The sequence below is a fragment of the Pristiophorus japonicus genome, chromosome 27, assembly GCF_044704955.1.
Source record: "Pristiophorus japonicus isolate sPriJap1 chromosome 27, sPriJap1.hap1, whole genome shotgun sequence".
In the NCBI taxonomy this organism is placed as follows: Eukaryota; Metazoa; Chordata; class Chondrichthyes; family Pristiophoridae; genus Pristiophorus; species Pristiophorus japonicus.
The window spans coordinates 14,826,483-14,964,940 of record NC_092003.1 but is presented as its reverse complement, the minus strand read 5'-3'; the positions used below and the strand labels follow the sequence as shown (position 1 = coordinate 14,964,940).

Below are 138,458 nucleotides of genomic sequence, written 5' to 3'. Positions count from 1 at the left end.
TAGAGAGATAGTATTGGGGTGTGAGGGTGGGGGGAGGGGGGGGTGTGAGGGGTGGGGGGGGAGGGGGTGAGGGTGGGGGAGGGGGGGTGTGAGGGTGGGGGGAGGGGGGGTGTGAGGGTGGGGGGAGGGGGGTGTGAGGGTTGGGGGCGGGGGGTGGGAGGGTGGGGGGAGGGGGGTGTGAGGGGGGGTGGGGTGACGGGGGGGAGGGGATGTGAGAAGGGGAGGGAGGGTTTGAGGGGGGAGGGAGGGTTTGAGGGGGAGGGAGGGTGTGAGGGGAATGGTGTGAGGGTGGGGGGGGGAGGGGGGATGGGGGTGTGTGAGGGGAGATGAGGGAGTTGAGGGGGTGTGAGGGTGGGGGGGAGGGAGGGTGTGAGGGGGGGATGGGGTGACGGGGGGGATGTGAGGGGAGTGGTGTGAGGGGGGGAGGAGGGTGTGAGGGGAGGGTGGGGTGACGGGGGGGGGGGGGAGGGGAGATGAGGGAGTTGGGGGGAGGGGAGGGAGGGTGTGAGGGGGAGGAGGGTGTGAGGGGGGAGTAGAGGGGGAGGGTGTGAGGGTAGGGGGGGGATGGGGTGACGGGGGGGAGGGGATGTGAGGGAAGTGGTGTGAGGGTGGGGGGGGAGGGTGTGAGGGTGGGGGGGAGGGTGTGAGGGTGGGGGGGGAGGGTGTGAGGAGGAGGATGGAGGAGGAGGGTGTGAGGGGAGATGAGGGAGTTGGGGGGGTGAGGGGAGATGAGGGAGTTGAGGGGGTGTGAGGGTGGGGGTGTGAGGGTGGGGGTGTGAGGGTGGGGGTGTGAGGGTGGGGGTGTGAGGGTGGGGGTGTGAGGGTGGGGGAGGGGGGGGTGTGAGGGTGGGGGAGGGGGGGTGTGAGGGTGGGGGGAGGGGGGGTGTGAGGGTGGGGGGAGGGGGGGTGTGAGGGTGGGGGGAGGGGGGTGTGAGGGTGGGGGGAGGGGGGTGGGAGGGTGGGGGGGTGGGGGGTGGAGGGTGGGGGGCGGGGTGGGGGGTGTGAGGGGGGGTGGGGTGACGGGGGGAGGGGATGTGAGAAGGGGAGGGAGGGTTTGAGGGGGAGGGAGGGTTTGAGGGGGAGGGAGGGTGTGAGGGGAATGGTGTGAGGGTGGGGGGGGAGGGGGGATGGGGGTGTGTGAGGGGAGATGAGGGAGTTGAGGGGGTGTGAGGGTGGGGGGGAGGGAGGGTGTGAGGGGGGATGGGGTGACGGGGGGGGATGTGAGGGGAGTGGTGTGAGGGGGGGAGGAGGGTGTGAGGGAGGGTGGGGTGACGGGGGGGGGGGGGGAGGGGAGATGAGGGAGTTGGGGGGAGGGGAGATGAGGGAGTTGGGGGGGTGTGAGGGGAGGGAGGGTGTGAGGGAGGATGGGGTGACGGGGGGGGAGGGGATGTGAGGGGAGTGGCGTGAGGGGGGGGAGAGGGTCTGAGGGGAGGGTGGGGGGGATGGGGTGACTGGGGGGGAGGGGATGTGAGGGGAGTGGTGTGAGGGGGGGAGGGGATGTATGGGGGGTGTGAGGGGGGGATGGGGGGTGTGAGGGGGGAGGGAGGGAGGGAGGGAGGGGATGTGAGGGGGGGGGAGGAGGCTGTGAGGAGGGGGGTGTGAGGGTTGGGGGGAGGGAGGGTGTGAGGGGGGGATGGGGTGACGGGGGGGAGGGGATGTGAGGGGGGTGAGGGGTGTGAGGAGGGGGGGGTGACGGGGTTGAGGGGACCAGGGAGCGGGCACGAGGGTCAGCCCTTACCACCGCCGTCACGCGGTACTCGGTGAAGCCCTGCGGGTGTTGCCGGGGCTCGGTCACGCGGTACCGCCGTTCCTCCGCCCGGCCGCGGCCCGCCGCCATCGTGACGGCAACCGGCGCCAGTGCGCAGCCGCGGCGCTAGCCCCGCCCACCGGCGCCAGTGCGCAGCCGCGGCGCTAGCCCCGCCCACCGGCACCAGCGCCGCGCAGCCGCGGCGCCAGTCCCGCCCACAGTTGCTGTTGCAGCTCCACTCCATGTCCCCGCTCCTGATTGGTCAGCCTCCCCGTCACTCATTCCCCTCGCCAGTTACTGGCGCTCTCCGGGCTGGGTCTTCCCACACAGCGCCACCTGCAGCTCGCCGCCGGGACTGACCTTGCCTGTCAAGGTTGCATTTCCCTCTCCTTCCTCAGGCATTGTGAGAGCAGGGAAGCCCCGGACACCACTGGCCATCCGCGCAACTCATTCTCAAACTATACTGGTTGTAGGGCACCCTTTTCCAATCGATTATTAACCATCGACCCCCCCTCCCACACTGTCATGTATCTTACATTATTATATATAACTGTATCCTAACATGCTATACATGACTGTAATAAGATATGACCTGTAACCACCAGCATACCTTACCACCAGGGGTGCACGTGCAAGAGACAGGTATATAAGGACAGGTCTCAGGCAAGTGCAGCATTCCAGAGCTGTGAAATAAAGGTGCAGGTCCAGAGTGACCTTGACTTCGCTACATGCCTCGTGTGAATCTGTACTGAGGGGACAGGACTTTACAGTGGCGACGAGTTACGGGATTACAGAATCCACAGAATGGCGAACAACGGATCAGATGAAAAGTACAATGCAGGAGACAATTGGGAGGACTTTATAGAAAGGCTCCAGCAAAGCTTTGTAACCAAAGACTGGTTGGGCGACGATAAGGCAGACAAGAGAAGAGCCCATCTCTTGACCAGCTGTGGCTCGAAAACATTCGCTTTAATGAAGGCTCTGTTGGCACCCGAGAAACCAGCAAGCAGGTCGTTTGAAGAATTGAGCACACTGGTAAGAGACCACCTGACGCCAGCGAGCAGCCCACACATGGCCAGACACAGGTTCTACAACTACAGATACTGTGTGGGCCAGAGCATACCCGACTTCGTGGCGGAACTTCAGAGGTTGGCTAGTTTATGTGAGTTCTCCGATGAACTGAGGAGAGAAATGCTGAGAGACTTTTTCATTGAAGGAATAGGCCATGCAGGCATATTCCGAAAGCTCATAGAGACCAAGAACCTGATCTTAGAGGCAGCAGCACTGGTTGCACAGACATTCTTGGTAGGGGAAGAAGAAACGAGGTTGATTTACAATGCAGGTACGACAACTAACAAAATATCGGAACAAGAAGTTCACAACACTAAACAAGCTGCTACCCCCACACACAGACAAAACCGGGAGAACAGGCCCTCGACCAGCAGGCAGAAGCCATCAAGGGCCACAGGAACGGCCGTACACACCTCATCAATCCACAATGCGAGCAATCAACTACAAACTGAGAGAAGCTTAAGAGAGATCAGCCAGACGCAGCTCATTCTTTGCAAGTAGTCTGTGCTGGAGCTCTGGGGGTGGGCACTCGTCAAGGGGATGTCGATTTCAGGAGGCTGTTTGCAGAAATTGTGAATATACAGGGCATTTGGCCTGCATGTGCAAAAAAACGGCAGCTCGGCTGGTATACGAATCGGATGGGTCGGAAAGCGGACCAGAGGATGGTGGGAACAGTACCCGGGACACCGATGTACAGCGGGTCAACACGATCAATGGCCACTGCTCCTACAACAAGACGCCTCCTATAATGATGAGGGTCCTACTCAACGGGATATCTGTCAACATGGAGCTGGATACGGGAGCGAGTCAATCTCTCATGGGCGCTCAACAATTTGAACAACTGTGGCCTCATAAAAGAAGACAGACCAAAACTCACAAGGGTCGACACCACACTAAGGACCTATACCAAATAAATCGTACCAGTCCTCGGCAGCGCCATGCTCTCTGTCACACACAAAGGGACAGTGAACCGACTTCGCCTGTGGATTGTCCCCGGAGACCCCCCAGCACTGCTGGGGGGAAGCTGGCTGGCAAAACTAAACTGGAAATGGGATGATGTCCATGCCATGTCATTAGAGGAACAGACCTCCTGCTCAACAGTTATAAAGCGATTTGAACATCTCTTTCAGCCAGGTGTGGGCACTTTCAAAGGGGCCAAAGTCAAAATCTACATCACACAGGATGCTAGACCGGTCCATCACAAGGCCAGAGCTGTACCCTATGTGATGAGGGAAAAGATTGAACACGAACTAGACAGGCTTCTGCGGGAAGGCATTATCTCACCTGTGGAATTTAGCGACTGGGCAAGTCCCATCGTCCCAGTCATGAAGCCTGATGGATCCGTACGAATCTGTGGGGACTACAAATCTACCATAAACAGAGTCTCCCTACAGGACCAGTACCCGCTGCCCAGAGCGGAGGACTTATTTGCCACATTGGCTGGAGGTAAACGTTTCTCAAAATTAGACCTCACATCTGCATATATGACGCAAGAATTGACCGAGGAATCCAAGCTACTCATCACCATCAACACACATCGAAGACTTTTCATGTACAATCGATGCCCATTCGGCATCAGGTTGGCAGCTGCCATATCCCAGCGCAACATGGAGAGTCTGCTCAAGTCCATCCCGGGGATGGTTGTATTTCAAGACGACATACTTATCACGGGCAGGGACACCGACTCCCATCTCTGTAATTTGGAGGAAGTACTAAAGCGGTTGGATCGGGTAGGCCTACGAGCCAAGAAATCCAAGTGCCTGTTTTTCGCACCCGAGGTTGAATTTTTGGGCAGAAGGATTGCCGCTGATGGAATCCGCCCAACAGAGTCCAAAACAGAAGCAATTCGCCTGGCACCCAGGCCCCGGAATGTCTCAGAACTGCGCGCCTTTCTCGGGCCACTCAATTACTTTGGGAACTTTATGCAGAACTTAAGCAAACTGCTGGAGCCTCTCCATGTGCTACTCAGGAGGAGGTGCGATTGGTTTTAGGGGGATGCCCAGGAACGCGCCTTCAATAAGACACGCAACCTTCTGTGTTCCAACAGTGTTTTGACTTTCTTTGACCCAGGTAAAAAGCTAGTTCTCACATGCGATGTGTCAGTGTATGGGGTCGGGTGCGTTTTGCAACATGTCAATAGTGCGGGAAAATTACAACCCATAGCTTATGCCTCCAGGTCACTTAGGCGGGCGGAGCGCGGGTACGGAATGGTAGAGAAGGAGGCGCTCGCGTGCGTGTACGGTGTCAAAAAGGTGCACCAATACCTTTTCGGGGCCAAGTTTACGTTAGAAACTGACCACAAGCCCCTCACGTCCCTCCTATGCGAGAGCAAGGCAATAAACGCCAACGCCTCGGCGCGCATTCAACGGTGGGCACTCATGCTGGCGTCCTATGACTATACCATAAGGCACAGACCAGGCACAGACAACTGTGCCGACGTGCGCAGCAGGTTACCCCTGGCGACCACGGAAGGGTCTGACGAACAGGACTGTGAGATAGTCATGGCAATCAATGCCTTTGAGTCCACAGGTTCGCCCATGACGGCTCGCCAAATCAGAGCCTGGACGGCCAGTGACCCCACGTTATCCTTAGTAAAAAGATGTGTCCTAACCGGTGACTGGGCAGAGGCTCGCGATGCCTGCCCCGAGGAATTAAAATCCTTTCACAGGCGCATGCATGAGATATCACTACAAGCAGACTGCCTGATGTGGGGCAGCCGAGTAGTCATGTCTCTGCGAGGCAGAGAGGCATTTGTCTGGGAGCTCCATCGCGAGCACCGGGGATCGTTCTCATGAAGGCCATAGTCAGATCCCACGTCTGGTGGCCTGGTATTGATGCGGACTTGGAGCTCTGCGTCCGAAGGTGCACCATTTGTGCCCAACTCAGCAATGCCCCCAGGGAGGCTCCACTGAGCCCCTAGCCCTGGCCTACCAAACCGTGGTCGCGGGTGCACGTAGACTATGCGGGCCCATTCATGGGCAAAATGTTCCTCGTAGTTGTAGATGCATTTTCAAAGTGGATCGAATGCACCATTTTAAACTCGAGCACAACCTCCACCACTGTGGAGAGCCTCGCAACCATGTTTGCAACGCACGGAATCCCTGACATATTGGTCAGTGACAATGGTCCGTGCTTCACCAGCGCAGAATTCCAAGACTTTATAATTGACCACGGCATAAATCACGTCAAGACGGCACCGTTCAAGTCGGCCTCCAACGGCCAGGCGGAGAGAGCAGTGCAAATCATTAAACAAGGCATGCTTAAAATCCAAGGTCGCACGCTGCAGGGTCGCCTGTCGTGACTGCTGCTGGCATACAGATCTCGTCCGCACTCACTGACTGGGATCCCCCCGCGCAACTGTTGATGAAAAGGACTTTAAAAACAGGGCTCTCATTAATCCTCCCTGACATGCACAAAATCGTTGAGGCAAAGCGCCGTAAGCTGACTGAGTACCATGAAAGAAATTCGAGGGGGAGATGAAATGAGATAGGGGACAAAGTGTTTGTACTAAACTATGGCAGGGGTCCCAAATGGCTTGCAGGGACAGTAACGGGCAAGGAAGGAAACAGGCTACTGGTAATACGAATGGACAATGGCAAAACCTGCCGGAGGCATGTAGACCAAGTCAAAAGCAGATTTACCAACAACACTGCGGAACCAGAGGCAGACTACAATGTGGAACTCGCACCACACCTGGTGGACAGACAGAGGGAACAACCTGAGGAAAGGGCAATCCCAACAGACAGCCCAGGCGAGTCAACAACAATCACACCAATCGAAACAGACAGCTCAGGCGAGATACCAGCAACCACACCCAAAGAAAAACAGACACCAAGGCAAACAACTGAACCATAACTCAGACGCTCCACGCGAGAGCATAGACCACCTGAGAGACTGAACCTATAAAGTCAATAAGACCTTGGGGAGGGTGATGTCATGTATCTTACATTATTATATATAACTGTATCCTAACATGCTATACATGACTGTAATAAGATATGACCTGTAACCACCAGCATACCTTACCACCAGGGGTGCACGTGCAAGAGACAGGTATATAAGGACAGGTTTCAGGCAAGTGCAGCATTCCAGAGCTGTGAAATAAAGGTGCAGGTCCAGAGTGACCTTGACTTCACTCCATGCCTCGTGTGAATCTGTACTGAGGGGACAGGACTTTACACACACATCTAATTTTAATACCATATAAACAGAAAAACTTGCATTGACATAGAAAGACATGCATTGTCGGTACGTTTGATGTAGTGTATTTGGATTTTAGCAAGGCTTTTGATAAGGTCCCACATGGCAGACTGGTCACGAAAGTGAAGTAAAAGCTCATGGGATCCAAGGCAAAGTTGGATCCAAAATTGGCTCGGAGGCAGGAAGCAGAGGGTAATGGTCGATGGGTGTTTCTGTGCCCAGGAGGCTGTTTCCAGTGGGGTTCCGCAGGGCTCAGTGCTGGGTTCCTTGCTTTCTGTGGTATATATCAGTGATTTAGACTTGAATGTTGGGGTTATGATTATGAAGTGTTGCAAATGCTACAAAAATTTGCTGTGTGGTTGACAATGAAGAAGAAAGCTGCGGACTGCAGGAAGATGTCAATGAACTGGTCAGTTGGGCAGAGCAGTGGCAAATGGAATTTAATCCGGAGAAGTGTGAGGTAATACATTTGGGGAGGGCTATCAAGGCAAGGGAATACACATTAAATGGTAGGATACTGAGAAGTGTAGAGAAACAGAGAGACCTTGGAGTGCAGATCCACAGATACCTGAAGGTAGCAGTCCAGGTAGATAAGGTGGTTAGGAAGGCATACGGAATACTTGCCTTTATTAGCCGAGGCATAGAATACAAGAGCAGGGAGGTTATGCTTGAACTGTATAAAACACTGGTTAGGCCACAGCTGGAGTACTGCGTGCAGTTCTGGTCACCACATTACAGGAACGATGTGATTGCACTGGAGTGGGTACAGAGATTTATGAGGATGTTGCCGGGACTGGAGAATATTAGCCATGAGGAAAGATTGGATAGGCTGGGGTTGTTTTCTTTGGAACAGAGGAGGCTGAGGGGAGACCTGATTGAGTTGTATAAAATTATGAGGGGCCCAGATAGAGTGGATAGGAAGGACCTGTTTCCCTCGGCAGAGGGGTCAACAACCAAGGGGCATAGATCTAAAGTAATTGGGGGGAGGTTTAGAGGGGATTTGAGGGGAAATGTCTTCACCCAGAGGGTGGTGGGGGTCTGAGGTGGAACTCACTGCCTGAAAGGGTGGTAGAGGCAGAAACCCTCACCACATTTAAAAAGTACTTGGATGTGCACTTGTAACCTACAGGGCTGCGGACCGAGAGCGGGAAAGTGGGATTAGGCTGGGTAGCTCTTTGTCGGCCGACGTAGACACGATGGGCCGAAATGGCCTCCTTCCGTGCTGTAAATTTCTATGGTTCTATGATTTATATAGCGACTCTCTCCACCTCAGGACGCCCAAAGCACTTCACAGCCAATTAAGTAGTTTTTTTTGAAGTGTAGTTACTGTTGTAATGTACAAAAACGGGCAGCCAATTTGCGCACAGCAAGCTCCCACAAACAGCAACATGATAATGACTGGATCATCTGTTTTAGTCATATTGGTTGAGGGATAAATATTGGCCCAGGACTCCAGTGGATAACTCCCCATGCTCTTCTTCAAATAGTGCCATGGGATCTTTTACGTCCACCTGAATGAGCCTCAGTTTAACGTCTCATCCAAAAGACGGCCCCTCCAACAGTGCAGTGCTCCCTCAGTACTACACCTCCGACAGTGCAGCGCTCCCTCAGTACTGCCCCTCCGACAGCGTAGCGCTCCCCCAGTACTGCCCCTCCGACAGTGAGGTGCTCTCTCAATACTGCCCCTCCGACAGTGCGGCGCTCCCCCAGTACTTCCCCTCCTACACTACGACACTCCCTCAGTACTGCCCCTCCGACAGTGCGGCGCTCCCTCAGTACCGCCCCTCCGACAGTGTGGCGCTCCCTCAGTACTGCCCCTCCGACAGTGCCCCTCAGTACTGCCCCTCCGACAGTGCGGCGCTCCCTCAGTACTGCCCCTCCGACAATGCGGCGCTCCCTCAGTACTGCCCCTCCGACAGTGCGGCACTCCCTCAGTACTGCCCCTCCGATAGTGCGGCGCTCCCTCATTACTGCCCCTCCGACAGTGCGGCGCTCCCTCAGTACCGCCCCTCCGACAGTGAGGCGCTCCCTCAGTACTGCCCCTCCGACAGTGCAGCGCTCCCTCAGTACTGCCCCTCCGACAGTGCGGCGCTCCCTCAGAACCGCCCTTCCGACAGCGCGGCGCTCCCTCAGTACTGCCCCTCCAACAGTGAGGCGCTCTCTCAATACTGCCCCTCCGACAGTGCGGCGCTCCCTCAGTACTGCCCCTCCGACAGTGTGGCGCTCCCTCAGTGCTGCCCCTCCGACAGTGCGGCGCTCCCTCAGTACTGCCCCTCCGAGAGTACGGCGCTCCCTCAGTACCACTGCTCTGACAATCCAGTGCTGCCTCAGTGGGGACTTGAACCACGACCTTCTGACCCTGAGGTGAGTGCACTGCCCACTGAGCCACAGCTGACATTATGACTGTGATATCTTCTTTCCGACAGCACAAGCACACAAGATGGCTCCACAGGACCTTGTCCATGATCCTCTGATTAGATAGATCAGGAGTTGCACTACCACAGTGGTCCCCTAGGGGGAGCAGCAGGCCACTAGGTGGCACTCTATATTACACTGACCTCCTTCTGTGCTGCTGTGATTCAATAAAAACACTTTGGGACGTTTCCCTACGTTAAAGGCGCTATATAACTACAAGTTGTTGTTGTATAAAGCGCTCTGGGCCCAGTCCCTATGATAAAGGCACTATATAGATACAAGTTGTTGTTGTACAAAGCACTCTGGGCCGTCCCGGGGTGGGGCAGATGCAAAGCCCATCCAGTGTCTGACGCGCAGCACTAAAAGCCGCCGCCGCCCCGCGTGACCCGCCTACAACCGGCTCCCTGAGCCGCGCTCGCCCACTTGGCGGGAAAAAAAAGGCATCGCGCGGGATCTTTTTGGGGGGGGGGGAAAACGAGCCCCAGCCGAACTGCGCAGGCGTGGAACGTTCGGGAATTGGTTGAGGGGTTGTGACGTGTCGGCTCGCACACGCAGGCGGCGCAGCCCAGCCACACGCGTCCCGCCCCCTCCGCGCGCACGCGCAGCTGGGGGCTGGGGGCTCGCGCCGCGGCGGTTGGTCGGTTGGGGTTTTGTTTTTGGCGCCTTTTCCCCCCCCCCCCCCCCCCCCGAGGCTCCGCGCGCGCTGAGCCGCCCCCCCTCCCCTGCCCGGGGGATAGAAGGGAAAGGCGGCTGCTTGTTGTGACTGAAATGTTGAGGTGTGGGGGAGAGAGGGGAGGTTGTCCAGGTGGTCAGCGGTACGAGGGAAGGGACGGTCAGGTCCAGAGCCCACCGGCGAGGGGACGGAGGCGGCCAGCGCCGGTGAAACATAGAAACATAGAAAATAGGTGCAGGAGTAGGCCATTCGGCCCTTCGAGCCTGCACCGCCATTCAATGAGTTCATGGCTGAACATGCAACTTCAGTACCCCATTCCTGCTTTCTCACCATACCCCTTGATTCCCCTAGTAGTAAGGACTATGTCTAACTCCTTTTTGAATATATTTAGTGAATTGGCCTCAACTACTTTCTGTGGTAGAGAATTCCACAGGTTCACCACTCTCTGGGTGAAGAAGTTTCTCCTCATCTCGGTCCTAAATGGCTTACCCCTTATCCTTAGACTGTGACCCCTGGTTCTGGACTTCCCCAACATTGGGAACATTCTTCCTGCATCTAACCTGTCCAAACCCGTCAGAATTTTAAACGTTTCTATGAGATCCCTTCGCATTCTTCTGAACTCCAGTGAATACAAGCCCAGTTGATCCAGTCTTTCTTGATAGGTCAGTCCCGCCATCCCGGGAATCAGTCTGGTGAACCTTCGCTGCACTCCCTCAATAGCAATAATGTCCTTCCTCAGGTTAGGAGACCAAAACTGTACACAATACTCCAGGTGTGGCCTCACCAAGGCCCTGTACAACTGTAGCAATACCTCCCTGCCCCTGTACTCAAATCCCCTCGCTATGAAGGCCAACATGCCATTTGCTTTCTTAACCGCCTGCTGTACCTGCATGCCAACCTTCAATGACTGATGTATCATGACACCCAGGTCTCTTTGCACCTTCCCTTTTCCTAATCTGTCACCATTCAGACAATAGTCTGTCTCTCTGTTTTTACCACCAAAGTGGATAACCTCACATTTATCCACATTATACTTCATCTGCCATGCATTTGCCCACTCACCTAACCTATCCAAGTCACTCTGCAGCCTCATAGCATCCTCCTCACAGCTCACACTGTCACCCAACTTAGTGTCATCCGCAAATTTGGAGATACTACATTTAATCCCCTCGTCTAAATCATTAATCAGAAACTGTGAGTGGCCGTGCCGGTGTGACTGGTGGGTGGAGGGGTCCCAGTGGCCGTGTCTGGACCGTGTCCACCTCCAGCTCCGTTGTCACTTGACAGCTCGCCGTCTCTCGCCACTTTCTCCACATCGCCGCCTTTCTAATTTTCATTTGAACACTTGCCACCGCTGCCGTTGCCCTTCTGCCCTTCATGTTGTGCTCCCGGCTGGCTCGCCTCCTCATCCTGCGCACGCTTTCTGTTCCCCGCATCCTTCCTGTGTTGAAATGAAGACACCTCACACCGCTCCCACAGCTTCACCGTCCCCTATCTCAGTCATGCAGTACCATATCCCTCCTCAGTGCTCCCGTACACTGACTCAAACCTTCTGTACATCCTCTGCCTTCTCATCACTCCTCCACTTTAGCAGTCTGCAATTGCCTCCCCCGCTACTCTGTGGAATTGCCTCCCTGAATCCACCTTTAAAAACCTACTCCAGATACTTCCCTCCAAACCAAGCTTTGAGTCGATCCTCATAACCTCTGCCTTCTTGGTCCGCTGTCTGTCCAGTGAAGTGCCTTGCAATGTTTTCTACATTGGATCCGACATTAAACCATTCGCTTTTTCCCTTCGCGAACAGTTTAGACTTTTAAACCTCAATCTTGGCACCCCCTAACCATGGACACTTGATTTAGCTCATCTGCTCCCCATTACTGTTTCAGCCTTGTGGTGTCGGACACGGTGGGGTTTGGCCCTTCGCCGAGATGTCTCAGTTCCCACCCCCCCCCAAACAAGAAACAGATGAAGTACTGCTTTAGTAATAATGCTGAGAGTGTACCAGGGCTTGTGATAAAGGCAATCGAGTGTAATCGAATCTGGGAGTTGAACAAAATGGCCACGTTTCCATAGTGAGTCTTCACATGGAGCTGGCTGGGCCGCTGGGGAACTCCGAGTGTCTCAAACAGTTCAATGTTTAGCTTCCTTCTACGATTACTTATCAGTCTAACTCACTTGCCTTAAGTGAACTTTGCCAGCTTTCTGTCTCCTCTACAGTTCCTAACCCAAGCAGAAAATCTTCTCCATGTGAGCAGCGAGTGTTGTAAGGCTGATCAACCATGGAGGACATCACAACCGAGCCTGATCCTGTCCCCGTTTGATGACCACACACACACATGCTCTCTAGTGGAGATCACTAGATAGCATTCAGAAGTGGTAATGTTGCTTGTGTGACTTGTAAAGATGCAAATAGTATCAAATATTCTAAAGGTGAATCCATGTCTTTGTAAAACCCATGTTGATTCCTCAGAGTCTCTACTTTCATTTGTTAGACAGCACTGTCATTTTATTAGATAGTGCAGTCAGGATCTGAAATATTTCTGGTTCAATAAAAAGCCCCAAATAGTGGGAATGAGCACAGTAGACTGATCAGCATTTGAAATAGTAAAGTAGGTTGATGTTTGAATATCACCCATCATCAGAATTGGCCAGGCCAAGCTGGAGTGGCGGGCCCCTGAGAAGAGAAAAGCTTACAGCTCAGCAGTTCAAATTCAATAAATACTTTCACAGATAATGGGATATTATGGTCCATTAACACATCGTCAAATAATGGAAAGAGTTGTGATGAGTGCTGTATATTGTCTCTAGTTAAATTTCAACATTTCAATGTTTAAGAGGCGACGCCAGGAAGGCCAAGGAGGTACCTCGAAAATCATGGATGCGGACTTGTGCAAAGTATTAAGGAAGCAGGACTCAGTTGTATTGCTCATGCAGTTATCAGCAGATTCAAACCTCCCATGTTTCGGGGAACTGCAGTGATTTTGGTGATGGCAGCCTGTAGTGCAAAAAATGTCAACATGCATGACCTCATACTTTCCAACATTATACTTCATCTGACAAATCTTTATCTACTCTCTTAGCCTGTCTATGTCCTTTTGCAGATTTTTTTGTGTTCTCACACATTGCTTTTCCTCCCATCTTTGTATCGTCAGCAAACTTGGCTACGTTACACTCGGTCCCTTCTTCCAAGTTGTTAATGTAGATTGTAAATAGTTGGGGTCCCAGCACTGATCCCTGCGGCACCCCACTAGTTACTGATTGCCAGCCCGAGAATGAACCATTTATCCCGACTCTCTGTTTTCTGCCAGTTAGCCAATCCTCTATCCATGCTAATATATTACCCCCAACCCCGTGAACTTTTATCTTGTGCAGTGAACTTTTATCTTGTGAAGTAACCTTTTATGTGGCACCTTGTCAAATGCCTTCTGGAAATCCAAATACACCACATCCACTGGTTCCCCTTTATCCACCCTGTTTGTTACATCCTCAAAGAATTCCAGCAAATTTGTCAAAACATCACTGTGGACAACTGGGCTGCCAGCCCACACATTCTGACAATGAGCCAGCCTGTGGGAAAGACACTTGTATCTTAGTTTCAGGGTGCATTGTAATACTAATATTGAGGAGTTTCTCCCCCCCCCCCCCCCCACCCCCACAAACTAAAAGTCTGTTCCCGTGCTCCCTCCCAGGTTGTTATACTTTTGTTATCTATGTGACTGAGGGGTTGGTATTTGACAATATATTTGGTCAAATTGGTTAAGTCTAATAACTTACCCAAGATAAGGAAAACGCAGTGTGGATCCCTCCATGTACTAGATGCACCTCCAACAGCTTTGTATGAAGCCCAAATCAGTGTTCAATTCCACAACTGTGGCCTCATGTCTTGTTTAGATTCTTCATCATCATCATCATCTCTTTACTTAGTATTCAATGTCCCTATAAATATAACCCTGTATCTTTATTTGTTCTTTTATGTTTTTCCATTTGCGATCCTGCTTCGAAAGGTCTGAGACCCTGCATTTCCATTCTCGTGTTCCAGTGAGAATGTTACCATTTAGGATATATTTCCATTCTCCTTCCCCTTGTATTTACATTGAACTGTATTTGCTACATAACTACCCGCCCGTATCAACTTTCCTATATCCTTTTTCAGGTTTTCCTGCAGTTTACCATTCCCACAATTTTGTGTTGTCAGCAAACTTTGATACAATTACTTCTATGCCCATGTCCAGATCACTTATATACGTGGAGAAAAGAGATCGTCATTGCCCACCATTAGCTATATCTTGTTAATTTGAGAAACATTCATTTACAGAATTTTCTGCATTTTGTTCCTCAGGCATCCCTTTATGCCACCACTTTACCTTTAATATCATGGATCTGAATCTTCCCAACATGTGTGTCATTTTATCGAATTCTGTTTGAAAGTGGAACTGCACCGCCATTTGTCTATCTACAGACTCGAAGGGTCGAATGGCCTACTGCTCCTATTTTCTATGTAAATAGCACGTGGTATTGCTTGCTCCCTCTCGATAAATATGTTTTTGTTTTTTGAGGTATACATACATCATCATAGGCAGTCCCTCGGAATCGAGGAAGACTTGCTTCCACTCTTAGAATGAGTCCTGTTGTGGAGCATTTAAATATAACACTCGACACAAGTCTGTATATGGAGAAAAGAGTTGTATATTTTCACTCGATTGATCAAGGGAGAAACGGCTCGCTTCAGTTCCGCACTGGATACACCCTTGCCACTCTCACTGAACAATTGCGGGTGACTGTCTTTATACAGTCAATATACATACAAAATCATGAAGTTGCACGCGGAAGTTTTCCATTTGTTGTTTCCCTGATGCGTCACAAATTTTCGCCTACCTACTACGATTACATTGGTTAATACAATTATACTGACAGAAAATGTTGTTGCCTCCCCCTGTGCGCCCGTTATCTGATTAGTTACGTGCTGCCTCATTTTTTAGGTTCTTACAATTTGAGGCGGGTTTGTGTGTTTTTTGTAAAGTGTGTATTCTCATGATGAAACTCATGACCACGAGAAGGCAAGGGCAGCAGGCGCGTGGGAACACCATCACCATCATCTCCAAGTTCCCCTCCAAGTCACACACCATCCTGACTTGGAAGTATATTGCCGTACTTTCATCATTGCTGGGTCAAAATCCCCTGGAACCAGGAATTGGGATTCTACACAATGGGACTGAATGGGAAGGGTTTTGGTCCATTGGGATTATGTACAGTGGGAGTGAATGGGAAGGGGTTTGGTCCATTGGGATTGTGTACAATGGGAGTGAATGGGAAGGGGTTTAGTGTATTGGGATTGTGTACAATGGGAAGGGTGTGCAATTTACTCCCATTTTTTAAATCCCAGTGGTCTATAATTCTAGTTGACTTAGCATTTAATTTTTACCATCCAAAGTTGTGTTTGGGGAATGCCCTATGGGTAAACATTGGCTTTTATCTGATTGATTGGGGAGGATCTGATTTATTTGGGAAAGATCTGGTTGGTTGGGGAAGATCTGATTGGTTGGGGAATATCTGATTGGTTGGGGAGGATATGATTGGTTAGGGAGTATCTGATTGGTTGGTGAAGGGCACATGACACCATTAAACATCCTGAACATTTCCTTCAAATTTCAGTTCTTTGTAAAAAATCACTTGTTGATTGTGTGCGTGGTGCTAGAACGTGGATTTTTGGAAATGATTGTGGGTTAAATGAAGCTTATAATTGCCCGTGTTGTGTTTCTGCATCTATATGCCGTGCAGCAACTGAATTAAACCACAAAGATTGAAGTTATCACGCTGCCACATGTCCAAATGTGTTCTCCCAGTTAGTTTGACCTCTTTGTTCCATCTCGATTCAAGCCCAAGCAGCCTATAATACCTGTCCCTCCAGTTTGTTTGGCCAAGGTTCCCTCCTTTATCGGCCCTCTCTTCAGACTGTAAATATTCACCCGCTCTAATCCTTTCTCCCAAATGCAATGGAATGAGTGTGGTCCGGACACATTTCACGGTGAGAGGTGTAGGTACATTGTCCCTTGACCTGAACTGTCCTGCGAGACTTGAGGCCGGCCATGCAAGTTGCCTGAGGGCTGACTTCAGAGGTTTCCCTTTGCATAGTGTCCCCCGTGGCTCAGTCAGTCTCTCTCCTGTCTTGCCTCTGAGTCACAAGGTCCCAGAATTGTGTCCCAGAAAAAGGAATCATTCCCAGAGGGAATTCCCTCATTTGGGATGAGCACCTGTTTGCATTGCAACAGGGTTACATAGAATTACATACAAGTTACAGCACCAAAATGGCCATTTATGACCCAACTGGTCCATGCTTCACACGAGTCTCCTCCCATTCCTCTTCACTCTACCAGCATACCCTTCTATTCCTTTCTCCCTCATGTGTTTATCGAGCTTCCCCTTAAATGTATCTACGCTATTCACCTCAACCCCTCCCTGTGGTAACGAGTTCCACATTCTCACTACGGTTTGGGTCTCTTGTCCCGGTTGTTAAAATTAATCCACTCTGTATCACAGGGAGGGGGTTAATGACCACTCCCATGGGTGATCCGGTGTCTTGCTCTGTACCGCTGGTGGAGTAGGGATCCCAATTTCTGGTTTTTATTTCATTTCCCCATTTCTAAAACTTGCTAAGTCAATAGACAGGGTCAGTTGCCGATGGAGCTCCCTTAGATGGTGATCACAAAATACATCCAGTCACGTTGATGTTCATGTTGCTTTATTGTGCTATTGCTAAAGCTAAAAGCCATAACTGGTTGATACAGTTGAGATAAATTGGATAATAGCAATACAATGGAGCAATCCCTTCCCAATGAAAAACATTCCAATGGACCAATCCCTTCCCATTGGCCAGAATTCAAATGGACCAATCCCTTCCCATTGGCTAGAATTGCAATGGACCAAACCCTTCCTATTGGTCAGAATTCAAATGCAACAATTCTTTCCTATTGGCCAGAATTCCAATGGAACAATCCCTTCCTTTTGGCCAGAATTTCAATGGAGCAATCCCTTCCCAATGGAAAGTATTCCAGTGGGCCAATCATTTACTATTGGTCAGAATTCCAATGGACCAATCACTTCCCATTAGCCAGAATTCCAATGGACCAATCCCTTCTTAGTGGCCAGAATTCCAATGGAGCGACCCCTTCCCAATTGAAAGCATTCCAGTCGACCAATCCCTTTCCCATTTACCCCTGGAATCCCTGATTGAAATCTGGTGATCAGCAGTAATGGTTAACTCCCCGAGTCAAATTAGCTGTGTGTTACACCACAATTGTTGGTCAACATTTCTGGCTGTTCCTACTTGGATCGATGTGCTGATTGGATCAATCACTGGACTGCAGAACTTGTGACAAGTACATTAATTTGGCCTTTAGACAGAGGCTAATGGTGGTGTGACATCTCTCAATAAACTGACCAAGGAACAACATGGGAATGGAGCTGGGAAATGGTTTGGTGGGATCCGAAGCGTAGATGTCCCCTTCTGCACATGGGGGACTGCGTTAAGCTGCAAGCACAAATGTCGTCCTTCGGAATGGTAGGTGCGGTTGGATGGCCCGTGACAGCCTGCGTTCCACCGCATCGTTCCCAACTCTATCGTACCATAGCGGTGAGGGGAAACCTGTTTATCCCACACGCCTGTTCTCCTCGGTACATGCGGAAGTATCCCTGCCGAATAATAGAGGGTGGAAAAAATGATGCATGAATATACCTCCTTTCCACTCTACAGTGGGGTATCCCCGCTGAGAGTAGGACATTATATATTTCTATATAGAGAGAGTGAAGGCACTGCAATCTTACTCCCATTGGGCAGAATTCCAATGGCCCAATCCCTTCCCATTGGGCAGAATTCCAATGGCCCAATCCCTTCCCATTGGCAGAATTCCAATGGCCCAATCCCTTCCCATTGGGCAGAATTCCAATGGCCCAATCCCTTCTGGGACTAAAGGCAGACAAGTCCCCTGGACCTGATGGCTTACATCCTAGGGTCTTAAAAAAAAAGTGGTTGCAGAGAACATTGGTTGTAATCAACCAAAACTCCCTGGATTCTGGGACGGTCCCAGCAGATTGGAAAATCACAAATGCAACGCCTCTATTTAAAAAAGGAGGCAGACAAAAAACAGGAAACTGTAGACCAGTTAGCCGAACATCTGTGGTTGGGGGAAAATGCTGGAGTCCATTATTAAAGAAGCAGTAGCAGGACATTTGGAAAAGCAAAATTCGATCAAGCAGAGTCAGCATGGATTTATGAAAGGGAAATCATGTTTGACAAATTTGCTGGAGTTCTTTGAGGATGTAACGAGCAGGGTGGATAAAGTGGAACCAGTGGATGTGGTGTATTTGGATTTCCAGAAGGCATTCGATAAGGTGCCACATAAAATATTACTGCACAAGATAAAAGTTCACGGGGTTGAGAGTAATATATTAGCATGGATAGAGGATTGGCTAACTCACAGAAAATAGAGTCGGGATAAATGGGTCATTTTCCGATGGCAAACAGTAACTAGTGGGGTGCTGCAGGGATCAGTGCTGGGGCCTCAACTATTTACAATCTATATTAATGACTTGGATGAAGGGACCGAGTGTAATGTATCCAAGTTTGCTGATGATACAAAGATGGGTGGGAGAGCAAATTGTGAGGAGGACACAAAAAATCTGCAATGGGATATAGACAGGCTGAATGGGCAAAAATTTGGCAGATGGAGTATAATGTGGGAAAATGTGAGGTTATTCACTTTGTCAGAAAAAATAGAAAAGCAAATTATAATTTAAATGGAGAAAAATTGCAAAGTGCTGCAGTACAGCAGAACATGGGGGTACTTGTGTATGAAACACAAAAAGTTAGTATGCAGGTACAGCACATAATCAGGAAGGCAAATAGAATGTTGGCCCCAAGGGGGATGGAGTATAAAAGCAGAGAAGTTCTGCTAACTGTACAGAGTATTGGTGAGGCCACACCTGGAGTACTGCATACAGTTTTGGTCTCCATATTTAAGGAAGGATATACGTGCATTGGAGACAGTTCATAGAATGTTCACCAGGTTGATTCTGGAGATGAGGGGGTTGACTTATGAGGATAGGTTGAGTAGGTTGGGCCTATACACATTGGAGTTCAGAAGAATGAGAAGTGATCTTATCGAAACTTAAAAGATAATGAGGTGGCTCGACAAGGTGGATGCAGAGAGGATATTTCCACTCATAGGGGAAACTAAAACTAGGGGGCATAGTCTCAGAATAAGGGGTCACCCATTTAAAACGGAGATGAGGAGGAATTTCTTCTTTTAGAGGGTCATGAACCTGTGGAATTCTCTGCCCCAGAGAGCTGTGGAGGCTGGGTCATTGAATATATTTAAGGTGGAGATAGACAGATTTTTGAAGGATAAGGGAATAAAGGGTTATGGGGAGTGGGTGAGGAAGTGGAGCTAAATCCATGATCAGATCAGCCATGATCTTATTAAATGGCGGAGCAGGCTCAAGGGGCCGAATGGCCGACTCCTGTTTCTATTTCTTATGTTCTTCTCATTGGGCAGAATTCCAATGGACAAATCCCTTCCCATTGGGCAGAATTCCAATGGGCCAATTCCTTCCCATTGGGCAGAATTCCAATCCCTTCCCGTTGGGCAGAATTCCAATGGACCAATCCCTTCCCTGTACAACTGCTGCACGAAGCAGAGTCTTCCGAAGAGGCAGGAAATAAAACTGGAAGGAAGCAACCCATTTTAATCATCAAGCAGAGCGAATGGACCCGCTGAGAGCTTTGGCTCACAAGGGGCTGCTACAAGAAGACAGTCTGGGACCTAGCGAGTGGGCTCTGTATTGGGGAAGAGGTGATGGAAGGAGTTGGGAAAAACCCATTGGCTCTGAGTTCAGCTGGAATGCCCTTGGGGCTAACAGTGTTAAATTACAAGGATAAGTTGCATAGACTAGGCTTGTATTCCCTTGAGTTTAGAAGATTAAGGGGTAATCCTTTAAATTTTAAAGGGGGCGCAGGAACAGAGAGACCTGGGGGTGTATGTACACAAATCTTTGAAGGTGGCAGGACAACTTGAGAAGGCTGTTTAAAAAAAAGCTTTTGGGATCCTTGGCTTTATTAATAGAGGCACAGAGTACAAAAACAAGGAAGTTACGCTAAACCTTTATAAATCACTGGTTAGGCCCCAGCTGGAGTATTGTGTCCAATTCTGGGCACTGCACTTTAGGAAGGATGTCCAGGCCTTGGAGAGGGTGCAGAGGAGATTGACCAGAATGGTTCCAGGGATGAAGGACTTCAGTTATGTGGAGAAACTAGAGAAGCTGGGGTTGTTCTCCTCAGAGCAGATTTGATCGAGGTGTTTAAAATCATGAATGGCTTTAGTAACTAAAGAGAAACTATTTCCAGTGGCAGGATGGTCTGTAACCAGAGGACACAGAGTTAAAGTGATTGGCAAAAGAACCAGAGGTGAAATGAGAAAACATTTTTTTATACAGCGAGTTGTTGTGATCTGGAATGCACTGACTGAAAGGGGAGTGGAAGCAAATTCAATAGTAACATTCAAAATGGAATTGGATAAATACTTGAAGGGAAAAATCAATTTCTCTTGGGGAACAAGGGGGCAGAACCCTAAAATTAGAGCCAGGTCGTTCAGGGGTGATATCAGGAAGAACTTCTTCACACAAAGGGTGGTGGGAATCTGGAACTCTCTCCCCTAAAAAGCTGTCGAGTCTGGGAATTATCCTCTGAGAGAAGAAATTCCTCCTCAACTCCGTCTCAAATGGGCGACCCCTTATTCTGAAACTATGCCCCCTGGTTCTAGATTCCCCCATGAGGGGAAACATCCTCTCAGTATCTACCCTGTCAAGCCCCCTCAGAATCTTATGTTTCAATAAGATCACCTCTCATTAAGGATTCTGGAACCAAGGTGTGCAGATGGGACTTAGGTTACAGATCAGCCATGATCTCATTAAATTGCGGAATAGGCTCGAGGGGCTAAATGGCCTCCTCCAGTTCCTTTGCTACTATAGAAGCCATTTACCTTCTCTCCCCAACGTCGACCCCAGCTGTTCTTGATGATCCAGTATGGATTTCTTTTCTCTGTAGTAATGGAAGCACAGTGAGTGAACCAGACCTCATTCCTGTTAGCTAAAACATTTTTTTCATTAATTCACAGAATGTGGGTGTCGCTGGAAAGGCCAGCATTTATTGCCCATCCCTAAATGCCCTTGAGAAGGTGGTGAGCCGCCGCCTTGACTACAACTGAGTGGCTTTCAGGGGGCAATTAAGAGTTAACCACATTGCTGTGGGTCTGGAGTCACATATCGGCCAGACCAGGTAAGGACGCCAGATTTCCTTCTCTAAAGGACATTATTGAACCAGATGGGTTTTTACGACAATCCGGTAGTTACACAGTCGCCATTACTGATACTAGCTTTTTATTCTAGATTTATTTAATTGCATTTAAATTCCCCAGCTGCAGTGGTGGGATTTGAACTCGTCTCCAGATCATTAGTCTATGCCTCTGGATTACTAGTCCAGTAACATAACCACTATGCTGCTGTCAAGTACATGATACATGTCGAGCTGATGAAACAAATTTGCCTGAGCCCAATGTCACCCGCTGATGTTGTACCGAGGTCAACGTTTCATTCCTGAATGATGTTAACAAAGCAAGTTTAAAAAAAACCCAAATGGAATCGAGTGCAAAGGTCGTGCTGGGTTGTACTGAGGTCAGCGAACAGGCTCGGACTACTGTATTTCTCTTCTGTGCCTTCAGCTGCCTGGGCCCTAAGCTGTGGAATTCCCTCCCTAAACCTCTCCGCCTCTCTCTTGCCTCCTTCAAGACGCTCCTTAAAACCCACCTCTCTGACCAAGCTTTTGGTCACCTGTCCCTAATTTCTCCTTACATGGCTTGGTGTCATTGTTTTACTCACAATACTCCTGTGAAGCGCCGTGGGACGTTTCACTATGTTAAAGGCGCTATATAAATACAAGTTGTTGTTATTCTCTTCTGGCCACCACTCCGCAGGAGATGTCCTTTGGAGAAGGTGCGAGGGCCACACAAAGCTGGTCCAAAGTGAGGGGGCTGGAGCAATGGGGAAAGATTAGAGAAATGTACGCTCTGAATTTAAGATGAGGAAAGATAGGGATCCTCCTCTAGATATTTAACATATTAAATGAGAAAATAAAGGAAACTGAGAATATTACTTCAAAATTTGACCAGAAGATATCAATTTAAATTTGAACACTGGAAATTTAACACCAACTTGCATTTCTATAGCGCCTGTAAAATCATGTCCCACGGCGCTTCACAGAGCCACAAGGAGAAATTTGGATTTTATTTTTGCAAATTGGCTGCTGCGTTTCCTACATTGCAATGATGACTACACTTCGAAAACACATCATTGGCTGTAAAACGCTTTTGGGATATCCTGAGGTCGTGAAAGGCGCTATAGGAATGCAAGTTCTTTCTTTCTGAGGTCGGATGGAAGGTCTTTCCTATTGGTGGACCACCATCTCTGCACTCTGACCGTTGCCTTTTGCCAGGGAAGCATTGGGATTAACCTTCCTATACGGGGCAGATGGACTGTTACCGGGCACGGACAACAGCACACCAGTGGCTCATTGACTAGAGAGTAGGGCCAATGGTTCAGTGGGTATCACTCCCTCTCACCTCTTGAGTCAGAAGGTTGTGGGTTTGAGGCCCACTCCAGAGACCTGACCACAAAATCCAGGCTGACACTTCCAGTGCCAGTACTGAGGGAGCGCTACACTGTTGGAGGTGCCGTCTTTCAGATGAGACGTTAAACCCAGACCCTGTCTTCCCTCTCAGGTCGGCGTAAAAGATCCCATGGCCACTATTGGAAGAACAGTTCTCCCTGGTGTCCTGGGGAAATATTTATCCCTCAACCAACATCACTAAAAATCTGGTCATTATCTCATTGCTGTTTCTGGGGTCTTGCTGTGCGAATGTGCATAAACGTGAGCCTTCCTTTCTTTTCATTCAGTAGCAAGCAACATTGATGTTAGTCACTGCCTGACACGGGCCACGCTAAATCATTTACCTTGGTTGGCATCACCTTGCATTCTGGGTTAGGACCAGGGCTCCCTCACCCCTTCCTTCCCAACACAGTTCAACAACAAAGCAGAGTAGTGTGGAGAAGAGATGTCAAACACCAAATAACTAAACCCCAACAATGCAGCCCCAATGTCTGTTAAGTTAGGGGTGAATAGTGAGCAATGAAAACAGAAAATGCTGGAAACACTCAGCAGGGCAGGCAGCATCTGTGGAGAATCACAGAATGGTTACACCACAGAAGGAGACAATTTGGCCCATCGAGCCTGTGTGGCTCTCTGCAAGAGCACTTCAGCTAGTTCCACACCCTCGTCCTTTCCCTCATAGCCCTGCAGGTCTGCACTCCACCTCTGCCCTCTGACCTTTCCCCACAGGTACTCATCCAATTCCCTTTTGAAAGCCACGATTGAGTCGGCCTCCTCCACCACAAAGAGAAGTAGAGTTAACATTTCAGGTCGGTGACCTTTTGTTTGAAGTGGAAAAAGTTAGAGATGGAAGAGGTTTTAAGCAAGCGCAGGAGGAGGGAGGGGAGGAAAGAAGAAAAGGGGAGGATGGAAGGCAGGAGAGATTACATGACAAAAGGCATGATGGTGTGAGGCAAAAGGTGGGTGGTAATAGAACAACTAAAGTAACAAGAAATAGGAGGTATAAATGGCAATAGCAGAATCAACAACAACTGCTGTCCGGAAAAATGGGGGCAGCGGTTATGATCTGAAATTGCTGAACTCAATGTTGAGTCCGGAAGGCTGTGACCTGCCTCTTCGAAAGATGAGCTGCTGTTCTTCGAGCTTCATTGGAGCAGTATAGGAGGTCGAGGACAGAGAGATCAGAGTGGGAGTGGAGCAGAGAATTAAAGGTCATTGACCTGAAACGTTAACTCTGATTCTCTCTCCACAGACGCTGCCTGACTTGCTGAGTATTCTCAGCATTGTCTGTTTATTTTTCAGATTTCCAGCACCTGCAGTATTTTGCTATTGTGTTACTAGTCAGTACTTACCAACACCGTAGCCGACAATCAACGCCACATGATTCAACCTGCGACAAGAGCATGTAGCAGCATGAGGGCGAATTATGCCGTAATGGTATCCCTAAAGAAAACAAGGAGACAAATTAAATTAGCTTTTGTTGGGTTCACAGACGATATTGTCATACATCCTTTACCCTCATGTGGAAGTATGATAGGATATTGTCGTTTGTGCTTTACCTCTATTACAAGTTCGAGGACTAGAAGGTACCAAGACCTCTGGTTATAACATAAGAACATAGAATTAGGAGTAGGCCATTCGGCCCCTCGAGCCTGCTCCGCCATTCAATAAGCTGATTCAATGGCTGATCATCAACCTCAACTCTACTTTCCCGCCTGTTCTCCAAACCCCTTGATTCCAAAAATCTATCGATCTCAGCCTTGAATATACTCAATGACTCAGCATCAACAGCCCTCTGGGACAGAGAATTCCATAGAGTCACAACCCTCTAAGTGAAGAAATTCCTCTCCCTCTCGGTCTTAAATAGCCTACATCTTATCCTGAGATTGTGCCCCCTAGTTCTAGACACTCCAGACACAGGAAACAATCTCTCAGCATCTACTCTGTCAATCCCCTTCAGAATCTTGTATGTTTCAAGGAGATCACCTCTCATTCTTCAAAGCCCTGTCAAATTGTAGCAAGACTTCCATATTCTTATACTCCAACCCCCTTTCAATAAAGGCTCTTTATTTATCAAATCAGTGATAAAACACAACCCCTCACGCAGTGCCCATGGGATTGGTACCGCTAGTAACTCACATGCAGAGGACTCATCATCGCAAGTGTGTCGTCTTGGCTGCTTACACTATGTCACACGTCCTACCTACATCTGCTCAAATCCCCTTCAACACATCAGCGCAACGCCATCTGTTCCTTGCTGATTGTATTCATGAAGGAGAAACCGTGGATACCAGTTATGGCCTTCCCTTCCTATTTCCTTCCAGTACATCGTAGAAGCATTCAGCCCCTCGAGCCTGTTCTACCATTCAGTGCGATCATGGCTGATCTATGACCTACCTCCATCTGCCTGCCTTTGCCCCATATCCCTTAATACCTTTGGTTAACAGAACTCTATCAATCTCAGATTTAAAATTAACAATTGACCTAGCATCAATCACCATTTTCGGAAGAGAGTTCCAAACTTCTATTACCCTTCGCGTTTAGAAGTGTTTCCTAACTTCACTCCTGAAAGGCCTATGCCCCCTACTCCTAGACTCCCCAACCAGCAGCAATAGTTTCTCTCTATCTACCCAGTCAGTTCCCCTTAATATCTTGGACACTTCGATCACTAAAAGTTGCGACGTAGGTTCGCAAGGCCATAAAAAAAGCAAACCAAGCACGAAGGTTTATTTCTAGAGGGATAGAATTGAAAAGTAGGGGAGTTATGCTAAACCTGTATCGTACCTTGGTTAGACCACACTTTGAGCACTGCGTACAGTTCTGGTCGTCATATTATAAAAAAGATATAGAGGCACCGGAGAGGGTGCAGAGAAGATTTACAAGGATGATACCAGAAATACGAGGGTATACATAACAGGAAAGGATGAACAGGCTGGGTCTCTTTTTCTCTTGGAATAAAGAAGGCTGAGGGGTGACCTAATAGAGGTCTTTAAAATTATGAAAGGTTTTGATAGAATGTTTCCACTTATGGGGAAGAGCATAACTAGAGGCCATCAATTTAAGATAGTCACCAAGAAATCCAACAGGGATTTCAGAAGAAACTTCTTAACCCCTTAAATGCATCTACGGTATTTGCCTCAACCACTCCCTGTGTGCCGAGTTCCACATTCTCACCATCTCTGGGTAAAGAAGTTTCTCCTGAATTTCCCATTGTATTTATTAGTGACTATCTTATATTGATGGCCCCTAATTCTAGACTCCCCCATGTGTCATAGTGAGAGATTGAGGGAGGAACAATTAATCTGGTAGGGGGTGGGGGGAAGATGCCAACCTCTAGCAGTGGGTTCAATGCTGCCATTGCCGCAAGACTTTGCGGGCTAGAAATCTGTTGGCGTCACGACAAAAGGACACCTAAGCATCCAACATGGCGGGCAGGGCACGGGCGCACATTACGCAGCAGAATTGCACCACCCGCCATATTGATTCATAGAATTATAGAATGGTTACAGCACAGAAAGAGACAATTTGGTCCGTCGAGCCCGTGTAAGAGCACCTCAGCTAGTCCCACTCCCTCCCCGCCCTCTCCCCCTCGACCTGCAAATGTTCAGGTACTTATCCAATTCTCTTTTGAAAGCCGCGATTGAGTCTGCCTCCACCACCCTTTTAGACAATGCATTCCAGATCCTAACCACCTCTGTCTTGGTGAAGGCAAAAAAGAGGCGTCCAGGGTCCCTGCTTGAAACAGGCCTAAAGGCCTTTGTAAATGCAAATTGGGGGCGTGGGCGGGAGGGGTTCAGGACCATTATGCAAAATTTGGCTGACATCGAGATGATTGCGTTCAGTAAAGTGTGGCCTACATTCGGCCTAACGAGTAGGGCTTCCATCGGCCCCATCGCAGCGCCAACGATCACTGCATCCTGACCGATTTGCTCTCTCCCGATCGCTTCATCCCCGCTCCCGGTCAACTCCTCTCCCTTCCGATCGCTTCACCCCTCTCCTGGTCCCTCCCTCTGATTGTTTTCCCCAGCCGCTGATCAGTCCCACACCCCCCCTAATCCCTCACTCTCTCAACCTTCCCTCTCACCCCCTATCACTGACGCCACCCTCTCTCAGTCTTCCCATAACTTGCAATCACTCACCTCACCCCCCGGTATTCCCCACGCTCCCAATTGCTAATGTAATGTATGCATCTGTGAGTATGCTCACAGGTTTGTAGAGCTGTTGAGAATTCCTCATCGGCACCAAGCCCCAAAACCTCCCTCGGGAGCCGGCGCCTCACAACTTGAGCCGCCTCGGGGAAATCCCCTCCGTGCCTTTCAGTTCCGCGCAGAGGAGATTACTGCACGGGCTGCTCCTGCACACTCTCAACCTTGCCATCCTCGTCTGCCATCCGGACACGCCATGGCGCACCATCTTGCCGTCCGGAGGAGGCGGGGGTCCCCGATGAAGTGCACTCTACGCGGGAATCCTCCCACTATTTATTGGGGACTTGGCCTGGAGGGTGGTGCATGCAGCAGTCCCATGCAACAAATTTTTACGCTGGTTCGCGGGCTCCCAGGCCGCCTGCAATTTCTGCGGTCTGGAGGAGTCCGTATTCCATGTTTTTACCGAGTGTGCGAGGTTGCAGCCTCTATTCCACTATTTAAAGGGGCTGCTCCTGAAATTCTGGCTGCACTTCAGTCCCACACTCCTGATCTTTGGGCACCCTGTGCGGAGGGGAGCGGGTAGGTCCGAGGGCCTTCTCGTGGGACTGCTCCTGGGCACGGCCAAGGGGGCCATCAGCCAATCCAGGCAGCGGGCGGCCGAGGGGGTCATTCAGCCTGACTGCCTGCCTCTCTTCCGTGCGTACATCTGAACCAGGATGTCCCTGGAGATGGAGCATGCGGTGTCCACCGGTACGCTCGCGGCTTTCCGCGAGAGATGGGCGCCGGAGGGACTGGAGTGCATCATCACCCCCGGCAACCAAATTGTAATTTGACTTTATATGTTTTAAAGTTTAATTTGTTTTATTGCCGCTTCTAGTGTCCCTCGAAATCAGGGGGCACTTGTATAATTTGCCTCTCTGTGCCCTAAAAAAACCCACAAAAAAAACCCCCAAAATTAAAAAAAACAAAACAAGGGCATCTGAAAAGTGTTAGATGAAGTCCTTACTACTAGGGGGATCAAGAGGTATGGCGAGAAAGCAGGAATGGGGTACTGAAGTTGCATGTTCAGCCATGAACTCATTGAATGGCGTTGCAGGCTCGAAGGGCCGAATGGCCTACTCCTGCACCTATTTTCTATGTTTCTATGTTTCTATGTTTGGAGTGTTGCTCCCCTTTTAATGAGGGGGCAGTCAGATTAATTGTTTATTTATGTGCAACGAAAGAGTTGTAGAGCTGTTGAGAATTCCTCATCGGCAGCAAGCCCCGAAACCTCCCTCGGGAGCCGACGCCTCACAACTTGAGCCTCCTCCGGGGGAAATCCCCTCCGTGCCTTTCAGTTCTGCGCGGAGGGAGGGGTTTCCTGTACGGGCTGCTCCTGCACACTCTCCACCTTGCCATCCTCGTCTGCCGTCCGGACACGCCATGGCGCACCATCTTGCCGTCCGGAGGAGGCGGGGGTCCTCGATGGAGTGCACTCTACGCGGGAGTCCTCCCACTATTTATTGGGGACTTGGCCTGGAGGGTGGTGCACGGAGCAGTCCCGTGCAAGAAGTTTTTAAGCCGGTTCACGGGCTCCCAAACCGCCTGCAATTTCTGCGGTCTGGAAGAGTCCGTGTTCCATGTTTTTACGGAATGTGCGAGGTTGCAGCCCCTGTTTCATTATTTGAAAGGGCTGCTCCTCAAATTCTGGCTGCACTTCAGTCCCACACTCCTGATCCTTCGGCACGCTGTGCCTCCTCATAGGACTGTTCCTGCCAAGGGGGCCATCAGCCGGTCCAGGTAGCGGGCAGTTGAGGGGGTCGTTCAGCCCGACTGCCTGACTCTCTTCCGCGGTTACATCCGAGCCAGGGTGTCCTTAGAGATGGAGCACGCGGTGTCCCCCAGTATGGTGGGCACTGGAAGGACTGGAGTGCATCATCACCCCCGGCAACCAAATTTTAATTTGATTTTAATGTCTAAAGGTCAATTTGTTTAATTTGCCGGTTTTTAGTGACCCCCCTTTTAGCCGGGGGGCACTTGTATAATTTGTGTTTTCGTGCCCTCAAAAGAAACCCCCCAAAAAACAAGTATTTGGTGTGTGCCCCCCTTTAATCAGGGGGCACTTGATTAAAGTATTACGACAATACTTTAATATTGTAGAGCTGTTGAGTTATGAGTGGCTTAGCCAGTCACGTAATGTTCACAAGACTGAATAAAACCCCAGCCAGTTGGGTCCAGCTCATCCACGATGAGGTATGCAGTTGTGAGCCTGGTGGATGAACTGGTAATGTGTCGTGTGATTGTTAAACCTTTGCTAATAAACCAACTCATTGCTATGAATTCTTAAGCGAAGAACCCATGAAGCAAATACATTACAGCTAACCTCCCCCCTCTCAATCCTGGTCCCCCCCTCCACTCCTTTTCAATCACTTCTTGCCATCTCACAATCCCCTTTCTTCCCCCTGATAGCCTTGCCCCGCCATTTCACAGGACCTACCTGAGGTCTGCTGCGTGCGACACTGGCTTGAGATTGTCCGGCAAGCTGCCTAGGAGAATCCAGTGGGCGCCTGCAGTTGGCTGGCCTCAGGTTACTAAGGACCGAGGCCTACTTGTGAGGTCAAGCCTACCCAGTCAGGGATCGTCCCCAGCGCCCAAGCAGGCCGGAGCGAACCAGTTGCTCGGCCGGCCTGGCATTTAATGGCAGTGCGTCACTGGTGGAACCAGGGATTTTCATTCATCAACGCGGGATGGACAATAAATGAACAGAAACGCTTACTTTCAGGACACTTGCATTCATGGTGATGGTGATTGGGCCAACTTGAGACACCCATGCTTTCATTTCTGAAACAGAGAGGAAAAGAATACAAGATCATCAGTAAGAAGTGAGATGATGCCATTCAGCCCATCTGCCCCCCTTGGCCACCCCCATCCTATCAGTCAGGTCTCTTCTAAATCGAGTTTTCTTTTTACTCGCCTGCCCTCTCTGGTGGACGTAAAAGATCCCACGGCCACTATTGGGAGAAGAGCAGGGGGCGTTCTCCCCGGTGTCCTGGGCCAACATCACTAAAACAGATTATCTGGTCATTTAACACAGTGCTGTTTGTGGGAGCTTGCTGTGCGCAAATTGGCTGCCGTGCTTCCTACATTGCAATAGCGATTACACCAAAAATTATTTCATTTGCTGTGAAGCGTATTTGGGATGTGAGGTTGTGAAAGGTGCTGTAGAAATGCAATTTCTTTCCATCTTTTTTTCCTTCTTTCCTTTTTTCTTTCTTTCTATCTATTTTCAATCTGGGTTTCCCCTCACAGCTCCGAAGGCTGCGATCTGTTTGCAATTGGGGAGTTGTGACGTGACCTGTGACGGGATCGGTAACTTACCACATTCGTGTGGTCGGATGTTTCGATAGGTGCTAATCTTTGCAATGACCCTAGTACGTTGGAATTGGCAGCGTCGCTTTGCGGCGACGTAGCGGTAGGATCTTTGGCACATCATTCCTCCTGTTAATACAACAAACAGAGTTTGATTTAAGGGTAATTGGTCTTTGACTGAATGTCCTACATTTTGGTTCATGTTCAAATCCCTCCATGGCCTTGGCCCCTCCCTATCTCTGTTACCTCCTCCAGCCCCACAACCCTCCGAGATCTCTGCGCTCTTCCAATTCTGGCCTCTTGCACGTCCCCGATTTCCATCGCTCTACCAATGGTGGCCGTGCCTTCAGCTGCCTGGGCCCCAAACTCTGGAATTCCCTCCCTAAACCTCTCCGCCTCTCAAAGACGCTCCTTAAAACCTACCTTTTTCACCAGGTTTTTGGTCACCTGTGCTAATCTTTCATTATGTGGCTCAGTGTCAAATTTTGCTTGACCCCACGATCCCCCGCCCCACCCCTCAAGGATCTCCCTGCTGCACCCCCAGACCCAAGCCAGCCAGCCCCGATATCCCTTTGCTGATTACCTGTACCATCCAATTTAACGTGACCAACCCTTTCCTGGAGAAATCCCATATCCAGAACAGGCCAGGTCCCGAGGGTTCCGGCTAAGGGAGGTTCAACCTGTACAATCTTTTTTAATCTCTTGTCTGTTCCTGATTTGACTCTAATTCACCAGATTTCCTTCTCCATTGTTCCTCTGTTACTTTCTCAATCTTTAAGCCCTTAGCACCCAGTTACCGGGCCCCCCCAGGAACTAAAGGGAGGTGCAAAGCACGCAAATTTCTCCTCCTTATTTCAAGCTGCAAGGCAAGGACAAACATCTAACTGGCGGATCACACCGTGAGATGCCCCTCTCCAGAAAAATTAGTCCCAGGTCAAAACCTCTGCAGATAATAGGCACTGTCCGAGGGATTTCCTTACCTAATTTCTGAATGGCGTTGAAGGCATTGTAAGGGTAACCTCCACCACAGCCGTGGTCCCAGGTGTCGCAGTCGAGGAGCTCTACATGAGAGGTGAATAAATTGAAAAGATGTTCAGACTCCAAGCACGGTGAAGGGCCCTGAGTCAACTGGGCAACGGAATTCAAAAATGCTGCAAGAACGATGAGGACGAGTGCCCGTGGGTTCCCCCCGCCCCCGTTACCTTGCTCCGACAAAACTACCAACTTCTTATGGCGGATGTACCACATGGACTCGATGTTGGCGACAGCTCCAAAAGCCCAGCATGATCCACACTTTCTCTGGAGATGCACAAGAAGACGTTAGTCCTTTGGCTGCAAGGGGATTGGCTCTCCCATCCCTATCTCTGTGCCCCCTCCAGCCCTATTACCCGCCACGATCTCACCCCCTCCCTTGCTCTGTGACCCCCTCCAGCCCTACAACCCACCAAGATCTCGTCCATCCCTGTCTCTCTGAACGTATCCAGCCCTATTACCTGCCAAGATCTTGCCCCCTCCCTATCGCTGTGACCCCTCCAGCCCTGTGACCCACCAAAATCTTGCCCCCTCGCTATCTCTGTGACCCCCTCCAGCCCTATTACCTGCCATGATCTCACTCCCTCTCTTGCTCTGTGACCCCCTCCAGCCCTGTAACCTACCAAGTTCTCGACCATCCCAATCTCACTGAACGTATGCAGCCCTACAACCCAGCAAGATCTCGCCCATCACTATCTCTGTGACCCCCTCCAGCCCTATAACCTACCAAGATCTCACCCATCCTTATTTCACTGAACGTATCCAACCTAACAACCCACCAAGATCTTGCTGCTACCCCCCACTGCCACCCGCCCCCCCCATCGCTGTGACCCCAGGCTGCCTTACAACGCTCCAAGATTTTACCCTCCACTCCCTATTTCTGTGACCTCCTCCACACCTACAAACTCCCAAGATCTAGTCTCCCGCCCCATCCATGTGACTCCCTCCAGCCCTACAACCCTCTGAGATCTCTGCGCTACTCCAACTCTTGAACATCATTTTTTAATCACTCCACCATTGGTGGCCGTGCCTTCAGCCGCCTGGACCCTAAACTCTGGAATTTCCTCCCTAAACTTCTCCGCCTCTCCTTTAAGACGCTCCTTAAAACCTTCCTCTTTGACCAACCTTTTAGTCACCACACCTAATATCTCCTTATGTGGCTCAGCGGTGTTAGTGGATAAAAAATGAGCTTAGGCAGTATTAATCAGGGGCCCGAGAGGAGAAAGCAGCCCTTAATTCGACAGCAATTGTCAACAGAATTGTTCGTCTCACTTACAGTGATCACAGGACAACTGGTGTGAGATTTGGGACATTATAGTAGAGGCAGCCATCTGAGCCCACGTCTGTGTCTACCCTGGGAGTGTTTGATGGGACAGTGTAGAGGGAGCTTTACTCTGTATCTAACCCGTGCTGTACCTGCCCCAGGAGTGTTTGATGGGACAGTGTAGAGGGAGCTTTACTCTGTATCTAACCCGTGCTGTATCTGCCCTGGGAGTGTTTGATGGGACAGTGTAGAGGGAGCTTTACTCTGTATCTAACCCGTGCTGTACCTGCCCTGGGAGTGTTTGATGGGACAGTGTAGAGGGAGCTTTACTCTGTATCTAACCCGTGCTGGACCTGCCCCGGGAGTGTTTGATGGGACAGTGTAGAGGGAGCTTTACTCTGTATCTAACCCCGTGCTGTACCTGCCCTGGGAGTGTGTGATGGGGCAGTGTAGAGGGAGCTTTACTCTGTATCTAACTCCGTGCTGTACCTGCCCTGGGAGTGTGTGATGGGACAGTGTAGAGGGAGCTTTACTCTGTATCTAACCCTGTGCTGTACCTGCCCCAGGAGTGTTTGATGGGACAGTGTAGAGGGAGCTTTACTCTGTATCTAACTCCGTGCTGTACCTGCCCTGTGAGTGTTTGATGGGACAGTGTAGAGGGAGCTTTACTCTGTATCTAACCCCCTGTACCTGCCCTGGGAATGTTTGATGGGACAGTGTAGAGGGAGCTTTCTCTGTATCTAACTCCGTGCTGGACCTGCCCTGGGAGTGTTTGATGGGACAGTGTAGAGGGAGCTTTACTCTGTATCTAACCCCGTGCTGTACCTGCCCTGGGAGTGTGTGATGGGGCAGTGTAGAGGGAGCTTTACTCTGTATCTAACTCCGTGCTGTACCTGCCCTGGGAGTGTTTGATGGGACAGTGTAGAGGGAGCTTTACTCTGTATCTAACCCCGTGCTGTACCTGTCCTGGGAGTGTTTGATGGGACAGTGTAGAGGGAGCTTTCTCTGTATCTAACCCCGTGCTGTACCTGCCCTGGGAGTGTGTGATGGGACAGTGTAGAGGGAGCTTTACTCTGTATCTAACCCGTGCTGTACCTGCCCTGGGAGTGTGTGATGGGACAGTGTAGAGGGAGCTTTATTCTGTATCTAACCCGTGCTGTACCTGCCCTGGGAGTGTGTGATGGGACAGTGTAGAGGGAGCTTTCTCTGTATCTAACTCTGTGCTGTACCTGCCCTGGGAGTGTTTGATGGGACAGTGTAGAGGGAGCTTTACTCTGTATCTAACCCCCTGTACCTGCCCTGGGAGTGTTTGATGGGACAGTGTAGAGGGAGCTTTCTCTGTATGTAACCCCGTGCTGTACCTGCCCTGGGAGTGTTTGATGGGACAGTGTAGAGGGAGCTTTACTCTGTATCTAACCCGTGCTGTACCTGTCCTGGGAGTGTTTGATGGGACAGCGTAGAGTGAGCTTTCTCTGTATCTAACTCCGTGCTGTACCTGCCCTGGGAGTGGACAAATTCTCTTAACTACCCCATCTAATACTTCACCCTTGTGGGACTCCTCTCCCTGTTGGTATCTGGACCTACTCTAACACGAAGCAATATATTCAGTCTTTGAGTGTGAGTACCTGATTTTTAACTACAGTCACTGCTCCATGATGCCGCCAATCCCAACTAGACGGACACGACAAGTTTGTCAGCCGACCATCTTCTTCTGTCCAGTAAGCCTCCTTTGGCCAGACCGAGTTGTTACTCATTGCCGGGTTGAAGTAAAAACCATCAAATTCTTCATCTGAAACAAAAGCAAATTACAAAACGGTTCAACTAACGCAAGCGGTTTATTGTAAGAAGTGGAAGAAGGAGCAAGGCCCATAACTCTATGGTTGGAGAAAAACAAAACAGGGGTTTTGGGGGACTTCAGTTATGTGGGGTGACTGGAGACATTGGGATTGTTCTCCTTGGAGCAGAGAAGGTTAGGAGATTGACCAGAATGGTACCAGGGATGAGGAACTTCAGTTACGTGGAGAGTCTAGAGAAGCTGGGATTGCTCTCCTTAGAGCAGAGGAGATTTGATAGAAATGTTCAAAATCATGAAGGGTTTTGATTGAGTACATAAGGAGAAACTGTTTCCAGAGGGTACAGATTTAAGATAATTGGCAAAAGAACCAGAAGGGAGATGAGGAGCTTTTATTTTACGCAGCGAGTTGTTGTGATCTGGAACGCACTGCCTGAGGGCGGTGGGAGCAGATTCAATAGTAACTTTCAAACAGGGATAGGATAAATACTTGGAGAAGTTTCGTTTCGGGCTATGGGAAAGAGCAGTGGGGGGTTGGGGTGGAGGGAGGAGTGGGACTAATTGGACAGCTCTTTCAAAGAGCCGGTGAAGGCTGAATGGCCTCCGCCTGCACTTTGTGATTCAATGGTTGCCGAGCTTGGGTTTCTAACGCTTATTGTCGGAGGAAAGGAATACTGAGGATTTTCACAGGGTTGGAGAACAAGGAACTGGGTGTCAGCCAAGAAGAGATAGTGAGGATCAAGAGAGAAATGTTCAGAGGAACAATGACCATGGTGGTATTGACATCATAAAGAGAGAGAGAGAGAGAGAGGGGCAGAGGAGTGAGAGAGAGAGAGAGAGGGAAGACAGAGAGTGAAAGGGGGAAAGAGAAATACAGAATAAGACAGATGGCCGAGAAGGGGAGACAGATGGACAGAGAAAGAATCAAAGATCCAGAGAGAGAGAGAAATGGACAGAGATAAATAGATAAAATGAGAGAGAAAGGGAAAAAGAGACCATTAATGAGAGAGAGACTGAGTGAGGTACAGGGAGAGAAATACAGTGACAGAAATCTAGATGGGAAAGAGAAAGTGTGAAGGACACAGACAGAAAGTAACTGAGGGGGAGAGCGAGGGAGAGAGACAGAGATAGAGAAAGAGAGACACCAATAGATTTCCCAATGGGAACTCCCTGAACTGTCATTTTCTGAGGGAAAGGCTAGCAGACAGGTCAGGCTGCCCGAGAGGTGCTCCATGCCCTCTCCCGGGCACTTGCCGAGGGGGGGGCAATTATCACGCTTTGGGCTGGTGGAGACCCAGCTTCACAAAGGGAATCTGGACCAGTGAGACCCCAGATAGCGCACTACCATGTGCGAGCGCTCGGATGGTCCTTCCTGCTTGACCCGGCATCGAGTGAAAGTAGGCGGGCTCGGGAAACCGAGAGCCAGATCGGCCGCGCCCAATCGAGATGCCACCAACCGTTTCTGCTGGCCTTGGCACTGCTCCCTGGCAAAGGCCACGGGTAACTGTCCTTTCAGGGTCTGTGCAGAGGCAGATGCTGAGCTGTGCCATCTCCTGCAACTGTGGATCCCATGCAGCTTAGGGCTGGGGCCAGCTGCAACGACAGTAATGGCCGGTAGGGGGCGAAACACACCTGTAGTTTCTTGTTGCTAAGCCACAATTGACCTATGCATTTATATAGTGCCTTTAACGTATGTGGGAGTTTGCTGAGTTGGTTGCGGCGTTTCCCACATTACAACAGTGACAACACTCCAAAAGTACTTCATTGGCTTTAAAACACTTTGAGGCGTCTGGGGTTGTGAAAGGCGCTATTTAAATGTAAGTCTTTCTTTTTTCTTTCTTTCGTAAAATGTTGCACAGGAGCATTATCAGACAAAATTTGACGCTGAGCCACACAAGGAGATATTAGGACAGGTGACCGAACGCTCAGTCAAAGAGGTAGGTTTTAAGGAGCGTCTTAAAGGAGGAGAGAGAGGTGGAGAGATTTGGGGAAGGAATTCCAGAGCTTAGAGCCCAGGCAGCTGAAGGCATGGCCGCCAATGCTGGAGTGATTAAAATCGGGGATGCTAAAGAGGCCAGAATTGGAAGAGCGCAGATATCTTGGAGGGTTGTGGGGCTGGTGGAGGTTACAGAGATATAGGGAGGGGCAAGGCCATGGAGGGATTTGAACACAAGGGTAAGAATTTTAAAATCGAGGCGATGCCAGACCGGGAGCCAATGCATATCAGCGAGCACAGGGGGTGATGGGTGAGCGGGACTCGGTGCGAGTTCGAACACGGACAGCAGAGTTAAGCATGAGCTGATGCTTACGGAGAGTGGAAAGTGGTATACATCCTTGCGAGCTCCTCATGCCCACCTCTACTTCAGCAGGCATTTAACAGGGAACTGGAGAGCTCTGTCACTTGTCGACAGACTCATGCCTGCTCCTGACATACCTCCTCCCATCCCTTTCACCTGCTGCGTCTTCATGATGCTTACACTGGAGAATTGAGTGCTGTTAGCACTTGCCCTTTCAGGAAGGACTGGCACCTGCTCTTGATGGCTTAGAGCTAACTTACACGTACCCATAATTGGCCCTTTGCTGCTGTGGCTCTGGATAGCACTCTTGCCTCTGAGTCAGACGGTCATGGGTTCAAGTCCCACAACAGACACTCAATCCCGTAATCCAGGCCAACGCTCACACTGCATTACCGAGGGAGCGCCGCACTGTCGGAGGGGCAGTACTGAGGGAGAGCCGCACTGTCGGTGGGTGCTGTCCTTTGGATGAGACTCTAAACTGTATATAAAAGATCCCATGGCATTATTGGAAGAACAGCAGGGGAGTTCTCTCCGGTGTCCCAGCCCAATATTTATCCTTCAACCAACATCATTAAAAACAAATTTTCCGGTCTTTATCACACTGCTCTTTGTGGGAGCTTGCTGTCTGCAAATTGGTTTCCACGTTTCCTACATTACAGCAGTGACTACACTTCAAAAGGTACTTCATCAGCTGTAAAGCTTTGGGACTTCCTGAGGTGGGGAAAGTCGCTACATAAATGCAAGTCCTGAAATCGGATTTAAACCCATGTTTCCTGATTACTAGTCCAGTACCATAACCACAATGCTACTGTGCCCCGTGTGTTGCTTGACTTCATAGCTGTAGACCCCATTGCCATTTCAGGCTAGGTCAGGTCTCCCAACATAGATCAGTGCCCAGGCGTTGGCCTATCGTGGTCAGTACGGCTCACCATGCACATGGCACTGTCCCTTGCCCAGCATGGCACCGGGAGAGATCCCTCCAGTAAGTCCTGCCACTGAGCCCATTTTTGCCCTTACCTGACATGTCGCTAAATTCGTTCATTCCATACACGGCAGTCCCTCTGTCTTGTTCCTGCATCCTTTTGGCTTTCTCCATATTCTCCACGAAGATGTTGAACCGGCTCTCCTCTACAATCACATCAAGATCAAGAGAAAAAAGTGTTAGCGTGGGCGGCTGGGGTGGCCAAATTAACTTATCCATCGGTGAGAGTTTAAAACGGATCCAGTCATACACCGTTCCCTCAATTTCCATTTCCATCGGCCTCCCCAACAGTTGTTTCACCTTTTCTCCCAATGGCGTGAATAACGCCAGGGAACCTTTCCTTAGATTCTAGCGGCCCTCCAATACCTCATTCCCGCACTCTATCACGTGCGAGTCCTTGCAGTGAGGGTCAGCGGCCAATGTCAAGACGCATGAGCCAAGTGGTGGTCCCAGTGGACCGTTCAGACACATGCACTTCCCAGCAGGGGCAGGGAGTGGGAACACTGGGCGCTGGGAACAGGAATGGGAACCTTGGCAAAAGGGGATCAGGAGCATGAACACTGAGGTAGGGATCAGGAGTGGGGACACTGGGAGGTAGGGATCAGGAGTGGGAACACTGGGAGGTAGGGATCAAGAGTGGGGACACTGGGAAATAGGGATCAGGAGTGGGAACACTGGGAGGTAGGGATCAGGAGTGGGGACACTGGGAAATAGGGATCAGGAGTGGGAACACTGGGAGGTAGGGATCAGGAGTGGGGACACGGCGATAGGGATCAGAAGTGGGAACACTGGGAGATAGGGATCAAGAGTGGGGACATTGGGAGATAGGGATCAGAACTGTGGACACTGTGAGATAGGGATTAGGAGTGGGGATACTGGGCGATAGGGATCAGGAGTGAGAACACGGAGATAGGGATCAGGAGTGGGAACACTGGGAGATAGGGATCCAGAGTGGGAACACTGGGAGATAGGCATCCAGAGTGGGAACACTGAGAGATAGGGATCCAGAGTGGGAACACTGGGAGATGGAGATCAGGAGCGTGAACACTGGGAGATAGGGATCAGGTGTGGGAACACTGGGAGATAGGGATCGGGAGTGAGAACACTGGGAGATAGGGATCAGGAGTGGGAACACTGGGAGATGGAGATCAGGAGTGAGAACACTGGGAGATAGGGATCAGGAGCGTGAACACTGGGAGATAGGGATCAGGAGCGGGAACACTGGGAGATGGGGATCAGGAGGTGGAACACTGGGAGATAGGGATCAGGAGTGAGAACACTGGGCGATAGGGATCAGGAGTGAGAACACTGGAAGATGGGGATCAGGAGTGATAACACTGGGAGATAGAGATCAGAAGTGGAACATTGGGAAATAGGGATCAGGAGTGGGAACACTGGGAGATAGGGATCCAGAGTGGGAACACTGGGAGATAGGCATCCAGAGTGGGAACACTGAGAGATAGGGATCAGGAGTGGAATACTGGGAGATAGGGATCAGAAGTGGGAACACTGGGAGATAGGGATCAGGAGTGGGGACACTGGGAGATAGGGATCAGGAGTGGGAACACTGGGAGATGGAGATCAGGAGTGGGAACACTGGGAGATGGAGATCAGGAGTGGAATACTGGGAGATAGGGACCAGGAGTGGGAACACTGGGAGATAGGATCAGGAGGGGGAACACTGGGAGATAGGGATCCAGAGTGGGAACACTGGGAGATAGGGATCAGGAGTGGGAACACTGGGAGAAAGGATCAGGAGTGGGAACACTGGAAGCTGGGGATCAGGAGGGGGAACACTGGGAGATAGGAATCAGGAGTGGGAGCACTGGGAGATAGGAATCAGGAGTGGGAACACTGGGAGATAGGGATAATGAATGAGAACACTGGAAGATGGAGATCATGAGGGGAAACACTGGGAGATAGGAATCAGGAGTGGGAACACTGGGAGATAGGAATCAGGAGTGGGAACACTGGGAGATAGTGATCAGGAGCGGGAACACTGGGAGATAGGGATCCAGAGTGGCAACACTGGGAGATAGGGATCAGGAGTGGGAACACTGGGAGATAGGGATCAGGAGTGGGAATATTGGGAGATGGAGATCAGGAGTGGGAACACTGGGAGATAGGGATCAGGAGTGGGAATACTGGGAGATAGGGATCAGGAGTGGGAACACTGGGAGATAGGGATCAGGAGCGGGAACACTGGGAGATAGTGATCAGGAGTGGGAACGCTTGGTGCCGTTTAATTCCCGACCCCAAGCTCAATGATACCAGTGGCTATGCCGTCTCAGCCTGCCCACGGTGGGTTAATTCAGCACAGGTCAGGAGTCAAACTCGGGCCTTCCTGTCCGTGGGGGGATGACTGAATTGAGTAGGTGGGACTCTTACCTTCAAGGTCTTCATAGTTCTTGTTGTACATCGCTTTAAACTTCACAAATTGGGACCTCATCTGTTCCTGGGGGAATGAAAGAAGGAGCAATCAGTTCCCAGTCAGGGAATGGTGTCAGTCATGGCTCAATGGGTAGCACTCCTGCCTCTGGGTCAGAAGGTTGTGGGTTCAAGTGCCACTTTGGACACTTGAGCACATAATCCAGGCCGACACTCCCAGTGTCAAGCTGAGGGAGTGCTGCACTGTCGGAGGTGCCATCTTTCAGATGAAATGTTAAACCGAGGCCCCATCTGCCTTCCGGTGGGTGTAAAAGATCTCACAGCAACTTTGAAAGAAGAGCAGGGGAGTTCTTCCCGGTGTCCTGGGGCCAATATTTATCCCTCAAACAACATCACTGAAACAGATGATCTGGGTCATTATCACATCGCTGTTTTTGGGAGTTTCTGTGCGCAAATTGGCTGCTGCATTTCTTACATTAAGTGGTAGGACACTGAGAAGTGTAGCTTGATCCCTGAACAGATCCCTCACAGAACCCTGAAGGTAGCAGGCCAGGTAGATAAGGCAGTTAAGAAGGCATATGGAATACTTGTCTTTATTAGTCGAGGCATAGCATACAAGAGCAGGGAGCATATGCTTGAACTGTATAAAACATTAGTCAGGCCACAGCTAGAGTACTGCGTGCATTTCTGGTCACAATATTACAGGAAAGATGTGATTGCACTAGAGAGAGTACAGAGGAGATTTACGAGGATGGTGTCTGGAACTGGAGAATATTAGCTATGAGGAAAGATTGGATAGGCTGGGTTTGTTTTCTTTGGAACAGAGGAAGCTAAGGGGAGACCTGATTGAGGTGTATAAAATGATGAGTAGAGATGAGTAGTGAGGACTGATAAATGAAAGAGGAATGACTGGAATTGCTATTAGAATACAAGATTGACGAATTGTTGCAAAATACATGCATCAGCCACAGTGTAGGAAAGATTATCTAATTCAAATAGTATATTATTGTATGCTCCTGAACTGCCCCTTTAATGTGCTAGAAATAATATATTATCACCAGCACGTCGAAATGAATAAGACTTCTTTTATATAGAATAATACTGGAGCATTCTAGTAGGGGTTGGAGAGTGCAGAAGGAAATGGAGCAGTCTCGTCTGGAGTAGAGCATTTGGCGGAGAGTGGAGCAGTCTTTTATGGAGTGAATCAGTCCAGGGAGTAAGGCAGACTAGTGGGAAGTGCAACAGTCTAGTGGGCAGTAGAGCATGTAGGGGCGAGCGGAGCAGTCGAGTAGGGAGTGTAGCATGTACGAACATAAACAATGACAGACAGGAAAAGACCCTCTGGTCCATCTATCCTATCCTACACAATTGTGATACCTCCACTATACCCCAAAGCCATGGGTTGAGTAGTTGAAGGGCCAATAACAAGAGGTTCCAGATACAAGATTAAATGTAAGATATTTAGAACAGAGGGTAGGATAACTTCTTTACACAGAGCTGTGATGCTGTGTTAACCAAGGTTAGTGGTTGAGTCAGATACTATATCAACATTCCTGTACATTCCTGTCTGGCGTAAAAATAAAAAAGGGAAGGTGGCTCAACCGTGGCTATCAAGGGAAATCAGGGATAATATTAAAGCCAAGGAAGTGGCATACAAATTGGCCAGAAATAGCAGCGAACCCGGGGACTGGGAGAAATTTAGAACTCAGCAGAGGAGGACAAAGGGTTTGATTAGGGCAGGGAAAATGGAGTACGAGAAGAAGCTTGCAGGGAACATTAAGACGGATTGCAAAAGTTTCTATAGATATGTAAAGAGAAAAAGGTTAGTAAAGACAAACGTAGGTCCCCTGCAGTCAGAATCAGGGGAAGTCATAACGGGGAACAAAGAAATGGCGGACCAATTGAACAAGTACTTTGGTTCGGTATTCACTAAGGAGGACACAAACAACCTTCAGGATATAAAAGGGGTCAGAAGGTCTAGTAAGGAGGAGGAGCTGAGGGAAATCCTTATTAGTCGGGAAATTGTGTTGGGGAAATTGATGGGATTGAAGGCTGATAAATCCCCAGGGCCTGATGGACTGCATCCCAGAGTATTTAAGGAGGTGGCCTTGGAAATAGCGGATGCATTGACAGTCATTTTCCAACATTCCATTGACTCTGGATCAGTTCCTATCGAGTGGAGGGTAGCCAATGTAACTGCACTTTTTAAAAAAGGAGGGAGAGAGAGAACAGGGAATTATAGACCGGTCAGCCTGACATCGGTAGTGGGTAAAATGATGGAATCAATTATTAAGGATGTCATAGCAGTGCATTTGGAAAGAGGTGACATGATAGGTCCAAGTCAGCATGGATTTGTGAAAGGGAAATCATGCTTGACAAATCTTCTGGAATTTTTTGAGGATGCTTCCAGTAAAGTGGACAAGGGAGAACCAGTTGATGTGGTGTATTTGGACTTTCAGAAGGCTTTCGACAAGGTCCCACACAAGAGATTAATGTGCAAAGTTAAAGCACATGGGATTGGGGGTAGTGTGCTGACATGGATTGAGAACTGGTTGTCAGACAGGAAGCAAAGAGTAGGAGTAAATGGGGACTTTTCAGAATGGCAGGCAGTGACTAGTGGGGTACCGCAAGGTTCTGTGCTGGGGCCCCAGCTGTTTACACTGTACATTAATGATTTAGACGAGGGGATTAAATGTAGTATCTCCAAATTTGCGGATGACACTAAGTTGGGTGGCAGTGTGAGCTGCAAGGAGAATGCTATGAGGCTGCAGAGCGACTTGGATAGGTTAGGTGAGTGGGCAAATGCATGGCAGATGAAGTATAATGTGGATAAATGTGAGGTTATCCACTTTGGTGGTAAAAACAGAGAGACAGACTATTATCTGAATGGTGACAGATTAGGAAAAGGGGAGGTGCAACGAGACCTGGGTGTCATGGTACATCAGTCATTGAAGGTTGGCATGCAGGTACAGCAGGCGGTTAAGAAAGCAAATGGCATGTTGGCCTTCATAGCGAGGGGATTTGAGTACAGGGGCAGGGAGGTGTTGCTACAGTTGTACAGGGCCTTGGTGAGGCCACATCTGGAGTATTGTGTACAGTTTTGGTCTCCTAACCTGAGGAAGGACATTCTTGCTATTTAGGGAGTGCAGCGAAGGTTCACCAGACTGATTCCCGGGATGGCGGGACTGATATATCAAGAAAGACTGGATCAACTGGGCTTGTATTCACTGGAGTACAGAAGAATGAGAGGGGACCTCATAGAAACGTTTAAAATTCTGATGGGTTTAGACAGGTTAGATGCAGGAAGAATGTTCCCAATGTTGGGGAAGTCCAGAACCAGGGAACACAGTCTAAGGATAATTGGCAAGCCATTTAGGACCGAGATGAGGAGAAACTTCTTCACCTAGAGAGTGGTGAATCTGTGGAATTCTCTACCACAGAAAGTTGTTGAGGCCAATTCACTAAATATATTCAAAAAGGAGTTAGATGAAGTCCTTACTACTAGGGGGATCAAGGGGTATGGCGAGAAAGCAGGAATGGGGTACTGAAGTTGCATGTTCAGCCATGAACTCATTGAATGGCGGTGCAGGCTAGAAAGGCCGAATGGCCTACTCCTGCACCTATTTTCTATGTTTCTATGTTTCTATGAGTGGATAGGACGGACCTATTTCCCTTGGCAGAGGGGTCAACAACTAGGGGGCACAGATTTAAAGTAACTGAGGGGAGGTTTAGAGCGAATTTGAGGGGAAATGTTTTCAGAGGATGGTGTGGGTCTGGAACTCACTGCCTGAAAGGGTGGTAGAGGCAGAAACCCTCACCACATTTAAAAAGTACTTGGATGTGCACTCGAAGTGCCGTAACCTACAGGGCTACGGACCGACAACTGGAAAGAAGGATTAGGCTGGATAGCTCTTTGTCGTCGGCAAGGATACAATGGGCCGAAATGGCCTCCTTCCATGCTGTAAATTTCTATGATTCTAGCAAGCTCCCACAAACAGCAGTGTGGTAATGACCAGATGATGTGTTTTGGTGACATTGGTTGAGGGATAAATATTGTGGAGTGTCTACTGACACCACTGTGCCAGCCAATGGGAGGTGGGGCGGGACTTACAGCAGGACTCACAGCCAACAATATATTTTGCAGCAAACAGAGGCTAGTTAAACAAAGCCTCCAGGACCTGCAGCAAACAGAACTCATGATTGAAACTACAGCAAAGTCTCCCGATAAAAGCAGGCTAGGGCAGTGAATGGAGGATAGTTACAGAACACAAATTATGTGCGTAAAATCAATCCCAGTCCCTTACAACAGGTGTGATTGACGGGGGAATTACCCAATCATCTCCATGCTGGGAGGGCCTTGTGGTATCGCTGTATACAGTCTAAATACTGAGCCAGCTTAGCGGGGAGAACTTCCCTGCTGCTCTTCCAATAGCGGCCGTGGGATCTTTTACATCCGCCCGAGAGGCCAGACGGGGGCGACCAGATCAGGATTTATGGACCACCTTCTAGGCCGCACATCAGGCTGGCTTTCCTGATTTTGCGCACGGGTGTCAAACAGGCGTTAGGCCCCAAAATTGCATACGCAAAGGGACCTGAGGCCTGTTGCAGGCATGGGCCGATTCCTTGGCCTTTACCAATATGGCGGGCGGTGCACTTCCTGCTCGCAATGAGCGTGTGCTTCCCGCCCGCCATATTCGAGGCCGTTTAGTAGCGCCTGCTTTCACTGACATATAGGTGGTTTGAGTACTCACTCCGTCTTCATCCGCGCCTTCCAAGTAAGGTCCTTCGGTTATCACTCCGTCTTCATCCTCGTATTCCAAGTAAGGTCCTTCGGTTATAGCCTCTGACTGTAAGAGGCTGCAGGTGATGGTGAGGCAGACTATAGCGAGTCTGAACATGGTGTGAAGGGTCGGAGCTCGACTCACAGATCGTTCAAGAGAGAAACCTTTCCAGGAAACATGAAACAGAATATGTTTTAGTAACAAGTAAAGGGAGCCTCAGATCCAACAAACCTGCTCCTCTAATCAGATCACTTCCAGCTGCAGAATCTTCAGCCGTGGCTCAGTTGGTGTCTCTCCCTCACCTCTGGGTCTGAAGGTCATGGGTTCAAGTCCCACTCCAGAGACTTGTACACAAAATCCTAGGCTGACACTCCCAGTGCGGTATTGAGGGAGCGCTGCAGTGTTGGAGGGGCAGTACTGAGAGAGCGCCCCGCTGTCGGAGGGGCAGTACTGAGAGAGCGCCCCGCTGTCGGAGGGGCAGTACTGAGAGAGCGCCCCGCTGTCGGAGGGGCAGTACTGAGAGAGCGCCCCGCTGTCGGAGGGGCAGTACTGAGAGAGCGCCGCACTGTCTAAAGGGCAGCACTGAGAGAGCGCCCCGCTGTCTAAAGGGCAGCACTGAGGGATCGCTACGCTGTCGGAGGGGCAGTACTGAGAGAGCGCCCCGCTGTCTAAAGGGCAGCACTGAGAGAGCGCCCCGCTGTCTAAAGGGCAGTACTGAGAGAGCGCCCCGCTGTCTAAAGGGCAGTACTGAGAGAGCGCCCCGCTGTCGGAGGGGCAGTACTGAGAGAGCGCCCCGCTGTCGGAGGGGCAGTACTGAGAGAGCGCCCCGCTGTCTAAAGGGCAGCACTGAGAGAGCGCCCCGCTGTCTAAAGGGCAGCACTGAGGGATCGCTACGCTGTCGGAGGGGCAGTACTGAGAGAGCGCCCCGCTGTCGGAGGGGCAGTACTGAGAGAGCGCCCCGCTGTCGGAGGGGCAGTACTGAGAGAGCGCCCCGCTGTCTAAAGGGCAGCACTGAGGGATCGCTACGCTGTCGGAGGGGCAGTACTGAGGGAGCGCTGTACTGTCGGAGGGGCAGTACTGAGAGAGCGCTGCGCTGTTGGAGGGGCAGTACTGAGGGAGCGCCGCACTGTTGGAGGGGCAGTACTGAGGGAGCGCCACACTGTCGGAGGGGCAGTACTGAGGGAGCGCTGTACTGTTGGAGGGGCAGTACTGAGGGAGCGCTGCGCTGTTGGAGGGGCAGTACTGAGGGAGAGCCGCACTGTCGGAGGGGCAGTACTGAGGGAGTGCCGTACTGTCGGAGGGGCAGTACTGAGGGAGCGCCGCGCTGTTGGAGGGGCAGTACTGAGGGAGCGCTGCGCTGTCGGAGGGGCAGTACTGAGGGAGCGCTGTACTGTCGGAGGGGCAGTACTGAGTGAGCGCCGCACTGTCGGAGGGGCAGTACTGAAGGAGTGCTGCACTGTCGGAGGGGCAGTACTGAGGGAGCGCTGTACTGTTGGAGGGGCAGTACTGAAGGAGCGCCGCACTGTTGGAGGGGCAGTACTGAGGGAGCGCTGTACTGTCGGAGGGGCAGTACTGAGGGATCGCTGCGCTATCGGAGGGGCAGTACTGAGGGAGCGCTGTACTGTCGGAGGGGCAGTACTGAGGGATCGCTGCGCTGTCGGAGGGGCAGTACTGAGGGAGCGCTGTACTGTCGGAGGGGCAGTACTGAAGGAGTGCTGCACTGTCGGAGGAACAGTACTGAGAGACGACTGCGCTGTCGGAGGGGCAGTACTTGGGGAACACCACACTGTTGGAGCTGCCATCTTGTAGATGTTACACCGATGTGCCATCTGCCCTCTCACGGGAACTATTGGAAGTAGAGCAGGAGAGTTCTCCCTAGAGTCCTGGGCCAATATATATCCCTCAACCAACATCAGTAAAACAGATTATCTGTAGCTCATCCCTAAGTCAGCACACTCTGACAGTGCAGTAGTGCACTGGAGGGTTAGTCTAGATTATGGGCCCACGTCTGCAGTGTGGCTGGAACCTACGATCTTCTGACTCAGGCGAGAGAGAGAGAGTGATACCGACTGAGCCAAGCTAAAACTAGGTTGGGACCATAGAAAATTACAACACAGAAGGCCATTTGGCCCATCATGTCCGTGCCGGTCAAAAAAAAGCTACCCAGGAAATCCCACCTTTCAGCACTAGGTCCGTAGCCCTGTACTAGGAAGTGCACTTCCAAGTAATTTTTAAATGTGATGAGGGTTTCTGCCATAATCACTTGTTCAGGCAGCGAGTTCCAGACCCCCACCACCCTCTGGATGAAAAATGTTTTCCTCATCTCCCCTCTAATCCTTCTACCAATTACTTTAAATCTGTGCCTCCTGGTTATTGACCCCTCTGCTAATTACATTTCCAGTCAGCTTACTCTGTTCCAAAGAAAACAACCCCAGCCTATCCAATCGTTCCTTATAGCTAAAATTTTCCAGCCCTGGCAACATCCTCGTAAATCTCCTCTGCATCCTCTCTGGTGCAATCACATCCTTCCTATAATACGGCGACCAGAACTGCACGCAGTACTCCAGCTGTGACCTAACTCGTGTTTTATACAGTTCTAGCATAACTTCCCTGCTCTTATATTCTATGCCTCGGCTAATAAAGGAAAGCATTCCATATGTCTATTTAACCACTTTATCTACCTGCTACCTTTAAGGATCTGTGGAAACACACACCAAGTTCCCTCTGTTCCTCCCCATCTCTCAGTACCCTCCCATTTATTGTGTATTCCCTTGCCTTGTTGCCCCTCCCCAAATGCATTACCTCACACTTTTCCGGAATGAATTCCATATTCCACTTTCCTGCCCGACTGACCAGTGCATCGATATCTTCCTGCAGTCTAAAGCTTTCCTCCTCACTGTCAACCATACAGACAATTATTGTATCATCTGCAAACTTCTTTATCAGATCCCCGACATTTAAATCCAAATCATTTATACTACAAAAAGTAAGGGAGCGAGTACTGAGCCCTGCGGAACCCCACTAGAAACAGCCTTCCAGTCGCACAAACACCCCATCAACCATTACCCTTTGCTTCCTGTCACTGAGACAATTTTGGATCCAATTTGCCCCTCTCCCTTGGATCCCATGGACTTTACGTTTTTGATCATCCTGCCATGGGGGACCTTGTCAAAAGCCTTGCTAAAATCCATGTAGACCACATCAAACACACTGCCCTCATCGACCCTCCTTGTTACCTCCTCAGAGAAAAAGATACGAGGCTATGCAATGGTCAGGGGGCTTCAAGTCAGTCCTGAGCCGACAGCCAGGCAAACTGGGTGTGGACTGATGCACGTTCCATTCCCCCAGCCCACCCCTCACCCTCCTGCTTGTCCATCTGCCCCAGGCCACTCACTCACCAGTGCTCCTTCAGTCAGCTCCCGGCAGCTTCGATGGACTGGTGGAACTTACCGGATCTTTTATAGCACAATGAGCATGGGCCCTCCCTCCCACCCCCTCCAACCCCATTCAGTCGACTGACCAATGGAGAGTTGCAGACACAGAAGGTCGTCACAGCATTGGACACCGGGGAAACAAACAGCCAGGCCGTTCAAAAGTTGCATCATCATTTAGAAAAATTGCCCAGCCATCTTCCTCATTTTTTTAACTGCACTTTCTCCACGTTCCTTTGGCCTCCTGCTCCTTGTGTCAGTGACACAGGGTCCCCTCAGAGTTCACCACAGAAGCCAGCGTTAGTTGGACTTTGCGCGATCAATTTTGCCTCAGGAGCACCAAAAATAAAAGTAACAATTCGTTTTACGAAACAAAGAACTCACATTTCTACAGCTCATTTCAGACCTCCGGACGTCCCAAAGTGCTTCACAGCCAGTACTGCCCCTCCGACAGTGCAGCACTCCCTCAGTACTGCCCCTCCAACAGTGCGGGACTCCCTCAGTACTGCCCCTCCGACAGTACGGCATTCCCTCAGTACTGTCGCTCCGACAGTGCGGCACTCCCTCAGTACTGCTCCTCCGACAGTGCGGCACTCACTCAGTACTGCCCCTCCGACAGTGTGGTACTGCCCCTCCAACAGTGTGGTACTCCCTCAGTACTGCCCCTCCGACAGTGTGGTACTGCCCCTCCAACAGTGTGGTACTCCCTCAGTACTGCCCCTCCGACAGTGTGGTACTGCCCCTCCGACAGTGTGGTACTGCCCCTCCAACAGTGTGGTACTCCCTCAGTACTGCCCCTCCGACAGTGTGGTACTGCCCCTCCAACAGTGTGGTACTCCCTCAGTACTGCCCCTCCGACAGTGTGGTACTGCCCCTCCAACAGTGTGGTACTCCCTCAGTACTGCCCCTCCGACAGTGTGGTACTGCCCCTCCAACAGTGTGGTACTCCCTCAGTATTGCCCCTTCGAAAGTGCGGCATCCCCTCAGTACTGCTCCTCTGACAGTGCAATGCTCCCTCAGTACTGCCTCTCCGACAGTACAGTGCTCCCTCAGTACTGCCGCTCCAACAGTACAGTGCTCCCTCAGTACTTGCTGACTGCAGCTAAATGTACTGAACAGCTTTTGAATGTACTGTACAAATTTTTATATGAATAAAGTATATTTTGAAATTAAAAAAACTGCCCCTCCGATAGTACAGTGCTCCCTCAGTACTGCCCCACCGATAATGCAGTGCTCCCTCAATACTGCCCCTCCGACAGTGTGGCGCTCTCTCGGTACTGCCCCTCTGACAGTGCAGCACTCCCTCAGTACTGCACCTCCGACAGTGTGGCGCTCCCTCGGTACTGCCCCTCTGACAGTGCAGCGCTCCCTCAGTACTGCCCCTCTGACAGTGCAGCACTCCCTCAGTACTGCACCTCCGACAGCATGGCGCCCCTTCAGTACTGCCCCACCGATAATGCAGCGCTCCCTCAGTACTGCCCCTCCGACAGTGCGGCACTCTCTCAGCACTGCCCCTCCGACAGTGCGGCACTCCCTCAGCACTGCCCCTCCGACAGTGCAGCACTCCCTCAGTACTGCCCCTCCGACAGTGCAGCGCTCCCTCAGTACTGCCCCTCCGACAGTGCAGTGCTCCCTCAGTATTGCTCCTCCAACAGTGCGGCGCTCCCTCAGTACTGCTCCTCCAACAGTGCAGTGCTCCCTCGGTACTGGCACTGGGAGTGTCGGCCTAGATTATGGGGTCAATCTCTGGAGTGGGGCTCGATGGCACAAGCTTGTGACTCGGAGATGAGAGAGTGGGAGAGACACTGACTGAGCAACGACTGACACCACCAAACATCGCAAAAATGACCTAATCAAAAAGGCCAGTTTGGCCAATTGGAATCGTCCAATTATCACCAATGCCCCTTTGAGCTCCCATATATGACGTAGGACTCCAACACTGGTACAGATGGATATCAGAGGTTCTTCTGTTCCTGTATACCAGCTATACTGGCTCATTTCCTTAATTAAGCCCGAATGTATCTTCAGAGGAGAGAAAGGTGGTTTTAGCGAGACTTTGGTGCTGCTAAAAAAAAAGCCTTGTCACTGTATTGGTCCTTGAATCCAAACCATTCTGACTCAGTTAACGAGAGAGTTATACCCACTGAATGTGTCAGCCCAGGCTCAGTGGGTAGCATTTGCTCTCTTGCCTCTGTCAGAAGGTTGTGGGTTCGAGTCCCAGTCCAGAGACTTGAGCCCATAATCCAGGCCAACACTCCTGGTGCCAGTATTAAGGGAGCGCTGCACTGTCGTAGGTGCCATCTTATGGATAATATGTTAAACCAAGTCTCTGTCTGCCCACTCAGGTGGGCGGAAAAGATCCCACGGTCACTATTGACAGAAGTGCAGGGGAGTTCTCCCTAGTGTCCTGGGATCAAACAGATGATCTCATTGTCACATTGCTGTTTGTGGGAGCTTGCTGTGTGCAAATGGGCTGCCGTGTGTTCCTCATTACAGCAGTGACTACACATCAAAAGTACTTCATTGGCTGTAAAGCGCTTTGGGGCATCCTCAGGTCATGAGAGGTGCTGTAGAATTACAAGTCTTTTGATCTCCATTCTGGCTGAATATGCAACATTCTCTCATCTGATCACCTTGACTTGTCTTACACTTCCCTCACTCCAGCCTGTTTACTGGCTATTTTATGGTGTTGAAGCTTTTGGTCCAATGGCCTCTGCTACTTTATTCATTTCACCCTAATTTTTACATTTGGGGTCAATCCCCAGTTCCTTGTTCCAGTGTTTATTTGGTCTCACACTCTCATCATAGAATCATACAGCAGATAAGGAGGCCATTGGACCCATCGTGCCTGTGCCAGCTCGTTGAAAGAGCGATCCAATTGGTCCCACTCACCCTGCTCTTTCCCCACAGCCCTGCAAACTTCTCCCTTTCAACTATTTATCTCATTCACTTGTGAAAGTTACGATTGAATCTGCTCCCACCGCCCTTTCAGACAGCGCGTTCCCGATCACAGCAACTCGCTGCGTAAAATAAATTCTCCTCCTCTCCCCCCTCTGGCTCTTTTTACAATGATCTGATTCATATTTAATATTATTAAAGCCGAGACTGGCTATTGCTCTCAGTATGGGCGATATATTTTCAAACTCCGGCGCTTTTGCAGTTCCAAAACGGTTCAAATGCAGAAAGAAGAGCCGACTCGAGGGGCCGAATGGCCTCCTCCTGCTCCTAATTCTTAGCTTCTAGAAGGAAAGAGACAAAGGAAGAAAGAAAAAAACTTGTATTTATTTGGCGCCTTTCATGACCACCGGATGTCTCAAAGCGCTTTATAGCCAATGAAGTATAAAGCTGAGAAGGCTGTTCAAAGAGCATACGGGATCCTGAGCGTTATTAATAGAGGCATAGAGTACAAAAGCAAGGAAGTTATGCTAAACCTGTATAAAACACTGGTTAGGGCCCAGCTGGAGTATTGTGTCCAATTCTTGGCACCACACTTTAAGAAGGATGTCCAGGCCTTGGAGAGGCTGCAGAGGAGATTTACCAGAATGGTTCCAAGAATGAGGAACTACAGTTACGTGGAGAAGCTGGGATTGTTCTCCTTAGAGTAGAGAAGGTTAAGGGGAGATTTAATAGAGGTATTCTAAATCATGAAGGGGTTTGATCGAGTAGATTGGGAGAAACTTCCCAGTGGCAGGAGGACCGGTAACCAGAGGACACAGATTGAAGCTGATTGGCCAAAGAACCAGAAGAAAGATGAGAATGGTTTTATGCAGCAAGTTGCTGTGATGTAGAATGCCCTGCTTGAAAATGCGGTGGAGGCAGACTCAATCGTATATTTGAATAGGCAATTGGATCAATACTTGAAAAGGAGAAATTTGCAGGGCTATGTGGATAGAATGGGGGAATGGGACTAATTGGATCGCTCTTTCAATGAGTGAGCGTGGGCCGAATGGCCTCCTTCTGTGCTGTACGACGCTATGATTCGAGGAGGGGGTAAATTTGCATTGTTGGCGCTTGACGTTAGCGCCCCCGGGCGGCACTAACGGGACGCAAACGATTTCTCGCCCGGGGCCAGTACCGCCTCTCACGAAATTCCGCGGGAGTTAGCGGAGGCGAAAACCGACAACACCCCGGGCCACTGCGCCGGCGATGACGACATCATCGCTGTGTGCAGTGACCCATTTACACCCCCAAACCGGGAGCTACCGAATTTCGGCACCTAGTCTTGTTATTTGATTGCAAAACCCTCCCGCTGGTCCCAATAATGGATTTTTGAAAAAACAGGAAAATAAATGGATGTAAACCTCTTAGAAAGAAATAATCTTTTGCTTAATTGGTTTAATTAAAAATGATAAATTGTTGCTCAAAAAATAAGACTGTCCTATTGAAAAGTGGATGGGTCAGGAACCCTACCCTGGTGTCAGAGAGAAAACAATGATGGCTGTTTTTCCTTTCTTGGTATGTGGGCATCACTGACAAGGCTGGTCTTCATTGCCCATCCCGCGTTGTCCCCAGTTTGGAACATGGGAACAGGAGGAGGCCATTCAGCCCCTCGAGCCTGTTCTGCCATTTGATGAGATCATGGATGATCTGTGACCTAACTCCATCTATCCGCCTGTGGCCCCTATCCCTTAATACCTTTGGTTAATAAAAAGCTATCAATCTCCGATTTAAAGTGAACAATTGATCTAGCATCGACAGCCGTTTGTGGAACAGAGTTCCAAAGTTCTACCACCCTTTGCGTGTAGAAGTGTTTCCCAATTTGACTCCTGAAAGGCCTATCTCCAATGTTTAGACAATATGCCCCCACGTCCTAGAATACCCAAGCAGTGGAAATGTTTCTCTCTGTCTACCTGATCTGTTCTCCTTAATATCCTGAAAACTTTGATCAGATCACCCCTCATCCTTCTAAATTGCAGGGAATACAATCCTAGTTTGTGTAATCTCTCCGCGCAACTTAACCCTTGGAGTCTGGATAGCATTCATAGAAATCGTAGAAATTTACAGCACGGAAGGAGGCCATTTTGGCCCAACATGTCTGTGCCAGCCGACAAACAGCTACCCAGCCTAATCCCACTTTCCAGCTCCTGGTCCGTAGCCCTGTTGGTTACGGCACTTCGAGTGCACATCCAAGCACTTTAAATGTGGTGAGGGTTTCTACCTCTACCACCCTTTCAGGCAGTGAGTTCCAGACCCACACCATCCTCTGGGTGAAAACATTTCCCCTCAAATCACATCTAAACCCCCGACCAATTACTGTAAATCTATGCCCCTGGTTATTGATGTCACGTATCTCACACTACTGTATATAACTGTATCTTACCATGCTATACATGACTGTAACTAGATATGACCTGTAACCACAAGCATACTTTACCATCAGGGGTGCACTTGCAGGAGACACTGCATACCTGTTCCGCACAGGTATATAAAGGCAGGTCTCAGGCAAGTGTGGCACTCGCGAGCTGTGAAATAAAGGTGCAGCTCCAGAGTGATCTTGACTTCACTACATGCCTCGTGTAAATCTGTACTGCAGTGTCAGGACTTTACAGTGGCAACGAGTTACGGGATCACAGAATCCACAGAATGGCTACCAACGGCTCAGATGAGAAATACAATGCTGGAGACAATTGGGAGGACTTTATAGAAAGGCTCCAGCAAAGCTTTGTAACCAAAGACTGGTTGGGCGACGATAAGGCAGACAAGAGAAGAGCCCATCTCTTGACCAGCTGTGGCTCGAAAACATACGCCTTAATGAAGGACCTGCTGGCACCCGAGAAACCAGCAAGCAAGTCGTTTGAGGAGTTAAGCACACTGGTGAGAGACTACCTGAAGCCAGCGAGCAGCCTACACATGGCCAGACACAGGTTCTACAACTACAGACACTGTGTGGGCCAGAGCATACCCGACTTTGTGGCGGAACTTCGGAGGCTGGCTAGTTTATGTGAGTTCTCCGATGAACTAAGGAGAGAAGTACTGAGAGACTTTTTTATTGAAGGAATAGGCCAAGAACTTGACCCTAGAGGCAGCAGCACTGGTCGCACAGACATTCTTAGCAGGAGAAGAAGAAACGAGGTTGAGGGTACGACAACTACGAAACATCGGAACAAGAGGTTCACAGCGTGAAACAAGCGGCTACCCCACACACAGACAAAGGCACGAGAGCAGGTCTTCAACAGCAGGCAGTGGCGCCAGAAGCCATCAAGGGCCACAAGAACGGACGTTCACACCTCATCAACCCACCTCATTAGCTACACACTGAGACGCAGCTCATCCTTCGGAAACAATAGAAGCGGTCTGTGCTGGAGATGTGGGGGAAGGCATTCAACGAGGGGGTGTCAATTTCAGCATGCTGTTTGCAGAAACTGCAACTATACAGGGCATCTGGCTCGCAGAAAAACAGCAGCTCAGCTCGGAAGGGTCGGAAAGCGGACCAGAAGACGGTGGGGACAGTGCCCGGGACACCGAGGTACAGCGGGTCAACACAATCAATGGCCACTGTTCTTACAACAAGACGCCTTCAATAATGATGAGGGTCCTACTCAACGGGATACCAGTCAACATGGAACTGGACACGGGAGCTTGTCAATCTCTCATGAGCGTCCAACAATTTGAACAGATGTGGCCGCACAAAAGCAACAGACCAAAACTCACAAAGCTCGACACTAAACTAAGGATCTATACCAAAGAAATTGTCCCAGTCCTTGGCAGCGCCATGCTCTCAGACACACACAAAGGGATGGTGAACCGACTTCGCCTGTGGATTGTCCCCGGAGATCTCCCAGTCCTGTTGGGGAGAAGCTGGCTGGCAAAACTAAATTGGAAATGGGATGATGTTCACGCCATGTCGTCAGAGGAATGGACCTCCTGCTCAACAGTTCTAAGTCGTTTTGAACATCTCTTTCAGCCAGGTGTGGGCACCTTCAAAGGGGCTAAAGTTAAAATCTACATCACACAGGATGTCAGACCGGTCCATCACAAGGCTAGAGCTGTGCCTTATGTGATGAGGGAAAAGATTGAACACGAACTGGACCGGCTTCTGCGGGAAGGCATTATCTCACCCGTGGAATTTAGCGACTGGGCAAGTCCCATCGTCCCCGTCATGAAGCCTGATGGATCCGTACTGTTAGTGTTAGTGTTTTATCAGAAGAATCACTCAACACTCAGAGTCGGTTCCAACGCCAATGCGGCCTTTATTAACGCCAGCGGGGAGGAAGCCTCAGGACTGGATCCAGGCACTTTACTCCACAGAACAAAGGGTTTCATGGATCTTTATATGTTTTACAACAGTTTACTACAGTTACATCATATAGATTATAAATTCAATTAGACCAATAGATAGAGTTAGTTTCTAAACATAAAGTGGCTCATGTGTTACTAAGAGATGTGTTGCTAAGAGATGTGTTGCTAAGGGGTGTGTTGCTAGGAACGACTCATGTAACATGAATCCAGGTCCCCCTTATCTTACTGTCCTTGGGTGCTGTCTTTGGTAGCCTCCTTATCTTAATCCTGTTACAGAGTCGTATTGTCCTTGCTTCCACCAGAACATTTAGTCCTAAGGCTTGGCTGATTAGCTTGTTAGTCCTGTCTGTGGGAAACAACAATTATCAGTTTCCAGGAATGCAGTCTAATTCAGCTAACAGAAATCCCTTGAGGCCTCACGGGTAGCCATTTTATGGTATTAGAGTTACAGATTTAGTTCTAACCTTATACTACAGGTGTAGTTCTAACCTTATGCTACAGGTGCCGTTGCCCTAGGTTTTGATATATTCAGCAGGTGTCTAATGCCTACAACAGTACGAATCTGTGGGGATTACAAGTCTACCATAAACAGAGTCTCCCTACAGGACCAATACCCGCTGCCCAGAGCGGAGGACCTATTTGCCACATTGGCTGGAAGAAAACTTTTCTCGAAACTAGATCTCACATCTGCGTATATGACCCAAGAACTGACCGAAGAGTCTAAACTACTCACCACCATCAACACACATCGAGGCCGTTTTATGTACAATCGATGCCCATTCGGCATCAGGTTGGCAGCTGCTATATTCCAGTGCAACATGGAGAGTCTGCTCAAGTCCATCCCGGGGACGGTTGTGTTTCAAGATGACATAATCATCACGGGCAGGAACACCGACTCCCATCTCCGCAATTTGGAGGAAGCACTAAGTCGATTGGATCGGGTAGGCCCAAGAGTTAAGAAATCCAAGTGTCTGTTTCTCGCGCCCGAGGTTGAATTTTTGGGCAGAAGGATTGCCGCTGATGGAATCCGCCCAACAGAATCCAAAACCGTCTGGCTCCCAGGCCCCGGAATGTCTCGGAACTGTGCACCTTTCTCGGGCTACTCAATTACTTTGGGAACTTTATGAAGAACTTGAGCACGCTGCTGGAGTCTTTCCACGTGCTACTCAGAAAGGGATGCGATTGGTTTTGGACGGACGCCCAGGAACGTGCCTTCAATAAGGCAAGCAACCTTCTATGTTCCAACAGTGTTTTAGCCTTTTTTGACCCAGGAAAAAAGCTAGTTCTTACATGTGATGCGTCAGCGTACGGGGTCGGGTGCGTTTTACAGCATGTCAATGATGCGGGTAAATTACAACCCATTGCTTATGCCTCCAGGTCACTTTCGCGGGCGGAGCGCGGGTACGGTATGGTTGAGAAGGAGGCGCTCGCATGCGTGTACAGTGTCAAAAAGATGCACCAATACCTTTTCGGGGCCAAGTTCGCATTAGAAACTGACCACAAACCCCTCATGTCCCTGCTATCCGAGTGCAAGGCAATAAGCGCCAATGCCTCGGCGCGCATTCAACGGTGGACACTCATGCTGGCGTCTTACGACTATACAATGAGGCACAGACCAGGCACAGACAACTGTGCCGACGCGCTTAGCAGGCTACCCCTGGCGACCACGGAAGGGTCCGACGAACAGGACTATGAGATGGTCATGGCAATCAATGCCTTTGAATCCACAGGTTTGTCCATGACGGCTCGCCAAATCAGAGCCTGGACGACCAGCGACCCCACGTTATCCTTAGTCAAAAGATGTGTTTTAACTGGTGACTGGGCAGAGGCTCGCGATGCCTGCCCCAAGGAGATCAAACCTTTCCATAGGCGCATGCATGAACTCTCACTACAGGCAGACTGCCTGATGTGGGGCAGCCGAGTAGTTATGCCCTTGCGAGGCAGAGAAGCGTTTGTCCGGGAGCTCCACCGCGAGCACCCGGGGATCGTCCTTATGAAGGCCACAGCCAGATCCCACGTCTGGTGGCCTGGCATTGATGCGGACTTGGAGCTCTGCGTCCGGCGGTGCACCATTTGTGCCCAACTCAGTAATGCCCCTAGGGAAGCCTCCCTAAGCTCCTGGCCCTGGCCCACCAAATCGTGGTCGCGGGTGCATGTAGACTATGCGGGCCCATTCATGGGCAAAATGTTCCCCGTAGTCGTCGATGCATTTTCAAAGTGGATCGAGTGCACCATTTTAAACTCGAGCACCACCTCCACCACTGTGGAGAGCCTTAGAACCATGTTTGCAACGCACGGAATTCCTGACATATTTGTCCACCAGCGCAGAATTTCAAGATTTTATAGTTGACCACGGCATAAATCATGTTAAGATGGCACCGTTCAAGCCGGCCTCCAATGGCCAGATGGAGCGAGCAGTGCAAATCGTTAAATAAGGCATGCTTAAAATTCAAGGTCCCACGCTGCAGGGCCGCCTGTCGCGACTGCTGCTGGCATACAGACCTCGTTCGCATTCGTTGACTGGGGTTCCCCCCGCGCAACTATTGATGAAACGGACCTTAAAGACTAGGCTCTCGTTAATCCTCCCAGACATGCATGAAATTGTTGAGGCAAAGCGCCGGAAGCTAACTGAGTACCATGACCAAAATTCGAGGGGGAGGTGGAATGAGATAGGGGACAAAGTGTTTGTGCGAAACTATGGCAGGGGTCCCAAATGGCTTGCAGGGACACTAACAGGCAAGGAAGGAAACAGGCTACTGGTTGTACAAATGGACAATGGCCAAACCTGCCGGAGGCATGTAGACCAAGTAAAAAGTAGATTCACCAACAACACTGCAGAACCAGAGGCAGACTACAATGTGGAACTCACACCACACCTGGTGGACAGACAGAGAGAACAACCTGAGGAAAGGGCAGTATCAACAGACAGCCCAGGCGAGATACCAGCAATCACACCGAAAGAAAAACAGGCACCAAGGCAAACAACTGAACCACAACTAAGACGCTCCACGCGAGAGCGTAGACCACCTGAGAGACTGAACCTTTTAAGACAATAAGACCTTGGGGGAGGGTGATGTCATGTATCTCACACTACTGTACATATCTGTATCTTACCATGCTATACATGCCTGTAAGTAGCTATGACCTGTAACCACAAGAATACTTTACCACCAGGGGTGTACATGCAGGAGACACTGCATATCTGTTCCACACAGGTATATAAAGGCAGGTCTCAGGCAGGTGTGGCACTCGAGAGCTGTGGAATAAAGGTACAGGTCCAGAGTGACCTTGACTTCAGCATGTGTCTCGTGTCAGTCTGTACTGCAGGGTCAGGACTTTACAGTTGACCCCTCATAATGTTATACACCTCAATAAGGTCTCCCCTCAGCCTCCTCTGTTCCAAAGAAAACATTCTGCTAAACCTACGCTGCACGCTCTCCAAGGCCAATATATCCTTTCTGTAATGTGGTGTCCAGAACTGCTCACAGTACTCCAGGAGTGGTCTAACCAGGGTTTTGTACAGCTGCAGCATAACTTCTACCCCCTTGTAGTCCAGTCCTCTCGATATAAAGGCCAGCATTCCATTGGCCTTTCTGTTTACCTTCAGTAGCTGGCCATGACATTTTAATGTTCGATGTACCTGGACCCCCCCCAATTCTCTTCGGACCTTACAGTGGTCTCTTCAGAGGGGCCACATTGGTGTGGGGCGTGGAGTCACATGTAGGCCCAGACCTGGTGAGGATGGTAGCTTTTCTTCCCCAAATGGCATTAGTGAACCGATTTTACCCCAACTTCATGGTCACATTTACTGATGCCAGATGTTTATTTCAGGGAGTTGAATATGGGGGGATTTGAACTTACGCTCTCTGGATTACAGTCCCAGTAACATACCCACCTTACCCACTGCGCCATCCAGTCCCCTCAACATGGAGCACAGTGACAGACATTGATATTCAAAATCTTCACTGGCCTGTAGCAGATGCAGATAATCTCTTAATCTTCTAAACTCAAGGGAATACAAGCATAGTCTGTGCAACCTGTCCTCATAATTGTAATCTTTTTAGCCCCAGTTCAGCTGTGGCTCAGTTGGTAAGCGCTTTCCCCTCTTTAGACAGTAGGTTGTGGGTCCCACTCCAGAGACTTGAGCACAGAAATCTAGGCTGATACTCCCATTGCCAGTGCTGAGAGTGTGCTGCACTGTGGGAGGGGCAGTACTGAGGGAGAAGTTGCACTGTCGGAGGGGCAGTACTGAGGGAGCGCCGCAATGTCGGAGGGGAAGTACTGAGGGAGCGACGCACTGTTAGAGGGGCAGTACTGAGGGAGCGCCGCACTGTCGGAGGGACAGTACTGAGGGAGTGCCGCACTGTCGGAGGTGCCATCTTTCGGACGAGGGGTTAAACCGAGGGCCCGGTCAGCTCTCTCGGGTGGATGTAAAAGATCCCAGGGCACTATTGGAAGAAGAGCAGGGGAGTTCTCCCTGGTGTCCTGGGGCCAATATTTATCCCTCAATCAACATCACTGAACAAACTGATGATGTGACCATTATCACACTGAAGTGATGTCATGAAAGGCACTGTAGAAATGCAAATCTGTCTTTTCTGTATCATTCTAATATGTGGGGCCTGTAATTCAGTGCGGCAACAGACAGTGCGCCTGGCAAACCTTTGCTGCCATTTTAGATATTTATTGGGTCCGTACGAGTTTGTGAGGCCTTTTTTACTTTATCTTCAAACTCTCCTCTTCCCTCCGTTTAGCGCATGCGTTGCTCTCTTATCTGATGCACTGGTGGTCGCGTTGTGTCATTGGCAGGCAGGATGGCCAGATCGAAGAGCTGTTTAGCATGTGGTAGATCGGGATTTTGCAATCATTGCACGGTTAAATTGTCTTATCGTAGCCTTAAAGGGACACTGTGTTCACGAACATTGGCAAACCCATGTTTGTTTTGGGGGATTGAGAAGTAGGTCACAGCTTAAGAATTAGAGGCAAGGTGACCTGCTGACCTTTCCCACATTACAACAGTGACTACACTCCAAAAGTACCTCATTGGCTGTAAAGCGCTTTGAGCCTGCAATGAACATGAGGTGCAAAAGAGCAGTGAGGTCACTGGGAGTTCGACTACATCTCAGGTCTCCCAACGCAAGGAAGGATATACTTGCCTTAGAGGGTGTTATGTATGAATAAAGAGTCTGACTGGATACTGTGAACTCAAAGTAAAGTGTGACTGTAGTCTTTTATTGCAGGTCTCCAGCGTACCTCTCCAGCCTGTGAGGCCTCCTTAAGTACCTCTGCTTCCAAGGGATTGTGGGATCCCTTGGGACTGCAGGAGATGAGCCCTATGGTGGCTGTATAAGTTTACAGATATAACAGAGGGAGTGCAACAAAGGTTCACCAGATTGATTCCTGTGATGGGGGATTGTCCTATGAGGAGGGATTGAGTAGATCGGGCCTATATTTCCCAGAGTTTAGAAGAATGAGAGATGATCACATTGAAATGTATCAGATTCTGAGGGGGATTGACAGGGTAGATGCAGGGAGGATGTTTCTCCTGGTTGGAGAGTCTAGAACCAGGGGTCACACAGTCTCAGGATAAGGGGTCGGCCATTTAGTACAGAGATTAGGAGAAATGTCTTCACTGAAAGGATTGTAAATCTTTGGAATTCTCTACCCAGAGGGCTGTAGATGTCCAGTTGTTGCGTATATTCAAGGCTGAGATTGATAGAGCGCAGGGGGTGATGGGTGAATGGGACTCGGTGCGAGTTAGGAGAGCTCTGGCAAAAGCTGCCATTGGCTTGAAATGCCCTCAAAGGCGATCCAAAGATTGGAAGGATGTTTGCCTCGATACGCAGTCACTTACCTTTAAGTGCCCACCCCTGTCCCTGTGGTCACTCACCAGGTGTTCATTGTGATGACAGATTGGGGGGACGTGGAACCGGCCAAAGGGACTCCAGGCCGGCGTTTAATTGGCCAAAGGGACTCCAGGCCGGCGTTTAATTGGCCAAAGGGACTCCAGGCCGGCGTTTAATTGGCCAAAGGGACTCCAGGCCGGCGTTTAATTGGCCAAAGGGACTCCAGGCCGGCGTTTAATTGGCCAAAGGGACTTCAGGCCGGCGCTGAACCGGCCGAAGGGACCACAGCAGCGGCGTTCAACCCAACGTCTTAAACTCCTAACCAACTTTTAATTCATTTTTAAACTTTTAATCAACTTTAAAACTTTTTAAACAATTTGGGAGAACTTTTAAAATGCACATTTTAGACTTTTAATCGAAATACTTTTAAACATCTATTATTGATCTACATTCTTGACTTTTTAACAACATTTAGAAACTTTTTAAACTGGGGAAACTTTTATAACCTATTATTGATTTACATTTTAGACTTTTTAACAACTCTTAGATTCCCAATTTATTTCAAAAGTTTCTATCAACTTTTAACTTTTAAAATAACTTTGGAAATCACTTTCCTAATGTCTGCCCCCCAACCTCGCCTCGGGCCATCTACCATCAATGGCGCTACTTGGCGACGAGCTTGCGGCCAACACTTCGCCGTAGGCAGTTAGGTTTATCGAGCTGTGCCTGGTCTCCAGTTGTCTTGGACCCTCTTACCACTGGACCAAGACCTTGTTCAGCTAAGCCCGTGTGGTTTCCGGTGTGCAGCGGCCACCCCACGTTAAAAGAACTCACGCACAGGCATCTTCCACTTCGTCAGTATGAAGTTCTGGACCCGGACCGTCAGGACCCTCATGGACAATCCCATCAGCAATAGGCCAGAATGCCGCACCGCCATAGTTGCCCGGGAACTCAGATGTTTTGACATTGACATCGCTGCCCTAAGCGAGACCCGGCGGGGAGAGAAAGGCCAGTTGAAGGAACATGGTGGAGGTTACACTTTCTTCTAGAAAGGGAAACCAGAAACAGGACACCGCCTTCATGGAGTCGGTTTTGCCGTCAAGAATGAGCTGGTCGACCGCCTCAAAGACTCCCCCTGTGGGGTTAACGAACGCCTCATGACTCTTCGTATTACCCTATCTCGGAACCAATGTGCCACAGTCATCAGTGCGTACGCCCCTATACTGGATGCAATGGATGAGGTTAAAGAGGGTTTTTATTCCAACCTCGAGACATCCTTGTCCCTTGTCCCCACGGGCAACAAATTGATCCTCCTGGGTGATTTTAATGCCAGGGTCGGCAAAGACACAGCCCTCTGGGGAGGCGTGATTGGCAGAGATGGGGTAGGGAAAGCCAACTCCAGCGGTACCCTGCTCCTGACAAAATGTCTAGAACATGAACTCCTCATCACCAACACCTTGTTCCGCCAGAGGGACAAATACAAGGCATTGTGGCAACATCCTCGCTCCAAACACTGGCACCTGCTCGACTATGTCATCAACCGAGCCAGGGATCGCAAGGATGTGCGCATCACCCGCGCCATGACAGGAGCTGACAACTGCTGGACAGACCATCGCCTAATCCGATCCATCATCGACATCAACATAGCCCCAAAACAGAGGGGACAGCAGAAGCAGTCAGGAAAAAAGTTAATGCCGGAGCACTTAGAGACCCAACTAAGAGAGCCCTATACAGCCAGCGCCTCACAGCCAATCTGGCGTGCCTTGATGACCCTGAGATGCTGAATGCCCACAGTGCTTGGTCTGCCCTCCAGGCCTCTATAACCAGTGCCTGTGAAGCGACACTTAGTCACTCAACCAGCAAACACCAGGACTGGTTTGATGAAAATGATCAGGAGATCGAAGAACTAATAGATTGCAAGCGCAAAGCATTTCTGAGCCTCAAGCAACAACCCAACTCGAGAGCTGCAAAACAACATTACGAACGGCTCAAGGCTCAGGTCCAACAAAAAACCCGGGACCTAAAGAACAGGTGGTGGATGGAGAAAGCACAGGAGATACAACAACTGGTCGACAGCCACGATATACGAGGATTCTTCGCTGCAGTCAAGGCCACCTACGGTCCAAACTCCCAAGGCCCCACCCCACTCCTGGCCAAGAATGGGGAAACACTCATCAAGGACACCGAGGCTGTCAGGGCCCACTGGGAGGAGCACTTTGAAGATCTCCTCAATCGAGATGTTGCCTTTGACTCGAGTGTTCTCGACTCCATCCCGCAGCATGTGACCCTCCACCACCTCAGTGAAACTCCAACGCTGCACAAGGTAGGCAAAGCATAAAACAGCTCAGGAATAACAAGGCTACCGGTGCAGATGGAATCCCTGCTGAGGCGCTAAAATATGGCGGAGAGGCGCTGTTGGCGTGGATACACGACCTCATCTCTCTCATCTGGAGGGAGGAGAGCATGCCGGGAGATCTGAGACATGCAGTGATTGTGACCATCTTTAAAAAAGGGGACAAGTCCGACTGCGGTAACTACAGGGGAATCTCCCTGTTATCAGCCACAGGGAAAGTTGTCGCTCGAGTTCTCCTCAATCGTCTTCTCCCTGTGGCCGAGGAGCTCCTCCCGGAATCACAGTGCGGATTTCGTCCCCTACGGGGCACAACAGACATGATCTTTGCAGCGCGACAGTTGCAGGAAAAATGCAAGGAGCAGTGCCAGCCCTTATACATGGCCTTCTTCGATCTTAAAAAGGCCTTTGACACTGTCAACCGTGAGGGTCTAAGGAGCGTCCTTCTCCGTTTAGGATGCCCCCAAAAGTTTGTCAACATCCTTCGCCTGCTTCACGATGACATGCAGGCCGTGATCCTTACCAACAGATCCATTACAGACCCAATTCATGTCCGGATCGGGGTCAAACAGGGCTGCGTCATCGCTCCAACCCTCTTCTCAATCTTCCTCGCCGCCATGCTCCACCTCACAGTCAACAAGCTCCCCGCTGGAGTGGAACTAAACTACAGAACCAGTGGGAAGCTGTTTAACCTACGCCGCCTCCAGGCCAGGTCCAAGATCACGCCAACCTCTGTCATTGAGCTGCAGTATACGGACGATGCCTGCGTCCGCGCACATTCAGAGGCTGAACTCCAGGATATAGTCAATGTATTCACTGAGGCATATGAAAGTATGGCCCTTACGCTTAACATCCGTAAGACAAAGGTCCTCCACCAGCCTGTCACAGCCGCACAGCACTGCCCTCCAATCATCAAGATCCACGGTGCGGCCCTGGACAACATGGACCATTTCCCATATCGCGGGAGCCTCTTATCAACAAAGGCAGACATTGATGAGGAGATTCAGCATTGCCTCCAGTGCGCCAGTGCAGCCTTCGGCCGTCTGAGGAAAAGAGTGTTTGAAGACCAGGCCCTCAAATCTACCACCAAGCTCATGGTCTACAGGGCTGTAGTAATACCCGCCCTCCTGTATGGATCTGAGGCATAGACGATGTATAGAAGGCACCTCAAGTCGCTGGAGATATATCACCAACGATGTCTCCGCAAAATCCTGCAAATCCCCTGGGAGGACAGGCACACCAACATCAGTGTCCTCGACCAGGCTAACATCCCCAGTATTGAAGCACTGACCACACTTGATCATCTTCGCTGGGCAGGCCACATAGTTCACATGCCAGATACGAGACTCCCTAAGCAAATGCTTTATGCGGAGCTCCTTCACGGTAAACGAGCTGAAGGAGGATAGCGGAAACGTTATAAGGACACCCTCAAAGCCTCCCTGGTCAAGTGCGACATCACTACTGACACCTGGCCGAAGACCGCCCGAGGTGGAGAAAGTACATCCGGGAGAGCGTTGAGCTCTTCGAGTCACGCAAAGAACATGAAAAGGCCAAGCGCTGGCAGCGGAAGGAGCGCGCGGCAAACCAGCCCCACCGATGCCTTCCCTCGACGAATGTCTGTCCCTCCTGTAACAGGGTCTGTGGCTCTCATATCGGACTGTTCAGCCATCAAAGAACTTTGGGAGTGGAAGCAAGTCCTCCTCGATTCCGAGGGACTGCCTATGATGTTGAAGTGGGCACCCCTTTCCTTTCCCTTAATAGGCCAGCCCCCCAGGAGCACTGGAAGTGAGCTGACCGCTGGAAAATTGAGTGCATTCAGCACACTAACCGTTCCGGCGGGATTTGTCCCATCTCCTTGTTATTCTCGAGGGCCTGAATGGCCTACTCCTGTTCCTCTGTTCCTATTCTAGACGGCTAGATATAGTGACACTACAAGCCCCAGCCAGAATGGAGATGTTTGGATAATTCCCTCGTCAATCACAGCTAGAGACCGCATTACCTAATTATCAGCCGTGGCTCAGTGGGTCTCAGTCTCGTCTCTGAGCCAGAAAGTTGTGGGTTCAAGACTTGAATGCAAAAATATAGGCTGATATTCCAGTGCAGTACTGAGGAAGTGCTGTACTGTTGGAGGGGCAGTACTGAGGGAGTGCTGCACTGTGGGAGGGGCAGTACTGAGGGAGCGGTGCACTGTCGCTGGGGTAGTACTGAGGGAGTGCCGCACTGTCAGGGGGCAGTACTGAAGGAGTGCTGCACTGTTGGAGATGCCATCTTTCAGATGAGACGTTAAACTAAGGCCCTGTCTGCCCTCTCAGATGGACGTTAAAGATCCCATGGCATGAGTGGGATTGATTTTACACACATCATTTTGCTGGAGAAATATCCATGCTTTTATTGGGAGACTTTGCTCCAGTTTCGGTCGGTGAGGTCCGTTTGCTGTAGTCTGTGGAGACTGTTTAAATAGACTCTAGATTGTTCGCTGTTGAAATAGATTGTTTTCTGAAAAATAGACTGTTTGCTGCGAGTCCCACCCTGCTTCCAACTCATTGGTTGAAACAACTCAACTCATTGGCTGAGACAGTGCATCCCAGTGGCTGACACGGTGCATCCCAGTGGCTGACACGGTGCATCTCATTGGCTGACACAGTGCATCCCATTGGCTGACACGGTGCATCCCATTGGCTGAAACAATGCATCTCATTGGCTGACACAGTGCATCCCATTGGTTGACACAGTGCATCCCATTGGCTGAAACAACGCAACTCATTGGCTGACACCGTGCATCCCATTGGCTGAAACAACGCAACATTGGCTGACATGGTTAATCGCATTGGCTGACAAAGTGCATCCCATTGGCTAATACACTGCATCTCATTGGCTGACACGGTGCATCCCATTGGCTGATACAGTGCGTCCGTGGCTAACTAAGGAAATTAAGGACGGTATACAATTAAAAACAAGGCATACAAAGTGGCCAAAACTAGTGGGAGGACAGAAGACTGGGAAGCATTTAAAAGCCAGCAAAGAACGACTAAAAAATGATTAAAAAAGGGAAGATAGACAATGAAAGTAAACTAACACAAAATATAAAAACAGATAGCAAGAGTTTCTATAGGTATATAAAAAGGAAAAGAGTGGCGAAAGTAAATGTTGGTCCCTTCGAGGTCGAGACCGGGGAACATGGAGATGGCAGAAATTCTGAACAAATATGTTGTATCAGTCTTTACAGTAGAGGACACTAACAATATTCCAACAGTGGATAGTCAAGGGGCTATAGGGGGGGGAGGAACTTAACACAATCACATCAGTAAGGAGGTGGTACTCAGTAAGATAATAGGACTAAAGGCAGATAAATACCCTGGACCTGATGGCTTGCATCCTAGGGTCTTAAGAGAAGTAGCGGCAACATTTGTGGATGCATTGGTTGTAATTTACCAAAATTCCCTGGATTCTGGGGAGGTCCCAGCAGATTGGAAAACTGCAAATGTGACGCCCCTATTTAAAAAAGGAGGCAGATAAAAAGCAGGAAACTGTAGACCAGTTAGCCTAACATCTGTGGTTGGGAAAATGTTGGAGCCCATTATTAAAGAAGCAGCAGCAGGACATTTGGAAAAGCAAAATTTCGGTCAGGCAGAGTCAGCATGGATTTATGAAGGGGAAGTCATGTTTGACAAATTTGCTGGAGTTCTTCGAGGATGTAACGAACAGGTTGGATAAAGGGGAACCAGTGGATGTGGTGTATTTGGACTTCTAAAGGTGCCACATAAAAGGTTACTACACAAGATAAAAGTTCACGGGGTTTGGGGGTAATATGTTAGCATGGATAGAGGATTGGCTAACTAACAGAAAACAGAAAGTCGGGATAAATGGTTAATTCTCTGGTTGGCAACCAGTAACTAGTGGGGTGCTGCAAGGATCAGTGCTGGGACACCAACTATTTACAATCTATATTAATGACTTGGAAGAAGGGACTGAGTGTAACGTAGCCAAGTTTGCTGACGATACAAAGATGGGAGGAAAAGCAATGCGTGAGGAGGACACGAAAAATCTGCAAAAGGACATAGATAGGCTAAGTGAGTGGGCAAAAATTTGGCAGATGGAGTATAATGTTGGAAAGTGTGAGGTCATGCACTTTGGCAGAAAAAAAATCAAAGAGCAAGTTAATATTTAAATGGAGAAAGATTGCAAAGTGCCGCAGTACAGCGGGACCTGGGGGTACTTGTGCATGAAACACAAAAGGTTAGTATGCAGGTACAGCAAGTGATCAGGAAGGCCAATGGTATCTTGGCCTTTATTGCAAAGGGGGATGGAGTATAAAAGCAGGGAAGTCTTGCTACAGTTATACAGGGTATTGGTGAGGCCACACCTGGAGTACTGCGTGCAGTTTTGATTTACATATTTACGAAAGGATATACTTGCTTTGGAGGCTGTTCAGAGAAGGTTCACTAGGTTGATTCTGGGGATGAGTGGGTTGACTTATGAGGAAAGGTTGAGTAGGTTGGGCCTCTACTGATTGGAATTCAGAAGAATGAGAGGTGATCTTATCGAAACGTATAAGATTATGAGGGGGCTTGACAAGGTGGCTGCAGAGAGGATGTTTCCACTGATAGGGGAGACTAGAACGAGAGGGCATGATCTGAGAATAAGGGGACGCCCATTTAAAACTGAGATGAGGAGAAATTTCTTCTCTCAGAGGGTTGTAAATCTGTGGAATTCGCTGCCTCAGAGAGCTGTGGGAGCTGGGACATTGGCTAAATTTAAGACAGAAATAGACAGTTTCTTAAACGATAAGGGGATAAGGGGTTATGGGGAGCGGGCGGGGAAGTGGAGCTGAGTCCATGATCAGATCAGCCATGATCTTATTGAATGGCGGAGCAGGTTCGAGGGGCCAAATGGCCGACTCCTTCTCCTATTTCTTATGTTCTTATTGTTGTGTACGGAGAAAGAGTCATACTGAACACTGCTCTTGCCTTGTGATGGATGGGCCGCGCCCTCGGAACTAGGTAGATCTGCACTTTTGCTCCTTGGAATTTCCCGATGCCTGGTTCGAAGGAAATTTGTTGAAGACCTGGGCACACGAAGTATCGTCAGCGGGCGATAGCGCTCGGACGTCGTCCCAGCTCCAGCGTATCTTTCTCAGCTAGCTCCTGCCGAGCAGCGTGGGACCTTCGCCCAGTACTACCCAGAGTGGTAGCTTGTGCACCGCTCCATTGTAGGAGACCTTTACGGTAGCACTGCCGATTACAGGTATCAGTTCTTTCGTGTAAGTTCTTAGTTTCGTGAGAACTGGAGTTAAGACTGGCCTAGAGGCCTTGTTGCACCACAACCTTTCGAAAGTCTTTTTGCCCATGATGGACTGGCTCGCGCCCAAGTCGAGCTCCATTGACACCGGGAGTCCATTTAGTTCAACATTCAGCATTATCGGGGGACAATTCGTGGTGACTGTGTGTATTGTGTTCCTAACACAGATGAGACTGCACACTGGGAGGTTAAAGTGACAGTGACCTCAGTCTTTATTAAGACACTCCAGAGTGAGGAACAGGCCTTAGGGGCCGGCTTATATACAGTGATCCTAAGGGATGCTGCGATCCCTTGGAACTTCAGGGGATGCACTCCCTGGTGGCGGAACATGGGAGTGCATGCTTTACAGATACACAACATCACTTCCCCCCCACTCTCCCAACGTCAAAGTGAAAACTATTTACAAGGTGAGGCGCTCGGGAGCCTTTCTTTCCCTGGTGGACTGCCTCGGTACAAATGTCTGTTCTGGTGTGTTGGCTGTGCCCTCGCTGGGCTGGCGTGTTGTTGGCCCTGCAGGGCTGGGTGAGCCTGGCCTTGCTGGGCTGTTGAGCGTGATGGGTTCGATTCCCTGGTGTCGTTGATCCTTTGGGTGTGTGTTGTGGGCTCGAAAAAGGTGGTGTCTGCTGTGGGTTGTTCAGGGCAGTCTGTGAACCACAGCCTCGTTTGGTCCAGGTGCTTTCTGCAAATTTTTCCATTGTCTAGTTTGACTACAAACACCCTACTCTCTCCTTCAGCTATCACCGTGCCCACGATCCACTTGGGACCATGTCCATAGTTTGGCACATACACCGGGTCATTCAGATCAATTTCCCGTGACACAGTGGCGCGACCATCGTTTACATTTTGTTGCTGCCGCCTGCTCTCTACCTGATCATACAGGTTGGGGTGAACCAGCGAGATTCTGGTTTTAAGTGTCCTTTTCATGAGTAGCTCGGCCGGGGGCACCCCTGTGAGCGAGTGGGGTCTCGTGCAGTAGCTAAGCAGTTCTCGGGACAGGCGGGTTTGGAGTGAGCCCTCTGTGACTCGTTTAAGGCTCTGTTTGATGGTTTGTACTGCCCGCTCTGCCTGCTCATTGGAGGCTGGTTTAAACGGGGCCGAGGTGACATGTTTGATCCCATTGCAGGTCATGAATTCTTTAAATTCGGCACTGGTGAAACATGGCCCCTTGTCACTGACCAGTATGTCAGGCAGGCCGTGGGTGGCAAACATGGCCCTCAGGCTTTCAATGGTGGCGGTGCTTCCCGACATTATTTCACATTCAATCCATTTTGAAAAAGCATCCACCACCACCAGGAACATCTTACCGAGAAACGGGCCCCCATAGTCGACATGGATCCTTGACCTTGGTCTGGAGGGCCAGGACCACAAACTTAGTGGTGCCTCTCTGGGCGCGTTGCTCAACTGAACACACTCGCTACATTGCCATACACAGGACTCTAAGTCAGAGTCGATACCGGGCCACCACACGTGGGATCTGGCTATCGCTTTCATCATTACTATACCCGGGTGTGTGCTGTGGAGATCCGAGATGAACGTCTCCCTGCCCTTTTTGGGTAGCACTACGCGGTTACCCCACAACAGGCAGTCTGCCTGAATGGACAGCTCGTCCTTTCGCCGCTGGAACGGCTTGATTAGCTCTTGCATTTCAACGGGGATGCTGGCCCAGCTCCCATGCAGTACACAGTTTTTTACTAGGGACAGCAGAGGATCTTGGCTGGTCCAAGTCCTAATCTGGCGGGCCGTGACAGGTGATTTATCATTTTCAAATGCTTCCATGACCATCAACAAGTCTGCGGGCTGCGCCACCATCAACAATTTTGCAGGCTGAGCCATTTCCACCCCTGTGGTGGGCAATGGTAGCCGACTGAGAGCATCCGCACAGTTCTCGGTGCCTGGCCTGTGGCCGATGGTATAGTTATACGCTGATAGCGCAAGTGCCCACCATTGTATGCTGGCTGAGGCATTAGTATTTATCCCCTTGTTTTCAGTGAACAGGGATGTGAGGAGCTTGTGATCAGTTTCCAGCTCAAATTTGAGGCCCAACAGGTACTGATGCATTTTCTTTACCCCGAACACACACGCTAATGCCTCTTTCTCAATCATGCTGTAGGCCCTCTCGGCCTTAGACAAACTCCCGGAGGCATAGCCGACAGGTTGTAACTTCCCCGCAACGTTAGCTTGTTGTAATACACACCCGACTCCATACGACAACGCGTCACATGCTAGCACAAGTCTTTTACACGGATTATACAGTACAAGCAGCTTGTTGGAGCATAAAATGTTTCAGGCTTTCTCAAAAGCAATTACTTGTTTTTTTCCCTATACCCAGTTCTCACCTTTATGCAATAACACATGTAGGGGCTCTAAGAGGGTGCTTAATCCCGGTAGGAAGTTACCAAAATAGTTGAGGAGTCCCAGGAACGACCGCAGCTCCATGACGTTCTATGGCCTGGGCGCGTTCCTGATAGCCTCTGTCTTGGCGTCTGTGGGCCGAATGCCATCCGCCGTGATCTTTCTCCCCAAAATTTCCACTTCTGTTACCATGAAGACGCATTTCAACCTCTTCAGCCGCAGCCCTACGCGATCCAGTCGCTGGAGGACCTCCTCCAGGTTTTGTAGGTGCTCGACGGTGTCCCGACCCGTGACCAATATGTCGTCCTGAAAGACCACCGTGCATGGTACCGACTTAAGTAGGCTCTCCATGTTTCTCTGGGAGATCGCTGCAGCCGACCGAATTCCAAACGGGCATCTGTTGTCGATGAACAGCCCCTTGTGCGTGTTGATGCAGGTGAGGCCCTTCGAAGACTCCTCCAGTAGGCCGAAGTCAGGTCGAGCTTGGTGAACTTCTTGCCTCCTGCCAGCATGGCAAATAGGTCGTCTGCCTTAGGTAGCGGGAATTGGTCCTGTAGTGAGAAATGATTAATAGTTACTTTATAATCGCCGCAAATCCTGACTGTGCCATCACGTTTGAGTACTGGAACAATCGGGCTGGCCCACTTGCTGAATTCCGCTGGGGAGATGATGCCCTCGCGTTGCAGCCTGTCCAGCTCGATTTCCACTCTCTCCCTCATCATGTGAGGTACCGCTCGCGCCTTGTGATGAATGGGTCATGCCTCTGGGACCAAGTGGATCCGCACCTTCGCTCCGGAAAAATTTCCAATGCCTGGTTCAAAAAGGGAAGGAAATTTGTTAAGAACCTGGGTACATGAGGCCTCATCAACATGTGATAGAGCTCGGATGTCATCCCAGTTCCAGCGGATTTTGCCCAGCCAGCTCCTTCCAAGCAGTGTGGGGCCGTTGCCCGGGACAATCCAGAGTGGCAGTTCGTGCACCGTGCCCTCGTAGGTGATCTTGATCATGGCGCTGCCCAGGACAGTGATAAACTCTTTGGTGTACGTTCTCAGTTTCATGTGGATGGGGCTCAGGGCTGATCTGAGTGCCTTGTCTCTCAAACATCTTTTTACTCATGATGGATTGACTTGTGCCAGTGTCCAGTTCCATGGCTATGGGTAAGCCATTCAATTTTACGTTTAGCATTATAGGTGGACATTTCGTCGAAAATGTGTGCACCCAATGTACTTCAGCATCTGCGTCCTCTCTCTGTGGCTCAAAATTGATTTGATCCACCATGGACCGGTCTTCCTCTTCCACGTGGTGGTTAGCAGGTTTTGCAGAGCTTGCAGCTCGTCTGCAAACTCGTTGGAGGTGCCCCATTGTTCCACAGCTCTTGCAAACATACTCTTTGAAGTGGCATGAATAGGCTGAATGGAAGCCTCCACAACGCAAACAAGGTGTGATTTGCCTTGCATTCATCCTTTGTTGCAGACTCTTGAGTCATCTGGGTCACCTGAGGCCTGCTGGCAGTTGCAGACTTGTGCTTTCTGCCCTGTACATTTCTGCTCGCACAGTTCCAGTTAATTTATGAACATTGCTAGCACTTGTGTGCTGAGAGATTTATTTGGTGTTATCACTGATGGACATAAACGCCTGTGCTCTCCAATGGCCTTACTGAGAGTCGGTGTCTCTACAGTCAACAGTTTTCGTAGGATGGTCTTGTGGCCAATGCCCAGTACAAAAAAGTCTCTGAGCATCTGCTCCAGGTAGCCATCAAACTCACATTGTCCTGTAAGTCGCCTGAGCTCGGCGACGTAGCTCACCACTTCCTGACCTTCAGATCGCTGGCACGTGTAGAACCGATACCTCGCCATCAGCACCATCTCCCTCGGGTTAAGATGCTCCCAAACCAGTGTACACAGCTCCTCATACGACTTATCTGTGGGTTTCACCGGAGCCAGAAGATTCTTCATGAGGCTGTAAGTCGGTGCCCCGCAGACCGTGAGGAGGACCGCTCTCCTTTTTGCAGCGCTTCCTTCTCCATCCAGCTCCTTGGCTACAAAGTACTAGTCTAGCCATTCGACATAGGCTTCCCAGTCCTCACCCTCCGAGAACTTCTCCAGGATGCCCACAGTTTGCTGCATCTTTGCGTTGGATTCGTATATTCGTCGCCAGTTACTGTGTTCCTAACACAGATGAGACTGCATACAGGGAGGTTAAAGTAATAGTGACCTCAGTCTTTATTAAGATACTCCAGAGTCAGGAACAGGCCTTAGTGGCCGGCTTATGTACAGTGCTTCCAAGAGATGCTGGGATCCCTTGGGACTTCAGGGGATGCACTCCCCGGTGGCGGAAGATGGGAGTGCATGCTTTACAGATACACAACAGTGTGCACCCCATGTACCTCTGTCTCCTCGATCTGAGGCTCTGGTTTGTCGTGATCCTCCGTGGATCTGTCCTCCTCTGCAACATGGTGGTTTGCAGGTTTAACAGGCTTTGCAGCTCGCCTACACACTTGTTGGAGGTGTCCCATTGTTGCACAGCCCTTGCAAATGTACTCTTTGAATCGGCATGAATGGAAATGATGATCACCCCTGCAGCGCCAACAAGGTGTTAATGGCCTTGCATTCATCACCCTTGATGGTGGACTCTGAGACATCTGCGGACGTGTAACTGCAGGTATGTGTGACTTGCCCTGTACGTTATGATTCAAAAATAACATCATTTTGTTTACTGTACTTGTAGCAGCACTTGTGTGCTGAGAGATTTGCTTCATATTGTCACTGGTGACAATGAACGCCTGGGCTATCGCTGTGGCCTCACTCAAGGTTGGGGTCTCTCCAGTCAAAAGTTTGCGAAGTATGGTTTCGTGGCCAATGCCAAGTACGACAAAGTCTCTGAGCATATGCTCCAAATGTCCTTCAAATTCGCAATGTCGTGCAAGGCGTCTTAGGTCGGCGACATAACTCACCACTTCCTTGCCTTCAGACCTTTTGTTGCTGTAGAACTGGTACCTCGCCATCAGAACGCTTTCCTTCGGGTCCAAATGTTCTCGGACTAGTGTGCACAAATTGTCGCACGATTTCTCCGTGGGTTTCGCTGGAATGAGCAGATTCTTCATGAGGCCATACGTTGGTGCCCCTTAGATGGTGAGGAGGATTGCTCTTCGTTTGGCAGAGCTCTCTTCCCCATCGAGCTCGTTGGTCACGAATTATTGGTCGAGTTGCTCCACAAAAGTTTCCCAATCATCTCCCTCCGAAAATTTCTCCAGGATGCCCACAGTTCTCTGCATCTTTGGGTTTGCTATCTGTATCTCGTCGCCAGTTGTTGTGTATGGAGAAAGAGTCAGACTGAACACTGTGAGCTCAAAGTAAAGTGTAATCGTAGTCTTTTATTACCGGTCTCCAGAGTGCCTCTCCAACCTGTAAAGACCCCTTAAATACCTGTGCTCCCAAGGGATTATGGGATCCCTTGGGACTCCAGGGGATGAGCCCTCTGGTGGTTGTACAGAGTAAATACAAGTTTACATATATAATACTTATGTTCTTATCTCATTGGCTAATGTTAAACACTGGATAGCTAAAGGATTAACTTTCGTACTTCTTTGTATCTTGGAGCAACAGGCTTTCTTTTACAAACAGAATGATTTTGAAGTGTCATGAGAGAAAGCATAGTTTGTCTTCTGACATGAAAAGTGACTGTGCAAAGAAATACATGACAGTCTTCAGCACGATAGCCGGGATGCTGTCGGGGGCAGTAGCCTTTGCTGTATCCAGTGCGCTCAGCCGTTTCTTGATAGTCTGGTCCACGTATTCCACCATCAAGTGTCTCGTGCTTACTCGGAACCGTGTTGTTGGGAACCAGAGGAGGAAGGAGGTGGAACGCTAACGGCTGCCACAATGCAACTCATTGGCTGACACAGCGGTGTCAATGGACACACTGCTTCTTCACTCAAGTGTTCCAGGGCTTGAACATCTACACTCAGAGTATGAGCTCGTGGGCAGCAAAAGAATAAAAAGTACCCTGCCAACTTCAGATAACATGCAGCTTAAACATGGGCCTGATTGTTTTTCAACTAAGATGAAGGTTAGCTCGATCTCACTGGAGCCATGCTGCACCCTATCAGATTGTCAGTTTGCTGGTTGCTATGAGAGGAAGTCATTTTAACAAATTCACGCTGAGTCGGAATAAAATGGCTCCATTAACTTTCTCAGCGATCCTTATAAACCAGCAAACATGTAGAAGAGGAATGATTTTAAACTGTAGTGCTGACTATTTCTGCATTTATGTCTTTCTGAGTCGGACTCTGTCAGTAACCAAGCCTGTCTTTATAGGCCCCATTTGCACAGTGTCTCATTGGATGGACTGGGTCGATCTGCCTTCTGGCCCCACATACACGATGTCGCCGGAGTTGTACAGTGTCAGCTGTGGCTCAGTGGGTATGTCTAGTGCCTCTCAGTCAGAAGGTCATGGGTTCGAGCCACACTCCAGACACTTGAGCCGATAATCCAGCCCAGCACTCCCCGTGCAATATATAGAAACATAGAAAATAGGTGCAGGAGTAGGCCATTCGGCCCTTCTAGCCTGCACCGCCATTCAATGAGTTCATGGCTGAACAAATGTACTGAAGGAGCGCTGCACTGTCGGAGGGGCAGTACTGAGGGAGTGCTGCACAGTCGGAGTGGCAGTACTGAGGGAGTGCTGCACTGTCGGAGGGGCAGTACTGAGGGAGTGCTGCACTGTCGGAGTGGCAGTACTGAGGGAGCGCTGCACTGTCAGAGGTGTCATCTTTTGGATGAGGCGTTAAGCTGAGGCCCAATCTGCTCTCTCTTAGGCGGACATAAAAGATCGCATGAACATTCAGATGAATGTAAAATATCCCACGGACACTACTGGAAGAAGAGCAGGGGAGTTCTCCTTGGTGTTCTGGCTAATATGTATCCCTCAACCAACGTCACTAAAACAGATGATCTAGTTATTATCACATTGCTGTTTGAAGAAGCTTGCTGTGTGCAAATTGGCTGCCGCATTTCCTACATTACAACAATGACTACACTCCAAAAACTACTTCATTAGCTGTCAAGCGCTTTGGGACGTCATGAAAGGCGCTATTAAAATGCAAGACTTTTGTTCCTTTTTTCTTTCCATCTTTCTTTCCTTTCTTTCCTTCCTTCTTTCCATCCTTCTTACTTTCCTTCTTTCTTTCTATCCTGCCTTCCCTCCCCAAGGGTGTGCAGGGTGGAAGCCAGACCAAATACGGTGGAAGCGGAGAGCTGTGCGTGGAGAAGTGCCCATGGAGCAGGGCAACCGTGACACGTTCAAGGACACAGAGCGGAGAGGGAGGCGAGAGATGGAGCGCTTGAGTGTGCGCCCCTGATTGTCAGCAGTTTGAGGGGGTAGAGGGGGAAACTGTTGCCCTGTGCTAGGGCAGTGCAGGTTGAGAGGTTTACAGCCAGCGCTGAACGATACAATCTAAGATTTACTGCACACACAACTGGGCGTTGTCGGTTTTATCCTTGCAATCTCTCTGAAACGCAGAATTGCGAGTTAGAATCTAAGGGCCCGAACTTGGTCAGAGTACCGTCCACAGCTGCCAAGGTACCGCCCGAAAAAAAAAGTTTTCTGAAAGATTTGGCCAGTATTACAGTCAACAGTGGATCTGCACCTTGGCTCCCGTGAAGTTGCCGATACCTGGTTCGAACAGCGAAGGGAGCTTGCTCAATACTTGGGCACATGTATCTTCCTCCAATGACAACGCCTTTATGTCGTTCCAGTTGTATCTGATTTTCTCCAACCAGCTCCTGCCGAGCAGCATTGGGCCGTTGCCTGGAACAATCCACAGCGGTAACACATGAACCGCACCGTTATATGACATATTAATTTGTGCACTGCCAATCACCTTTATCAGTTCTTTGGTGTACATGCGCAGCTTGGCGTTAACAGGTCTCAGCCTGGGCCTCACAGTCGTAGTATCCCACAGCTTATTAAATGCCCTCTCATTCATGATCGATTGACTCGCGCCCGTGTCCAGTTTCATTGATATCGGTATCCCGTTCAACTTCACATTAATCAAAATTGGTTTACTCTTGGTTATGAAGGAGTACACAGTCCAGACACTTCCTCCTCTGGCATCTCGGATTGCGTATCTGGATCTGCGCTAGTCTGACTCTCATCCTCCGGCTGCTCGGGATCAGTCAGCCTCGATGGTGTGGTCTCAGAGGGTTGCATGACATGTCCCGAAAGCATCGATTGCCGCATGGCCTCTACAGAGTCGGTGTTGCTCACCAAAGGTGTCGATGATGGCAGCTATCCCAGCCATGGTCTGCAGCACATCTCAAGCTAGATCAACGCTCATCCTCGACAGCTGGACCATTTCCTGAATTGCTGTGAGCCGCCCTGCATCCTCATTGGCTTGTTGCATCATCCTGGGTGCTTGCGGCTTGATGGTTTTTCCGGCACGGCCTCTGCATCTCCCACCACTTGTTCCTGCGTCATCCGATTCGAAGCCGAAAAAGTCGGACCCCAACACCGATGTTGGCTGAACAGGTGACACACATGTCAGGAGGCTGGAGTCCTCCTCTTGCAGCTCCTCGAACTCAAGTGGTTTGAAGACTGGCACTTCTCCCGCCTCTCCCTCCTGGTCTTTGTGTCTCTGGGTGGCAGAGGTGGATGCGGTGGATATGGGTGATCTTGAGGGAGGGGTGGAGGAAGGAGCTGGTCTGTTGGCTGCTGACAACGTCGAGGTGGGAGACGTTGGTGTCACACACTGCTTTTGGGTGACAGAGGTGGATGGGGGCGTATTGCTAGGTGCTGTCTGAATCAACATCTGCAAGTAGAGGACAACATTTAGGTGTATAGCTGGGGGTTGGGGTTGCTCAAGCTGACATGTGATCCGTAACATTTTTCATTCTTACTTCAAGGACTTCCATCGCTACGTGAACACACTATTAATGGCCGACACACAGTGCGTTAAAAGGCATTTGACTTAACATTGCATGACCTTGCATGACGTGAGCGTAACTGCAGACCGGAGATTAGTATAAGCTTACCATGCTCTAGCACGGGATCTGCAGCACCCTTTGTGGTGGCACGGTGGGTGGGGGGGTCACCCACCAACGCCTCGGCACGCTCCTCTAGGCTGGTCAACTTGATGACATCCCGTGCCACTCAGGCTTGATGTGTTGGCTGATCTTTTCCTGCAGAAAGTTAAGTTGTAGCCTTTACTCGTTTTGCTCATGCAACACACACACACACACACACACACACACAGACACAGAACCATTTGGGGTAGTACGGGAGTGCAACAATAAATGTTTACTCTCTCTTGCTGATGCCACCACATTGTTCCATCGTTTCCGACACAGGTCTGCGTCCCGCACAATGTTGCCCACTGAGGACACAGCCTCACCAATCTCCCTCCAAAGGCGTCTATATTGGGGTGATGGAGGCTTGCCACGACCATCCCGGGTGAGGGCTTTATAATGGCGCTCCACCTCACATACAAGTTCCTCCAGCTCCTCCTCATTAAACCAGGGAGCTCTGGGCTCCATCAGACTTCTTGGAAGCTTTTTTTTGCACTCATTATAACTTTCCTAGATGGATGGCTGATGATGATTTTGTTTCTCTCCAAAAATGACCTCTCTGCAACTGGCAGGCACAAGTGAGTGCACAGCTTTTATGCGCCCGCGCAGCTGTGCCATCAGCCCCAATCGCAGCAAAAGTGATGCCATCGGCCACAAGAAACTACAAAAAAAATTGCAAATCTCGCTCCTGCGCGGTGCACGGCCTCCGATGTTTGTCGAGTCGAGAGGCCTGCACCTACTGCCTACTGCCCACTGCCGCGGCCTGCTCCCGCCTGCCGTCACCCACTCCCAACACTGCCACTGACAGAACTGCGGCGAAACTCCCGCCCGACTGGTCCCAGCGGCACTGGGCGGCAAAAACTGAAATTCTGCTCGGGGACCGCCGAGAAATGGATGCGCCTTATCTCTGACCAAGTTCGGGCCCTTAGAATCTTACAGCGCAGCAGAGGCCATTCGGCCCATTGTGCCTGTGCTGACTCTTTGAGCGACCTATTCCAGTTGGTCCCACTCCCCAGCCTTTTCCCCATAATCAACAATAACAACAGCTTATATTTGTATAGCGCCTTTAATATAGTGAAACATCCCAAGGCGCTTCTCAAAATTTGACACCGAGCCGTATAAGTAGAGATTAGCACAGGTGACCAAAGGTCAACGAGGTATGTTTTAAGGAGTGTCTTGAAGGAAGAAAGGGAGGTAGAGAGGTGGAGAGGTTTGGGCATGGAGTTCTAGAGCTTGAGGCCCAGACACCAGAAGGCACGGACACCAATGGTTGTGCGATTATAATCAGGGATGCTCAAAAGGGAAGAATTAGAGTAGTGTAGACATCTCAAGGGGTTGTGGGGCTGGAGGAGATTTCAGAGATAGCAAGGGGCAAGGCCATGGAGGGATTTGTAAACAAGGATGAGAATTTTGAAGTCTAGGCTGGGCGTAACCGGAAGCCAATGTAGGCCAGTGAGCACAGGGGATAATGAGTGAGTGGTGTTACATCTTAAATAGTCAGACTAGATACTGCAAGCTCAAAGTAAGGTGTGACTGTAGTCCTTTATTACAGATCTCAGAGTGCCTCTCCAGCCTGTGAGGTCTCCTTATATACAGGTGCTCCCAAGGGATTGTGGAATCCCTTGGGATTCCAGGGGATAAGCCCTCTGGTGGTGAGACATGGTTTTAAAGGTTTACATCCATAACAAGCAGGACTTGGTGCGAGTTGGGACACGGGCCAGCCGAGTTTTGGATCACCTCTAGTTTACGTAGACTGCAGCAGGCCAACCAGGAATGCTTTGGAATAGTCAAGGCTAGAGGTAACAAAGGAACGGATGAAGGCTTCAGCAGCGAACGAGCTGAGGCAAGGGCGGAGACGGGCAATGTTACGCTGCGGATATGTGGTCGGAAGCTCATTTCAGGGTCAAATATGACACCAAGGTTGCGAAATAGTCTGGTTCAGCCTCAGACAGAAGTTGGGAGAGGGATGGAATCAGTGGCTAGGTAATGGAGTTTGTGGCGGGGACCGAAGATAAAGGCTCCGGTCTTCCCAATATTTAATTGGAGAACATTTCTGCTTATCCAGAACGGAATGTGGGACAAGCAGTCTGACAATTTAGAGACCGAGGAGGGGTGGAGAGAAGTGTTGGTGAGGTAGAGCTGGGTGTCATCAGCGTACATGTAGAAACTGACGTCGTGTTTTTGGACGATGTCGCCAAGGGGCTACATGTCGATGAGAAATAGGAGTGGGCCAAGGATAGATCCTTGGGGGACACCAGAGGTAAAGATGCGGGGGCGAGAAGAGAAGCTGTTACAAGTGATTCCCTGGCTACGATTAGATAGATAAGAATGCAACCAGGTGCGTGCAGTCCCACCCAGATGGACAATGTTGGAAAGTCGTTGGAGAAGGATAGAGTGATCAACCGTGGCAAAGACTGCAGACAAGTCAAGAAGGACGAGGAGGGATAGTTTGCCTTTGTCACAGTCACAAAGGATGTCATTTGTGACTTTGATGAGAGCCGTTTCGGTACTGTGGCAGGCGCGGAAACTGGATTGGAGGGATTTAAACGTGGAATTGCGGGAAAGATGGGCACGGATTTGGGAGGTGATAACACATTCAAGGACTTTGGAGAGGAAAGGGAGGTTGGAGAGGGCACGGTAGTGTGCAAGGACTCAGGGGTCGAGGGTTGGTTTTTTGAGGAGAACAGTCATGACGACAGATTTGAGGGGTAGGGGGACAGTATCTGAGGAGAGAAAACCGTTAACAATGTCAGCTAACGTGAGCCAGAAAAGGAAGTTGGGTGGTCTGCAGTTTATGGAAATAGAGTCAAGCGAGCAGGAAGTGGGTCTCATGGACAGGATGAGCTCGGAAAGGTTGTGAGGGGAAATCGGAGAAAACTGGAGAAGGATGTGAGGTGAGTGCTAGAGCAGGGGGCTACCTTAGAGGAAGTTCGGCCCGGTTAGCTAGTTGAAGGAAGAGCAGAGACGGCTGAATGGATGGTCACAGTCTTAAAGACAAAGAAGTCCATGAGCTCCTCACACTTATTGTCAGAGGTGAGGGTCGAGACTGGGGAGAGGGGTTTTAAAAGATGGTTAGCAGTGGAGAATAGAAGCTGGGGTTTATCTTTACATTCCAGAACGATTCTGGAATAGTGTGCGATTTTGGGAGATGAGAGCAGGACCCGATAGTGATTTATGAGGTCAAGCCAGATCTGGTGGTGAATGGCTAAACCAGTTGTCCACCATATCCGATGAAGTCTGCATCCCTTAAGAGAGCAAGGATCAGGGGGAATGGCCAGGGTGAGAGCTATTGTTTTAACAGGGACGAGGGTATGTGGGAGGAGAGCGCTACGATGAAGTGGTCAGAGATGGCCTTTTCTGCGATTGACACGATGGGAGTAGCGAGGCCAGGATGTAGCGCCCCCGCTAAACTCCCGCCGACTTTAACAGGAGTCGTTAGCAATAATGCACCCAGTTGCAGTCATTTGCGCATATGACCCTAATTTCACTCCCTATAGGTTTTTATTCTGGATTTATTTAATTAACTGAATTTAAATTCCCCAGCTGCCATGGTGGGATTTGAACTCATGTTTCCAGGATCATTAGCCCAGACCTCATGGATTACTCGTCCAATAACGTTGCCACTATGCTACCGTTACAGTTTGCGGTTTTTACGTTGAAATATCTTGCCCTTGCTGATTAATGATAAAAATAAACCGCGCAATAAAATCAGATTGTGTGTCCCGGTGTTAAACACACACAGAATTCTGGTTGCGATATACTCGCTTCACTTCTGCATTATGAGGTACATTATTCTTAAACCTTACACTGCTAGCCGATCCCGGGAATTAATAACACAGCTATTAAACTCCTCATATATCAGGAACGCTAGTGCAGGAATACTAACCCTACATTAACATAGTGTCAGTCGTGGCTCAGTGATAGCACTCTCACCTCAGGTCGACATGAAAGATCCCTTGGCCATTATTTTAAGAAGAGCAGGGGAGTTCTCCCCGGTGTCCTGAGCCAATATTGACTGGACTACAGAATGGACTTCATAATGTTCCCAATGAGCAGGGAGAGCCAGAATGGGCGGGGATGTGGCACTGGCAGGATCCCAGGCTTCCTGAATGTAATGTATTTGCTTCATGGGTTCTTTGCTGAAGTATTCATAGGAACACATTGCTATTTAGAACACTTTGATTTATTAGCAAAGGTTTTACAATCAGACTACACATTACCAGTTCATCCACCAGGCTCACAACCACCTGCCCCATCGTGGATCCCTGAACCCAACTAGCTGGGGTTTTATTGAGTCTTGTAAACTGTGATGTTATGTATTGATGTGTGTATCACCCCGGGTCCCCAGAGAGCAGCGCCGACTGAGCTGGAGCTGCAGCCTCAATCCACCCACAGGCAAGCCCCAGCCCTGGACCTCACACAGAGATCCTGCAGCCTCAGCCCCCACAGGCAAGCAGCCCTGCACAGAGGGGCCTAGTGGGGGTGGGGTGCGAGGGAATCCAGGATGGCCGGCGGATCGGAGGGGCCCACGCAGAGGGAGAGTCGGGCAGCGGCAGCAGCTGGAGGTCGGCGGCCACGAGTCGCGCGGCGGCAGCAGCTGGAGGTCGGCGGCCACGGCGGCCGCAGGGGAGGCCGCAGGGGAGGCCACGGGGGAGGCGGCTATGGTGGCCGCCGGAGAGCGACGACGACGGCCGCAGGAGAGGCGGCATGTCAGGTGGCAGCGGAGGCTGCGGCGGCGGCGGCGGAGGGCATCCGGAGCGGCGGAGAACAAGATGGCAGCGGCCTCGGTCCAGAGCATCAAAGATGGTGGCGCCCAAGGAGAAGCCTCGTGGAATCCTCCTGCATCAAAGATGGCGCTTTAAAAAGGAAATGCACCCGGGAGTCTTAAAACGGCCTTACCAGGTGGTGGTCCCCACAAAGGACTTCTGGAAGGCAGAGCGAGTCTAAAATGAGCTATGTTAATGTGAGATGGCGAATTTATAATAAGAATTAATTTTTTAATGCTGAATAGCCACTGTATTTGTGTAAAATAATGGATATGAAGTACAATTAATGATAAGGGCTAACGTTACTAGTCAATAACTAGTTAATGTACCAAATAACATGTACCATACTAACGCACTGTCTATGCCTACCTGCCTTCCGTTGGACAAGTGTGATGTTATGTATTGATGTGTGTATCGTCCTGGTACCTTAATCGCTTCTCGGCCTTTTGGCTAAGATCATGCGTAACTGACCTGACAGGGGAGTAACCACCATAACCCCAAGGTGGTTCTCCCTGGATCAGGAAGGTATATGCTTGCTTTTTTGGAAATAGGAGGTGGGTGGGGTGGCTTGACCCATCCACCTCCACGGAGGTGTGTGGGGGGCCTGACCCATCCACCTCCATGGCACGAACCTGGTATTGCAGTACTTCCAGGAACGATGCAGTGGCTCTAGGCCTTTTGGCGAAGAGCATTGGCGCAGAGTGATCCTTGAATGGGTCCAAGGTGACCTCTGGCGTTTGTGATTTGACAAAGAATTGGAACGATTGGCTACGAATTTCCAAAAAAAAATGTAATGTAAGCACAATGCTACACCACAGAGGGCGCTGTGGTGGGAAACCTGGAAGTACCTGCAACAGGCACTATAAAAGGCTGACCACCACACCTGAGAGGCACACTGGAGCTGAACAATAAAGGACGAAGGTCACAGCAGTTAGATTTACACCAGACCGTGTGGAGTCAGTGATTTGTGTGCTACATATACTACATAAACATCACGTGACTGGCTAAGCAACTCACAATGCAATATCTCTCCAAACCTGTGAGCACACTCACCAGTGCATACATTACACCGAGGGTTCAAGAAGCCCCTGACTTTAAATCTGAACAATGATATGCCATTACAGGGTATTTACAGCTTGAGTGAAATAATTTAATGGGTGCATTACTAGTTCTCCAGCACGCCTAGTCCATGCTCTGGTTAGGCTGCATGAAGATACAAGGGCTGTTGGCCATGCAGGGCCATGAATGAGGAGAGGCCGCAGGACAGGAGGCCTTACCCCCCCACTAGTTTGCAGGCAGCAAAGCTCATACCTCCAACTCTCTGAGGAGCAGTGTGTGCGAAGGATGCACTTCCGAGAGGAAGTGCTGAGAGAGATATGAGACCTGCAGCCTCACATCGGGAGGAGGAGAACGAGGTACAGGAGCATGGCGAAGCCCCGAATGGCCAGGCACACCAGGAGGAGCACCAGTCTGTAATGGCTCAGGTGCAAAGGCGGAGTGGCAGTGGTGGGAGCTGGAATGCTGTCTTCTTGAGGAAGGACAGCACCTTCCATTTCCAGGGTCCCACTACCACTCACACGGGGCAGACCCTCAGCATCCTGAGCACGATGTGTGAGCACAACTTGCCGGCCTGCTTCGGCACCGTCACTTCCCCGTTGGGCTGTGGGCAACACAGAGAGGAGACAGCAGTCAGTGATTGCCTGGCATTACACTGAGACTAACTCAGAGCACACTGAGCCTGAAACGCAGCAGTCTGCGAGTTCCTGCCAGCAATCACTGACAGCATCACATCACGAAGTACATTTGGGTGGTTTTTGTCGACAGAACCACCAAGTCCAGGTCCACCTCTGCCTGTCTGTTAGCAGGACTCCTGAGTCAATCGCCCTCTGGGGAGCTGGCCTCCGAGCTTCCCCTCCCGCTGGGCATTGCTGTAGGCCACTGGGGCCAGGAGCCTCAGACTTCTCAAACCCCATAAATTTAGGTTCCTCCAACGATGTGGTGTCCCCACTCGCTGGGACTGACAGAGTGTCCCGTTCTGTGTTCAAACTGTCGTCCCCTCCCTCGTCATCTCCCCCGTCGCCCGATGTAGAAGCATCAGGGGCAGGCCGCCGCGCTTCTGGCTGATCATCTGTCAGCACAAAGCAACAGACATGTGGTCAGACGCAGGGGAGGGCGCAGGGAGAAAAGAGGAAGGTGGCATTGGACATGTATATGTAAAGAGGGTATACCAATTGACATCAGTGGGTCACAGAAGTTGCAAACACCATTCACATACCGTCACTCTCCATAGGTGTGCCCAGGAGGGTTTGCTCCTCGACCTGAGTGAGTTATTGTAGATCAGGCTCACCATCTGTGGTGTGCTGCTGCTCCCGGAGGTTATGTATCAATTTCGTCTGCAATAAGAAAAAGAACAAGATGTGTGTACAGCTAATCATGTGTGTTATGTATGTAAACATTGTAACTGTAAGACTTGCCACCAGAGGGCGCAACTGTTAGAGGCCCAAGGGTCACCTGCACACCTCGTGCAAGGGAGTATAAAAGGTTGTCTGCCAGGCTGCTTAGGCACTCTGGAGTTGTATTAAAGACACTAAGGTCACATCAGTTTTAGCTCACAATTCTCAGTCTTGGGGAATTCTTCCTTACTTAACAATTGGCGACGAGTAACAGATTACGAACTTTCACATGGTCATGGCTGCCGTTCGTATTTTAGAGAGATTTGTGGAGGGTGATAATTGGGAAGCCTTCCTTGAGCATCTCGACCAGTACTTCGTGGCCAACGAGCTGGATGGGGACGATAAAGCGATCAAGCGCAGGGCAATTCTCCTCACTGTGTGTGGGTCCACAATATACGGCCTCATCAGTAATCTGCTAGCACTGGAGAAACCAGCGGAGAAGACATATACAGAGTTGTGTACGCTGGTTTGGAACCACCTCAAGCCGAAGGAGAGTATCTTAATGGCCAGGTATCGCTTCTACACGCACCACCGCTCCGAGGGCCAGGACGTGGCGATTTATGTCGCCGACCTGAGGCGCCTTGCAGTAACTTGCGAATTTGCTGGGTTTTTGGGGGAAATGCTGTGGAACTTTTTTGTGCTTGGCATCGGCCATGAGGTCATTCTTCGCACGCTGCTGTCCACCGAATCCCGAGACCTGAGCAAGGCCATCAATATTGCCCAGGCAATCATATCCACGAGCAATAATACCAGACCGATATCTTCCCAGCCTTGAAGCTCACCAGCAAGTACTTTGCATTAATTAACGTTGCTAGCAGGCAGAACTGCACATGGCAGAGCCTACACGTCTGCAGCTGCAAAAAAAAAACATAGAAAATAGGTGCAGGAGTAGGCCATTCGGCCCTTCGAGCCTGCACCACCATTCAATAAGATCATGGCTGATCATTCACCTCAGTATCCCTTTCCTGCTTTCTCTCCATGCCCCTAGATCCCTTTAGCCATAAGGGCCATCTCTAACTCCCTCATGAATATATCCAATGAACTGGCATCAACAACTCTCTGCGGTAGAGAATTCCACAGGTTAACAACTCTCTGAGTGAAGAAGTTTCTCCTCATCTCAGTCCTAAATGGCTTACCCCTTATCCTTAGACTGTGTCCCCTGGTTCTGGACTTCCCCAACATCGGGAACATTCTTCCTGCATCTAACATGACCAGTCCGTCAGAATTTTATATGTTTCTGTGAGACCCCTCAGGATTCAGAGGTGCTGCGATTGGGTAAGAATTGAACCTGTGCCCTAAAGATGAAAGGCCAAAGTCATCCAAATCTGATGTTTTATGGGTTGAGTGTGTGTTGCGAATAGATCAAGTTGATAGTTTTTTTGTTCATTGAAAATAATCAGGGAACATATAAATAGTCATTTGTTCAGGACAGTTTGCATTTTTTCTTGTCTTTTATTGTTAGTCAGTGGGATGACATAGGTAAATGTATGGCTGTCAGAGATCGTAGCCTGTATACTGGGATAGGAGTACTGAATGCAGAAAATATCACTTAAATGTTATTGTCACCTCATGGAAACTATTGCAAGGATGTAGTGTAAGATGTTTCCTTGCTTATTACTGATTACGTGACAATAAATCTGCTTGCACATAATTATCCATATATAGATGGGTTGCCAAATATTGACGGTTCTCGGAAGCTGCAATTTTTGGCCCAATATTTCTAAGTAGCCAGTGTCTATTACTGAACTGTTTTGTTGACACGGGAACAATGTAATCCAGTCATTTTATGTTGCCTGTCATCTTTATCTACAACGCCCTCTCCACCACCCCCACGCACCAAGTCCGCCTCCCCACTCCACCCATCTCTTTCAGGCATTAACCCCATATTAGGGTGGTTCCATAGATCCTGAGGTCACAGGTAAGAGATGCTCAACATCATCATCATCATCATAGACAGTCCCTCGAGATCGAGGAAAACTTGCTTCCATCTCTGTAATTCCCGTATTGGACTGTTCAGCCACCTGAGAACAGTGAGTTCTCAGGTGGCTGAACAGTCCAATACGGGAATTACAGTCCCTGTCACAGGTGGGACAGAGAGTGGTTGAGGGAAGGGGAGGGTGGGACTGGTTTGCCGCACGCTCCTTCCGCTGCCTGCGCTTGCTTTCTGCATGCTCTCGGCGACGAGACTCGAGGTGCTCAGCGCCCTCCCGGATGCTCTTCCTCCACTTAAGGTGGTCTTTAGCCAGGGACTCCCAGGTGTCGGTGGGGATGTTGCATTTTTTCAAGGAGGCTTTGAGGGCGTCCTTGAAACGTTTCCTCTGCCCACCTGGGGCTTGCTTGCCTTGTAAGAGTTCCGAGTAGAGCGCTTGCTTTGGAAGTTTTGTGCCAGGCATGCGAACAATGTGGCCCGCCCAACGGAGCTGGTCGATTGTGATCAATGCTTCGATGCTGGGGATGTTGGCCTGGGTCGAGGACGCTGACGTTGGTGCGTCTGTCCTCCCAGGGGATTTGCAGGATTCTGCGGAGACATCGTCGGCGGTATTTCTTCAGAGATTTGAGGTGTTCACTGTATATGGTCCATGTCTCTGAGCCATACAGGAGGGCGGGTATTACTACAGCCCTGTAGACCATGAGCTTGGTGCTAGATTTGAGGGCCTGGTCTTCGAACACTCTCTTCCTCAGGCGGCCGAAGGCTGCACTGGCGCACTGGAGGTGGCGTTGAACCTCGTCGCCAATGTCTGCCCTTGCTGATAGTAGGATCCCGAGGTATGGAAAGTGCATCAATAGCAACAACAATTTGCATTGATATAGTGCCGTCAATGTAGAAAAAAGTTGGGCAGAATGCCCTGTTTCTGTGCTGTAGATTCTATCTAATATTATGTAAGCGGGGGAGGAGGGCGGGGGGGTTGCTGGGGGTGCTGGTGGGGAGAGGAGGTTGGTGACAAAAATCTTGCATGAATGGGTGGGTTTTAAGGAGGCAATTTCCAGTGCCCTCTACGAAACCATTTATTTGCACACAGGGGCTGAAGTTGATCGTCGCCCTGTTTGGTGGCAGTAACTTTTGAGCAGCGAGAAACGCAAAACATTTGCTTTAGCACTCCCGGAAGGAAGTGAAGCCCTAAATCAAGCTCCATTTCCTTCTTGGAGTACTAACAGGGTGCACAATTCAGTGCTGCACACTGGGCCTTAAAGGGAAGGGCCATTGCTGCAGGCTCTGCAGCTACCTGGAACACCAAGGGAGTGGTGGACCCGTGTAATCAGCCTGGCTCTCAAGCAGAGGGCCGGGCTGAGCGATTGCGGGCAGGACCCTGCGGAGAAAATGGAGGAACTCAGCAAAAATCAAGGCACGTTTTTTTTTTACTTACTTTGGCCACCTCGCCTTTAAACATCGCCCCGGTAGCAGCCGGCTGTCTGATCTGCGCCTCCTGCAGTTGCCGGTGTTTTCGCCCGGCGCTGCTGCAAGGGAAGAAAGTCATTATTGGGGCTGGGGCGCTAAGCGGGCGATGTGCGCGGTGATGACGTCACAATATCCGGGCGCAGACAATTCAGGTCACAGTGCTGTAGCGCCGTCGCTAAACTCCCAGTATGGCAGGAGTCATTGTCAGTGCTGCACCCGGGCACCAACACATTTGAGCCCCATTAGCGCCCCCGGGTGTGCTAACGGGCAGCGCAAATGCATCGTATTTCTAGGTCGTATACTCTGAAATTGGCCAGCCTTGCGCCCGTTATTTCGGCGATATTTCGCCTTTTTTACATAAGAACATAAAGAATTAGGAACAGGAGTAGGACATCTAGCCCCTCGAGCCTGCTCCGCCATTCAATAAGATCATGGCTGATCTGGCCGTGGACTCAGCTCCACTTACCCGCCCGCTCCCCGTAACCCTTAATTCCCTTATTGGTTAAAAATCTATCTATCTGTGACTTGAATACATTCAATGAGCTAGCCTCAACTGCTTCCTTGGGCAGAGAATTCCACAGATTCACAGCCCTCTGGGAGAAGAAATTCCTTCTCAACTCGGTTTTCAATTGGCTCCCCCGTATTTTGAGGCTGTGCCCCCTAGTTCCAGTCTCCCCGACCAGTGGAAACAACCTCTCTGCCTCTATCTTGTCTATCCCTTTCATTATTTTAAATGTTTCTATAAGATCACCCCTCATCCTTCTGAACTCCAACGAGTAAAGACCCAGTCTACTCAATCTATCATCATAAGGTAACCCCCTCATCTCCGGAATCAGCCTAGTGAATCGTCTCTGTACCCCCTCCAAAGCTAGTATATCCTTCCTTAAGTAAGGTGACCAAAACTGCACGCAGTATTCCAGGTGCGGCCTCACCAATACCCTGTACAGTTGCAGCAGGACCTCCCTGCTTTTGTACTCCATCCCTCTCGCAATGAAGGCCAACGTTCCATTCGCCTTCCTGATTACCTGTTGCACCTGAAACTAACTTTTTGGGATTCATGCACAAGGACCCCCAGGTCCCTCTGCACCACAGCATGTTGTAATTTCTCCCCATTCAAATAATATTCCCTTTTACTGTTTTTTTTCCCAAGGTGGATGACCTCACACTTTCCGACATTGTATTCCATCTGCCAAACCTTAGCCCATTTGCTTAACCTATCTAAATCTCTTTGCAGCCTCTCTGTGACCTAGTATGACTCAGAGTCCGCCATGAGGAGTGAATGCAAATCCATTAGCACCATGTTGGCGCTGTGGGGGTAATCATCGAGCCGATCAATGTCGATTCAAGCACTACGTGTGCAAAGGCAGCGAAACAATGGGGCACCTCCAGCGAATGTGCAAGAGTGCCGCGACTCACCACGTGGCAGAGTCAGTAGAGGATGATCGATCCGGCGTGGATAACGTAGAACAAACAAGAGAGGCAACTCAACCCGAGGAAGAAGTGTATGGGGTACACACCTTCACCACCAAGAGCCCTCCTGTCATGCTGAAAGTCAAATTGAACGGTATTCCGGTATCAATGGAGTTGGACACGGGGGAAGTCAGTCAATTATGAGCCAGAAGGCTTTTGAGAAACTGTGGGGCAACAAGGTACAAATGTCCAAACTAAGCCCGATTCAGATAAAGCTGCGCACCTACACCAACGAGTTCATACCAGTCATTGGCAGTGCGGCAGTTAAGGTATGGTACGATGGAGCTGTGCATGATTTATCACTGTGGATTGTACCAGGCGATGGCCCAACGCTATTTGGCAGCAACTGGCTGGGAAAGGTTTGATGGAACTGGGACGACATCAAAGCACGATCTTCAGTGGATGATGCCTCGTGCGCCCAAGTTTCCGTCGCTATTTGAACCAGGCATGGCAACTTCACAGGCGCCAAGGTGCAGATCCATCTAGTCCCCGATGCAAGGCCCGTTCATCACAAGGCTCGAGCGGTTCCAGATATGATGAGGGAGAAAATCGAGATCGAACTGGACAGACTTCAACGAGAGGGAATCATATCGCCAGTCAAGTTCAACGAGTGGGCCAGTCCGATTGTTCCGGTGTTGAAAAGCGGTGGCACGGTCAGAATCTGCGGAGACTATATGGTAACGATCAACCGAGTCTCGTTACAAGACCAGTACCCGCTACCCAAGGCGGATGACCTGTTCGCAACGTTAGCGGGGGGGGAAGTCGTTCACCAAGTTGGACCTAACCCCTGCCTACATGACGCAGGAGCTGGCAGAATCTTCGAAAAGTTTGACGTGCATCAGCACACACAAAGGACTGTTTATATACCACAGGTGCCCTTTTGGGATTCTGCCATCTTCCAGAGGAACTTGGAGAGTCTGCTGAAATCAGTTCCGCGCACCGATGTGTTTCAAGACGATATCCTGATCACCAGTCGTGATACCATTAAACACCTGCACAACCTGGAAGAGGTTCTAAGTCGACGAGACAGAGTGGGACTCAGGCTGTAACACTTCAAGTCTGTTTTCCTGGCGCCAGAGATCGGATTTTTGGAGAGAAAGATTGCGGCAGATGGCATCAGACCTGTCATGTGTCTTACATGGCCACTGTTGGTACTATATCAAGGGGTGCCACCAGAGGGCACAGCAATGGGAGACTCATAGGTTACTGGTACAGGTGTGCCTGGCCTAAAATAAAAGGCTGGCCACCAGGTGTGATCCTCATTCTGGAGTTAAATAATAAAGGACTAAGGTCACAACAGTTCAAGTCCAACACCCTGCCTCGTGGAATCATTGTTAGAGCATCTAAGGACACAATAACTGGCAATGAGATTACGAACTTTCACGTGGAAATGGCTACCCTTGGTACGTTGCAGCAGTTCGCTGACGGTGATGATTGTGGCGTCTTTGCGGAGAGGCTAGAACACTTTTTCACAGCCAACGACCTGGCAGGAAATGACCCGGCCGCACTGGCTGATAAGTGCCATGCTATCCTGCTCACCAGTTGTGGGTCTAACGTCTATGGCCTCATCAGGGACTTGCTGGTACCAGCGAAGACAACGACCAAGTCATTCAAGGAGCTCGTAACCCTGATCTAGGAGCAACTCAAGCCCAAGGAGAGCATCTTCACAGCCAGACACCAGTTCTATACCCACCTTCGGCCCGAAGGCTAAAAGTCGCGAAGTATGCCGCAGGCTTCAGGAGGCTGGTGGCACCATGCGAGTTCCGCACCCACTTCAACAAAGCGCTGCGGGACATTTTTGTCATTGGAATTGACCATGAGGGCCTCCTTCACAAACTACTGCTAGCAGATACCACAGTCACACTGCAGCAGGCCATCTCTGCGAGCCAGCCGTTCATGACCTCGACCTGCGGCTCTAAGCAGATGTCTCACCCTCTGGACTCAAACCCGGCAGGTACTGTGCACAGAGTGGCGCCGTTAAGGAGCTGGACTGTAGAGCGCGAATCCCCCCAGGGAAAAGAGAACAGGCCCCGGGTCCCTCAACTCCGAGTCCGCCGAGGGGGGTTCATCGAGTACCAACATGCTGGCGTTGCGGAGGGAATCACAGTGCTCACCAGTGCCGATTTAAAGACTGTTTGCAAAGGCTGCAGCACAAAGGGCCACCTCCAGCGAATGTGTAAGAGAAATAGAACTCACTGTATCGATGAGGAGTCCGCAGATGGCCATGAATCCAACGTGGATTATTAATTGTTCGACAGAGAGTCAGCCCAGTCCCATGGGGAGGGACACAGCATGTTTACCTGCACCACCGAGTGCTCCCCGCTGAAGATGGAAGTCGAGATCGAGGGAAGTCCAGTCTTCATGGAAGTGGACACGGGGGCGAGCCAGTCAGTGATGAATCAAGGAGTCTTTGAGAGGTTATGGGACAATCCGGCTGAATGACCCGAGTTGGCCCCGGTCCGGGCAAAACTGCGCATCTACACCAATGAAATCATCCCAGTAGTTGGTAGTGTGAATGTAAAGGTACTCCATGATGGCGCGGTGCACAAGTTACCTCTGTGGATTGTTGCAGGTGATGGACCAACGCTGCTCGGCAGAAGGTGAATGGACACGATCCATTGGAAGTGGGAAAACTTCAACCCTCCAGCGATCGTAGCCCTCTGCGCTCAGAGGCAAAGCAAGCCCTCACCTGAGGGTGGACCCGGCAACAGTGAGCTGACCAGCACGGTACCCAAGACATAGACCGCTCAGCACGACTGCGTGGAGATGATCCAGCTGAGACGACCCGGATGCACCTTCCAGGCTCCAGTGGCAGGACTCAGGAGGGAGAAAATCGGATCCAGCAGCGACTTCGCAACTGCGGAGGCAGAACCCGGGGAGAAGCGGATCACCACAGTCGACAGCGTGGACGAAGAAAAGATGGCGCCCGAACCACGAGGTGCTGCGCTGAAGACAAAGATGGCGGCGGCCAGACCACGAAGTGCAGCTCTGATGGAGCAACACGTGGCACCAAACGGAGAAGCGGATTGGGGTAACGCAAGCAAGGCTCTTAAAGGAGGCCTGTAACCCACTACAATTAAAGGGACAGTTTCAAACATTTAAGCAATGTAACAAGAATTGTAAGTTAGAGGCTAAAGGTGCAACAGATTATGTAAAGTGTGTAACTGACCATGTAAAATGCATAACTGAAAATCGGAATTGTATACATGCAACCAGCGAGGAAATGCCGCGCGATTATGTACTATGTCCAATTGATGATTTGAACTGTGCATATGCAACCAGCGAGGAAAATTGCGCGATCGTGATCGGACCCCCAGATTGTCCATCTGCACGCAACTAATGTAGCGGGCAGACACCCATCGGGTACACACAGGTCCAGCGAGCTACCCAATGCTGTCCCAGCGACCAGGGTCATGTACCACGAAGTGTGGCCATAAGCAGCCAACCTACACGAGCTGCGAAGCAAGTGACCTCAGCAGGGCAACGGCAACGGTGGTGATATCATGCCTTGGGTCGGCTCCGTCTCTCAGGCAACCGATGGCACCTACTGCCACAAGCCTGAAGGAGCAGACTGCACCAAGGCCATACGCTTAGAAGTAGGGTCACCCGCCACTGTTTCCCCAGAGGAAACAAGCACCATCTCAAACCAAGCGACGCTCAGGCCAGCGAGTCAGCGGTTCCCTGTGCACTGCTAGACGACAGCTCCTCAGGGATCAGCTGGGACCCAGGACGTAAAGTAAGGTCGGCGGTGGGGGTCACAGACATCTGTGAACCTGCCTGACGCTAGGGACCACGGCAACAGCCCTGAGAGCATGCGCTGCGATCCAACCGGCTTCCCACTGCCAGCACTGGGCACTGAGTCGGCACCAGACTGCAGGGACGCCACCCAGCAGCTCCAGAACTAGCTTGTCCTCACGCTCCGGTCACCGCATCGACAAGGCATCTAACGTTCTTGTCGCACCACGGAACCGCACACAAAAAAATGCAAAACCCACTTACCTGAACTTGAATGTACACGAATGTCAGGAGCCCCCTCCACACCAACATGGGAGTGGGGGAGAATGGAGTGGTCAGGAACACACACACACACAGCAACCACCAGCACGCAACTGCACCAACTGCCCACCGAAGGTTGAGCCGGCCCGCCAGAGGTCGACCAGGTAGAACCCATATAGAGCTAAGCCCAGAGCATAGTTAATGCAGAGGCAATTTGCACTGAGAGTTCAGGGGGGAGTGATGTCATGAATCTTACATGGCCACTGTTGGTACTATATCAAGGTGTGCCACCAGAGGGCACAGCAGTGGGAGACTCATAGGTTACTGGTACAGGTGTGCCTGGCCTCGTATAAAAGGCAGACCACCAGATTGTGATCCTCATTCTGGAGTTAACTAATAAAGGACTAAGGTCCCTACAGTTCAAGTACAACACCCTGCCTCGTGGAGTCATTGTTGGAGAATCTAAGGACACAATAAGACTTACGGATTCAAAGACAGAGGCCATCAAGAATGCACCCAGACCACAGAATGTGACGGAGCTGTGTTCGTTCCTGGGACTCCTCACCTATTTTGGTAACTTTGTACCCGGGTTAAGCACTTTGCTGGAACCGTTGCACATGTTGCTACGTAAGGGTGACGACTGGGTTTGGGATAAATCTCAAAAGACAGCCTGTGAGAAGGCCAGAAACCTACTTTGCTCTAATAAGTTATTTGTACTGTATGACCCGTGTAAACGATTAGTGCTAGCTTGTGATGCATCTTCGTACGGGGTCGGCTGTGTGTTACAGCAAGCCAATGTATCAGGCAAACTTCAACCGGTTGCATACGTGTCGAGAAGTCTGTCTAAGGCTGAAAGAGCCTACAGTATGGTTGAGAAAGATGTTAACATGTGTATATGGGGTTAAGAAAATGCACCAATACCTATTTGGACTTCGGTTTGAGCTTGAAACCGACCACAATCCGCTCATTTCGCTGTTTTCAGAAAGCAAAGGGATAAACACCAATGCTTCGTCCCGTATCCAAAGATGGGCACTAACATTGTCCGCCTATGACTATGTTATCCGCCACAGACCAGGCACGGAGAACTGTGCTGATGACCTCAGTCGGCTGCCATTGCCCACTCCCGGGGTGGAAATAGCACAGCCCGCAGACTTGCTTCTGGTCATGGATGCTTTTGAGAGCGAGGAGTCACCCGTCACTGCTCGCCAGATCAGGACCTGGACCAGCCAGGATCCTGTGCTATCACTTGTAAAAAGCTGCTCAATGGGAGCTGGTCGGCCGTGCCCGGGGAAATGCAAAATGAAATTAAGCCATTTCACCAACGCAAAGATGAAATGTCCATCCAGTCGGATTGTCTCTTATGCGGTAACTGCGTGGTGTTGCCAAAAAAAGGCAGGGGAACGTTTATACGTGAGCTACACAATTCCCACCCAGGCATAGTCATGCTGAAGCCTATAGCCAGGTCGCATGTTTGGTGGCCCGGCATTGACTTGGACTGAGAGACATGTGTACACCAGTGCAACACGTGCTCACAATTGAGCAATGCACTAAGCGAGGCTTCATTGAGTCTGTGGTCATGACCCTCCAAACCGTGGTCCAGGATCCAAGTAGATTTTGCTGGCCCCTTTCTAGAAAAGATGTTTTTAGTTGTAGTGGACGCTTACTCGAAATGGATTGAATGCATAATCATGTCATCCAGCACATTCACTGCCACCATTGAAAGCCTCCAGGCTATGATCGCCACCCATGGCTTTTCCGTCGACCTTGTCAGTGACAATGGACCATGTTTCACCAGCTCGGAATTCAACAGATTTATGACCCACAATGGCATCAAGCACATCGGGTCTGCCCCGTTTAAGCCTGTATCCAACGGTCAAGTGCAACGAGCAGTGCAAACAATCAAGCAGAGCTTGAAACGCTTGACGCAAGGCTCCTTGCAGACCCGCTTATCTCGGGTTCTGCTCAGCTACCGGACGCAAACCCACTCACTCACTGGGGTTCCCCCTGCAGAATTGTTAATGAAGATAGCACTCAAAACCGGGCTCTCCCTAGTCCACCCGGATCCAAATGATCATGTGGAAATCCGGCATCATCGGCAAAACATGGACCACCTGACATTGATGTTAACGACCCTGTGTTTGTCCTGAATTACGGTCATGGTCCTAAAGGGGTCACTGGCACTGTCTTGGCCAAGGAGGGGAACAGAGTGTTTATCGTCAAACTATTGAATGGAAAAATGTGCAGAAAGCATTTGGATCAGACCAAACTGCGGTTCACTGACAACCAGGAACAACCTGAAGAGGACATCACCATCATCGATCCACCAACACACACACAACCAGCAATCGACCTCGCTGTCAATCAAGAGGATGAACCCACCATTCCCAACACTCCTGTCAGACCAGCCGTGCCGCAGTGCAGCAATAGTCCGACCAACTCACACACGCCAGAGTTTGAACTCAGACAATCAACCAGAAAGCGTAGGACCCCGGATCGTCTCAACTTGTAAATAATTTGTATCAAAGACTTTGGGGGGGGAGTGATGTTATGTATGTAAACATTGTAACTGTGTAAGACTTGCCACCTTAGGGTGCAACTGTTGGAGGCCCAAGGGTCACCTGCACACCTCGTGCAAGGGAGTATAAAAGGTTGTCTGCCATGCTGCTTAGGCACTCTGGAGTTGTATTAAAGAGACTAAGGTCACATCAGTTTTAGCTCACAGTACTCAGTCTTGTGGAGTTCTTCTGTACTCAACAATATGGCACGTGTGCCTTCCATAGTAGAGTAGCTCCAAGTGTATGAGGTGTAAAGATGTCCATAATAATCTGCATTGTTACGCACACAGCATGTGGGAAGGGTGGGATGAGGTGCGAGCCACATAGGATTGCAGTCTCAGGGTGACGTTTGCCAAAAGCATATCAAGAATGAAAGGGTAGGGCGAGGAGGGGTGAGACTGAGTAGGGAACAAGAAGGGTCGCGGCGCTTGTATGCTCAGGGCATGGCTGGTGAACTGAGACTCCACTTTTCAGGTGGCTTGACCAACCCACACCTGGAACACATAGGGAAGGGGCAGGTACGGCAAAGACTACATTGTGTGAGACAGTGAGTGTGAAATCATGGCATTGGTACATTAATATAATGTGTCAGCAATGGCTCAGTGGGTAGCACACTCGATTCTGAGTCAGAAGGTTGTGGGTTCAAGTCCCACTCCAGAGCCTTGAGTGCTAAAATCCCTGTGCAGTGCTGAGGTGCTGTCTTTCGGATGAGACGTCAAACCGAGGCCCTATCTGCTCTCTCAGGTGGATGTAAAAAATCCCTTGGCACTATTTCGACAAAGATCGGGGAGTTATCCCCAGTGTTCAGGCGAATATTTATCCCTCAATCGACATAACACAGACACTTTATCTGTTCATTATCACATTGCTGTTTGTGGGAGCTTGCTGTGTGCATATTGGCTGCCGCGCTTCCCACAGTGTCACCTGTGGCTTAGTCAGTATCTCTCTCTCACCTCTGTCAGAAGGTTGTGTGTTCAAGTCCCACTCCAGAGACTTGAGCACATGATCCAGACCGACACTCCCGGTGTAGTACTCAGAGAACGCCGCACTGTCGGAGGGACAGTACTGAGGGAGTGTCGCATTGTCGGAGGGACAGTACTGAGGGAGTGTCGCACTGTCGGAGGGACAGTACTGAGGGAGTGTCGCACTGTCGGAGGGGCAGTGCTGAGGGAGTGTCGCACTATCGAAGGGGCAGTGCTGAGGGAGCGCCGCACTGTCGGAGGGACAGTACTGAGGGAGTGTCGCACTGTCGGAGGGACAGTACTGAGGGAGTGTCGCACTGTCGGAGGGACAGTACTGAGGGAGCGCCGCACTGTCGGAGGGACAGTAGTGAGGGAGTGTCGCACTGTCGGAGGGGCAGTGCTGAGGGAGTGTCGCACTGTCGGAGGGGCGGTACTGAGGGAGCGCCGCACTGTCGGAGGGACAGTACTGAGGGAGTGTTGCACTGTCGGAGGGACAGTACTGAGGGAGTGTCGCACTGTCGGAGGGACAGTACTGAGGGAGTGTCGCACTGTCGAAGGGGCAGTGCTGAGGGAGTGTCGCACTGTCGAAGGGGCAGTGCTGAGGGAGTGTCGCACTGTCGAAGGGGCAGTGCTGAGGGAGTGTCGCACTATCGGAGGGGCAGTGCTGAGGGAGTGTCGCACTGTCGGAGGGTCAGTGCTGAGGGAACGCCGCACTGTCAGAGGGGCAGTACTGAGGGTGCGCCGCAGTGTCGGAGGGGCAGTACTGAGGAAGCAGAACGGATGGTCACAATTTTAGAGACAAAGATGTCCATGAGCTCCTCACACTTACTGTCAGAGTTGATGATGGAGACTGGGGGGAGGGGTTTTAAAAGATGGTTAGAAGCGGAAAATAGAAGCTTGGGTTATCTTTACATTCAAGAGCGATTCTGGAATAGTGTGCGATTTTGGCAGATGAGAGCAGGACCCGAGAGTGGTTTATGTGGTCCATCCAGATCTGGCGGTGAATGGCTAAAGCAGCTGTCCGCCATATCCGTTGAAGTCTGCATCCCTTGGACTTAAGAGAGCGAAGATCAGGGCTGTACCAGGGGGAACGGACAATATGAGAGCTATTGTTTTAACAGGGACTAGGGCATCAAAGGTGATGTTGAGGTTGTGATTGAGCAGATTGGTAGCTGCAGAGATGTCATGGTGAGTGGAGGGCCAACGGCTGGGCAGTTGGGAGATCAGAAGTGCAGTTGTCGCGAGTCAGGAGAGAGTTTTTATGAGGGGCGGTCACAGAAGGAGGTAGGGTTGGGGAGGGTGAAAGTGGTATGTGGGGGGTGAACAATACGATGAAGTGATCAGAGATGGCCTGATCTGTGATTGACATGATGGGAATAGCGAGGCCAGGCTGTATTGCCCTCACTGAACTCCCGCCGAATTTAGCGGGAGTCGTTAGCAACGCCGCAACTGGTCGCAAAGTCATTTGCGCATATGACCCGAATTTCACCCCCTATAGCTTTTTATTCTGGATTTATTTAATTAACTGAATTTAAATTCCCCAGCTGCCATGGTGGGATTTGAACTCATGTTTCCAGGATCATTCGACCTCATGGATTACTCATCCAATAACGTTGCCACTATGCTATCGTTACAGTTTGCGGTTTTTACGTTGAAATATCTTGTCCTTGCTAATTAATGATAAAAATAAACCGCGCAATAAAATCAGATTGTGTGTCCCGGTGTTAAACACACACAGAATTCTGGTTGCGATATACTCGCTTCACTTCTGCATTACGAGGTACATTATTCTTAAACCTTAGACTGCTAGCCGATCCCGGGAATTAATAACACAGCTATTAAACTCCTCAGATATCAGGAACGCTAGTGCAGGAATACTAACCCTACATTAACATAGTGTCAGTCTTGGCTCAGTGATAGCACTCTCGTCTCAGGTCAACATCAGAAGAGCAGGGGAGTTCTCCCCGGTGTCCTGGGCCAATATTGACTTGGGACTACAGAATGGACTTCATAATGTTCCCAATGAGCAGGGAGAGCCAGAATGGGCGGGCAAGTAGGACTGGCAGGATCCCAGGCTTCCTGAGTGTAATGTATTTGCTTCATGGGATCTTTGCTGAATAATTCAGAGAAACACATTGCTTTTGGGAACTCGTTGGTTTATTAGCAAAGGTTTTACAATAAGACTACACATTACCAGTTCATCCACCAGGCTCACATCCACCTGCCCCAATGTGGATCCCTGAACCCAATTGGCTGGGATTTTATTGAATTTTGTGAACATCATGTGACTGGCTAAGCAACTCACAATGCAACAGCTCTCCAAACCTGTGAGCACACTCACCGGTGCATACATGACACCGAGGGTTCAAAGAGCCCCTGACTTTAAATCTGAACAATGATCTGCCATTACAGGGTATTTACAGCTTGAGTGAAATAATTTAATGGGTGCATTACTAGTTCACCAGCACGCCTACTCCATGCTCTGGTTAGGCTGCATGAAGATACAAGGGCTGTTTGCCATGCAGGGCAACGAATGAGAAGAGGCCGCAGGACAGGAGGCCTTACCCCCCCACTAGTTTGCAGGCAGCAAAGCTCATACCTCCAGCTCTCTGAGGAGCAGTGTGTGCGAAAGATACACTTCCGAGAGGAAGTGCTGAGAGAGATATGAGACCTGCAGCCTCACATCGGGAGGAGGAGAACGAGGTAGAGGAGCATGGCGAAGCCCCGAATGGCCAGGCACACCAGGAGGAGCACCAGTCTGTAATGGCTCAGGTGCATAGAAACATAGAAACATAGAAAATAGATGCAGGAGCAGGCCATTCAGCCCTTCTAGCCTGCACCGCCATTCCTGCTTTCTCGCCATACCCCTTGATCCCCCGAGTAGTAAGGACTTCATCTAACTCCCTTTTGAATATATTTAGTGAATTGGCCTCAACTACTTTCTGTGGTAGAGAATTCCATAGGTTCACCACTCTCTGGGTGAAGAAGTTTCTCCTCATCTCGGTCCTAAATGGCTTACCCCTTATCCTTAGACTGTGACCCCTGGTTCTGGACTTCCCCAACATCGGGAACATTCTTCCTGCATCCAACCTGTCCAAACCCATCAGAATTTTAAACGTTTCTAACTCTTCTGAACTCCAGCAAAGGCGGAGTGGCAGTGGTGGGAGCTGGAATGTTGTCTTCTTGAGGAAGGACAGCACCTTCCATTTCCAGGGTCCCACTACCACTCACACGGGGCAGAGCCTCAGCATCCTGAGCACGATGTGTGAGCACCGGCACCGTCACTTCCCCGTTGGGCTGTGGGAAACACAGAGAGGAGACAGCAGTCAGTGATTGCCTGGCATTACACTGAGACTGACTCAGAGCACACTGAGCCTGAAACGCAGCAGTCTGCAAGTTCCTGCCAGCAATCACTGACAGCATCACATCACGAAGTACATTTGGGTGGTCTCCTTCGACAGAACCACCAAGTCCAGGTCCACCTCTGCCTGTCTGTTAGCAGGACTCCTGGGTCAATCACCCTCTGGGGAGCTGGCCTCCGAGCTTCTCCACCCGCTGGGCGTTGCTGTAGGCCACTGGGGCCAGGAGCCTCAGACTTCTCAAACTCCATAAATTTAGGTTCCTCCAACAATGTCCCCACTCAGTGGGACTGATAGAGTGTCCTATTCAGTGATCAAACTGTCGTGCCCTCCCTCGTCATCTCCCCCGTCGCACGATGTAGAAGCATCAGGGGCAGGCCGCCGCGCTTCTAGCTGATCATCTGTCAGCACAAAGCAACAGACATGCGGTCAGACGCAGGGGAGGGCGCAGGGAGATAAGAGGAAGATGGCATTGGACAGGTATATGTAAAGGGGGTAGGCCAATTGATATCAGTGTGTCACTGAACTCACAGAAGTTGCAAACACCATTCACATACCGCCACTCTCCATAGGTGTGTCCAGGAGGGCAGACAGTTGCTCCTCGACCTGAGTGAGATAATGTAGATCAGGCTCGCCATCTCCGGTGTGCTGCTGCTCCCGGTGGTTATGTATCAATTTCGTCTGCAATAAGAAAAAGAACAAGGTGTGAGTGAGTGTGCAGCTCATCATGTGTGTTATGTATGTAAACATGTGCTAAAACTGATGTAACTGCAAGACTTGCCACCAGAGAGGGCAACTGTTAGAGGCCCAAGGGTCACCTGCACACATCGTGCAAGGGAGTATAAAAGGTTGTCTACCATGCTGCTTAGACACCCTGGAGTTGTATGAAAGACACGAAGGTCACATCAGTTTTAGCTCACATTACTCTGTCTTGCGGAGTTCTCCCATACTTAACAATTGGCGACGAGTAACAGATTACGATCTTTCATGCGGTCATGGTTGCCGTTGGTGTTTTAAAGAGATTTGTGCAGTGCGATAATTGGGAAGCCTTCGTTGAGCATCTCGACCAGTACTTCGTGGCCAACGAGCTGGATGGGGACGATAAAGTGATCAAGCGCAGGGCAATTCTCCTCACTTTGTGTGGGTCCACAATATACGGCCTCATCAAAAATCTGCTAGCACCGGAGAAACCAACGGAGAAGACAGATACAGAGTTGTGTACGCTGGTTTGGAACCACCTCAAGCCGAAGGAGAATGTCTTAATGGCCAGGTATTGCTTCTACACGCACCACCGCTCCGAGGGCCAGGACATGGCAAGTTATGTCGCCGACCTGAGACGCCTTGCGGGAACTTGTGAATTTGCTGAATTTTGGGGGGAATGTTGCGGGACTTTTTTGTGCTTGGCATCGGCCACGAGGTCATTCTTCGCACGCTGCTGTCCACCGAATCCCGAGACCTGAGCAACGCCTTCACAACAGCCCAGACATTCATATCCACGAGCAATAATACCAGACAGATATCTCCCCAGCATTGAAGTTCACCGGCAAGTACTGTGCATAAAATAACGTTGCTAGCAGGCAGAACTACACATGACAGAGCCTACACGTCTGCAGCTGCAAGACCTGGGATGACTCAGAGTCCGCCATCGGGAGTGAATGCAAATCCGTTAGCATGATGTTGGTGCTGCGGGGGTAATCATCGAGCCGATCAATGTCGATTCAAGCACTACGTGTGCAAAGGCTGCGAAACAATGGGGCACCTCCAGCGAATGTGCAAGAGTGCCGCGACTCACCACGTGGCAGGGTCGGCAGAGGATAATTGATCCGGCGCGGATCACGCAGAACAAACAAGAGAGGAGTTGTGCATGATTTATCACTGTGGATTGTACCAGGCGATGGCCCAACGCTATTCGGCAGCAACTGGCTGGGAAAGATTCGATGGAACTGGGACGACATCAAAGCACTATCTTCAGTGGATGATGCCTTGTGCGACCAAGTGTTGAGCAAGTTTCCGTCGCTATTTGACCCAGGCATGGCAACTTCACAGGCGCCAAGGTGTAGATCTACCTAGTCCCCAATGCAAGGCCCGTTCATCACAAGGCTCGAGCGGATCCAGATATGATGAGGGAGAAAGTCGAGATTGAACTGGACAGACTTCAACGAGAGGGAATCATATCGCCAGTCAAGTTCAACGAGTGGGCCAGTCCGATTGTTCCGGTGTTGAAAAGCGGTGGCACGGTCAGAATCTGCGGAGACTACATGGTAACGATCAACCGAGTCTCGTTACAAGACCAGTACCCGCTACCCAAGGCGGATGACCTGTTCGCAACGTTAGCAGGGGGGAAGTCGTTCACCAAGTTGGACCTAACCTCTGCCTACATGACACAGGAGCTGGCTGAATCTTCGAAAAGTTTGATGTGCATCAATACGCACAAAGGACTGTTTATATACCACAGGTGCCCTTTTGCGATTCTGCCATCTTCCAGAGGAACATGGAGAGTCAACTGCAATTAAGTTCCGCGCACCGATGTGTTTCAAGACGACATCCTGATCACCAGTCGTGATACCACCGAATAGCTGCACAACCTGGAAGAGGTTCTAAGTCGACTAGATAGAGTGGGACTCAGGCTGAAACACTCCAATTGTGTTTTCTTGGCGCCAGAGATCGGATTTTTGGAGAGAAAGATTGCGGCAGATGGCATCAGACCTGTCATGTGTCTTACATGGCCACTGTTGGTACTATATCAAGGGGTGCCACCAGAGGGCACAGCAGTGGGAGACTCATAGGTTACTGGTACAGGTGTGCCTGGCCTAAAATAAAAGGCTGGCCACCAGGTGTGATCCTCACTCTGGAGTTAACTAACAAAGGACTAAGGTCACTACAGTTCAAGTACAACACCCTGCCTCGTGGAATCATTGTTAGAGCATCTAAGGACACAATAACTGGCGACGAGATTACGAACTTTCACGTGGAAATGGCTACCCTTGGTACGTTGCAGCAGTTCGCTGACGGTGATGATTGTGGCGCCTTTGTGGAGAGGCTAGAACACTTTTTCACAGCCAACAACCTGGCAGGAAATGACCCGGCCGCACTGGCTGAAAAGTGCCACGCTATCCTGCTCACCAGTTGTGGGACCAACGTCTATGGCCTCGTCAGGGACTTGCTGGCACCAGCGAAGACAACGACCAAGTCGTTCAAGGAGCTCGTAACCCTGATCCAGGAGCAACTCAAGCCCAAAGAGAGCATCCTCACAGCCAGACACCGGTTCTATACCCGCCGATGGCCCGAAGGCTAGGAAGTTGCGAAGCACGCTGCAGACTTCAGGAGGCTGGTGGCACCGTGCGAGTTCCGCACCCACCTCAACGAAGCGCCGTGGGACATTTTTGTCATTGGAATTGGCCATGAATGCCTTCTTCACAAGCTACTGTCGGCAGATACCACAGTCACACTGCAGCAGGCCATCTCTGCGAGCCAGCCGTTCATGACCTCGACCTGCGGCTCTAAGCAGATGTCTCACCCTCTGGACTCAAACCCGGCAGGTACTGTGCACAGAGTGGCGCCGTTAAGGAGCTGGACTGTAGAGCGCGAATCCCCCCAGGGAAATTAGAACAGGCCCCGAGTCCCTCAACTCAGAGTCCGCCGAGGGGGGTTCATCGAGTACCACCATGCTGGCGTTGCGGAGGGAATCACAGTGCTCACCAGTGCCGATTTAAAGACTGTTTGCAAAGGCTGCAGCACAAAGGGCCACCTCCAGCGAATGTGTAAGAGAAATAGAACTCACTGTGTAGATGAGGAGTCCGCAGATGGCCATGAATCCAACGTGGATTATTAATTGTTCGACAGAGAGGCAGCCCAGTCCCATGGGGAGGTACACAGCATGTTTACCTGCACCACCGAGTGCTCCCCGCTGAAGATGGAAGTCGAGATCGAGGGAAGTCAAGTCTTCATGGAAGTGGACACGGGGGCGAGCCAGTCAGTGATGAATCAAGGAGCCTTTGAGAGGTTATGGGACAATCCGGCTGAATGACCCGAGTTGGCCCCGGTTCAGGCAAAACTGCGCATCTACACCAATGAAATCATCCCAGTAGTTGGTAGTGTGAATGTAAAGGTACTCCATGATGGCGCGGTGCGCAAGTTACCTCTGTGGATTGTTGCAGGTGATGGACCAACGCTGCTCGGCAGAAGGTGAATGGAGAAGATCCATTGGAAGTGGGAAAACTTCAACCCTCCAGCGATCGAAGCCCTCTGCGCTCAGAGGCAAAGCAAGCCCTCACCTGAGGGTGGACCCGGCAACAGTGAGCTGACCAGCACGGTACCCAAGACATAGACCGCTCAGCACGACTGCGTGGAGATGATCCAGCTGAGACGACCCGGATGCACCTTCCAGGCTCCAGTGGCAGGACTCAGGAGGGAGAAAATCGGATCCAGCAGCGACTTCCCAACTGCGGAGGCAGAACCCGGGGAGAAGCGGATCACCGCAGTCGACACCGTGGACGAAGAAAAGATGGCGCCCGAACCACGAGGTGCTGCGCTGAAGACAAAGATGGCGGCGGCCAGACCACGAAGTGCAGCTCTGATGGAGAAACACGTGGCACCAAACGGAGAAGCGGATTGGGGTAACGCAAGCAAGGCTCTCGTAAAGGAGGCCTGCAACCAACTACAATTAAAGGGACAGTTTCAAACATTTAAGCAATGTAACAAGAATTGTAAGTTAGAGGCTAAAGGTGCAACAGATTATGTAAAGTGTGTAACTGACCATGTAAAATGCATAACTGAAAATCGGAATTGTATACATGCAACCAGCGAGGAAATGTCGCGCGATTATGTACAATGTCCAATTGATGATTTGAACTGTGCATATGCAACCAGCGAGGAAAATTGCGCGATCGTGATCGGACCCCCAGATTGTCCATCTGCACGCAACTAATGTAGCGGGCAGACACCCATCGGGTACACACAGGTCCAGCGAGCTACCCAATGCTGTCCCAGCGACCAGGGTCATGTACCACGAAGTGTGGCCATAAGCAGCCAACATACACGAGCTGCGAAGCAAGTGACCTCAGCAGGGCAACGGCAACGGTGGTGATATCATGCCTTGGGTCGGCTCCGTCTCTCAGGCAACCGATGGCACCTACTGCCACAAGCCTGAAGGAGCAGACTGCACCAAGGCCATACGCTTAGAAGTAGGGTCACCCGCCACTGTTTCCCCAGAGGAAACAAGCACCATCTCAAACCAAGCGACGCTCAGGCCAGCGAGTCAGCGGTTCCCTGTGCACTGCTAGACGACAGCTCCTCAGGGATCAGCTGGGACCCAGGACGTAAAGTAAGGTCGGCGGTGGGGGTCACAGACATCTGTGAACCTGCCTGACGCTAGGGACCACGGCAACAGCCCTGAGAGCAGGCTACGCGAGCCAACCGGCTTCCCACTGCCAGCACTGGGCACTGAGTCGGCACCAGACTGCAGGGACGCCACCCAGCAGCTCCAGAACTAGCTTGTCCTCACGCTCCGGTCACCGCATCGACAAGGCATCTAACGTTCTTGTCGCACCACGGAACCGCACACAAAAAAATGCAAAACCCACTTACCTGAACTTGAATGTACACGAATGTCAGGAGCCCCCTCCACACCAACGTCGGGGGGGCAGGGGGGGGCGGGTGGGGGAGGGAAATGGAGTGGTCAGGAACACACACACAAACAGCAACCTCCAGCACGCTACTGCACCAACTGCCCACCCAAGGTTGAGCCGGCCCGCCAGAGGTCGACCAGACAGAACCCATATAGAGCTAAGCCCAGAGCACAGTTAATGCAGAGGCAATTTGCACTGAGAGTTCAGGGGGGAGTGATGTCATGTATCTTACATGGCCACTGTTGGTACTATATCAAGGTGTGCCACCAGAGGGCACAGCAGTGGGAGACTCATAGGTTACTGGTACAGGTGTGCCTGGCCTCGTATAAAAGGCAGACCACCAGATTGTGATCCTCATTCTGGAGTTAACTAATAAAGGACTAAGGTCCCTACAGTTCAAGGACAACACCCTGCCTCGTGGAATCATTGTTAGAGCATCTAAGGACATAATCAGACCCACGGATTCAAAGACAGAGGCCATCAAGAATGCACCCAGACCACAGAATATGGCAGAGCTGTGTTCGTTCCTGGGACTCCTCAACTATTTTGATAACTTTCTACCCGGGTTAAGCACTTTGCTAGAACCGTTGCACATGTTGCTACGTAAGGGTGACGACTGGGTTTGGGGTAAATCTCAAGAGACAGCCTTTGAAAAGGCTAGAAACCTACTTTGCTCCAATAAGTTACTTGTACTGTATGACCCGTGTAAACGATTAGTGCTAGCTTGTGATGCATCTTCGTATAGGGTTGGTTGTGTGTTACAGCAAACCAATGTAGTAGGTAAACTTCAACCGGTTGCATAAGCGTCTAGAAATCTGTCTAAAGCTGAAAGAGCCTACAGTATGGTCGAGAAAGGCGTTAGCATGCATATATGTGGTTAAGAAAATGCACCAGTATGTCGACTTCGGTTTGAGCTTGAAACTGACCACAATCCGCTCATTTCGCTGTTTTCAGAAAGCAAAGGGATAAACACCAATGCTTCGTCCCGTATCCAAAGATGGGCACTAACATTGTCCGCCTATGATTATGTTATCCACCACAGGCCAGGCACGGAGAACTGTGCTGATGCCCTCAGTCGACTACCATTGCCCATTCCCGGGGTGGAAATGGCGCAGCCCGCAGACTTGCTTCTGGTCATGGATGCTTTTGAGAGCGAGGGGTCACCCGTCACTGCTCGCCAGATCAGGACCTGGACCAGCCAGGATCCTGTGCTATCACTTGTAAAAAGCTGCTCAATGGGAGCTGGTCGGCCGTTCCCGGGGAAATGCAAAATGAAATTAAGTTGTTTCACCGACGGAAAGATGAAATGTCCATCGAGTCGGATTGTCTCTTATGTGGTAATCGTGTGGTTTTGCCAAAAAAAAGGCAGGGAAACATTTATACGCGAGCTATACAATTCCCACCCAGGCATAGTCATGATGAAGGCTATAGCCAGGTCGCATGTTTGGTGGCCCGGCATTGACTCGGACTGAGAGACATGTGTACACCGGTGCAACACGTGCTCACAATTGAGCAATGCACTAAGGGAGGCTCCATTGAGTCTGTGGTCATGACCCTCCAAACCGTGGTCCAGGATCCACGTAGATTTTGCTGGCCTCTTTCTAGGAAAGATGTTTTTAGTTGTAGTGGACGCTTACTCGAAATGGATTGAATGCATAATCATGTCATCCAGCACATTCACTGCCACCATTGAAAGCCTCCAGGCTATGTTCACCACCCATGGCTTTCCCGACGTCCTTGTCAGTGACAATGGACCATGTTTCACCAGCTCGAAATTCAACAGATTTATGACCCACAATGGCATCAAGCACGTCAGGTCTGCCCCGTTTAAGCCTGTATCCAACGGTCAAGTGCAACGAGCAGTGCAAACAATCAAGCAGAGCTTGAAATGCTTGTTGGAAGGCGACTTGCAAACCCGCTTATCTCGGGTTCTGTTCAGCTACTGGGCGCAACCCCACTCGCTCACTGGGGTTCCCCCTGCAGAATTGTTAATGAAGATAGCACTCAAAACCGGGCTCTCCCTAATCCACCCGGATCCAAATGATCATGTGGAAACCCAACGTCACTGACAAAACATGGACCACGATCGCGCGGCTGTATCACGTGACATTGATGTTAACGACCCTGTGTTTGTCCTGAATTAAGGTCATGGTCCTAAAGGGGTCACTGGCACTGTCTCGGCCAAGGAGGGGAATAGAGTGTTTATCGTCAAACTATTGAATGGACAAACGTGCAGAAAGCATTTGGATCAGACCAAACTGCGGTTCACTGACAACCAGGAACAACCTGAAGAGGAAATCACCATCATCGATCCACCAACACACACACAACCAGCAATCGACCTCGCTGTCAATCAAGAGGATGAACCCACCATTCCCAACACTCCTGTCAGACCAGCCGTGCCGCAGTGCAGCAATAGTCCGACCAACTCACACACGCCAGAGTTTGAACTCAGACGATCAACCAGTGAGCGTAGTGCACTGGATCGTCTCAACTTGTAAATCATTTGTATCAACGACTTTGGGGGGGAGTGATGTTATGTATGTAAACATTGTAACTGTGTAAGACTTGCCACCTTAGGGTGCAACTGTTGGAGGCCCAAGGATCACCTGCACACCTCGTGCAAGGGAGTATAAAAGGTTGTCTGCCATGCTGCTTAGGCACTCTGGAGTTGTATTAAAGAGACTAAGGTCACATCAGTTTTAGCTCACAGTACTCAGTCTTGTGGAGTTCTTCCATACTCAACAATGTGGCACATGTGCCTTCCATAGTAGAGTAGCTCCGAGTGTCTGAAAGTGTAAAGATGTCCATAATAATATGCATTGTTACGCTCACAGCATGTGGGAAGGGTGGGATGAGGTGAGAGCCACGTAGGATTGCAGTCTCAGAGTGACGTTTGCCAAAAGCATATCAAGAATGAAAGGGTAGGGCGAGGAGGGGTGAGACTGAGTAGGGAACAAGAAGGGTCGCGGCGCTTGTATGCTCAGGGCATGGCTGGTGAACTGAGACTTCACTTTTCAGGTGGCTTGACCAACCTATACCTGGAACACATAGGGAAGGGGCAGGTACGGCAAAGGCTACATTGTGTGAGACAGTGAGTGTGAAATCATGGCATTGGTGCATTAATATAATGTGTCAGCAATGGCTCAGTGGGTAGCACACTCGATTCTGAGTCAGAAGGTTGTGGATTCAATTCCCACTCCAGAGCCTTGAGTGCAAAAATCCCTGTGCAGTGCTGAGGTGCTGTCTTTCGGATGAGACGTTAAAAGGAGGCCCTATCTGCTCTCTCAGGTGGACGTAAAAAATCCCTTGGCACTATTTCGAAGAGCAGCAAGAGAGTTATCCCCAGTGTTCAGGCTAATATTTATCCCTCAATCGACATAACACAGACACTTTATCTGGCCATTATCACATTGCTGTTTGTGGGAGCTTGCTGTGCGCATATTGGCTGCCGCGCTTCCCACAGTGTCACCTGTGGCTTAGTCAGTGTCTCTCTCTCGCCTCTGTCAGAAGGTTGTGTGTTCAAGACCCACTCCAGAGACTTGAGCACATGATCCAGACCGACACTCCCGGTGTAGTACTCAGAGAGTGACGCACTGTCGGAGGGACAGTACTGAGGGAGCTCCGCACTGTCAGAGGGACAGTACTGAGGGAGTGCCGCACTGTCGGAGGGGCAGTACTGAGGGAGTGTCGTACTGTCAGAGGGACAGTACTGAGGGAGTGCCTCACTGTCAGAGGGGCAGTACTGAGGGAGCGCCGCACTGTCGGTAGGGCAGTACTGAGGGAGCGCCGCACTGTCGGAGGGACAGTACTGAGGGAGTGTCGCACTGTCGGAGGGACAGTACTGAGGGAGCGCCGCACTGTCAGAGGTTCAGTACTGAGGGAGTGCCGCACTGTCGGAGGGACATTACTGAGGGAGTGTCGCACTGTCAGAGGGACAGTACTGAGGGAGTGTCGCACTGTCGGAGGGACAGTACTGAGGGAGCGCCGCACTGTCAGAGGGTCAGTACTGAGGGAGTGCCGCACTGTCGGAGGGACATTACTGAGGGAGCGCCGCACTGTCAGAGGAGCAGAACGGATGGTCACAATTTTAGAGACAATGATGCACATGAGCTCCTCACACTTATTGTCAGAGTTGAGGTTGGAGACTGGGGAGAGGGGTTTTAAAAGACGGTTAGCAGTGGCGAATAGAAGCTGGGGTTTAGCTTTACATTCCAGAATGATTCTGGAATAGTGTGCGATTTTGGGAGATGAGAACAGGACCCGAGAGTGGTTTATATGGTTCAGCCAGATCTGGCGGTGAATGGCTAAAGCAGTTGTCCGCCATATCCATTGAAGTCTGCATCCTTGGACTTAAGAGAGCGAAGATCAGGGCTGTACCAGGGGGAACGGACAGGGTGAGAGCTATTGTTTTAACAGGGACTCGGGCATCAAAGGTAGTGGTGAGGGTGTGATTGAACAGATCGGAGGGCCAAAGGCTGGACATTTGGGAGATCATAAGTGCAGTTGTAGAGTGTCGGGAGAGAGTTTTTTCGAGCGGCGGTCACAGAAGGAGGTAGGGTTGGGGAGGGTGGAAGGGGTATGTGGGAGGAGAGGAGTGGTCAGAGATGGACTGATCTGCGATTGACACGATGGGAGTAGCAAGGCCACGCTGTAATGTCCCCGCTAAACTCCCGCCGAATTTAGCGGGAGTCGTTAGCGACGCCGCACCCGGTCGCAAAGTCATTTGCGCATATGACCCTAATTTCACCCCCTATAGCTTTTTATTCTGGATTTATTTAATTAACTGAATTTAAATTTCCCAGCTGCCATGGTGGGATTTGAACTCATGTTTCCAGCATCATTAGCCCAGACCTCATGGATTACTCATCTAATAACGTTGTCACTATGCAACCGTTACAGTTTGCGGTTTTTACGTTGAAATATCTTGCCCTTGCTGATTAGTGATAAAAATAAGCAGCCCAATAAAATCAGATTGTGTGTCCCGGTGTAAAACACACACAGAATTCTGGTTGCGATATACTCCCTTCACTTCTGCATTACGAGGTACATTATTCTTAAACCTTAGACTGCTAGCAGATCTCGGGCATTAATAACACAGCTATTAAACTCCTCAGATATCAGGAACGCTAGTTCAGGAATACTAACCCTACATTAACATAGTGTCAGTCGTGGCTCAGTGATAGCACTCTCACCTCAGGTTGACATGAAAGATCCCAGGCCTATTATTTTAAGAAGAGCAGGGGAGTTCTCCCGGCATCCTGGGCCAATCTTGACTTGGGACTACAGAATAGACTTTATAATGTTACCAATGAGCAGAGAGAGCCAGAATGGGTGGGCATGTGGGACTGGCAGGATCCCAGGCTTCCTGAATGTAATGTATTTGCTTCATGGGTTCTTGCTGAAGTATGCATAGGAACACATTGCTATTGAGAAATAGATTTAAGAATCAGACTACACATTACCAGTTCATCCACCAGGCTCACATTCACCTGCCTCATCGTGGATCCCTGAACCCAACTGGCTCAGATTTTGTTGAGTCTTGTGAACATCACGTGACTGGCTAAGCAACTCACAATGCAACAGTTCTCCAAATCTGTGAGCACACTCACCGGTGCACACATTACACCGAGGGTTCAAGGAGCCCCTGACTTTAAATCTGAACAATGATCTGCCATTACAGGGTATTTACAGCTTGAATGAAATAATTTAATGGGTGCATTACTAGTTCTCTAGCATGCCTACTCCATGCTCTGGTTAGGCTGCGTGAAGATACAAGAGCTGTTGGCCATGCAGGGCCACGAATGAGGAGAGGCCACAGGACAGGAGGCCTTACCCCACCACTAGTTTGCAGGCAGCAACGCTCATACCTCCAGCTCTCTGAGGAGCTGTGTGCGCGAAGGATGCGCTTCCGCGAGAAAGTGCTGAGAGAGATATGAGACCTGCAGCCTCACATCGGGAGGAGGAGAACGAGAAACAGGAGCATGGCGAAGCCCCGAATGGCCAGGCACACCAGGAGGAACACCAGTCTGTAATGGCTCAGGTGCAAAGGCGGCATACTGTCTTCTTGAGGAAGGACAGCACCTTCCATTTCCAGGGTCCCACTACCACTTGCACGGGGCAGAGCCTCAGCATCCTGAGCACGATGTGTGAGCACAACTTGCCGGCCTGCTTCTGCACTATCACTTCCCCGTCGGGCTGTGGGCAACACAGAGAGGAGACAGCAGTCAGTGATTGCATGGCATTACACTGAGACTGACTCAGAGCACACTGAGCCTGAAACGCAGCAGTCTGCAAGTTCCTGCCAATAATCACGAAGTACATTTGGCTGGTCTCCGTCGATAGAGCCACCAAGTCCAGGTCCACCTCTGCCTGTCTGTTAGCAGGACTCCTGGGTCAATCACCCTCTGGGGAGCTGGCCTCCGAGCTTCTCCTCCCACTGGGCGTTGCTGTAAGCCACTGGGGCCAGGAGCCTCAGACTTCTCAAACCCCATAAAATTAGGCTCCTCCAACGATGTGGTGTCCCCTCTCAGTGGGACTGACAGAGTGTCCCGTTCTGTGTTCAAACTGTCGTCCCCTCCCTCGTCATCTCCCCCGTCGCACGATGTAGAAGCATCAGGGGCAGGCCGCCCCGCTTCTGGCTGATCATCTGTCAGCATAAAGCAACAGACGTGCGGTCAGACGCAGGGGAGGGCGCAGGGAGAAAAGAGGAAGGTGGCATTGGACATGTATATGTAAAGGGAGTTGGCCATTTGATATCAGTGGATCACGAAACTCAAAGAAGTCGCAAACGCCATTCACATACAGCAACTCTCCATAGGTGTGCCCAGGAGGGCAGACAGTTGCTCCTCGACCTGAGTGAGTTATTGTAGATCAGGCTCGCCATCTCCGGTGCTGCTGCTCCCGGCGGTTCTGTGTCAATTTTGCCTGCAATAAGAAAAAGAACAAGTGTGAGTGTGTGTGCAGTTCATCATGTGGCACATGTGCCTTCCAGAGTAGAGTAGCTCCGAGTGTCTGAGGTGTAAAGATCTCCATAATAATCTGCATTGCTACGCACACAGCATGTGGGAAGCGTGGGATGAGGTGAGAGCCACCTAGGATTGCGGTTCAGGGTGACGTTTGCCAAAAGCATATCAAGAATGAAAGGGTAGGGCGAGGAGGGGTGAGACTGAGTCGGGAACAAGAAGGGGCACCGCGCTTGCATGCACAGGGCATGGCTGGTGAACTTTTCAGGTGGCTTGACCAACTCATACCTGGAGCACATAGGGAAGGGGCAGGTACGGCAAAGACTACATTGTGTGAGACAGTGAGTGTGAAATCATGGCATTGGTGCATTAATATAATGTGTCAGCAATGGCTCAGTGGGTAGCACACTCGATTCTGAGTCAGAAGGTTGTGGATTCATTTCCAAATCCAGAGCCTTGCGTGCAAAAATCACTGTGCAGTGCTGAGGTGCTGTCTTTCGGATGAGACGTTAAACCGAGGCCCTGTCTGTTCTCTCAGGTAGACGTAAAAAATCCCATGGCACTATTTCGAAAAAGAGCAGGGGAGTTATCCCCAGTGTTCAGGCCAATATTTATCCCTCAATCGACATAACAAAGACGGTTTATCTGGTCATTATCACATTGCTGTTTGTGGGAGCTTGCTGTGCGCATATTGGCTGCCGCACTTCCCACAGTGTCATCTGTGGCTTAGTCGGTATTCTCTCGCCTCTGAGTCAGAAGGTTGTGTGTTCAAGTCCCACTCCAGAGACTTGAACACATGATCCAGACCAACACTCCTGGGATACTACTCAGAGAGTGACACACTGTTGGAGAGGCAGTACTGAGGGACAGTACTGAGGGAGCGCCGCACTATCGGAGGGACAGTACTGAGCGAGTGCCGCACTGTCAGAGGGGCAGTACTGAGGGAGTGCCGCACTGTCAGAGGGGCAGTACTGAGGGAGTGCCGCACTGTCAGAGGGACAGTACTGAGGGAGCGCCGCACTATCGGAGGGACAGTACTGAGGGAGCGCCACATTGTTGGAGGGGCAGTACTGAGGGAGTGCCGCACTGTCAGAGGGGCAGTACTGAGGGAGTGCCGCACTGTCAGAGGGGCACCACTGGGTGCAAGGGGGTGGTCTCTATGAGGGGGTCAGGTTCCCTTCTGACCAACTTGAGCGGTTCGAATCGCTCCCACTCCCTTGGGTTCTAGACTCTGGATTTATTTGGGGGAGGTGAGAAAGTGCAAAGGACTCTGGTTTGATGCAAAAGAACTTTGATTTTATTACAGTCAATAAATTACAAATTTATAATTACTCTAGTAAGAAAGTACAATGTCAAAACTTATTCAAACTTATTAAAGAACAATACCTTACACACTCAGAGGGGGTTACAATAGTTTATGATGATTCTAATAGAGAACAAAACATTACATTGAAAGGGGGTCACAGTAGAATTACACGTCCCACCAATACGTAATTCTAGCTAGGTTGGACTCCAGGACAGGCAGGGACTATGCTTACCAATCCTTTTTGACCGTTAGCGGTAGATCGCGGTTTTGGGGTTCGCTGGATGCAGTAGGGTCTGCTTGCCGTACCCTGAACGTCGGAGAAGACTTCTTGCTGCGCAATCTTCAATTGGGTTGAGTCCGCTGATGCGGTAAGGTGTGTTTTGGATCTATGGGGTAAGTACCCTGTTTTCTTTGTTAGAAATAGGTTTCTACAGTCTTTTAGGTAATGTTTTACCCGTTGGTAGGTCAGGATTAGATTGTAGAGTGGAAACTTTTCGATTCTTCTGTTTTGTCCCGTTTGGAGTTTTGGTTCGAGTTTGGTCGATCGCGGTGGTTTTCCGTTGACATCATGTTGGTTGTGGTCGGTGGCTGCCACGATGGTGATGTTCTTCCTTCCTTCAGGACTCCAGGACTTCGAGGCTGGAGAAGTTAGTTTACAACTATCGCGTTGGTTTCTCTCCTTGTCTTGATGACACAAGTATGGTCTCGGTTGTATAGCCAAGTATGTCATACCCTCTGTTGGAAACGGGCCAGTTATATGATTTCAGTGCTTCTAATCTTGGCGCCCAATCTGTTCAGAATCCTTTGAAAAATTTGGCGGGCTTGGCTCTTTGTAATATTTTGGCAGGCTCGTTAAAAGTTTACATGTTTTGGATGAGTTGATGTTCGAAAACTGTTTCTTGATGGAAATATTAGTTTGGTAATTGCAACGTCCTTTTGTGCTTAGTTTTCGCATACAGGCTGGATTGGGCCTCTTTGTGATGGATATGCTGAAATGGTTTTCCAGACCCATGTTGATGGGAAGCTAAGTCTGGATGATCTTGTGATGTTAATGTCTCTTGTCGAGAAGGATTCTCGAATACTCATTCCTCCAGACAGGTTAACTTAGTCCTCACACCCAGGTAGCCTCACTCAATCAGACTGTCTCCTGCTAGTTCCTTAGGCCTTGAATTTGTGTTTTAAAAATACAAAATTCTATTAAAGTTCGTCGTTTCTTCCATTAGCACTTTAGAGTTCCAAACTTTTCGGTAGATAGTCCCAAATTAAATTTCCTTTCGAATGAGTCCAAACACTAAGGGGGTTCTTGTGAATTTTGCACCTCCTTCATGAGGGAGTGCTGCACTGTTGGAGGGGCAGTACTGAGGGGTGCCACACTGTCGGAAGGCCCGTCCTGTGGGAACGCTGCACTGTCAGAGGAGCAGTGCTGAGGGAGCATTACATTGTCGGAGGGACAGTACTGAGGAAGAGTTTCCTATATTACAACAGTGACTACACCTCAAAAAGTACTTCATCAGCTGTAAAGCGCTTTGGGACGGCCTGAGTTCATGAAAGGCAAGGTCATATATAAATGCAAGTCAGTCTTTCTTTCTTGCTTTCTTTGGGTTGAGTGTGCACCCCTGATTGTCGGAAGTTTTGAGGGGGTAGAGGGGAGAACTGTGGCCCTGTGCTCGGGAGGTACAGGTTGAGAGGTTTACAGCGAGCGCTGAGCGATACAATCTAAGTTTTCCTGCACACAGAACTGGGTGTTGTCGGTTTTATCTTTGCAATCTCTCTGAAACGCAGAATTGTGAGTTAGACTCATAGAATCTTACAGCACAGCAGGAGGCCATTCGGCCCAGCGTGCCTGTGCAGGCTCTTTGAGAGTCCCAAGATGCTTCACAGGAGTATTATGAGATATAAAAATTTGACACCAAGCCGCATAAGTAGAAATGAGCACAGGTGTACAAAAGCTTGATCAGAGAGGTATGTTTTAAGTAGCGTCTTGAAGGAGGTAAGGGAGAGAGAGAGTCGGAGAGGTTTAGGCCGGGAGTTCCAGAGCTTAGGGCCCAGGCAACAGAAGGCACGGCCACTAATGGTTGAGCGATTATAATCAGGGATGCTAAAGAGGGCAGAATTAGAGGAGCGCAGACATCTCAGTGCGGAGGGGGGGCGGGGTTGTGGGGCTGGCAGAGATTACAGAGATAGCGAGGGTTGAGGCCATGGAGGACTTGAACTTAAGGATGAGAATTTTGAAATCGAGGCGTTGCTGGACCGGAAGCCAATGTAGGTCAGCGATCACAGCGGGTGATGGGTGAGCGGGACTTGATGCAAGTTCGGACATGGGCAGCCGAGTTTTGGATTATCCCTACTTTACATAGGGTAGAATGTGGGAGGCCAGTCAGGAGTGCTTTGGAATAGTCAAGTCTAGAGGTAACAAAAGCATGGATGAGGGCTTTAGCAGCAGATGAGCTGAGGCAGGGGCGCAGAGGGGCAATGTTACACTATGGATATGTGGTCGGGTGCTCATTTCAGCGTCAATTATAACACCAAGGTTGGGAATAGTCTGTTTCAACCTCAGTCAGAAGTTGGGGAGAGGGATGGAATCGGTGGCTAACCAAGGCAGTTTTTGGTGGGCACCAAAATCAAAGGCTTCGGTCTTCCCAATATTTAATTGGAGAAAATTTCTGCTCATCCAGAACTGGATGTCGGACAAACTGACAATTTAGAGACTGTGGCGGGGTCGAGAGAAGTGTTGGTGAGGTAGAGCTGGGTGTCATCAGCGTACATGTAGAAGCTGATGCTGTGTTTTCGGATGATGTTGTCAAGGAGCAACATGTAGATGAGAAATAGGTGGGGGCTAAGGATAGATCCTTGGGGGACACCAGAGGTAACGATGCGGGGGCGGGAAGAGAAACCATTGCTGGTGATTCTCTGGCGACGATTAGAGAGATAAGAATGGAACCAGGCGCGTGCAGTCCCACCCAGCTGGACGATGGTGGAGAGGCGTTGGAGAAGGAGAGAGTGGTCAACCGTGTCAAAGGCTGCAGACAAGTCAAGAAGGAAGTTTTGGTACTGTGGCAGGCGCGGAAACCGGAATCGAGGGATTCGAAGATGGAATTGCGGGAAAGATGGTCACGGATTTGGGGGACGACAACATGTTTAAGGACTTTGGAGAGGAAAGGGAGGTTGGAGTTGGGGCGGTAGTTTGCAAGGACGGAGGGGTCGAGGGTTGGTTATCTGAGGAGAGGGGTGATGACAGCAGATTTGAGGGGGAGGGGGACAGTACCTGAGGAGAGTGAACCGTTAACAGTGTCAGCTAACATGGGAGCCAGAAAAGGAAGTTGGGTGGTCAGCAGTTTGGTGGGAATAGGGTCAAGGCAGCAGGAAGTTGGTCTCATGGACAGGATGAGCTCGTAATGGTGATGAGGGGAGATCTGAGAGAAACTGGAGAAAGGTGTGAGGTCAGGGCTCGGGCAGGGGCCTTCCTTAGAGGAAGCTTGGCCCGGTGGGCTCGGGGAAGGAAGGGAAGAGGCAGCCTAACGGATGGTCACAATTTTAGAGACAAAGATGTCCATGAGCTCCTCACACTTATTGTCAGAGGTGAGGGTGGAGACTGGGGAGAGGGGTTTTAAAAGAAGTTTAGCAGCGGAGAATAGAAGCTGGGGTTTAGCTTTACATTCCAGAATTATGTGGTCCATGTAGTCCATCCAGATCTGGTTTATGTGGTCCATCCAGATCTGGCGGTGAATGGCGAAACCAGTTGTCCGCCTTAACTGTTGGAAGTCTGCATCCCTTGGACTTCAGAGAGCGAAGATCAGGGCTGTACCAGGGGGAACGGACAGGGTGAGAGCTATTGTTTTAGCAGGGACTGGGGCATCAAAGGTGATGTTGAGGTTGTGATTGAGCAGATTGGTAGCTGCAGAGATGTCATGGTGAGTGAAGGGCCAAAGGCTGGACAGTTGGGAGATCAGAAGTGCAGTTGTAGAGAGTCGGGAGAGAGTTTTTTTGAGGGGCGGTCACAGAAGGAGGTAGGGTTGGGGAGGGTGGAAGGGGTATGTGGGGGGAGAACAATATGATGACGTGATCAGAGATGGCCTGATCTGTGATTGACACGATGGGAATAGCGAGGCCACACTGTAGTGTCCCCGCTAAACACCCGCCGAATTTAGCGGGAGTCGTTCGTGACGCCGCACCCGGTCGCAAAGTAATTTGCGCATATGACCCTAATTTCACCCCCTATAGCTTTTTATTCTGGATTTATTTAATTAACTGAATTTAAATTTCCCAGCTGCCATGGTGGGATTTGAACTCATGTTTCCAGGATCATTAGCCCAGACCTCATGGATTACTCGTCCAATAACGTTGTCACTATGCTACCGTTACAGTTTGCGGTTTTTACGTTGAAATATCTTGCCCTTGCTGATTAATGATAAAAATAAACCGCGCAATAAAATCAAATTGTGTGTCCCGGTGTTAAACACACACAGAATTCTGGTTGCGATATACTCCCTTCACTTCTGCATTACAAGGTACATTATTCTTAAACCTGAGACTGCTAGCAGATCCCGGGCATTAATAACACAGCTATTAAACTCCTCATATATCAGGAACGCTAGTGCAGGAATAGTAACCCTACATTAACATAGTGTCAGTCGTGGCTCAGTGATAGCACTCTCGTCTCAGGTTGACATGAAAGGTCCCTTGCCCATTATATTAAGAAGAGCAGGGGAGTTCTCCCCAGTGTCCTGGGCCAATATTGACTTGGACTGCAGAATGGACTTCATAACGTTCCCAATGAGCATGGAGAGCCAGAATGGGCGGGCATGTGGGACTGGCAGGATTGGGGGCTTCCTGAGTGTAATGTATTTGCTTCAAAGCAACAGACGTGCGGTCAGCCGCAGGGGAGGGCGCAGGGAGATAAGAGGAAGGTGGCATTGGACATGTAAATGTAAAGGGGATAGCCATTTGATATCAGTGGGTCACGGAACTCACAGATGTCGCAAATATCATTCACATACTGCCACTCTCCATGGGGGGCTGTGCCTCGCCACCGTGCCAACTGGTGTGCTCAGGAGGGCAGACACTCGCTCCTCGACCTGTGAGATCTTGCAGATCAGGTGCCCCACCTCCGGTGCGCTGCTTCTCCGGCCAATTTCGCCTGCAATAAAAACAAGGAGGTGTGAGGAGTGAGTCTGCAGCTCATCGTGTGGCACATGTGTCTTCCATCGTAGAGTAGCTGCGACTGTCTGCAAGTGTCAAGATGTGAATTATAATCGATGTGGCATTGCACTGAGCATGTGGGAAGACTGGGAGAAGGTGAGCGCCACCGAGGATTGCGGCTCAGGGTGACGTTTGATAAATGCATATCAGGAGTCACAGGGGAGTGCAAGGAGGGTGAGAATGAATAGGTGACAAGAGAGTCTGCGCCGGCTGAATGTGCAGGGCATAGCTGGTGAACTGAGCTTCCAGCTTTCAGGTGGCTTCACCAACCCACACCATGGCCTGCAAGACATAGAGAAAGGGCAGCTCTGTCAAAGACTTTTCATTGTCTGAGACAGTGATCTTGCAAACATGGCAGTGATGCATTAATGTAAAGGTTACTCACCCTGTCGACCCTCGTGAGGTTGGTAAACTTCTTGTGACATTGGGTTGCAGTTCGAGGCACCGTCGCAGACACCTCCTGTGCTATCTCCCTCCATAGCCTCCGAAACACTCTTGGCACGGGCCTCCTTCCTCCAGCAAGATTCAAGGCAGGCCACCTCCTCTCTAGCCTGTATTAGTGCCTCAGCGTCCGTGGCTCAGAAGCGGCATGCTCTTTGGCATCCTACGTGCTCCTCCATTTTCCCGCTTTGCTCAAAGTGGATAGGTGGAACTGCGCATGCGCAAACTTAGAGGACTAGATTTTACATTTTTGTGCAGATCTCCCAAAAATGGGCGTTATTTCTGGCATGGGCAATAAAAATGGGGTTTCAGATCGCCGGCTTGTCACCCATTTTCAAAGCCCCTAGTCTCCATTTTAAAAATTGGGCGTTACCGCGAGCGATCTGAAATGGACGTTAGCGTTAAATCTCTCCGACCTTCTGCCGTAAGGTGTTGCCGTCCTTCGCAATGGTATGGCAACGCTCGATTCTCGCGATTCAGGAGGTCATCATTACATGTGCATAAGAGAAGACAGAGAGAGGGAGCTGAGAGGGAGTGAAGGCGTGTGTGGGTGTGGTGTGGCTGCTTTGGGAGGAAGGAGGGCGAGTTTCGAGCTTTATAGCAAATTGTGCAAAAAAACTTAGTTGTTACCAGCCAGATATTTTCCCGAATTTGGTCCCTATAATGGAGGGAGTGGAGGAGGTGACACAGCACGCTGTGGAGACTGACGCTGGCGAGAGCAGTGAGCTGGGAGAGGAGCACATTGGAGGGCGCAAAAGGGGCGAGGAGGTTCTCGGAAGAGGCTCATGCCTCCCTCCTGCAGGACGTCCAGTCACGCTGGGGTGATTTGACACAGGGAGAGCGTGGGAAGCCCACCCCAAAGGCCTACCAGAAGATATGGGCCGAGATAGCAGAGGTGGTCTCGTCGGTGACCAATGAGGTGTGTGAGGGCAAACAATGCCGAAAGCGATGGAACGACCTTGTGGGATCCGCAAGAGTAAGTATTACATTTATTTACATGTACTTATGTATTTATATAATTTGATTTGTAAGAGTCATGAGTGACTATCAGCAGATGTGAGGTCTTCCACTTTTACCGGGAATGTTGTACTCAAAGCCTGCGGTCACGGTGCATGTCTTTAGGTAAAGAATGATAATTATCATAATAATCATGATTACATCTGTCGGATTTGTGTTATCAGTCTCTGTGACATTACCTAGCAATGATATCACACAATGATCTCAAGCCATGTCGTCATGTTACCTTTTACAGAAGAAGCTCTTGACGAATAGGTCCCAGCAGAGGCGAACGGGTGGGGAGCCACCAGTCACCAGCGACTTCACTGACATTGAGGAGCGGGTGCTTGTGCTAGTGGGGAGCAACCCCCGGACAGCCATGCAGGCAGCTGCAGACCCTGAAGTGATGCCACGTATACACCATTGTGTGATGTAAAGTCAATAGTTGCCACACCCACTCATATCTGAACAATCATATATGATAGATGATTTCTAAAATTGTCCTATAAATAATACTGGCCTCATGAGAATCATTGCAATGCAGGATGTGTTGATAGTCATGAAATGTGATGTCTGTGATGATTTTGACAGCAGTGGTGCTTTTGTGGTGCATATGCTGTGTGTAGCGCTGGACTCACCTTGTGACCCTAGCACCCCCTTCTCCTCTAATAACCTCATTTGTGTTTTGCAGCTCAGCCAGCAGCACGTCACAAGGCAAGACCACAGAGGCCAGAAGGGGGCATATCCCGACAGCTGGCCAGCATCTCCGGCACCATGACGGAGTATGTTCCACGGATGGCGAGGGCCCTGGAGGCGATAGCCAGGAACACTCGTGGCACAGGCCTCCCAGTGGTCCCAGAGTGCGGCACTCCACCCCTAGGTTCCGCAACCCCGGTGCCAACGACACATGAGAGGCAGGAGCAAGATCCTGCTTTTGGATCTGAGAATGTTCCCACCTTGGTAACCCCCCCGGCTCCCGTATCCGTGCAACCACCGGCTCTGCCTTCATCCCCCGCAATGAGGCACCGCCTGAGAAGCTCCTCGGCCAGGCGGCGTGGAGCAAGGAGGGGAAGGGGTAGAGGTGGGGAGAGGAAGTTGAGGGGGGGAAGGAAAGTGAGGTGCATGTCTGCAGGTGATGGCTTTGCTATATCTCCATCTCAGTGTATGCAATTTGTTGAAATGTATGGGGGGAGGGGGCCACCCTGTTGGTTTGCATTTGTGTTCTGTGTTGCTGGACATGTCGACCATTTGATTAATGTCAATGTTTGAAAAAGTGGGGTGGGGGTGGGGTGTTTTTTCCTGTGATACTTATGATTTCAGACCAATGGTCGTATTAAATGTTTTTTATTCAACATAACTTGTTACGCATTGTCTCAGATAGCTGGATCATTGCACACATTAACATGAAAGGGTATAATTACACTTAACTTGAACCTACTTAAACTTTAACTGGCACCAAGGTGTGTCATACCATTGATGCCTGAGTTGCACACACACAGCAGTGTGTCAGCTTTGTCGATAACAGCCACGTTCTTTCAGGCAAGTCGCTCATTTATGAGCTCCTGACGTAAGAGTCTTGCAGCTACGTAGCCACCACGAGCTCTTTCCTGCGGTCTGGAGGGGGGCGTGAGCATGGTTGCATAGTCAGCCTGATTGTCTAGCCCGAGGTCAGCGTCCAGCCCCTTGTCCTCCTCTTCCTCTCTCTCCTGAGGTGGACCATCAGTCCCTTCTGGCAATTCTTGTCCCCTCCTGATAGCCAGGTTATGCAGCATGGAGCACACCACCATGAATTGAGCTACTTGCTCAGGGTTGTATTGTAGCTTCCCTCCTGAGTGGTCCAGACATCTGAAGTGCTGCTTAAGCACACTAATTTTTTTCTGGATCACATTGCTTGTGACTCTGGCTCTCGTTGTATCGCTTTTCAGCCTCGGTGTGGGTGTCACGCAGGGGGTCATCAGCCAGATGGCGAGGCCATATCGTTTGTAACCAAGCATCCAGCATTGTCCTTGTCGCTGACTGGTAAACATGTCAGAGACGACGCTGCCCGGATATTTGGTATTCACTGCCATAATTATCTGGCTGTGGTCGACAACTAGTTGGACCTTCAGGGAGTGAAATCCTTTTCGGTTGTGAAAAACCTCTGGGTCCTGAGAAGGTGCCCGCATGGCGATGTGAGTACACTGTATTGCTCCCTGCACCTTGGGGAACTTAGCAATGCGACAGAATGCTCCAGCCCCATCAGTCTGAGCCTCCGTGGTCATGGGGAAGCTGGTAAAGTCCATCCTACGCGCGTACAGGGTCTCCGTGGCCTGTCTAATGCAGCAATGTGTGGCACGCTGAGACAGAGGGGATATGTTGACTGTGGAGGCCTGAAAGGAACCGGACGTGTAGAATGACAGTACCGTGGTGACCTTGACCTCAACGGACAGTGATGTCCTGAAGGTGCTGGCAAGCTGCAGATCTCCCCTGATGAGCTGGCATATTTCACTGATAACCACTTCGTGGAAGCGCAGTCTCCGAAGGCAGGTGTTCTTGGATAAGTCGAGGTAAGACCGCTTCTCCCTGTAAGTGTGGTGTGTGTATGGTCTGGACCTCCTCCTCAGTCTGGCACGTCTTAGACTGGGCACATAATGTTGTGGATTAGACGTTGTGCCATTTGCACTCTGCAGCATCTGCGTAGTAATCGATGCAGGCTGAGAAATGGCTGGCCCCATTCCAATAAAAGTACACTGCCGATTGTTCACAAGCAATAAATTTCCACACTAAAAGACACCTGCAGTAAAACCCAATCGTTCACAGTATGAAAAGATGTCTGTTCAGATAGTCACTTCACCTGAGACGAGCTCCAGAGCCAATCCAAAATCCCCCGAAGTTGAAGCAGCCTTTTCAGTGAAGCGACCTGCGATTTGAAAAATGACGTCCACACAGCTGTGGTTAGTTCAGAACAGTGCAACTTTTCCAGAGCGTTTTTTTCGGCGAATGATATTGTGGGAGAGATGTGTGCGAGGTGTTGAAAGTGATGCTGGGCGATATACTGGGCGTTAGTTTCGGCAAATGTGATCTTTACAACAAAAAAAAGTGGACGGTCGGTATTATTGAATCTCGGCGTGCTGAAAGTAACGCTGGGCGATATTATGGCCGTTGGCTTCGCCCAATCTGATGATTCCGCCCCCAAAAAGTGGGCAGGCAGTATTATTTTTTTCCTGGCGTTACGTACATGGCTAAAGTAACGCTCGGCAATAAGAATCCGAAAAATGGGCATCAGTTTTCATTTTGTGGCTAAATGGGCGATATCTGGGCGTTACACCTCATTTCAGCGTTAAAAGTGGCCATTTTGTATACCAAAATAATGGAAAAATCTAGCCCAAAGTGCCATTCCCTAAACATTCGGTTGGGCTCGGGAACTATAGCGGGCCTCTGCACATGCGCAAGTAAAGTTTTGTTTGTGTGACGGTTTTCGGTTGGGGTGGCCAAGCAAATGGGTGTAATGCCTGGTTTAGCGACCCCGATCAATGTATCTGTTATGTTTTGTCCATGTACATTAAATGTATAGTTACAATGGTGCGCCACAAGGGGCACTGTGGTGGGAGACCCGGAAGTACCTGCGAGACAGAGTATAAAAGGCTACCCACCACACCTGAGGGGCACTCTGGAGTTACACAATAAAGGACCAAGGTCACAGCAGTTACTACAACACCAGACTGTGTGGAGTCAGTGATTTGAGTGCTACATACATTATAAATTGGCGACGAGGACACGGACGAGCTCTTCACGCAACCATGGCTACTTTGGGCACGCTAAAGGATTTCACAGAGGGTAATGACTGGGATGCCTTTATGGAAAGGCTCGAGTACTATTTTATAGCAAACGACCTGACAGGAAACACGAACGCACTGATAGAGAAGCGTAGGGTGATATTGCTGTTCAGTTGTGGCGATGAGGTTTACCGTCTCGTCAGGGATTTGCTGGCACCCGCGAGCGCGAGGGACAAGTCATATGAGCAGCTGATTGAATTCATTCGTAACCAATTGAAACCGAAGGAGAGCATCCTCACGGCCAGGCACAAATTCTACCGCCACTGCAGACCTGAGGGCCAGGATGTCACAAAATATGCTGCGGACATCAGGAGACTACATACATTTATAATGTATGTAGCACTCAAATCACTGACTCCACACAGTCTGGTGTTGTAGTAACTGCTGTGACCTTGGTCCTTTATTGTGTAACTCCAGAGTGCCCCTCAGGTGTGGTGGGTAGCCTTTTATACTCTGTCTCGCAGGTACTTCCGGGTCTCCCACCACAGTGCCCCTTGTGGCGCACCATTGTAACTATACATTTAATGTACATGGACAAAACATAACAGATACATTGATCGGGGTCGCTAATTGATCGGGTTGACTGTAGGTTCAGTAGATAGCAGCTTGTGAAGGAGACCCTCACGGCCAATCCCCATAACAAAGACGTCTCGCAACGCCTCGTCAAGGGGTGTGCCAAAATCGCACGGCGCCGCAAGTCTCCTGATGTCCGCAGCATATTTTGTGACATCCTGGCCCTCAGGTCTGCAGTGGCGGTAGAATTTGTGCCTGGCCGTGAGGATGCTCTCCTTAAGTTCAAGATGGCGGCGAGCCTTGTGGCAGCAGAGTTCTGCAGAGAGAGGCAGGCAGACACCAGCAGAGCACCTAAAATGGCAGCGCCCAGTGGAAACCTCGTGGAAAAAACAAAACGGCGTCTTAAAAGGGAAATGTACCCGGGAGTCTTAAAGGGGCCTTACACTGTTGGCGGTCCCCACAAAGAGACTTTTGTGAGAGCAAGAGTGAGTCAAAATGATTACTGTGATTTGTATGATGACGTGATTTATGACAAGAGTTAATATTTTGATGCTAAAATGATTACTGTGATTAAAATGATTGATATGATTGGTGAAAAGAGTTAATATCACAATGCACAGTTAAAAGGGTAAATGGATCTGTGACTAACATGACGAATGGATGAATGCGATTTCTGATTTTATGTGATTTATGCAGTTGTTCAGCGGCTGCAGACAAGCCGCAAAGGCAACTGTTTTCTGAGAACAGAGGCAACGCACTAGTTGCCATACCCGGTCTCAGCGCAGCCCATTACCTCGGGCAAAAAGGGGCAGTTTGCCGCCACCGCACCTCACCCAGTGGAGCTGGGATTTAATAACTGTTCAGTGTACCTGCAACCTGTTGATTTAACTCTTCAACGCATCTATATGTCTCACACAAATGTACATGGACAATACATAACATTTCACTTCCCCCCCTCAGTTCCACAAGCAAATTGCCGGTAACCTCGGCCTTGTTTGTCCTGGTTGATTTGTGAGTGAGTCCATGACCATCTACTTCCCTCTTTCTGTGTACCTGCTTTCTACTGGAGATTATGTTTGTGTACTTGTATCACCCATGTAAGGACTGCAAATACCACATGTTTGCACCGGATCACAAGCAAAATCTCTATATGGGGGGGGAAGAGGGAAGTGGATGGTCATGGACTCACTCACAAATCAACCAGGATGAAGAAGGCCGAGGTTACTGGCAACTTGCTTGTGGAACTGGGGGTGGTGGGGGGGTGGGGGGGAGTGAGATGTTATGTTTTGTCCATGTACATTGAATGTATAGTTGCAATGGTGCGCCACAAGGGGCACTGTGGTGGGAGACCCGGAAGTGTCTGCGAGACAGAGTATAAAAGGCTGCCCACCACACCTGAGGGGCACTCTGGAGTTACACAATAAAGGAACAAGGTCACAGCAGTTACTACAACACCAGACTGTGTGGAGCCAGTGACCTGAGTGCTACATACATTACAGTATTTGAGTTTTGGGCGAGGTTCCCGGACAGAGGCACAAACTTTTATTGAGCGCAAAATTTACCCCCTGTCGCCATTAGCGTCCTAAGAAACCTCCAACGGAAAAACCACCTGAGTCTAAAATCCGCTTGAACCCACAACCTGCTCATTCAGAGTCGAGACTGCTACCACTGAGCCATGGCTGACACTGCATTTATATAGCACCTTTAATGTAGTAAAACATCCCCCAAGCCCCTCCGACAGTGCAGCGCTCCCTCAGTACTGTCCCTCTGACAGTGCGGTGCTCCCTCAGTACTCCGACAGTATGGCGCTCCCTCAGTACTGCCCCTCCGACAGTATGGCACTCCCTCAGTACTGCCCCTCCGACAGTATGGCGCTCCCTCAGTACTGCCCCTCCGACAGTATGGCGCTCCCTCAGTACTGCCCCTCCGACAGTATGGCGCTCCCTCAGTACTGTCCCTCTGACAGTATGGCGCTCCCTCAGTACTGCCCCTCCGACAGTGCGGGGCTCCCTCAGTACTGCCCCTCCGACAGTATGGCACTCCCTCAGTACCGCCCCTCCGACAGTATGGCGCTCCCTCAGTACTGCCCCTCCGACAGTGCGCCACTCCCTCAGTACTGCCCCTCCGACAGTACGGGGCTCCCTCAGTACTGCCCCTCTGACAGTGTGGCACTCCCTCAGTACTGCCCCTCTGACAGTGTGGCACTCCCTCAGTACTGCCCCTCCGACAGTACGGGGCTCCCTCAGTACTGCCCCTCTGACACTCCCTCAGTACTGCCCCTCCGACAGTGTGGGGCTCCCTCAGTACTGCCCCTCTGACAGTATGGCGCTCCCTCAGTACTGCCCCTCTGACAATATGGCGGTCCCTCAGTACTGCCCCTCTGACACTGTGGTGTCCCCTTCGTACTGCACTGGGAGTGTGGCCTGGATTATGGACTCAAGTCTCTGGAGTGGGAGAATTTTAAATTTGATGCATTGCCGGCCTAGAAGCCAGTGTCCTGAGAGTGAGTGTTAAGTTAATGTCGTGAAACTGTTAAGCAATAAGAAAAGCAATTTGAATGCTGGGATATTTTGCTCGATTAGAAATAAATAAATGTACGGAGTTTAACAATGTTGAGATTGGCTCCCGGCCCAGTGCCGCCACCATTTAAAAATTCTCATCCTTGTTTTCAAATCCCTCCATGGCCTTTCCCCTCCCTATCTCTGTCACTTCCTCCGGTTCTACAACGCTCCAAGATCTCTGCGAACCTCCAATTCTGGCCTCTTGAGCACCCCTAATTATAATTAAGGAAACTATAGACCAGTTTGCCGAACATCTGTGGTTGGGAAAATGTTGGAGTCCATTATTAAAGAAGCAGTAGCAGGACATTTGGAAAAGCAAAATTCGGTCAGGCAGAGTCAGCATGGTTTTATGAAGGGGAAGTCATGTTTGACAAATTTGCTGGAATTCTTTGAGGATGCAACGCACAGGATGGATAAAGGGGAACCAGCGAATGTGGTATATTTGGACTCCAGAAAGGATTTGACAAGGTGCCACACAAAAGGTTACTGCACAAGATAAAAGTTTGCAGGGTTGGGGGTAATATATCAGCATGGATAGAGGATTGGCGAACTGACAGAAAACAGAGCGTAGGGATAAATGGTTCATTCTCTGGTTGGCAATCAGTAACTAGTGGGGTGCTGCAGGGATCAGTGCTGGGACCCCAACTATTTACAATCTATATTAACGATTTGGAAGAAGGGACTGAGTGTAACGTAGCCACGTTTGCTGACGATACAAAGATGGGAGGAAAAGCAATGTGTGAGGAGGACACAAAAAATCTGCAAAAGGACAGAGACAGGCTAAGTGAGTGGGCAAAGATTTGTCAGGTGGAGTATAATATTGGAAAGTGTGAGGTCATGCACTTTAGCAGAAATAATCAAAGAGCAAGTTATTATTTAAATGAAAAAAAATTGCAAAGTGCTGCAGTACAGCGGGACCTGGGGGTACTTGTGCATGAAACACAAAAGGTTAGTATGCAGGTACAGCAAGTGAACAGGAAGACTAATGGAATCTTGACCTTTATTGCAAAGGGGAGATGGAGTATAAAAGCAGGGAAGTCTTGCTACAGTTATACAGAGTATTGGTGAGGCCACACCTGGAATACTGCGTGCAGTTTTGGTTTCCATATTTACGAAAGGATATACTTGCTTTGGAGGCACTTCAGAGAAGGTTCACTAGGTTGAGTCCAGAGATGAGGGGGTTGACTTATGTAAGGTTTGAGATCCTAAAGTGCACATGGAAGAAACTACGAGTTTTAATCGAATTTGGGATTTTTACAAGGCAGATTGGGTCCGTGTGGAAAGGGCTGAGAACTAAAGGATACCTATCCCTCAAAGAAACCAGTTTTGAGCATTGAAACTGTCAGGGGCATTGAAGCTAAATAAATTGTCTGGGGAATTGTGTAAACTCGAAAACCCTTCTCCCTGGGAGACATTAACATAGCAACAATCAACTCAGAGATAGCCAGCCATCACCCTGAGCAGAAAACCCATCCAGCATATACATAATGACAATGGCACATCCAGCCCGCATGGAAAATTCAGGCCTAGGCAGACATTGCAAATACCAAAGCTAATTTTTCCCCATAAAGAAACAAATTTAAAAGATCAACACATCCGAGACAGGTTAACATTAATGGCTCCGCCAAAATATGACAGAGATATCAAGCCCGCCAAAAATTAAACAAAGAATCGGGACTGATTTGGCGCAAAGATTAGAACAGCTCCCAAAGTATAACTGGGGCCCTGTTTAAACGAAGATGTGCAATGCTTAGCAGAAGGTATGCACACAGCAGCATAGCATCATAGAGCATCAAGAAGGGAGAGAAACCACCGCAGCAGTTTTAACAAACCTCTCCAGCCTCGACGTCAATCCCGGGGCCACACTGCCCTGCGATCGGAGAAGGAGGAAGAACATCACCACGACAGAAAAGGCAACCCCAGTAACTCCGGACATTGCCATCGCGGCAGCAACCGACCACAGCCAACGTGGTACCATCGAAAACACCGCGATCGACCAACTCTGAAACCAAACTCCTCAAAGAAGAAACCGAAGAATCGAAAGTTTCCACTCCACAATCTAGTCCTGACTACCAACAGGTGACGCATTAACTAAAGAGACTTTTGAAACCTACTGCAAATAAAAGAAAGTGGGTACTCACCCCATAAGTCCAATACGCGCCCTACCGCATCAGCGGACACCACCCAACTGAAGACTACGCAGTGAGAAGTCTTCTACGACGTTCGGGGTACGGCAAGCAGAACCTGTAGAGTCCAGTGAACCCCGAAATCGCGAACCACCGCCAACTGACAATAAAGGATTGGTGCGCATAGTCCCTGCTTGCCCTGCAGTTTGACTTAGTCTGAGTTAGGCATTGGGAGGTGGGAGGTGTATTATTTCTGTAAGCCCTTTGAATGTGTGATATAGTGTTCTTTATTTGAATGATTACAAGTTTGACATTGTATTTCTTGTCCTTAATAAAGTTGAAGTTCTTTGCACCAAACCAGTTGTCTCTTGCACTTTGACAGATCCCCCAAATAAATCCAAAGTCCAGAAGCCAGGGAATGGGAGCGATTTGAACCGCTCAGAAGGTCAGAGGTGAACCTGACCTCACACACCACCCCCTACACTTATGAGGAAAGGTTGAGTAGGTTGGGCCTCTACTCATTGGAATTCAAAAGAATGAGAGGTGATCTTATTGAAACATATAAGATTATGAGGGGGCTTGACAAGGTGGATGCAGAGAAGATGTTTCCACTGATGGGGGAGACTAGAACGTGGGGGCATAATCTTAGAATAAGGGGCCGCCCATTTAAAACTGAGATGAGGAGGAATTTCTCCTCTCAGAGGGTTGTAAATCTGTGCAATTTGCTGCCTCAGAGAGCTGTGGAAGCTGGGAAATCGAATACATTTAAGGCAGAGATAGACAGTTTCTTGACCGATAGGGAACAAGGGGTTATGGGGAGCGGGCAGGGAAGTGGACCTGAGTCCATGATCAGATCAGCCAAGATCATATTAAATGGCGGAGCAGGCTTGAGGGGCCATATGGCCTACTCCTGCTCCTATTTCTTATGTTCTTATAGTCACTCAACCCTTGGCGGCTGTGCCTTCAGCTGCCTGTACCTTAAGCTCTGGAATTCCATCCCTAAACCTCTCCGCCTCTGCTCCTTTAAGAGGTTCCTTAAAACCTACCTCTTTGACCAAGTATTTGGGTACCTGTCCTAATATCTCCTTATGTGGCTCGGTGTCAAATTTTGTTCAATAATGCCCCTGTGAAGCGCATTTGACCGTTTTAGACGTTAAGGCGTTATATAAATGCAAGTTTTTGTTCAACCTTTCGAACAGTGTCAGCCATGGTCAGTGAGTAGCAGTCTCTGAGTTAAAACGTCGCGGGTTCGAGCCCCACTCCAGAGATTTGAGCCCATAATCCACGCTGACAGTCCCAGTGCAGTACTGAAGGAGCACTGCACTGTCTGAGGGTCAGTACTGATGGAGCGCCACACTGTCGGAGGGACAGTACTGAGGGAGCGCCGCATTGTCAGAGGGGCAGTACTGAGGGAGCGCCGCACTGTCGGAGGGGCAGTACTGAGGGAGCGCCGCACTGTCGGAGAGGCAGTACTGAGGGAGCGCCGCACTGTCAGAGGGTCAGTACTGAGGGAGCGCCGCACTGCCAGAGGGTCAGTACTGAGGAAGCGCTGCACTGTCGGAGGGGCAGTACTGAGGGAGCGCCGCACTGCCGGAGGGACAGTACTGAGGGAGCGCCGCACTTTCGGAGGGGCAGTACTGAGGGAGCGCCGCACTGTCGGAGGGGCATATTGAGGGAGTGCCGCACTGTCGGATGAGCAGTACTGAGGGAGTGCTGCACTGTCGGAAGGCCTTGGAACGTTTCACTACGTTGAAGATGCTATATAAATGAAAGTTGTAGTTCAATCATTCTAACAGTGTCAGCCATGTCTCAGTGGGAGCAGTCTCGCCTCTCAGTGAGAAGTTTGTGGGTTCAAGCCGATTCTATACTCAATTTGTTTGTTGTACTTTAAATGTTATATTACTTGCACATTATATGTGATGGCTCTCTTAGCAACTCACTCCCAGCTCACTCTGTGATGTACTTTCGGTTCGAGCTTCGTGTATTAGTCAGATAAAAGAAAGACTTGCATTTCTATAGCGCCTTTCACAACCTCAGGGCGTCCCAAAGTGCTTCACAGCCAATGAAGTACTTTTGAAATGTATTCACTGTTGTAATGTAGGAAAGGTGGCAGCCAATTTGCGCACAGCAAGCTCCCACAAAGATGATAATGACCAGATCATGTTTTTAGTAATGTTGGTTGAAGGATAAACATTGGCCCCTGGACACCAGGGAGAACTCTCCCTGCTCTTCTTCCAATAGTGGGCATGGGATCTTTTACATCCACCTGAGGTGAGAGTGCTATCACTGAGCCACGGCTGACACTATGTTAATGTAGGGTTAGTATTCCTGCACTAGTGTTCCTGATATCTGAGGAGTTTAATTGCTGTGTTATTAATGCCCGGGATCTGCTAGCAGTCTAAGGTTTTAGAATAATGTACCTTGTAATGCAGAACTGAAGCGAGTATATCGTAACCACCGATTTCAACAGAATTCTGTGTGTTTTACACCGGAACATACAATCAGATTTGATTGGCCTGTTTATTTTTATCATTAATCAGCAAGGGCAGGGTAACTCAACATGAAAACCGCAAACCCATCTGTGCCTTGCTTCACTCTCAAATCGAAAAAGATAAAACCTTGTTTTTTTGAGTCAAACGTTCCTTTAACTGTTGAAAACTCTCTGCCTCCCCGTGCCCCCCCACCGTGAGCTTGAATATTGCTCATATATTTGGAGAGCAATTCCTTTCTGCCTTCATCACAGCCTTCCGTGTCTCTTTTTATCCAATTTGGTTGTTATACGTGACAGCCATGGCTCAGTAGAATCACTCTCTTTCTTGCCTCTGAGTTAGAAGGTCATGGGTAAAAGCCCCACTCCAGAGACTTGAGCCCATAATCCAGGCTGACATGCCCAGTGGCAGTAGTAAGGGAGCGTTGCACTGTCGGTGAGGCAGTACTAAGAGAGCGCCGCACTGTCGGAGGGGCAGTACGGAGGAAGCTTTGCACTGTCAAAGGGGCAGTACTGACAGAGCGCCGCACTGTCAGAGAAGCAGTACTGAGGGAGCGCCGCACTGTCAGAGGGGCAGTACTGAGGGAGCGGCGCACTGTCAGAGGGGCAGTACTGAGGGAGCTTTGCACTGTCGGAGGGGCAGTACTGAGGGAGCTTTGCACTGTCAAAGGGGCAGTACTGAGGGAGCGCTGCACTGTCGGAGGGGCAGTACTGAGGGAGCGCCGCACTGTCGGAGGGGCAGTACTGAGGGAGCGCTGCACTGTCGGAGGGGCAGTACTGAGGGAGCGCCGCACTGTCGGAGGGGCAGTACTGAGGGAGCGCTGCACTGTCGGAGGGGCAGTACTGAGGGAGCGCCGCACTGTCGGAGGGGCAGTACTAAAGGAGCTTTGCACTGTCAAAGGGGCAGTACTGAGGGAGCGCTGCACTGTCGGAGGGGCTGTACTGAGGGAGCGCCGCAGTGTCGCAGGGGCAGTACTGAAGGAGCGCTGCACTGTTGGAGCTGCTGTCTTTCAGATGAGACATTAAACCGAGGCCCTATCTTCACTCTCAGGTCTATAACATCCCATGGCCACTATTTAAAGAAGAGCAGGAGTTCTCCCCAGTGTCCGGTGCCAATATTTATCCCTCAACCATCATCACTAAAAAACAGATGGTCAGGTCATTATTACATTGCTGTTATGGGAGCTTGCTGTGTGGAAATTCGCGGCTGCACTTCCTACAACAGTGACTACACTTCAAAAAGTACTTCATTGCCTCTGAAGCACTTTGGGACGTCCTAAGGTGGTGAATTTTAAAAATTCCACCACTTCACGTTCTTTTTATATTCCTCATGAATCACAAACTCACCGTCCTGCTCCTTCTATCTCCCTGCCTACACTGATACTGACATTCCTCTTACTATATAGTGTATTAAATGGCAGTGAAATATTTAGCCACTTTCTACATTCGCGAATGTGAAGCATTCTGGAAGCTTGGCGATGTTCGAATGTGATATAAATGGAGCGTCCTGTTCAGAATGATCAGGGTATCCCCAGCAGGAGATTACTGTCAGTATTTACAGGACGGCCGTCCGAGTGTGCCAGTATTTACAGGGAGTCCCCGGGAGTGTGTCAGTATTTACAGGGGGTCCCTGGGAATGTCAGTATTTACAAGGAGTCCCCAGGAGTGTGTCAGGGAGTTCCAGGGAGTTCCAGGGAGTGTGTCACTATTTACATGGGGTCCCCAGGAGTATGTCAGTGTTTATAAATGGTCCACGGGAGTGTGTCAATATTTACAGTGGGTCCATGGGAGTGTGTCAGTATTTGCAGGGTGTTCTGAGGAATATCAGTATGTACAGGGAGTCCCTGAGAGTGTGTCAATATTTACAGGGGGACCCTAGGAGTGTGTCAGGATTTAGAGGGGGTCACTGAAAGTGTATCAATATTTACAGGGGTTCCCTGGGAGTGTGTCAGTATTTTACTGAGCATCCCGGGAGTTTGCCAGTATTTACAGGGAGTCCCCGGGAGTGTGTCAGTATTTACAGGGGGTCCCTGGGAGTGTGTCAGTATTTTACTGAGCATCCCGGGAGTTTGCCAGTATTTACAGGGGGTCCCCATGAGTGTGTCAGTATTTACAGGGGTTCCCTGGGAGTGTGTCAGTATTTTACTGAGCATCCCGGGAGTTTGCCAGTATTTACAGGGAGTCCCCGGGAGTGTGTCAGTATTTACAGGGGGTCCCTTGGGGGTGTCAATATTTACAGGGGTGGTCCCCAGGAATGTGTCAGTATTTACAGGGCGTCTCTGGGACTTTGTATTTACAGGGGGTCCCCAGGATTGTGTCAGTGTTCACAAGTGGTCCCTGGGTGTGTGTTAATATTTACAGGGGGATTCTGGAAGTGTGTCAGGATTTATAGGGGGTCACTGGAAGTGTATCAATATTTACAGGGGTTCCCTGGGATTTTGTCAGTATTTACAGGGCCTTTCCGGGAGTGTGTCTGTACTTACAGGCTGTCCCCGGTGTGACATATTCTTTACGACATCACTAACAAACACACTTTATAAGATGGCTGAAATAGATTGCATGACTTTTATTGTATTTACATCAGCAGTTACATTTCCACAATCGTCCACTAGATGGAGCAGTAATCCACTAGGTGGAGATCTCTATTACACTTATCATCCTTAATGAAGAAGTTATCATAAAATAATCATCAGACATAATTTGCATGGTTATATACAACAAAAGATATGGGGGCCAAAATTGTCCCTTTCCTTAAGGCCTGTTACTGCCGGAAATCAGCGGCCCTGAAGTATGTCAGTACTTACAGTGGTTCCCGGGAGTGTATCAACATTTACAGGGCGTCCCCGGGAATGTGTCAGTATTTCCAGGGGTTGCTGTGACTTTGTCAGTATTTATAGGGAGTCCCCAGGATTGTGTCAGTATTTACAGGGGTCCCCAGGAGTGTTTCAGTATTTACAGGGCCTCTCCGGGAGTGTGTCTATAATTACAGAGGATCCCTGTGGGTGTCTGTGTTTACAGGGGTTCCCTAGGAGTGTGTCAGTGTTTACAAGTGGTCCTCGAGAGTGTGTCAGTATTTATAGGGAGTTCCCGGGATTGTGTCAGTATTTACAGGGAGTCCGCAGGAGTGTTTCAATATTTGCAGGGCCTCTCTGGGAGTGTGTCTGTATTTACAGGGGGTCCATGGGGGTGTCTGTGTTTAAAGGGGGTCCCCAGGAGTGTGTCAGTATTTACAGGGGGTCCTGGGAGTGTGTCAGTATTTACAGGGCATCCTAGGAGTGTATCTGGATTTACAGGGGTTCCCCAGGAGTGTGTCAGTGTTTACAAGTGGTCCTCGAGAGTGTGTCAATATTTACAGGGTTGTCCCCAGGAGTGTGTCAGTATTTACAGGGGGTCCTGGGAGTGTGTTAGTATTTACAGGGCATCCTAGGAGTGTATCTGGATTTACAGGGGTTCCCCAGGAGTGTGTCAGTGTTTACAAGTGGTCCTCGAGAGTGTGTCAGTATTTACAGGGGGTCCATGGGAGTATGTCAGTATTTACAGGGGGTCCCCGTGAGTGTGTCAGTATTTACAGGGTTCCTGGGAATGTGTCAATATTTACAGGGGGTCCCCGGAAGTGTGATAGTATTTACAGGGTATCCCTGAAGTGTTTAGAGGGTGTCCCAGGGAGTGTGTCAGTATTTCCCAGGGGGTCCTGTGACTTTGTAAGTATTTATAGGGAGTCCTCGGGAGTGTGTCTGTCTTTACAGGGGGTCTTGAACAGAATATTCCAAACATGGTGTTGAACTTAGATTCATTCTAGGCTGAGGCTGAGGAGAGTTTTTCTCCAAGGGCAACCCTTGATTTACATTTGGACTCTCTACAACATCAGACTGTTTGTTTGCCTGACTCGGACTCAGACTTATCACTTTCTCTTGGACTTGTTCTTAGTACATCTGATGTAGGATTTGCTACTGTTACTCTACTTGTACCACCAACGATGTCTCCGCAAGATCCTGCAAATCCCCCGGGAGGACAGATGCACCAACGCTAGTGTCCTTGACCAGGCCAACACCCCCAGCATCGAAGCACTGACCACACTCGACCAGCTCCGTTGGGCAGGCCACATAGTTCGCATGCCTGACACGAGACTCCCAAAGCGAGCGCTCTACTCGGAACTCCTTCACGGCAAACAAGCCAAAGGTGGGCAGAGGAAACGTTTCAAGTACACTCTCAAAGCCTCCCTGATAAAGTGCAACATCCCCACTGGCATCCCACGGGAGTCCCTGGCCAAAGACTGCCCTAAGTGGAGGAAGTGCATCCGGGAAGGCGCTGAGCACCTCGAGTCTCGTCGCCGAGAGCGTGCAGAAACCAAGCGCAGGCAGCGGAAGGAGCGTGCGGCAAACCAGTCCCACCCTTTCCCTCAACGACTATCTGTCCCACCTGTGACAGGGACTGTGGTTCCCGTATTGGACTGTTCAGCCACCTAAGGACTCATCTTTAGAGTGGAAGCAAGTCTCCCTCGATTCCAAGGCACTGCCTATGATGATATAACAAGACTATCTGACTCAGCAGAAAAAATTGAATCATTCCAACTTTCCACTCCTTCCACATCTGTGGGAAAAATATGGTCAATGTTACCAAACCTAGGGGCCAAAATCGGCAATCGGCGGCTACAGAGTGGAACGGCCACCAATTTTTCATGGAATGGCCGCCATTTTGAAAATTGCCCTCCTGCGGTATCCCGCCTGTGACCCGCTCCCCCCACTACCACTCCGCTGATGCTGATCCGTCCTAAGTGTATCATCAGAGCGCACAACGCCAAAGAGCGGAATTTCCCGCAAGAGGCCACCACATCTACCGCGACGGTGATAGCAGTTGAAACAGGTTAGGTGCGCCGTGTTTTCGGCTGGTGCAATTTCGCCCCTTAACCATTCCATGATCAAACATCTTGACCAAATATGTGCGAGGGCCACATATCTTCACTATTCCTGGTAACCACTTTCACCATTTATGGTGATGGTTCTTCACTCTCACCTTCTGATTCATTTCACACT

At 50.1% G+C, this 138,458-nt stretch overlaps 1 protein-coding gene and 1 pseudogene across 3 annotated transcripts; one reads left to right on the top strand and one right to left on the bottom strand.

Annotated features, from left to right (window-relative positions):
* Positions 1 to 16,838: 16,838 nt before the first annotated feature.
* LOC139239347 (cathepsin L-like) lies at positions 16,839 to 85,533 on the bottom strand. Of its 3 annotated transcripts, none has more exons than XM_070868023.1 (12): positions 85,472 to 85,533; positions 44,821 to 45,014; positions 40,070 to 40,136; positions 37,717 to 37,827; positions 34,236 to 34,399; positions 31,517 to 31,613; positions 31,295 to 31,375; positions 30,324 to 30,443; positions 29,722 to 29,786; positions 24,174 to 24,264; positions 21,140 to 21,198; positions 16,839 to 17,795 (listed from the first exon to the last, which is right to left on the bottom strand). In XM_070868023.1, the coding sequence occupies exons 1-12, from the start codon at positions 85,482 to 85,484 to the stop codon at positions 17,721 to 17,723; spliced, it is 1,137 nt and encodes a 378-aa protein (XP_070724124.1). In that variant the 5' UTR covers positions 85,485 to 85,533; the 3' UTR covers positions 16,839 to 17,720. The 3 variants fall into 3 exon arrangements, with proteins under 3 accessions (XP_070724124.1, XP_070724126.1, XP_070724125.1); XM_070868025.1 differs by lacking the exon at positions 85,472 to 85,533 and adding an exon at positions 48,371 to 48,389; XM_070868024.1 differs by lacking the exon at positions 85,472 to 85,533 and adding an exon at positions 48,249 to 48,270.
* On the top strand, positions 83,627 to 83,865 carry LOC139239539 (U2 spliceosomal RNA; annotated as a pseudogene).
* Positions 85,534 to 138,458: the final 52,925 nt, after the last annotated feature.

Bases quoted from the DNA above. Each gene is read 5' to 3' on its own strand.
- LOC139239347 (XM_070868023.1), bottom strand. The intron at 34,400-37,716 runs GTAAGGGCAAAA...CTTTTGTTTCAG, and splicing joins CGAATTTAGCGACATGTCAG to ATGAAGAATTTGATGGTTTT. The intron at 29,787-30,323 runs GTAAGTTACCGA...TCTCTGTTTCAG, and splicing joins CATCCGACCACACGAATGTG to AAATGAAAGCATGGGTGTCT.